A 129,075-nucleotide genomic window follows, 5' to 3' on the forward strand; every position below is an offset into this window, starting at 1 on the left:
AATGAAGAGTCACAGTATTACTAATATAAAATCACTTAGAATAATCCCCAAGTTATTTGTTAACTTCACAGCAAGGTGCACGACAGTTTGTTTAATACGCTATTGTTTGTATGATTAAAAAAGAACATGCATATGTATAGGTTTGTAAATGCATGGAATGTCTCTAGAAGGATACACAAGAAAATGGTTAGCCATAATTGCCTCTGGAAACGGGACTTGGACACCTGAAGCACAAGAAGTGAGAGAAAGACTTAACTGTTCACTGTAAACTTTTTCAATTCTGTATGATAAGCATGTATATATTACATATTCAAATAACTTTTTAATAATATCTATATGATCCAGCCACACTAGCATAATATCCTCGTGTTAAAGATGAGAAAATTAAGCTCAGAAAGCTGAGCTGATTTGTTCAGCATCTGAAAGTGTGCCAGGGACAGAACAAGGTCTGGAAACGATTCCTCCTGTGGAACTCTTTGCCTTGGATACAGTCCCTGAGTTTACCCCTTTTCAGTAAGCCCTTTCTCCTAGTGTCTCCAAGAAGCACATTTTTTCCTTCCCAATTTCAGCCTGTTTCTACTTCCAGACTAAATTCTTCAGGACTAAATATATGTGTGTTATATTAATTTTCTATTGCTGCTGTAACAAACTACCACAAATTTAGTGTCTTGAAACAACACAAACTTATTATCTTATGTTTCTGGAGGCCAGAAGTCCAAAATGAGTCTTATGGGTATAAAATCACGGTGTTGGCAGGGCTGCATTCCTTCTGGAGGCCCTGGGGAGAATCCATTTCCTTGTCTTTTCCAATTGCTTGAGACGGCCCACATTCCTTGCCTCACTGCCCTCTTCCTCCATCTTCAAAGTGCATTATCCAACTTCTGCTTCCATTGTGCCATCTCCTTCCTCAACCTTTGATCCTCCTGCCTCCTTCTTTTAAGAACCTTGTGATTACACGGGGCCTATCTGGCTAGTCCAGGATAATCTCTTCATCACAAGAACCTTAACTTAATCACATCTGTAAAGTCTCTTTTACAATGTAAGGTAACAGTTGTAGATTCTGGAGACTAGGACATGAACATCTTTGGGAGGCCATTATTCAGTCTGCCACATCAGCTCTAAATTTGAGGCAAGTCTCCTAAACTCCTTCTGTCTCAGTTTCTCCATCTATAAAATAGGAATAACAACACTACCTGTTTTGCATAATCCTGGATTTTTACACCTGAAAGAAGTGAGTCTCAAGGAGACCAACTTGCAGAGTGTCACCTGGAGGACGGGGAGCCAAGAATGTGGCTTAGGAGATGAACTATGAACAGGAAATACATGGAAAAGTAATACACGGCGCTGCGTGATATTATATGTGCTAAATGAATAGTCCAGACTATGAATACTCAGGGACTTCAGATTAGGGAGAACTCCTGTAAGACGGGTTGATCAGAAAAGGCATAGTTGTGGGCTGGCCCCATGACCTAGCGGTTGAGTGCGCGTGCTCCACTGGCGGCCAGGGTTCGGATCCGGGGCGCGCACCGATGCACCGCTTCTCCGGCCATGCTGAGGCCGCGTCCCACATACAGCAACTAGAAGGATGTGCAGCTATGACAGACAACTATCTACTGGGGCTTTGGGGGAAAAAAATAAATAAATAACACCTTTAAAAAAAAAAAGAAAAGGCATAGTTAAAGGACTGTGCAAATTTTGGATAGAACAAGTAAAGAGAGAGGAGGAAAAAGGTAATTTTGAGTGTGAGCAAAGACAGAATAAAATAACTCAGACCTGTGCGGGGGAGAGTTTGCACTGAGCACTGGAGAGCACAGAAAGAGAGCAAATGGCTGCCCCACAGCATGCACAACAGGAAGACAGGGGTGGGGAGAACCAGGGCGGGGGGAGGGCGAGGGGGGCATTCGGCCCCCCTTCCACAGAGCAGGGTCAAGCGCACGTGATGTCTCATCATCCATGCCATCTTGACACAGTAGGAAGAAGCCATGCAACTCATGGCCAAAACAGCTTATTTAAGAGGAGGGTAGAGGGGCCAGCCCGGTGGCGTAGCCATTAAGTTTGTGCGTTTGGCTTCGGTGGCCCAGGGTTCACTGGTTCGGATCCTGGGCGTGGACCCACTCACCACTCATCAAGCCATGCTGAGGTGGCATCCCATATAGAAGAGCTACAACTCTACAACTATGGTACACAACAGTGTACTGGGGTTTTGGGGAGGAAAAAAAAAAGAGGAAGATTGGCAACAGATGTTAACGCGGGGCCGATCTTCCTAAAAAAAAAAAATAAGAAGAAGAAGAGGGTAGAGACAGAATTGTCTTTCTCAAAGCTTGAGACATCATGTGGGCTCTGCTTCCCGATACTACAAATGCAGATACCTGCAGCGTGGAGTTCAGCATGACAGCTACGGCTCAGGAAGCTTTAGCAACTAGTCTCCGGAAGATACCTACGGAAAGTGCTACAATTATCGGACACTTCAAATGTGCCAAGGCCTGGGTTCGGATCCCGGGCACGCACTGACATACCACTTGTCCGGCCATGCTGAGGCCGCGTCCCACATACAGCAACTAGAAGGATGTGCAGCTATGACATACAACAATCTACTGGGGCTTTGGGGGGAAAATAAATAAATAAAATCTTTAAAAAAATAAAAAATAAAACAAAAAAAAATAATCTCTATGTTGAATGATCTGAAAACCATGAAACTACACCCCCCTAAATCTACATGCAAGAAGCTGGCAACGAGCGAGTAAGTAGGGAGAGCCTTTCCTTTTCCATTTCCTCCCCTCAATCAGATGCAGCTAAAGCAAGCAATGTTTTGTCTGAGGTACATAGTCCCAGGAAGATGTGAAGCCCAAGAAGTCAGGAATGGTTCGAGGTAGACCACAGAGGACATGTCCGAAACAAATGTCCTATTGCCAGGACAAAACAGCTGTGCACAGGTGGGCACCTCTGGCCCCACTAGTTCTGTCATGTTGAAAAGGGCCCAGAATGTCTGGGCCATCAGCTTACTGACCATTGCCTTCTAATGCTTAAAGAATTGAATGCCTTCTTTATGAATAAGTTTGTTGAAGTGAATTTAAAATTTCAATCAAATTCTTTTCTCCCTCCTTCTAAAGCAGAAATTCCCAAACTTTATGGCTTCATAGCACCCTTAGTGTCTCAATAATTTTTTCATCATGCCCCAGGCCAAAGGAAACACCTAATAGTTAGGTTTATTAAGTAGTTAGGTCCAAACAATTTGATAAATATTTACATCCTATCAACATAGTTGCTGTTTGAGAAAATAATACACATAATTTAAAAGAAAAAATACTAACACTTTGCTCCTAAAGAACCACAATTAGTGATGGGACATGTGTGCTTGTTGGGCACTGGACAACTTCTCAAACCTTTGAATCAGATTGGACCCCACCACCCTCATTTCCTGGTTACATATTAATTTTCTTGGGGTAATTGCTTTTTAACCACAGCAATGGCTGAAAACCCAATTTTATAAAGATATTATCTAACAGAAAGGAATGTAGCATGTTCTAATGTTGAAACTGTGAACTGTCTCAAGCTAGGAATTTGCACAGATATCACTGTGATCACCTGAAAAATTAAAATATTCCACTGAACCCCTGTGAGTTTGAGGACACTGAAGCACATAGTTTGGGAGCTGTGATGGCCCTAATGTTAAGCTATGGAAGTTGAACTTTCAGAAAAGTAAGTCAAGTGGAACTCCTCCGTTTTCTAAACATTTGTTCAGTTGCCCCGGGGAGGCCTGTTGTGGAGAGAGGATAGAAAAGGAAGCAGTAGCCAGGCGCTAAGACCCACCTGTGCTGTTCTCTCAGCCTGCTCCTTAGGGAATTCACCACTTCCCAGAATCTTTCCTGCCATCCTCTCAGAACAGAAACACCAACCCCTTACCGCCGTCTGTCACTGATGTGGCTATTTTCAAAATACAGTTACTGTCTCCCACTAAAAAAAATAATAAGACTTTCCATTCATATAATCCTTTCATATAAGAAACAACTTGATGTTGTGGAAAGAGATCTAGATTTATAGATAATTGGGGCCCTGTCTCTACCACATAAGAAGTAACCTTGGGCAGGTTATTTAATGTTTCCAAACTTTAGTTCAATATTTTAACAATAACTGTATAACTTATTTGAATAAAGCAAAGTTTCTCAAACTCAACGTGCATAAAAATCACTTGCAGGCCATTATTAAAATGCAGAGCCCTGGGCTCCACTCTCAGACGTTCTAATACAGCAGGGTCAGGGGTGGGGCCCAGGAATCTGTTCTTTTAATAAGTAACATCCCCCGGCCCCGTGACACAAATTCAAGTAGATCACAAGTTGAGACACATTAGTAAAGATGTTTTCTTAAATACTTGCAGATATATAACATTTAACAGTAACATTTTAAAGTAAGTAACACTGGTATTGTCTTCATTTTATAGATGAAGAAACTGAGACTTTGAAAGATGACAGCAGCAGTCCCAGATCTTCTCTATAGGTAGGCCCTGTAACAATGAGAGAGCCTGAATTCATCTTATACATAAAATATGTATATGTTCACCCACTGAACTGTATATTCCTTGAGGACAGCAAATCTTATTCATTTTCGTATCTCCAGTACTTAACAAAGCACCTTAATAAATGTTTAATAAAAGAACTAATTTTTGAATTTGTTGAATATAGAAATATCCAATATTTCAAACAAAGCATACTTTGAAACACTTTTTGTTTTTCTCAATCAACAAAAGTCCAGCAAAAAAAAACAAAAAACAAAAAAAAACCCCCAAAACCTCAAGCTACAGTTTTCACAAAACATAAACCTTTCTTTGTTTCCTAATAGCTGAGCTAAAAGTAACTCTCTCACAGTTGGGGAAGGATCATGAGGTCGCCCAGTCCCAGCCTGGAACGCAGGGCCCACTTGTTGCTTGTTCAGGGAACTGATGATGCCAACAATCCTTTGTCTTTGGTATAATCAGACTCTGAAGTTCGTCCAGGCCTCGGTTCAGGCTGCCAACGCTGGCAGCATCGCTTCCAGATAACTGACCTTGGCTCTGCTGACTCGAAAATCAACTCCCAGAGTCACACAGGGCCCCTATTCATATGGGACCAGATTCTTAACCTCTTTTTTTGCAGCGGAGGGGGAGTCATGACACCCTTTGGAATAAAAGGAGTTTCACGTGAACCTTGAAGCCAATGTCAATGGACCCCTAAAATAAGATTTTAAAATTATTTTGCAAAACCAAATATGTTATTTTCCCCCTTATAAAGTATTTTCTACTGGGAATGATTTGCCTTGGGTAAGGTATGGTTTTAAGTGGCTTATCTAATAAACTGAGAGACACCAGAGTGATTTTTGACATTAATTATGATCCAAAACATAGTTTTTTCAGCAGCAGCTTGTTCAAGGCTATTCTTTTCATTCTGCTGTTGGCAGTGGAACATTTGGGAAAAGCTTGTATTCCCATCAAAGATAAACACAGGTTAAAATGGAAAGAAATCTGGTCAGGAAGCACATACAATGACAGCCCTTATTGCAAAGAAAACTGCACAAGATAATTTTATTTCCACTGACACAGCTATCACAAACTTCATACAGAAGCTCAATGTGTACAGCGTTAATTACCAAGGGGTTATAATTTCTTCTCATACATTTTTTTTTTATAATTTTATTTATTTATTTATTTATTTTTTCCCCCCAAAGCCCCAGTAGATAGTTGTACGTCATAGCTGCACATCCTTCTAGTTGCTGTACGTGGGACACGGCCTCAGCATGGCCGGAGAAGCAGTGCGTTGGTGCGCACCCGGGATCTGAACTCCGGGCCGCCAGCAGCGGAGCGCGTGCACTTAACCGCTAAGCCATGGGGCCGGCCCCTCTTCTCATACATTTAAAGGCTACAATACATGTTGAATTATGGAATAAGCAGAACCTCTCTCCACCTGCTCCCACAGTCAAGACAATGCCCTGACCATTTTATTTACAAGGGTTTTTGACTTTACAATATCTGCAACTACAACAGCACACACAGAGTGTCCTCAAGCACTTGCTTGGCAAAACCAGTTTGGAAACTTTTCTCTTACTCATAAGGCATGTTTCTCTCTTGTAACACAGCACCCTATGCAGATTCACAAGGCCAGCAAAGATGCTACTCTGTGGGGAATTTCTAGATCAGAGGTGGAATAACAAAGGAATATCAACTGGTAGGACTATAAAGATAAGGTGTTTTATCAAGCTATTGTTGTGGCAAATAGTAGTGATCCACCCAAAGGCCTACTATTTTCTCTGGTAAATATTATCCTTTTATCCATTTTACAACTGGGCAAACCAAGCTTTGGAGAATTTAAATAACATCCCCAATATCACTGAACCAGGGGTGAGAAAGCAAACTCTGCCACATGACTCCATATCCTAATATCACACTAACTCTAATATACCTACCTTAATTGGATGCATGTGAAAAATATTATTGTTTAGCTAATTCAGATACTATGGGAAGCAACATTAGTGTGAATGATACAGAGTGTCATTCATAAAAAAATTTTTTCTTCAACTTTGGAATATGTTTCTATACCTATGTTTGGATATGAGTGTTGCTAATGTTATGAAAATTCATAAAACTGTTCCCCAAAGCCAGGATAGGTAATTAGCTATCTTGATTTTGAAGCAAACCTTATACCTCTTTCCCTTTCAATGACTTTTGGATTTGAAATTTCCAAATCACCAAGTGAGATGAATGTACTAATGGGGATAAAAGAACAGATATGAAATCAGGATTGTCTGAAATACCTGGTTGCTGTTTTGTAATATATAACTTAGAGGTATAAACAGGAAAGTTGATAATGTTAACAGAGGAGCTATCAGAACCGAGCAGATGAAATGTCATGAGAAAGTTAAAGGCAAGATGTATGTGGTGTAAAAGTCTGTATTGTTCATGCATTCACAGGACTAGGCAGGTGACACTTCAGTGACAACGTGCCTTGCTATTTCTAGATCACCGAGGAGATGGAAAAATGCTCGGAACTAAAAAGGCAGCTGAACTAATTAATTTGCAGTGGTGCTTTCTGACTGAAATGTTATATTCTAAGTTTCTGAAAGAATTATACTTTGTGGTCAGCTAAAGATCTTGGAAAGGAACAGACATGTTAAACATTCTGACAAATATTTTCCTATTTACAGGGTTTTAAAATCACTAAAATGCCTGCAGTATGTGATAACAAGGAAAATCTAAATAGTTAAACCTGTTTTATGAAATATGCTGTTGTGATTTTCATTAAGTAATAATAAAACATCAAATAATATTAAATCAATAATAAAAGCAGTATATACTTTTAGAAAATTTAAAAGAAATTTTAAGAATTCAATATACTGGAAAGTAAACAGCAAAGACAAATCCCAAACCATCCAAATACAAATAATAACGACTCTTTTTTCTAGTGAGGAAGATTGGCCATGAGCTAACATCTGTGCCAATCTTTCCCTATTTTGTATGTGGGATGCCACCACAGCATGGCTTAATGAGTGGTGTAGGTCTGCTTCTGGGATCTGAATGCGTGAACCCGGGCTGCCAAAGCAGAGCGTGCTCAACTTAACCACTATGCCACCGGGTTGGCCTCAATAACAACATTTTTTTTTTTAATTTTATTTTAATGATAACATTTTGATGTATTTTCTCATCTTTTTCCAAACATAAATTTTGGGCATTTATATATATATATGTATATATATATAATTGAAATCTTACTGTACACCTGCATTCTGTGTGAACTTATCATATTTTATTTAACTATTCCTCTCTAGCCAGAAATAGAGAATATTTTAATGTTTACAAATATAAATAACATTGTTGTGAACATCTTTGTATGTAGACTTTTCTGTATTTATTGTTACTTATGGTCTTTATTTCACTTAGTGTGAATATTTATATCTTTTGTTATAAACATATTAATATGTTTCATTGTGGGGTGCTGCCTCAGACGATGATGAGATTATTATGTGCATGATAAAAGGCATATGTTTAAAAAAAAAGTCTGGAATACATATGATCCCAAGAGTTTCATATATAGGGTTGTGGACATGTATGAATATATTTTATTTGATTTAGCTGCAGAAAATTTACATTCTGTATTTTTAATCCATTTATTACATTACTTACTTTGCAGTTGGTGGTCCTCTCTGTTGATTAAATAAAATGGAATACAGTATAAAGCAAATGAGCACAACATATTCATATGGCTGAGGACCACAGAAGCAGAGAGAACTATGTTTATAACTAAAAATACCAGATCTTTGAATAGAACTCAGCAAACACATGACACATTTTTTCCTTTGGAATTAAACTTGTTTTCTCCAAAATAGAATCAAATGCTAAAAGCTTGCATATATTATTAGTGCCATTTATGTGTGGAAATAATAACTGATTGATGAAATAACTAAACACCTCCACACTGGAGATTTTAATCATTTGGGTTACTCCCTCAACTCTCCTTGATTTCATATCCCTTATACTCCTCTGTCCCAAATAGTATAAATGGGATCTTCACAGCTAAAGTAAACAAAGTGAAACATATTTTGTCTTTTAGAAAAAAATGGACCAGTCCTACAGGAATTTTCCAAAATAGAAACAGTATGTCTTCCTCACATTTTGACTGTTGCAAGTGCTCTATTCCTACAATCTGAAAAAGTCTCAATTGTCCAATGTAATCTCTAACAGTCCACAAGCCCAAAACCACAGGGAATGTCAAAAGTAAAGTCACAGCAATAAACATGTGAATAATAGAAGAATCATTTAAAATTTAACAATTAGTATAACACTAAAAATAACAAAAATTAAAGGATAATTGTTTAATCTAGAATACTGGGTTTATGCTTTTTCTTAGACGTTTAAAAATCAACTCTCAGCCTTAAGAATTACATAAATTATAGAGTTGCATTCATCAAGCAATCTAAAAAGTAGATAATCTCATCATCAGAATGTTAATCAAAAGTTTTAAATTCTTAGATCAATGAAAAATATAAATCTCTAAGGTTTAGCTTTTCCTTTGGCTGGCAGGAAGTCTGGTTATTATTTTATGACAATTAATGTCATCTCAGAACTATTGCAATAACTGAAAAGGCATAGGACTAGGAAGAAGGGAAGATAATTTTCCCCTCTTTTTTGTCTAGCCTAATATTCTGGTTTAAACATACATTCTTTAATTTTTGTTTATTTTTAGAGTTAAACTAATTGTTAATTTTTCAGTGCTTTTTCTATGAGTCACATACTTACTGCTGTGATTTTACTTTTTACTGGGCAAGTTAACCATAGTCAATGGCAGGAAAAGTTCTATCCACACCGCCTCTAGCCCCACTTTGCAGTGTAGAACTCCGCACCTCCCTCATCCTCACAACTGAGCAGTCTCTGCCCATCATTTGGCCCTAATGGGAGGCAGAGCAGAGCAGGGCAAAGGCGGGTCTACGGCAGCCAGAGGTGCTGGGGCAGATGGGGAGCAGCCACCGATTTAAAAAGAACCGGGAGAAGGAGAGCATACAACAGTACTAAGCACACCAGCAAAAGCATAACCCAACTCCTCGTGACTGCTGCAGCACCATCAGTCACCTTCCTTACAGTTCCACCATCAGTAGACCCATGCTGTAAGGGACAGCCAGCCCAAGGTCACCTCCAAAGTCTCATCCTAAAGTATGCACTCTGAAGCAGGCTGCACAGAGAGTCAGCACTAGGACTTCCATGAGTAGTAAAAGGAAGGATATAGCATCATCCTTAAAGAGAGATCTCACAACTGGTAGAGCTTTATGCTTCCAACGATGAAAAACAATACCTTGTAGTGTTATTTATACAGTCGTATACTTTAAGTCATTTTTCACTCTCAGCAACTTTTTGAGGCAAGTAAATCAAGGAAAAGAAAACAGAGATATTGAGAAATGCAGTGAGTTAACCGAGCATCATACACAACTGGAATAGAGAATAGTGGGTGAGTGTGCACTGGGGACCCAGACTTCTGAGGCTGGAATCATCCTTCACCATTTCTGCAACAGCAGTCAGGCTCTGTAAGTATTTGTTCTCATTCACTCCCCATGTAATAGCATCTTCTAATCTCCTAATTTGTTTTTAAGTAGAAGGAAGTCAGCATTTTTGCTTTTAGTTGATACTGCTTATTTAACCTTTAAGCCCATAGCCGATAACGTTCTAAAATAGGGGAATAACCTGCAAGAAGCGGCTGTCCTAGGAAGGCACTAAATTTAGAGGGTAAAAAGGTAATCACTCATCAGTGCTAACCTGTCAGAGGCCAACAAGCCACTTGCTCTCAGAACGTGAAGGAGCAGTCTGGTAACTCTCTGAGCTGCTCAGGCCACAGCCTCCTCTTCCCCTTAAGCAGTCAGCTACTCGCCCCTTTTGAACTATTTTTTACACTGTCCTCTGTTGCCTGGGTGTAACTTAAGAATTAGATCCTCCACTGCTTCATTTATGTCCAATGACTGATAGGCAAAAATGATTTATTGTAATGTAATTAGAAATAAAACACATTTTATAATGAAAACTATTTCTTTGGTGTTATGAGGTTTAAATGGATTAATATGTATAATGCTCTTTGAAGTGCCTGACAAGTATTCTTTAAGTGTTAATTATTATGTGCCCCTTCCTTATTCTCTACCCACTGAGCCCTTAGACTCAGGTCAGTCATAGACTCTGCATTGCTTACAACTGCTTTTGCCAAATTAATGTAATATCTGAGGGGCAGCAGCATCCAAAGATGTAGTTCCATTGGTCTCCCAAATTATCCCAGGTCTCACTAAAGGTTCATCTGAGGGAAAAGTCATGGAGAATCTTAGCTCTGCAGTCTCTGGGCCCAAGTGTGGCACATCTGAGTTATTTGGAAGTGGCTACAGGTTCTTGGTGTAAACTAAGTCTTTGTCCTAATGGTAGAGGCCTCCTCTAATTTCTAGGAGGAATGAAAAGGACATGCTGAGGGCTTTGAAAAGAGAGGGTTGTGAGCCTTCTTCCTCATTCTCCCTTCCCATCCCCCCCAGCCCTCCATGCTCCCATAACCAACCATGCTTCTAAGTTTCATTTGGATTGTTTTGTTTCTGACCTAGCTTAGCTAGCCATTAAGCTTTGTCTTATTTACACAATTACGAAGTTGATTTTTCCAAAAATGTGAGGGAAATATGGTTTTTAAAATTTTTCCTTTTCAATTTTTTCCAGCTGGTGTTTCTGTGTCTATATTTTCAGATCAAATTAGGTTTTCTTAAAACTTCCTCTGCAGAAAGTACAACATTGCATCCTCAAGTTCTTTAATTTATTTCAAGATTGTTCGATTCCAGATAATGAACTTGTTTTTCTGGCAAGGAATTACCTTAAACGAACTTCTCTCTTAAAACAGGGACCAGCCTGATTTCTAATATAATCTGTGACCATATGGCATCCATTAGAACACAGTATAGTTTGCTTTCCTCTCTTTCTTTGGAAGTATTCCTTGTCAGACCATGTTTGGAGAAAAGGAAGAGAATTGTGATAGAGATAAGGCCACGAAGATCTTCCTTTCTGCAGACAAATGGATTTGATACAAAAAGACCTTAACTCGCTAAGCCAACCCAAACTTACATGTACTGGGGGATAAAAACACACAAAAGAGTTCAGAATGGAAATTACCTGGTTTAGATGTTTAAGTGAGCCCCACGTTCTACACCTAAATATTCAACATGAGGGAATATCCTTAAATATGTTAAGATATAAAATACAGAGTTTACTATCAGGAAACTTTTAAAGTAATATTTTTAAAGACTATTTAACGAAAGGAGGATTTTAAAAGTGTATATATGTATGTATATATTTATTATGTATTTATATAAGTACATGTATGTATGTATACTATAGAAGGGAATACACAAAAATATTAACAGTGGTTACATTTAGTGGTAGGATTCTTATAAATCTCATTTTCTTCATTTCACAGAAATGAATACCCATTTTCTTAACTTTCTCTAATGACCATGTTTTACTTCTGAATTATAAATTCAAATATATTTCCTTAAAGCAAAGGGTTATTAGCTTAAACATGTTTGAAACTTATTTAAATATAGATGCTTTTAAAACATTCCAGATATTTGATAAACCCCAAAACATCTATTCTCAATAATGTTTATTTTTTTTTTTTTTTTTTTTTTTTTTTTTTTTTTTTGTGAGGAGATCAGCCCTGTGCTAACATCCGCCAATCCTCCTCTTTTTTTTTTTTTGCTGAGGAAGACGGCCCTGGGCTAACATCTGTGCCCATCTTCCTCCACTTTATATGGGACGCCGCCACAGCATGGCTTGCCAAGCAGTGCGTCGGTGCGCGCCCGGGATCCGAACCAGCGAACCCCGGGCCGCCGCAGCGGAGCGCGCGCACTTAACCGCTTGCGCCACCAGGCCGGCCCCTGTTTATTTTTTAAAAATTACTAAAATGTATGTATCTGAAATATCCTGTTTTCCTCCTTTAATATTTATCCATGTCTTTGGGTATAATAAAAATGTATACTTTTATAAATTTATTCATTTTATTAATTATATCATTCATTTAGCTTCTGCTTTTATTTGCTGCTTGATTACTGATTTATATAGCAGTCTATCAGCATAAGAACATTATGAAAAGTATCAGTGACCCTGGAAATCTTTACTCCCAAGAATTCCAGAATGTGAGCTCTATGTCCACAATTTAAATCCCTGCCTTAACACAGATCACTTCAGCTCAGTGTTCCTAAAAGTGGCTAATGCTGAATTGTACTTGCTATTCTCTAATACTGTTTTGAAGGAGGCGGTAGAAATTAAATGAACTGTTTTCACAATTAGAATACTTAAAATATCTCACTACCTTTTATTTTACACCATGTCCCTGCTTCCTATGGTACTGACGTAGTACATTGCCAAGAGACCAGAAAAAGCATATAGTGAGTTGACAATAACAAAGATACAGAGGCTTAGACTTGGAAAGAGCTTTACAGACCAGACGGCTGAAGTTCTTTTTTTTTTTTTTTTTTTTGTGAGGAAGATCAGCCCTGTGCTAACATCTGCCAATCCAGCTCTTTTTCTGCTGAGGAAGACTGGCCCTGGGCTAACATCCATGCTCATCCACTTTATAAGGGATGCCGCCACAGCATGGCTTGACAAGTGGTGGGTCGGTGCGCGCCCAGGATCCAAACCGGCGAACCCTGGGCCACCACAGCAGAGCGCGAGCACCTAACCACTTGCACATGGGGCCGGGCCCCCCAGATGGTTCAAGTTCTGTCCAACAGATTCCTTTCCACAACATGTGAGGGCTGGTTGTCCTGCCTCTGCCTTAATATGACCTCAGGAGGCAAGAGGCTCAGTCCTTCCTGAGGCAGCACACTGAATGCTGACTGATACCAATCACTACTCCTATTTTTATTTCTATTACTACTGCTTCTGCTACTACTGTTACTACTGCTAATTTCATTACATTTGCATAAACCTTTCACATATATTATCTCATTTAATCTTTATAAAAATCCTTTGAAGTAGAGAGACCAAAAATTATTATCCCCATTTTATAAATGAGGAGACAGAGTCTGAGTTTAGGTGACTTGCCTAGGATCACACAGCAAATGCCAGCCCACAAATGAACTAAAATCCCGAGCCTCCTCCTTCTACATCAATTATCCTGCTCTTTGTTAGAAGGCTTTCTGGTGCTGAACCAAAATCTGCTTCCTTGGAATTCTCCCCTACATTAATGCAAATCACTCTCCCAGCCACCAAGAATTCCATTATGTTTCAGCTCCAACTCCTTTGATATACACTTTTAGAAAAAAATTAATTAACCCAATTCTTCAGAAGGTTAAGAAGAAACAAGCAAGATACTGTAATGTATCGGTTTGGACTGGGCTCAGCTACTAGGGAGAGAAACCCAAAATAACCATGGCTTAACTTATGACATGGGAGATAAATCATCAAGGGTTGGCAGCATGGCATCACAAACTATTGCACCACGTTTATTGCACCAGGGAATACTAAGAGGAAGTGGCTGAGTGGATCCTTCTATAGAGAACCTCTGATAAAGAATTTGTATTCAGACTCTAAATAAGCACAAAAAAAAGATGCTCAACCATATTAAACATTCATGAAAAGCAAACTGAAACCAAAATGAGATGCTACTACATACCACAGAATACTTAAAATTAAAAAGACTGATAGCACCAAATGTTGTCGAGGATGTTGAGCAACTGAAACTTTCATACATTGCTGATGGGGATGCAAAGTAATATAGCCACTTTGGAAAACAGTTCTGAAGTTTCTTCTAAAGGTAAGGATACTCTTACCATATGACTCAGCAATCCCACTCCTAGGTATTTCCCAAAATGAAATAAAAACATACATCTATACAAAGATATGTACACAAATGTTTATAGCAGTTGTATTTTTAAATTTTATCCATGAGGGGCCGGCCCCGTGGCTTAGCAGTTAAGTGTGCGTGCTCTGCTACGGGCGGCCTCGGTTCAGATCCCAGGCGTGCACCGACGCACCACTTACCCGGCCATGCTGAGGCCGCGTCCCACATACAGCAACTAGAAGGATGTGCAACTATGACATACAACTATCTACTGGGGGGCCTTAGGGGAAAAAAAAGGAGGAGGATTGGCAACAGATGTTAACTCAGGGCCGGTCTTCCTCAGCAATAAATAAATAAATAAATAAATAAATAAATAAATAAATAAATTTTATCCATGAAACCACAAACTGGAAACAACTCCAATGTCCATCAGCTGGTAAATAAGTTGTAGTCATTTATATAGTGGAATGCAACTCAGTAATAAGAAAGAAGACATTCCAGGGAAAGGAGAAAGCTGGCACAAAGGCTTAAGGCAAGAAATATCTTGCTGTATTGCTCTAACTACTAGGATTTGGAGGTCCCTGCAAAGTTAAGTGTAAGAGGATAAGCAGCAGTTAAAAACGGACCACGTACCTTGTGGTCTATTATGCTATGCTAAGGCTTAAGATTTATATTTTTGGTGAAGGAATCACTTCTACAATTCAATTTGGGCAGGATAGGGCAAACAGGGAGGTATTGAGATAAAATAAATGGAAAAGAAAATGTTTGTTCAACAGAGCATGAATTGACTTATTGTCAAGGAATTCTAACCTGTGCAAGTAGGCTAGGGAGTCAAAGACAGGGAAGAGAGCAGTGCATCCATTAGGATTTTCCAGAGTGTGTGATTTAAATATGTAGGATAGGTGAGATCCACAAATGTGTTTCTATGTTATCCCTGTGTGCTTGCATTAGATGCATGGTTTCTCTTTCAGTGTTCATGTTAACACATTATTAAAGTCAGAGAAGTAGTGATTATATTGACACTATCAGAAATGTGACACTTTCTCAAGTAATCAAAAGACTATCTATAGAGGGGGGAACAAACCATATTGTCTTCTGTAAATAGGGTAAATAAAGTTTTAACTCTGTTTTACTCCAAGTGTTGGCTCTAATATATACTTTCATAAGACGAAGGCAAGATGTTTAACACATCAATGAATTGCACAGGGTTTACAGACCACTCCTCAATGTAAGAAAGTAAAAAGCTTTGTTGAACAAAGGCCATCAGGATGGGTTGGTGATAGGAGTGCCCCAGATGGAAATATAAAGTAAGAAGAAAAGCTGGATTATGGTCACTAGGGAAAAGTTGGAACCAAAGAAGTGGAAGAGGTAGGAGAGGCAGTTACCAGAGTCGTAATAAAGACAAGTTATATTAGGGAGGCTTATTGCCAACCGCTGCCTTTGCACCAAGATTCCCGTTGGCAGTCCTGAGTGTTCTGCCTGGGCCTGTAGAGTCCTAACAAGGTAACCAGACGATCATGTTGGAAGGAAAGGACGTATGTCTAAAGGAATGAACAACAAAGATGGGACTGAAGTGTAACTGCAACCCTCTAGGAGGTGACAGCTCCAGTAGGTGACAGCCTCTTCTCCAAGAGCTCACGACCTACTTGGCCTCCTTCAATTGTGGCTGTGCCACGTATGTCTAAACTTAGCACAGTGTGGACTCTGCCTGATGTGTTCAGCTTGTCCACCTGGTGCCCCAGTTCTGGTAACTAGGCAGGCTTCTACTGCAAGACAAAACTCGAGTGGTCGTTTTGACTTAATTCAGAGTGAAAAACAGGCCTGCTTTGTTTCATGTGTCAGTGTCATTTTCTGTTAGTTTTCTTGGTACTTCAGTCTATTCAGAACTTTCTTGGCTTGGGCTAGTCCCACTCTCATAGAATGGAATCCTGACTCTGAGTAATGAGCAATTAGATGTAAATTCTACTGTGAAAGTAGTTTTACTGTCTGTAATTAGATGCCAAATAATAATAAAGTATTATTAAGTATTGTGCATATCAATAGTGAATTCAAGTTCAAAGTACTGGTTTGATTCTTTCGAAAGAAATAAAAAATTATTTCACTTTACCCTAGAAATTATGAATATTCAGAAACCATATAATATTAGACAAAATTCAGTCAACTATTTCAAGGGAGAAAAAAGGGAAAAATTCTTTACTTATCTTTGTATCTGCAAATTCAAAGTAAATGTAATTATAATGATAAGGAAATAATTAATAAACCCAATTGGAACTCACAAGAAGCAATGAAACAATGAAAGATTAGCAAGACATGCATATATTAATGAAATTAATAAATTTTAGGTTAACATACCAGAACAAGTTGATATTAGAAGGGCCCATTCCTCCCAACACAAACACATGGATCAAACGTAACCCTGGAAGTTTTGGATGTTCTGTCAACTAGAAATTGAGAGGAAAATCTCCAGGCTATTTCTTTTTTTGTGTGTGTGTGAGGAGGATCGGCCCTGAGCTAACATCCATGCCAATCCTCCTCTTTTGTGTTGAGGAAGACTGGCCCTGGGCTAAAATCTGTGCCCATCTTCCTCCACTTTACATGGGATGCCGCCACAGCATGGTCTGACAAGCGGTGCATCAGTGCGTGCCCAGGATCCGAACCCGGGCTGCCAGCAGCAGAGTGCATGCACTTAACTGCTACGCCATGGGGGCAGCCCCTCCAGACTATTTCTAAAGGAGTGGAAACTGTGGGGCAGTGATTAGTGAGTAGGAGCAGAAGCCAAAATAACTTATACCTTTGGGTGACTATAGGGTTACCACACATGTACTGGTTTGCTAAGGATAGGCTTGCTTCACACCTGCTGCTTCAGAGTAATTAATAATAATGTCCCTTTCCAATTTTCAAAGTGTCCTGATTTAGATGATAAATTATAAGATCCTCCTAGCTAAAGGACATGTTGAAACCAGATATTACGCTTGAGAGTGAGGTGCTCGGATTCTAATAAACATGAACAAAGAGTGTCCTGGCCAAAAGACCTAACTATAAACTTCCTTGCCTACAACCAGAAGTCATAAGGAGCTGACTTTTACATGAAATGGAAAAACTTTGGCCACTGACCCTGCTTAGGAAACTGCAAGGAAGCTAGGGTGAAAAAGAAGTCACCCACAGGGAGCCAGCACCTCAGCCTGTGGGTAGCTGTGGAGTCCAAATTCATCCTGTCCACTTGGCTCGAATGATACTAAACTGAGATATTTTCATTAAAACTGGTCTAGAGGGGACTGGCCCAGTGGCATAATGGTTAAGTTCATGCGCTCCGCTTCAATAGCCCAGGGTTCGAAAGTTTGGATCCCGGCACAGACCTACACAATGCTTATCAAGCCATGCTGTGGCAGGCGTCCCACATATAAAGTAGAGGAAGATGGGCATGGATGTTAGCCCAGGGCCTCAGCAAAAAGACAAGGATTGGCAACAGATGTCAGCTCAGGGCTAATCTTCCTCTCACACACACACACACACACACACACACACACACACACACACAAGCCTGATCTAGATATGGTGAAACTCATCTAGTCTAGGCAGAGGCAAATGTGAAATTGGGCTGTGGCTAAGATTCTACATCCTGAGTACACAGCATAAACCCCCAAATGAACTTGTGCTGGAGATAAATTTATAGCTAGAGATTATAATTTACTTGAGGAAATGAATGACTGTGAGAAAGTATTAGCAGATACAACAAACAGAAGAATTTGCACACCAAGGACTAGAAAAAAGGATATAATCTAGTCTGAAAGATACTTTGACAAAAATATTTATAAGGAAGGAAAGAATATAAATCACAAGGAAAGAACAAGACAGTACTTTAAATAAGAGCAGACAGACTTGTAAAACAGCCAAACAGAATCTTTCTGCAAATAAAATATATACTCAGAAGAAAAAAAAAATACTGAGGGTCTGGCCTGGTGGTGCAGCAGTTAAGTGCGTGCACTGATGTACTGCTTGTCAGGCCATACTGTGGCAGCGCCCCATATAAAGTAGAGGAAGATGGGCACTGATGTTAGCCCAGGGCCAATCTTCTTCAGGAAAAAGAGGAGGATTGGCATCAGATGTTAGCTCAGGGCTGATCTTCCTCACAAAAAAAAAAAACAAAAAAAATACTGAGTGGATAAATTTCAAATCTCTTTCATTTAATTAGTTTATCTAAAGCTCTGGTGTCTTTTGTTAGTTAACTCTGGAGATTAACTCTTGCACGCATAGTATTTTTAAACAGGAAAGAAATTATTTTCCCTCCTGGAATTGCACATGGAAGCTAGATGTGTTTTACGTGCTTTTATGGAAATTGATTCTCAACCCTCTCATTCTGAGCTCTGGATGCCACATTAAATTTCTAATATACTTAGTATGAGTTCTCATTGATATTTATTACGGCTCATAAATTAACATAAAAATGCACACAAAAAAGCACATTCCTTGGCAACCCCTCAAAAGAACAACCCTATCAAGCATTCTAGTTATAGCAATGTAATAGGCAATTAGATAATCAAAAGATTATTTTTAACTACGTCATGACTGGTACATACTCTAAAATAAAATTTAAGAAGTAATTATAGGGGGCCAGCTTGGTGGCGCATCCATTAAGTTCCCGCGTTCCGCTTCAGCAGCCTGGGGTTCACCAGCTCGGTTCCTGGGCATAGACCTACTCACTGCTCATCAAGACATGCTGAGGCGGCGTACCACCCAAAAGAACTAGAATGACCTACAACTAGGATATACAATTATGTACTGGGGGCTTTGGTGAGAAAAAAGAAAAAAAGAGGAAGATTGGCAACAGATGTTAGCTCAGGGCCAATCTTCCTCAAAAAAAAAAAAAGTAACTATATGTTCACATTTATGATTAAAGCCATTATTTCTGAGGTTTATAATAATCTGTTTTAAGATTGAGAACAAGGACAAATATATTTTAGTAATACTATATAGCTGATAGTATTACTATGACATAAATGCAGGTTATTTGCCTTATTTAAAAAAAATAAATTTTATAGTTTTAAATGCCTTAAAACGTCAAGTTAACAATTCCTCTTCTTTTACCATTGAAACATATCAAGAACAAATTACATAATGGTGGAAACTCAAGTTTTCTCTCCAAATAATCTGATCTGTGATGTATTTGACATTACAGTTCTTTCTTTCAAATCTATAAGAAATAAATGCAAAATAGCAATGGATGTTCAAGAGGAGTGAGAATCTTCAAATAAATTCGTGTTAGTTGTTAAGTACCTCTTCAGACTCTGAGATCCACGTCAAGAAGTAATCTAATGGTGAATATACATACAGAAGAACTGCTATATCATAAAATACTTTTATTAACTGGGGAGGTGAAATAGTCTTTTAAAACCAAAAGAATAAAGTTAGGAGCAAAATAACAAAAATACATTTTAAAGTGAAAAAATAACGTCAGTGTCCTTATGAAATTATCCCATCTGGTGGCATAAATTGAAACTCTGAAGCCTCCAGAGAGAAATGTAGGAAATGGATCCCTTTCCAAAAACAACTTTGCCAGGCATCTTAGAATTTTCTCTGATTTAATGGGCAAACAAGCATTGAAGAGGATGATTAGTTAGAAAGGACATCCATAATTATATTTGTTCTAAGACGTTTTTATGGATAAAATGGATTAAGGGAAGGTAATGCACTTTGCAAGATGCTGTTTGGATAGGTTTATATCAACAAAGTATCAATATTTAAGTCAAATAAATAAACTTGGATCTATTAAAAAAAAAACTTAAACAATCCATTTTCGTCCAGTCAATATTCTGGATGACTTTGCTAATAAGGCTAAGCTACTATCATCGTCCAAATAGAATCTCACCCCAGCACTAAATTAACACTTAATTGGAACAAACTCTAAAACTACTATATCAATGTAAATTAATGAACTAAGTCAATTAAATTGTCCCCACATTTAATATTATCCTGAATATTAAAGAGCCTAATTCTATGAAAGAAATGAAAATTTTACTGTTTTCTTATGAACCCGAGAGACTGAATATGAAAACAGACCATATACAAGACAGAACTTTGATCCACAACCTGCAGCAACCTGCCCAGGAAGCCAACCCCTTTATCGACAATAAACAGCCCAGGAAGGCAGCCTATTATGTCAGACTTGCAGGAAGCCAGATTTCTATCTCTAGTGACAATCCAGGAAGCTAAATAATAACCTCTGTAACAATCAGCCCCAAATGTCCAGGACTTGATAAATAACTGACAGCTTCCCTATTTTTTTGTCCTTGCTTCTGACCAAGAGAGAAAGCCGAATATGACCCCTAACCAAACACACAGGATGCCTTGCTTCTAGCTAGCCCGCTGATAGCTTCCCCTTGCCAATAGCCTCCATCAGGGCACACCTGAAGACTTCCCTTCTTACCACTAAAATCTTTCCCATTTGTCTGTTTGCCTTTGAGTTTCTGCCAAAATGCAAGTGATGGTGGCCAATTCCACTTCTACAGCAAGCTCAGAATAAACAGCCTTTGCTTTTCTCATCTGGTCAGTCTTCATTTATTTCCACAACCCATGCAACAGAAAGCATTGCTAAGATTAATATTTCATAAAAAGTTAACTGCTAACAGTTATTAAGCCCTTGTCATGAACCATGCACTGTATTAAAAGTTTTTACATGGATTATCTAACTTAATTTTACAGTAAATATAACAGTGACTTCTGAAATTGGTACTATCACTATATTCATTTTACAGAAGAGGGAACTGAGGCTGAGAAATGGTGAATAACTTGTTTAACACAAAGGTAATGAATAGTTAAGCGAGGATTAAAATAAAGGCAATCTGATTCTAAAGAGGATAACTTTTAACCATTATACTGAATTCCTCTTGAAATATAGAGATAGGTGCATGTTTTAACTGCTTTCATAAGAAAACAGAAAACAACACAAAATTAACATTGTGTTTCAACTTCACAATTGGTAATAAAATATTGTCGGGGGGAGAGGGAGAATTTCCTTCTGCCCTTTCCCTTAAGGTTCTTCTGGCTGGCCAAATAATCAACAAGACAGGTTAGCAGGAGAAAATAATACCAAGTTTAATAACATGTATACATGGGAGAAAGCAGGGACACTGCGTTTCTCAACACAATAGCAGAAATTCTTGTCTTAAATACCATTTTCAGCCAATGACAAAGGAGGATTTTGGGGGTGGGGGGAGTCAGTTACAGGAGATTACCACTAAAGCACAGTAAACAAGAGTAAGGTTTATTATGTAGCTCAAGGCCTCACCTTCCACATTGATAAGTCACTAGAAATGAGCTCATCCCCCTCTCTTCCCAATACAGAGAGGGAGATACCTTTACAAATGGAGATTTCCCTTGTAAATGATTGTCTGGCAACTCCTCGCAGGGCCATCCAAAGAATGTGGCCAGAGAGACAGAACTCCCGATAAGATGGGCTTGTTGGTGCCTTTTCTATTGTAACCTACATTATCTTTATAGCAGTCATGATAGATCTGTTCTAGGAAGGAGCCACCATGTCAAATTCTTTAGGCAGTTAGTGGGGGAGGTCAAATGTCCCTAGAGAAAACAACCAAGGTAAAGAGATAGATTTCAGGGTGGCCAAATCTTGATCTCCCACAATATTAACGACAGAAGAGGAAGGGAACTCGGAATTCCTTTATACTAATCTCCTTCTTTTACAGATTACGTAAGTGAGGTGCAGAGAAGTGAAGGTAACTTGCCCAATACCATATACCTACTCAACAGACAAGACAAGACAAAAGTCCAGATCTTCTGACTCCCAGCCTAGATATCCAGCATGCTTCACTGGGAAACAGAATATTTGCATGATGAGATTTATAACTCCACAAAGACTTTATGTAACACATTCCAAACACATACTAAATAACATCGCTAAACACATATCTTTTACGGAGATAATGAGCCCACTGACGTTCAACAAACATTTGAGTGCTATGTGTTAGGCACTGTTCCAGACACTTAAGTTTCATTACTGAACAAAATGAAAAGACCCTATCTTATTGGTTTACATTCTATTGGGAGAAAACAAACATTACAGAGTAGATACATCAAGTAGGCAAATTATATAATATGTTAGAAGGTAATAATGCTACCATAAAAATAAAAGTAGAGTAAAGTAAGATTGGGAGTACCAATTTGGGACAAGGAGAGCAGGTTGCAATTTTAAACAGGGTGATCAGGGTCAGCCTCACTGAGAAGGTGATGTCTGCGTAGACTCTGAGGAGGTGAGGGAGTTAGTCACGTGGATATGGTGAGTAGAGTGTTCCAGGTAGAGGGAACAGCCAATGCAAAATCCTGAGAAGAGATAGTCTGTCATGTTTGAAGAGAACAACATTGGGGGCACTGAGAAGAGGTGAGATCAGAACTGTAAGCTGGGACGTATGTGTGTGTAGGAGGCGTTTGATCACCGAATTAACTTTATCAATGAAAACAAGCTACATATTTTCTATTTATAACTATATTTTATAAGGTCAAAGAAGTGAGTGTAGTTCTTTCTCAGACTTTAACTATATTATGAATATCAGAATGAAAAGTGGTTTGAAGCTCTAATTCGTTTTGTCAGTTCAATCAATTGGGCAAAAATTGCATGTGAATTGTATGTTAACGATTTGAAGCATTTGCCTGAGGGTCCTCACCAGAGACTTGTTAATTTCATCAGTAGTAGTGAGGGTGGGAAGGAAGAGGGCTGTACCTGGGCCCTGGGTTTTTTATGTGCTCCCTGGTGCACTTAAGCCATGGCTGAGAAGCATTACTCTGATATACGTGAAAAAGAGAAGGCTTTTCTCATTCCTGCTCCCAAGCAGTCTGCTCTGTATGCTCATTATCCTTGTTGCTGCAGCTCACTTCAGTGTCATCACTACCTGGAAGTCAAAAACCACAAATCCCCTCCACAGAAATCCTGGGACCTCTCCGGGGTACCCCATTGGAGAGGAAAGCCAGGACAAGCCAATTTCTTCTTTGTTGCCCACTTCATGAGTTCCCCACAACACCAACAAACAAGAATGGATGTGGGTGTCAGATGACTGAGAAGTTTGTGTTAGAAAATGACAATGTAAGAGGAAGGGCAAGAGAAGAGGGGAGCTACATGGTTGGCATCAATTGCCTAATAAATTTTTAAGAATAAGGCTGTCTAATATTCAATTTCAAATTTTGGCATTGTTTTGGTAGAAAACATCCTGTCTTCCCAAATCTTCTGTGTCACTTATGCGTGCCTGGCACATTTTTGGCAAACAACAAATATTTGTTATATGAATGAATGAATTCAAGTGGGCTGAACACAAAAAGCAGCAAACCCTCAACCCATCCTTTCCCAATCCCTCCAATCTTGTTCCCCAGAGGCAACTGCACTTACCTCATTGTTACTCTCCTATCTCTAAATAATACACTAATGCTGCTAATTCTGGATGTATCAATGTTATATTTTGCATACTCCCTTTCTGCCAAGATAGATAAGGATTTTACTAAATTAACCCCCCCCTCAGATTTCCCCTACCTGCAACATCTAGTCAATTACATCACTATTATTAGCTTTTCCATTGATTATATATATACTTAAACCTATATTTCTTGTTTCAAGTACAAGCAGTGTCTCTTCACTTTGTCAAATAAGAACATTGTATCCCATACCCTTCTCTTCATCTCTCTTGTTCTCTTTTACATTGTCATGTTTAACATATACATTGTTTTGTAATCATAGTTAAGGGATTCTTGGTTTGCCTACAGGTAGACTGTAAATTTGAAAATCAGTAGACAATGTTATGTACGTAAACATTGTTCACTGCACTGCCCAGGCAAGTTGTATTCTATGACTATACTTGATTTTTGTATAATTTTGTGATACAACCCACTCTTACCAGACTTCTGATTGCCTTTTTACTTTTGTCTTGAATTGTCTACTTTTATGGCATCATTAAAACAGGTTCTTCCGGGGGTGCCCGGTTGTGCAAGCGGTTAAGTGCGTGCGCTCTGCTGTGGCCTCCCGGGTTCTCGGTTCAGATCCTGGGTGTGCACCCACGCACCACTTGGCAAGCCATGCTGCGGCGGCGTCCCATATAAAGTGGAGGAAGATGGGCATGGGTGTTAGCCCAGGGCCAGTCTTCCTCAGCAAAAAGAGGAAGATTGGCAGATGTTAGCTCAGGGCCGATCTTCCTCACACACACACACAAAAAAGGTTCTTCCACATTTACAGGATACTGTCACACCTGAGGACTCTTTTTTTTCTATAGGAAGTTCTCTTACAGCCCTGCAGTCTCCTTTCAGTTTGGATGGGTGGCTCTCAGGCCTGCTGTACAGTTGTTATCCTGGGACTTGCCTTCATTGCTTTTCCAAATTAGTTCTATTGTTCATAGATCCAAGCCACTCCAATTTCTTGGATAATTCTCTTGTTTTGCCAGCCCGCATTCTCAGGTAACATCCTAAAAAAGAGTATTTGGGAGCTTTCTCAATTTATGCTTAATTTTCTTTTTCATTCTGCCCTCATATTTTATCCATAGTTTGGCTCCGTATAGTATTCCAAGTTCAAAGTCATTTCTCTGTGGAACTTGCAGGGATTGTTTGTCTCCTAAGATCCAGCCCCCCGTGAGGAGAGGTCTATTGCCAGCCTGATTCTCATTCCTTTACGGAGGACTTGTATTTGCTCTCTGGAAGCTTTTGGAATCTTCTCTTTATTCTTGCTATCCTTAAATTTTATGATATGCCTACATGTAGGCTTTTTTCTTTTTCTTGCTCAGTACTCAGTAAGTCTTAGACATTTGTAGACTCATGTCTCCTTTTGGTTCTGAATAATTTTTTTTCTTGTTCCATCCAACAATTTTCTCTGTTCTGTCTCTGACTACTGTTCTCTACTTTTCACTTTTTCTCTAATCTTGTAGTAATGCCAACAAAACCTACAACTTGACCTTACAGGCAATGAGACAGAGAAGTGAGTCATAATTCATGTTTCTCCCTTCCATTTAGTTAAAGGCTTATACCACATCAGCCCTGCTAGCTCACTGGGTGTTACCTACCATGGTGTGTGTTCACTCCCACTTTATTATTTGAGTTGAAAATACTGCAAGAAAACTCAAAGGGAAAACCAAGCCATAAAGGAAAAGTTATACAAAGTACTTATAAACATTCTTATAGTTTTAATTATTATTTCACTTCTCTGGATTGGCATAGCTTTCAGGAATTTAGGTCCTTTAAAAAGATGTTATGAATATTAACACAAAAGTAACTTCATGCTTTACTTTCTAAACAACATTCAAGTAAAATGAACGTGTCAAACTGTCAATAATTCAAAGAACAGAAAAACACAGAAATTTTTAAAATGGTGTATATATACTCTTAGGTGTATACATATACACTCTTGTAATCCTGGAGGCAGGCTGAGTCCTACAATTTTCCTTTAAGCCCCACAGAATCTAAATACCTGCTAAGTGCAAGTTTGTTCAATGACAACATTCTGCAAAACTGGAGAACTTCTAAATAAAACTATTTAAAAACAGAAACTTATGTATCTTATATTTTAACGCAAAAATAATTGGGGCTTTTTTGGGAGAAGGGACAGAAAGCCATCTCTGTGCAACAACATATGCGATCGCTTCTCCTAGGTCCCCTCCCCCTTTATTTTTTAACAACACCGAACAGGGCTGCTTATTACTCACAACTTTTCTAATTTTCTTACGTCACAATCACTTGGAAGGACTTAAAAGACACATGTTCCTGCCCTTTTCTCCTTCCCGAAACGGACTCGGTCAATGTGGGGCGGGGCTGAGCACCTGGATTTCCAACCAGCAATGCAGGTGCGTCTCCCACTCGTGGAGGTTTGCGAGCCACTTTATAGAAAGGAGGCTGCCCCCCAGTCGGGAGGCCGGACTTCCACCCTCCGACCCCTTGGGGGTGAGGCCGGGGCACCTGAGCTTTGGGGACTTCCCCCAGCGGCCTGTGACGCAGCGTCCAAGCGAGAAGCGCGCGGACGCCCCGACGCCGGCGCTCAGAAAGGCGCTACGGTGGGTTTCCGGGGCGGGCGCTCGGCCTTTCCCGCGCGCACTGACTGCGGCGACACCGCGGAGGCCGCGCGGCACGCCGGGCGCCACCCGCTCAGCAGCTCCTTCTCGTCCCCAGTCGGCCGGCCCTCTCGACGCGCCCGCCACGGCACGCCGGCCGCGCGCGGAGGGGCGCACGCTGAGGCTCGGGCCTCGGGTCGCCGCCCCGCGGCCGCCGCGGCGTCAGGCCCGCCCCTCGGCCCGGCCGCGGCTCCACCAATCGCGGGCCTCGCCCGCCGCCGCACCTGCGAGGAGGAGCCCGCGCCGCCGCCGCAGCGGCCCCGCCCCCACCGCGCCGCCCCGGAGCGTCCGCCGCCGGCGTCTGCCCCCCGCCGGCCCGGAGCGGAAGCCGCGCGCAGGCGGGCCTGGACGGCCGGGGCTGGCGCGTTGCTGCGCCGCCGCCTGCGGCAGCCGCGGCCCCCGCGACCCCGAGCGAGCGGGCGGGCGGGCGCCCCGGACGGGCGGCCCCGCGCGGGGGGCGGCGGCGGCCGTGGCGCCCGCGCTCCATGCCGGTGTGGTGTTGCCGCTGCTCTCTGGCCGGTCATTTCAGGTGACTTCTCCGCCGGGGAGGGGACGGGAGCCGGCGGACGGGCGGGGCTGTCCGGCCGCGCCGGGCCCGGGGTGGGCAGAGGCCGGGCGGGGTCGGGGCGGCTCCGGGGTGGAGGGCGAGCGCCCGGGCTGCAGGGCCTCCGGCGCGCCCGCCTGGCCGCTTCCTCCCGGGCCCCGCCTAGTCGGGTTCCCGCCCCTGCTGGGGAGCCGCCGCGCTCCGGGGACTCGCCTCCGGTGTCCCCTTCTCCTCGCCCTGGAGCCTGCCGGTCCGGGGACTTCGACCCCGGCCAGGCCCGGAGCGAGGCGGCTCCCGCGAGCGGAGACTGGGAAGTAGTGCAGAGTTTGAGTGAAGGGTTGCGAGGACTCGCCCCCACCGTTTAAAATGTATTTCTGTAAGAAAAGCTGGTAACCTAAGCTACTGGGTTGAAGCGAGGTAGGGAACTATGTTCTAAGTGTGATGGTCTAATTAAGATAGGTTTTGACTTGTTAGTTATTGTAAGCCACATATATTGTAGAAATTAAATGTGGCGATTCTACACTCACGTTCTGGGGCAGGTTTTTAGGGGTGATAAGATTAACACATTTTAAAATAAAAGTAAAGGTGTATTCTAGATCTAGCGTGGTTGGCCAGTACTTAGGTCAGTTATGGAGAGAAAGACCAAAGACGCTTGAAACTAGTTTTAACCCTGTGGTGAAGAAATGTTAAGCTTAGCGAAAACTTCAGTAAAGTACCTGGCTTTACATATACGACTGTGAAATATGAGACTCTCATGAGAGTTCTTAAATTTTGGATCATAGATAGAATTTAGGTGGCCCATGAACTTGGATGTAAAGAAAGGTGCAACGGCATTTTCACTAAACTTTAACCAAAATCTAGTATTTTCTTCAATTATGACTATAAGCAACAAATCACAGTAGTATTTGTGACTTTGTCACCAATAGAAATCACAAATATTTTCATACCACATTACAGTTTTTGCAGATATCTAAAAATACTGTTTATGCTTATTCAAAATTACAGTAATTACACATCACTGAACTTGTTATTTAATACAATAAAGTACATATAAAATCACAAATTTACTTTTTATAACTATATTTTCATATAATTGGTTTCCTTGTAAATCCTATGTATCTTTTATGTGTTTAATTAATAATATTCAAAGAAGAGGTCCAGAAGCTTCACCAAGTTGCAAAAGAGGTGTGAGGCATAGAGAAGGTTTAGAACTCCTGTTGTAATAGAGAGCAAGAATCCAAGCTTGCCCAGCTTCTCAGTGAGTTTTGTAGGAGTCTCTAAATTCTGGATATTTAACAAAAGTGTTTTATGTAATAAACTGCTGGATTTTAAGTTCTAGGCAAATTTTTTTTGTTGACTACTTGACAGACAGTGGTTTGAGAGTATCAGATCCACTTGAGCGAGTTGTAGAAAACGCCTTCCCATAGTGAAAACTTGTTAAACTGAAGCCCCTGATTAAATAACATACCTTTCAGAAAAGACTGTCCAGAAGCCATTTGACATCTTTTGGTACAGTTGAACTCTTTAAGATGCAGCTTGGGATTCACGTCCATTCAACTAAGCTGAGGTGGTGAATACCATATCGTTACCTTTTTGTACAGAAATTTGGAAGAGGGGATGAAAACAAAGCATTTGCTGTATTTTGATCTTGAGGGATAAAGGAAAACAAGCATGCTAGCCAAAAGATAAGAGTTTTGATTAATAAACCGTATTTCCATTGTAAAAACTGCTCTGTTGTATGTAAAATTTAAAAAATAAACCACTTATTTAATATTTAAAACAGCTATTTTAGAAGTTTCTAATTTACTAATGCTATTTTTTTGAGCAATTTCATTAGGAACACACATTTTAAAACAGATTATGACATCTACATTTTGGATCTTGTCAAATATTTGAGAGGAGAGGTATTGTGAGAGAACTGTCCATTAATTTTCCAAAGGAGAAAACCCCATACTTGGTGTTCTGGAAGATGAAGAGTGCGACTGACTTCATTTGAGATTTGAGAACCTTCTCAGTTTGGTATCAATTTGGTAACAATTTAGGATCATGCTTCCAAGGCTGTAAAAATTCAGATGGTAAAGCATTTCATTTTAGTTTGATCATTTAAAAAAGTATTGCTAGATGTGAGAAAAGTCATTTTGTTATCCAAATATTATGCCTGTGTTATCCTTTTAAATTTGTTTTGAGACTTTGGACTATAATGTTTCAAAAACACAGGATGGAAGGCTTCTAAAATCATCTTAAATTTCAAATAGTCTTTTGACTTGATGCCTAACAATAGAATAACTATTTTTGCATATGTGTAAAGTGCTATTCTTTACTATTTCCTAAAATGTAATTATATATATTTTCCAATTTAATTAGTGCCCCAAGTAAAAGTAGATTTTTTATCGCTCAGAATAAATATTTGTTTTAAATAGAAAAGACATTCGTCAAGGTGGATATCTAAAGTGGAAATTTTCCCTGTTCATAGACCTGTGATATAGTGTGCATACACTGTAAAATGTACAGCAATATTAAATTTATAACTTAGGCTCAGTATTTTTTAGAAAGAATGTTTACTAGTAGGCCTTTATTTCATTGTTGCTTTATGTGAAACCAGTGAACCGTAGTTTTGTTTGCTTCTCTTGATTCAGTTTTTCATATCTGTGTTAAGCTAGTATTAAATTTATCAAATACCATGCAAGTTTATTACAAATAGTTTATACCAATATTTTAGATTATATACACTTTATATGTGAATATATATGTATTTATACCTGTATACAAATTACCGATACTGTGTAGGGAATTTAGATAAGCTAAAACTTTGGCTCTACTTACTCTACCTGAGTCTTGGGACAGGCTAGAGTCAAATTGCTTGAGGTCCACATACACAAAAAACCTACTAGACCTAATAAATGAATTCAGCAATATTATAAAATACAAGATCAATATACAAAAATCAGTTCTTTCCATACACTAACAATAAACAGTCTGACAATGAAATTAAAACTCCATTTATACTAGCACCAAAAAGAATGGAATTCTTAGGAATAAATTTTAACAAAAGAAATTTAAGACTTGCACACTGAAAACTATAAAACATCATTGGGAAGAATTACAGACAGCCTAAATAAATGAAAAGGAATCCCATGTTCATGGATTGAAAAGCTTAATATTCTTAAAATGATTATATTCCTTGAATTGATCAATTCAATTCATACAAATTCAGTGCAATCCTGTCAAAATCCTAGCTGCCTTTTTTCCAGAAATTGACAGGTAGATCCATTTCCAAGGAACCCGGAACAGCCAAGATGATCTTGAAAAAGAATGAGGTTGGAGGATTCACACTTCCTGATTTCAGAACTTACTACAAAGAAACAGTAACCAAGATAGTGTGGTGCTGTCATAGAGATAAACATATAGATCAATGGAATAGAATTGAGAGTCCAGAAATAAATCCTTATATTTATGGTCAGTTGGTTTTCCATGGGATCCTGACACAAAATCTCTTCAACAAATGGTGCTGGGACAGATGGATATCCAAAAGCAAAAGAATGAAGTTGAACTACTGCCACACACCATATAACTCAAAGTGGGTGACAGACCTAAACATCAGAACTAGAACTATAAGACTCATAGAAGAAAACAGGAGTAAATCTTTGTGATCTCGGATTAGGCAGTGGTTTTTTGGATATGACACCAAAAGCACAGCAACAGAAGAAAAAATACATTGGACTTGATCACAAATCATAGTTTTTGTGATTCAAAAAACAACATAAAGTGAGAAGACAACCTGCGGATGGGAGAAAATATTGCAAATTATGTATCTGAAAGGGGACTTGTATCTAGAATATATAAAGAATTTTTAAAGCTCAACAATAAAAAGACAGCCCAATTTGAAAGTGGGCAAAGAATTTGAATATTTCTCCAAAGAAGATATACGAGTGGTCAATAAGCATGTGAAAAGATACTTAACATTATTAGTTATTAGGGAAATGCAAATCAAAACTAATGAGGTGCCACTTCACACTCACTAGGGTGTTGAAACTAAAAGACATATAATAACAAGTGTTGATGAGGATGTGGAGAAATTGGAACCCTCATATATTGCTGGTGGTAATGTAAAATGGTACAGTGACTTGGGAAAATAGTTCAGCAATTCCTCAAGATGTTAAGTATATAGAGTTTATGGTCTAGTCTGTTGCATGCACTCCTAAGAACGTACCTAGGAGAAATGAAAACATTTGTCCACACAAAAATTTATACATGAATGTTCATAGCAGCATTATTCATAGTAGTCAAAAAATGGAAATCCAAATATTTATCAACTGGTGAATGATTAAATGTATTATATCTATGAAATGGAATATTATTCAGGCATAAAAAGGAGTGAAGTACCGATACATCCTACAACATGGGTGAACCCTGAAAATGTGCTAAGTGGAAGAAGCTAGACACAAAAAGCCACATAGTGTATGAGGGGTTCCATTTATATGAAATGTCCAGAATAGGTAAGTCCAATAAAACAGAAAGTAGATTAGTGGGTGCTAACAGCTGAGGGGTGTATACTTTTGGGGTGATAAAATTTTTCTGGAATTAGTGGTGATGATTGCAAAACCCTGTGACTGTACCAACAACCCTGAATTGTACTCTTTAAAAGGGTGAGTTTTATGATACATGAATTATATCTCATTAAAGGCCTCTTTTTAAAAAAGGCACTTTCGTTCCAATCTCCCTTTACTTACCTTGGTCTGGGGCCCAATCACATGACCTATTGTCTTTCTGATGTTTTTGGGGTCTTGAAAGCTAGCTGTCTTTCTTGGTTAATAGAAGCCCAGCAGAGGAGGCATTTTATTTCTGATTGTCTTAACCTCTCAAGTTTTTTCTTATTTAAGTATAAACCAGTTATTTGAGAGGACAAGTCCACTGTAATGAAAGGTACTTGCTTATAAAATGCATGATCGGTGTATAGAATTGATAGCTGTATTAAAGTTCCGAGGCCTGCCAGAAAAAAAAAAAGATTGAGACATCTTGACTTAGAATATTAAATGCCTCTTAATGAGTTATACAAAAGTTGTGTTCTATTGTACCTTTAAGCAAAAGTGATTTGGAGTTTGTTTAAGCCAACACTTCTCTTCTAGCCATGGTTTGCTTGTTCTTAAGGAATTCGAATATTAAGTGTTCATTACACAGTGTTTATTTGTAGACTCTAGAAACTGGCCATGGCATTTTAGATCATTAAGTTTTGCTTATAAAATCAAATATGGTAGTAACTGCTAAAATGCCTTCATTCAGTCATTCAGAGGATCGTTAGTCTGCTTTCAGAGTGTACAGGATATCAGATAATATTTAAGTAGTCTAGCTTACTAAATATGTATATACTCTCAAGTTGACTTTTAACCCCAAGCATATCCCCCCTTTTTTTAAATGTGAAATGTCTGAGGTTTGAAGAAGGCGACATCTCTTTAATTATTAAAAATTTAGAGCGATGATCATTTTTATTATTTCTTGGGTTATATATATGGAAGTAACACTATTTGAGGTAAGGATGTCTGGAAGAGACTGGAGATGAGGACTGCAGCTCCTGAAAAAGAATTGTAGCCTTTGCAACAACCACAATTATGTTAATCAGGCCAGGATATCCAAAAGGACTTTGGTCAGAAGCATCCTGAGGGAGCTGGAGAACCTGTCCTTGGCACACACTTAGGAGAAATTATCAGGGACAGGCCTGAGTATAATACACTCCTGTGGGATTCAGTTGCCAAGAAGCAGAAGCAGGCGAGACAGCTAGTATACCTGGATCTGATCAGATGTAGTAACTGAAATGATCTGAAAGGGATGCACTGGGCTTAAGACAGTTCTTCCAGGGACAGGCTTGCAGTGTGAGGAGGGGCTTTTGTTAGTAGCCGTGACCAAAGGGTATCTATTCTGGCCAAAAGGGGCTGTGTATCACTAGGGGAGTCCGCATATTTGGGGTAGAGGTTACACGTTCCGTTTAGGAGAGCTGTCAGTGTGTTCTAGGGAACTCTGCCCTATCCTAGGGTAGCCTGGGAACTCAGAAGTTTAGAGGGGAGCGGCAGTTTGGTCTCTGCCTGAATCTTTCCACTTCCTCTTTTCCTCCGGAATCGGTGAGTCCTGTGAAATAACTGATCCATCCAATGTTTATCATTTTGGGAATAGTATTAAACACACCCATTCGTCGGTATTCAGTTTAATATTTTCACAGATTGGCCTGTTGCTGACTATATGAAGATGAAAAATAATTCAGGGATTCTATTCTGAAGTAATCTCTAATGTAGAATACTAACTGTGCTTGGAGGTTACTGCATTTATTGCATGAGCATGTCAGAATGCTAAAACTAGTTTCTGGGAAAGCACTTGAGAAAGGAGGTAGATTGGAAGTCAACATTAAGATCCTTCCATATTTCAGTATCTCTGAGAATTAATAAGATATGTAAACCTCATTTCCTTCACCAAAATGCACACTTTGTAATATGTAAGCACAGTAACTTTTCCTTAAAATATTATATGTGACTATCCCCAGTATACTGCCTTTAATGCACTTACCTTTTTATTAATGAGAAAAAGTAGAAGAGAAACTAGCCATTCCCACAAGATCTCAAAATTATAAACATCCTGAATACAATGCTATGTCTTTGATCATTCAAGACAGCTTTTTATTTAGGACTTGTCTTAATGGACTTGCCTACAGCGTACTAAAGAGACATTAGCACCTACTCAGGATTTCCAACATTCAAAGTGATATAGGTTGACATGTAGCTAAGCTATTAACTTGAAAGCATTAATCAGAAGGATTTCCTTTTCTCCTTTTATGGAACTATTGAATATTTTATGGCCTAAATAAAATCTGAATAATGACAGATTTTTATAAGGGCTATATTGATTATATGTGTCTTATTTTGTTTTTGTTCTATGTTTTTTTAAAAAGCAACTATAGTGACACTGAAACCGAAGGAGAGATTTTTAATTCCTTAGTGCAATATTTTGGTGATAATTTGGGGCGAAAAGTTAAAGCTATGCCATTAGTTGAAGAAACTACTTTACTTGAAGATTCATCAGTGTCTTTGCCTGTGGTAGTAATAGGTAAGTTATTCCATTTTATCTCTTAAAATTACAGTTATGATCCTTACTACTTTTATAAATATACAGTTACATAGCACAAGTTCTTAGGATTGTATTGAAAAGTATTCCTAGGTTGTATGATATGTTAAAATAACCAATAACCAAATCTTTGGAGAGAGTAATTGGTTTATCTGATACTAGATTCTCTGTTAGAATGCAACATCTTTTCATTGAAGGACTAATATTACTCTATTATTTTAAAATATTGTCTATCAGTTGTGTTAATTATAGGACAGTGTCATGGTAAAGATGATAAACAATATTATTAGAGCCCTGTACAGAGCATTCTGTGTACACTATTGGATTATGCCTTACAACCCAACAGCCCTCTGATGTTGTAGGGGTTGACACGGACAGGGAACTCAGAAGTTGAATAACTTGTGCATGTTAGTAACCAGTGCTGTTAGTAATGAACGTTATGGTACTCTGTGGTAAGGTTTATAATTACCTGAACGGTAATATTACTATTATATATCGTTTGTACCACCTCAACAGATAGGCATATAACATATTAAAAATTAAGCTATAAATAAAACCTAATTCAGAATTATAAAAGTTTTTGATTTAGTTTTATTGCATGTAATTACCTGTCATGTATATCTTCCATCTAATATTCAAACTCATGAAATCAAACAAGTCCTATAATATGAAGCCAAGCAGAAGGAAAGAATTATGAGACATAACCTAATTTGATGGCATACAACTTCCTTAGTTTTTTTTGATAGCCTGTTTCAACGTTGATGGGAATGAGAGAAAAGTCCTGTCCCCTGACTGGTTTGTGGGAGATGCGGTGAAGAAAGGGAGGAAGGAAAGGAGGAAAGCAAGATGGTTCTATATTAGATTGCCCTCTAGAGGAGATGACAGGTTTTGCAGTAGTTCTCATCCAGGATATCTCTGGGACCATACCTTGTGTTCCACTTGCCTACTTTGTCCAACCCTGGTTTTCCGTCCTGGATGTCTTGGAACGAGTAAATGCTTGTTTTAGCTGGGCTGTGGAAGGGTCAGAAGAGGAAAAACTACCTTCATCTGTACCTGCCCACTGTACTCGCTCCGAAATAATCTGTTCCTATTTTGCCCCAGCTAGCAATGAGCAGCTTAACCTAATGTATATAGAGCCATTACTGCTGGCAGTAGCACCACCAGTCTGAGCATAGATAAAGAGCTAATTTCCTTAATATATGTATTGGTTTTCTGTTGCTGTCATAACAGATTTCCATAAACCTAGTGGCTTTGAACAACATAAATTTATCTTGCTGTCCTGTAGGTCAGAAGTTCAACACCTGTCTAACTGGGCTAAAATTAAGGTATCAGCAGGGCTGGAGTCCTTTCTGGAGGCTGTAGGGTAGAATATTTCCTTGCCTTTTCCAGTTTCTAGAGGCTACTCACATTCCTTGGCTCCTGGACTCCTTCCGCATCTTCAAAGCCAACAGTGTTGTTTCGCTCTTAACCTTTCATAGTCATGTTTCCCCCTTGCCCCAGCTGGGAAAGCTTCTATTTTTAAGGACTTTTGTGATTGGATTGGGCCCACCTGGATAGTCCAGGGTACTCTCCCCATCTCAAGGCCTTTAATTTAATCAAATCTAAAAAGTCCTTTTGCTGTGTAAGGTAACACTCTCAGGTTCTTGGGTTTAGGATGGGTACATCTTTGGGAGTGAGGGAGCATTCTGCCTGCACATTTCTCTGTGAACTGCCTGTTTCTTTGTCTGTTGAAGGTTGTTTCCTTTTGATTCAAGGAACTTGGCTCTTTGCTTCAGATCCTAACTACCACTGTTTTTCATTTATTTAGTATTTATTTTAATTAATAGACTTTATTTTTAGAGCAGTTTAGATCTACAGGACAATTGAGCAGAAAGTACCGAGAGCTCTCATATATGCCCCCCCCAGGTTTCTCCTATTATTAACACCTTGCATTGGTGTAGTACCTTTGTTGTAATTGATGAACCCCTGTTTATACATTATTAACTAAAATCTGTAGTTTACATTAGGGTTTACTCTTTGCATTGTACAGTTCCATGGGTTTTGCTGAATGTATACTGTCTTGTATCCACCGTTACAGTATCATACAGAGTAGTTTCACTGCCGCCAAAATCTCTTGTGCTCTACCTATTCATCCTTTCTGTCAACTCTCAACCCCTGGCAACCACTGATCTTTTGCTGTCTCTAGTTTTGCCTTTTCCACAAGGTCATATATAGGGAATCATACAGTACATAGCCTTTTCAGACTGGCTTCTTTCACTTAGCAATATGCATTTAAGATTCCTCTATGTTTTTCATGGCTTGATAGCTCATTTCTTTTTATCACTAAATACTGTTCCCATTGTATGGATGCTTCACAGTTTGTTTATCCATTCACTTACTGAAGGACATCTTGGTTGCTTCCACTTTTTGATGATTATGAGTAAAACTGCTATAAACATGCATGTGCAGGTTTTTACATGGCCATTAAGTTTTTAACTCATTTGAGTAAATACCTAGGAGTGTGATTGCTAGATTATATGGTAACACTGTGTTTAGCTTCTTAAGAAACTGTCAAATAGTCCTCCAAAGTGGCTATATCATTTTGCATTCCCAGCAGCTATGAATTAGAGTATCTGTTGCTCCACATCCTTGTCAGCACTTGATATTGTCTGTGTTTGGATTTTAGCCATTCTGATAGGTGTGTAGTGGTATCTCATTGTTTTAATTTGGAATTCTATAATGATATATGAGGTTGAGCATCTTTTCGTATGCTTATTTGCCATCCCTGTATCTTTGAGGTGTCTGCTCAGATCTTTTGCCTGCTTTTTAATTGATTGGGTTGTTTGTTTTGCTATGGTTGGTTGAGATTTAAGAGTTCTTTGTAAATGTTAGAAACAAGTATTCTATCAAATACATGTTTTGCAGATATTTTCTCCCAGTCTGTGACTTGTCTTTTCATTCTCTTAACAATGTCTTTTGCAGAGCAGAAATTTTAAATTTTAATGAAGTTCTGCTTATCAGTTTTTTCTTTCATGGATCCTGCCTTTAGTGTTATATCTAAAAACTCTTTACCAAACCCAGGGTCACCTAGATTTTCTCCTATGTTATCTTCTAGAAGTTTTATAATTTTGTGTTTCATATTTAGGTCTATGATCTGTTTCAAGTTAATTTTTGTAAAAGATATAAGGTTAGTATCTAGATTCATATTTTTGCACATGGATGTCCAGTTGTTCCAGTACCATTTGTTGAACAGACTATCCTTTCTCCATTGGATTGCCTTTGCTCCTTTGTATTTGTGAGGCTGTATCTCTGGGCTTTCTATTTTGTTCCATTGATTTGCCTATTATTCTTCCATCATTTCCACACTGTCTTCTCGATTGTAGTTTTATAGTAAGACTTAAAGTTGGATGGTGTCAGTCCTCACTTTGTTTTTAAATATTGTGTTGGCTATTCTGAGTCTTTTTGCCTTTCCATTTAAACTTTAGAATCAGTTTGCCAGTGTCCACAAAGTAACTTGCTGGGATTTTTATTTGGGTTGCATTGAATCTGTAGATCAAATTGGGAAGAAGTGACATCTTAACAATATTGAGTCTTCCTATCCATGAACATGGAATATCTTTCCATCTATTTAGATATTCTTTGATTTTTCATCAGTTTTATAGTTTTCCTTGCATAGATCTTATGTGTCTTTTGTTTGATTTATGCTCAAGTATTTCTTTTTTATGCAAATATAAGCGGTGTTGTGTAATTTCAAATTCGCCTTGTTCATTGCTGGTATATAGGAAAGCAATTGACTTTTGTACATTAACCTTGTATCCTGTAACCTTGCTCTAATGGCTTGTTAGTTCCATGGGTGTTTTGGTCAGTTCTTTGAGATTTTTCACATAGATAATCATGGCATTTACGAACAAAGACAGTTTTATTTTTTCCTTTCCAACCTCTATACCTTTTATTTCCTTTTCTTGTCTTATTGCATTAGCTAGGTCTTCCATCATGGTGTGTGTTGAGTAGGAGTGGTGAGAAGAGACATCCTTGTCTTGATCTTAGTGGGAGAGCACCTATTTTCTGACCACTAAGTATAATGTTAGCTGTAAGTTTTTTATAGATGCTCTTTATCAAGTTGAGAAAGTTCTCCTTTATTTGTAGTTTGCTGAGAGTTTTTATCATGAACAGGTGTTAGATTTTGTCAGATGCTTTTTCTGTGTCTGTTAATACTATCATATAATTTTTCTTCTTAGTTTTGTCTCTTTTTGCTTCAAAGAAATTAGCTCTTTGGCTCAGATCTTAACTCTCACTATTTGTCATTAGTTTTTAATTTTTATGAAGTCAAATGGTTTATTTTTGTTTTTGTCTTTCAAGTTTTGTGTCATGCTTAAAGGCTTCCCACTCCAGCATTATGAGTAGAAATGTTATCCACTTTTCTAATATTCTTATGATTTTCTTCATATTTACATCTTTGAGCTTATTTTATTTGGGGCAAAATATTAGGCAAGGAACAGGATTTTTTTCCTGATGGCTAGCGTTTGTCCTAGTTGGATTAAATTTTTGATAGAAGGAGATAATAGAGAACTGAGAACCCAGACTAAAGAAACTACAGAAATGGCAGTAGTTAGGGTTCAGCAAAAAATCCAGTTTGATTTTAGTTAAAGCATATAAAAATATAGGAACGTAGTATTGGGAGATGGGACTGGAAACATGGTTGAGACCAGAACATGGAGAATAGTGGGTAGTCAGAAACAAGCAGTTAAGGCCTTTAGAATGGAGAGGGTCAAATGATGAGGACCATGTGTTACCAGAACTCATCTGAATGTAGAATGTGAAATGATTTTGGAGTAGGTGAATATTGAGGAGAAACAGGAGGAGACTTTTGTCTTCTGAGTGAGAATAGCAAAGACAACTGTATGGATATAGGTTTACAAAATAGGTTTGGAACTACACCCTGATTAGCTTAGGATTTTGCTAGTACCATACATTGAGAAGGGGTGGGGTTTTAAAACGATAGGGCACCTAAATGAAGGAACTCACGAATTTGCTTTTGAACACATTGTGATTAAGTTATGAGTGGGTCAGTCGGGTGGAGTGAAGAAGTAGCATATGGAAATGTGGGATATATTTTGGGGGAAGAGGTCAGCCTAGAGATCTAATTTTGGGAGTCAGTTGCATAGAGAGTTGAAGCTTTAAGTAGATGAGACTCCAAAAAGAAAACAGAAAGAAACAGAGAGAAGGCAAAAATCGGAATCTTGTGAATATTTGGTTTTAAGAGTTTAGAGAAGGAGAAGAATTGGTGAGGGGGAAAAGCCAAGGAACAAGAGTATTAAGACACACCCCTTTCCACATTTTTTTAATAGGAAATGGACCTTCAGGAATCTGCCTTTCTTATATGTTATCAGGTTACAGACCATATTTATCATCAGAAGCAATACATCCAAATACAATCTTACATAGTAAATTAGAAGAAGCAAGACATCTTTCCCTTGTTGATCAGGTATTATTTCTTACATGTCAGTCTTTTTACTTATTTCTTTTATACTCAAACAAGGTTGGTTTTCTGCTTGTAGAAACATTGTGTTTCTTAGTTGAAAATCCTTTCTTCTAAGTAACACTTTCTATCATTTAAATTTTAAATTTGTAAATATGTTCTGCTGAGTAACTTCTATTTATTTTCCTGAATTCATTAGAGCAGAATTCCCTAAATTATTCCCTGATGGAGTTTTTTTTTTTTTTTTTTTTTTGTGAGGAGATCAGCCCTGTGCTAACATCCGCCAATCCTCCTCTTTTTTCTGCTGAGGAAGACGGCCCTGGGCTAACATCTGTGCCCATCTTCCTCCACTTTATATGGGACGCCGCCACAGCATGGTTTGCCAAGCAGTAGGTCGGTGCGCGCCTGGGATCCCAACCAGCGAACCCCAGGCCGCCGCAGCGGAGCGCACGCACTTAACCGTTTGCGCCACCAGGCCAGCCCCCCTGATGGAGTTTTAATAGGTGCCATATGCTCAAATAAGTTTGGGGAGTGCTTTTTATTGTTGGAGTGTCACGGAGAAATATTAAGGTATATTAGCATGTTAAAGGCATCTTCAGATTTTACATTAAAAGGATCTGATTAGCTTTGTTAAAACCCCAACCTTTTCTCATTTTTATTTGACCGAAGAATCTATTAAGATCTCAAGGAACATCCGTGCTCTAGAGCACACTATCTGAGAAATGCTGGATTAGAGTAATGGCCTTCAATATTATTATGATAGCTTTGTTGGTTTGTTTTTTTTCCAAACTCTATCTGCCTTTTTTCTTCCTTTTTTTAAAAAATTCATTCAGGACTTAGAATACTTGTCTGAGGGCCTTGAGGGCCGATCATCCAATCCAGTTGCAGTGCTTTTCGACACACTTCTTCATCCAGATGCTGACTTTGGGTATGATTATCCATCCGTTTTGCATTGGAAATTAGAACAACATCATTATATCCCTCACTTAGTTCTTGGTAAAGGTCCACCTGGTGGAGCTTGGCATGTGAGTATATTTTTCTTAGCATTTTAGCGTATATGTTGTATGTCATCTTGATAAGACCATTTTGATTCATGATATAATGTTATATATGATATTTACCATATTTTTATGTGAGAATTTTAATGCTGTTCAATTAAATATGGGTTAATCACTAATAGAAGTTAGGCCAGATTTGATTACTGATGGTCTTAGAATAAGTGTTTCTCTATAATATTTTATAAGAATTATATACAAAATATTTTAAGAATGTTTTGCGTAGTAAAAAATTTAAAATTTACTTACTCATTTTAGAGTTTACAAAATCTCACACAGTATTTCATACCAATATCCATTATTTTCCTACATTTTCAAGATCTTAAGTGAAAAATGTATTGTAAAAGAAAGAAGTTGTAGTAGTCTGCTTGGGCTGCTATAACAAAATACCGTGGATTGAGTGGCTTAAAGAACAGATATTTATTTCTCACAGTTTGGAGGCTGGGAAGTCTAAGGTCAAGGTGCCAGCATCTTCAGTTCATGGTTAGGGCTCTTGTCCTGGTTTGTAGATGGCTGCTTTCTTGCTGTGTCCTCACATGATGGAGAGAGTAGTATCTCTCTCTCTTCCTCCTCTTGTAAAGCCACTAATCCTGTCATGAGGGCAGCACCCTCATGACCTCATCTAGCTCTAATTACCTCTCAAAGGCCCCGTCTCCAAATACCATTACATTGGGGATTAGGGCTTCAGCCCATGGATTTTTGGGGGTGACACAGTTCAGTTCATAGCAGAGGTGAAACCAGAGAACTGATAACATAAGATTCAGTGCATTTCATTAGGAAGCAACAACTAACAATTATTCTTCATTCTTGTGTCCTTAGCAGTTAGTATAGTGTCTAGTGTGTAGTGAGTGCTCATTTTTTGTACAAATAAATGTTAAATAATTTTTGCTATATTTATAAAATAGACTTTGGGAATTTTAACATTAAATATCCAATCTTTGGTACAAACTTCACTTGGATATTCCTGTATTAGTGCATTGTTACATGTCTAAAAGTTGTTTGCGTTTAATTTTTTAAGTGACTGTTTCAGGGTATTTGAGGACTTTCTAGATTAAATATATCACTGATTCTTTTTAATCTTAATTCTCTTTATGGTAATAGGTAGCAACTACCCAATTATCTGTGCCTTTAAGTGTTTATATTTGCTCTATTAATGAGTAGCATTCTTAATAAAACTGCGGTTCCTGAAAAAGCCGTAATACGTTTCTAGACTATATTCTCTAAATTCCTGAGGTTTTATTTTACTTATATTTTTCTGCTTAGAAAAATTTGCAGGCAGTAATTGATTTCTGTGTTACTTCATTTCTTCCACTTATATATAGAGGGAAATTAAAGTATGGATAAGCTTTGATTATTAAAAACACATTTGAATCATCTCAAAGCTGAAATATACCTAAAACTTGCTGAATTTTTTTCATGCATCATCTATTATATCTACTAGAATAGGGATATAAATAAATGATGTTTGAGCTGTGATCCACTTGTCAAGCATCACTTCTATGAAGGTTTCTGACTTTCCCAGGCATAATTATTTGTTCCCACCTCTGCATTCTGTGCTTTGTTCTTAATCTTACAGTCCTACAGCTTGACTGGAGAGCTGTTTGTTTGTTTAGACAGCCATCTCTGCTGTGGTGCTTCAGATACATTTTAGTTAACCTTGGTTATTACTCAAGATGTAAGCTCCCTAAGTCATTTTTCCTCTCATAGTCATCTCTCTATATTTCTCTGCTTCTCTTGTGATCCAATTTCTCACCACTCTCCACACTTCCCATCTTTCTAACTGTGTCCCTTGAACTCCATTTAGTAGTAAAAAAGCTTTCCTACACTCTTCATCATTTTGGTTATGTGCTGCTTCTACTTCTTTCCTTGAAAGCTTGCTCTTTCCTGAAGATACCACTCTCGCTGCAGCTCTCTGAAGTGGAGTCTGTTCATTCTCCCATAGCCCATGTCCTGTCAGGTTGGCTAGTGAGGTTGGTGCTGTCTTCATTTCCTATTCCTTTTGTGTAGAAGTCCCTGTTCCTTTGAACAGGTCATGTCATTTTCCAGCTTCTCAACCATTCCAGAATGTCCCCATCAGTTATTGAATCTGTGGCACCTAACTCATGGTCTTCCATTATATCCCAAGTTTTATTATCACCTTGAATAACTTTACGTTTACATACATGACTCAGAACCAACACCTTAACCTCTTAGTCTCTTCGTTCTCAATGGTGTTCTCTGCCATTCCTCATTAGGTACTAACTCCAGTGGCTCCGCTGTAGCCCTTATCGTTCATCACTCCTCAACTGGTAAACACGTAAATTCTCAAATCTTGATGATCACAACTTTCTGTTCTTCCAGCTGCATCACCCAGTTGCTCACACTGTACCTGATCTTCAAACACAGAGAATGTTCCAGGCCTTAATCTTAACCTCCCTACCTATCCAGCTTATGTTCTGTAGTCCACTGACTTAACCATTCTCCTAATTCCCTTGATCCGTTGTGCTTCTATCACATGCGCTTGGCAAAAAAAGCAATTCATATAACTGTGCACTTTATCTTTTCCTATACTTGAGCTGTTAAAACATTATCAGAAAAAAAAATCGTACAACTGTGAAAAGTGTTCTCCAACCTCACTTGGGTCCTGAACACTACACTTAGTAATCCTCTACTAAGGTAGAGGATTAAGGTGTTGGTTCTGGGTCATGTACGTAAAGGTAAAGTTATTCAAGGCGAAAGCATTCAAAAGTTTACTGGAATAACTTTCAGAGGTAATTTACACAACCATTTAGGACTTTGAGCTCTCCTTATGAAATCTTTTATAGTAAATGAGATGGGTTTGGCTAAGAAGAAAAAAATCCATGTTACTGCTTGAATGTGTTTTTTCATTGTGCATTTTTTGTTCAAATAGAATATGGAAGGCTCCATGTTGACAATCAGCTTTGGAAATTGGATGGAGCTGCCTGGACTTAAATTTAAAGATTGGGTGTCTAGCAAACGAAGGTAAAGATCAAACTATTAAAATTCTTTGGTGTAAAATGGGGAAGAATCAGTCAGCAAATTTCAAAGTATTTGTGATCCTGTCTTAGGTGAATAATATAAATGTATGTGTATTTCAAATAAAACCTCTTTGCAACAGTGATTATGAGCTAGTTTCCATTTAGAGATCTTACAAAACTAAGCACACAGAGGTAAGGGATTGTCTACAGATTGAGTTCCTTTGAATTCTTTGTTAATCATGACTTTTTCCCACTCTCCTGTTAAACCACTCTATGTTTAGCTGCTTTCTCATCCACCCACATATCCTTTCCACACTTACCTTATTTTGGTTAGTGGATATATAACTTCATGTATACATACCTCAAGTGTTTGACTTTCAGAGTAGAAGAGTGTATATGATTAATAATTTAGGATGATAGAATAAACTAGAATTTGGGCGATTGTCTCCTTGGGTATAAAGGTAAATATTTACTAAGAAATATGAAAGTAGGAGTAACTGAAAAGAAATCTCAACTTGGAAGAATACAAGTTTATTTTTTTTGGGAGAAAGAACACAAAATTTAAAAAGAGAAATATCAAAACCTCCATTATTTTCAAGGATAGTAAATATTAAATTAGGAATTACTAACACAGAGAACCTACTCTAATTTGACTGCTCACAAAAACAGTAAGTTAAAGCAGGAAGTTACATAACCTTTGTAGAACAGAGCTGTAACATTTGAATGCTTACTTCATGCTAGGTTAGGTAGAAACCATGTTAATTCACAGAAATTACCCTTAATTTGAAAAGATTTAAGAAGAGCAAATTTACACCAGCCTGGATAATTGAGATTAAACCTTTCACATATTCCTTTTGGGTTTTTTAAAAAGGAATTTTATATGGGTTTGAAATGTAAAGTTGCAAAATCAGGCAAGTTGTACAAGTTCTTGATTTTTATAAGTAAGCAAGCGAAATCGCTCAACATTCTTCCCTCTGTGATGTGGGTAGAAAGGGATTTATGATTTCTGTACCAGAAGTGTTCGCCTTTGTAAGTTGGGCCTATTGTGTATTGAAGTTATATTTGAAAATGAATCTTGTGACAAATATTAGCTTTAGTTCCTGCCTTTGTATAGTGTTAAGAGAAGACTCTTAGATCTCTAGAGATTGGCAGGGTTTGAATCCTGATTATATAACTTCTAATGTTGTGACCCTGGTCAAATAAATTATTGCTGTCAATTTCCTCATTTATAAAATTGAGATAATAGTAGTAACTACTACATAGGGTTTCTATAAAAATTGAGAGTTAATACATTCTAAATCTTAATTATTATAACATTAAACTTTAAGAAGAAAAATTTTTATAAACTTCTTCCAAATACAAGTTACAATGAACTATGTGGAATGGTTTGGTATGTTTTTACTATTATTTCTCTCTGATTGGGGCACAGTGTTTAGAGGTACTAATATCCATTGCTTTAAAGTTCAAGTAGAAAATGAAAGATGTGCTAATGTACTTTTTTCATAAAGAGCAGATTATATTTATAGATCTCTTTATGAGTAGGAAAACACAGAAAGAAATGTCATATCTTATTTACTTAGACATAAGATGATTTTGTTCAGAAGACTGAATTATTTTTGGTCATTATGAAAACAGAAAGCAACTTACTAAATATTGTGTCAAGGTGGTATATGTTATCTTTAAGAAATATATGTATTAGACTTGCAATATCTCAACAATTGTAATCTAAATAATTCAGTCTAGTTATAGTATACAGACTGAATAGTATAGTTATAGATTGAGTTATTTAGATTATAATTGTGAGACAGACTATAAAATAGTCTAATTTTCAGATATCCACATTTTAATCCCTTCATTTATTTAATAAGTGTATTGGTAAAGGCAGCTAATCTGAACAGATACTATGCCAAGGCACTGGGGAAACAAAGATGCATTAGATACAGTCTTACTCTCATGAGACTTCTTCTATTGATAAAACTAATTCATTAACATTTTTTTTAAAAAAAGAAAAGCTTTCTTTCTTTGTCAAGTATTAGGATAATTTCTAGCTTAGACAGTCCATGGGAATTAAAAAGATGAAGTAATAATCATAGGAACTGAAAGTACTATCCTGATAAGATATTTTTTCTTTTCCTTTTTTAGAAACCTAAAAGGGGATCGAGTTATGCCGGAGGAAATAGCTCGCTACTATAAACATTATGTAAAAGTCATGGGTCTTCAGAAGAATTTCAGAGAGAATACTTACATTACCTCTGTATCAAGACTCTACAGAGATCAAGATGATAATGATGGTCAAGACAGAAATATTTCAACACAGCATTTACAACTAGAGAAGTCAAAATTTATCAAGAGAAACTGGGAAATCAGGGGTTATCAGCGAATAGCGGATGGTTCCCATGTTCCCTTCTGTCTCTTTGCTGAGAATGTAGCTCTGGCAACTGGAACATTGGATTCTCCTGCCCATCTGGAAATTGAAGGGGAAGATTTTCCTTTTGTGTTTCATTCAGTGCCTGAATTTGGAGCTGCTATAAACAAAGGAAAGTTGTGTGGCAAAGTGGATCCAGTGTTAATTGTAGGCTCTGGGCTTACTGCGGCTGATGCGGTACTGTGTGCTTACAACAATAATATCCCTGTGATTCATGTATTTCGCAGACGAGTAACTGATCCAAGCTTAATTTTCAAACAGCTTCCCAAAAAGCTTTATCCAGAATACCATAAAGTCTATCATATGATGTGTACTCAGTTATATTCTGTAGACTCAAATCTTTTATCTGATTATACCAGTTTTCCTGAGCACCATGTGCTTTCCTTTAAGTCGGATATGAAATGTATTCTTCAAAGCATCTCTGGATTGAAGAAAATATTTAAGCTCTCTGCAGCAGTAGTATTGATAGGTTCTCATCCCAATCTGTCTTTTCTGAAGGAGCAAGGGTGTTACCTGGGTCATAACTCAAGTCAGCCAATCACATGTAAGGGTAATCCTGTGGAAATAGATGCATATACCTATGAGTGTGTTAAAGAAGCCAATCTTTTTGCATTGGGTCCTTTGGTTGGAGATAATTTTGTTCGATTTTTAAAGGGAGGGGCATTGGGTGTTACACGCTGTTTAGCTACAAGACAGAAGAAAAAGCATTTATTTGTTGAAAGAGGAGGAGGAGATGGGATAGCTTAAAGCACATTTACAAGTAATTTATATGGACAGTTTACCATTAAAGATTTTTAATAGTGGTTTTGCAGTGTACTGGCTTAAATTTTCTGCACTGGAATTAACTGGAGGACAGCCTCAAGCTTTAGTAACTGTTTTTTAAAGTTACAAGAACTTGGTGTCCTGATATATATTGTAATGTCACGGAAGTGTCAGTATCAGACAAATAGAAACTGTGTATTTGGTATACTTTAAGCTTTCACTTAACTGAAACATTCTTTTCTTTCAAGACTTACTTTTTGTGATCATTTTTGGTTATGTTTGATTCTAAAATATTACAGCCTTGAATCTATAAAATCACACAGTCATCAGACCAGAAATTTTTCTCAGTATTTATTGGGTCGCCTTGCTGGTCAAAGGGTGATGCGGAGACCAGCATCAGCTTCATCTGTAGCCTGTTAGAAATGGAAACTCTCAGGCCCCAGAACAGACCGACTGAGTCAGAAACTGCATCTTAGTGAGATTCTCAAGGAATATGTACGCTCATTAAAGTTTGAGACACACTGGTCTAAAGACAATGGGATATAAGGTTGTGTATTCTGGGGGTGGGATGGGGATAGGAGGCATTTATAACTCAGGTTTTATTTATTTTGAAATTACCAATTATATGTCTAATTTATTACCAAATATGGTCTTTTAAAAAAGTATTTTTATTGAAACCTTGACAGGTACTTCATATTCTTAGGTTCTAATAATTTAAACAGTCTAATAATGTTGGCATATACTTAAGACATCCAGGAACCTGCCAAGATATTTTTTTGAAGATTTATTCTCTAATTAACTAGCATAACAATCTAATTTGCATTTCAGTAAATTGTGAAAGGAACTGCTTATCCCTGTGTGACCATTGAGTTCATTTCTGTCACTGAAACTAAGATATTTGGGCATAAGTACTTCTAATATTGTAATACTATTTGGGTGTTGCTAGAATTATTAAAGGTTAAAATTGAAAATAAGGTTAAAACCTGTCTTTTCCATTCCCAAGATGAGTACTTTGAAATTTATTCATTGGAGATGACATAGCAGCTCACCCTGTGGTTTTTTATTGAATTATATGCTCTATCTTAATTTCTGCTTGTGTGCTTAATGTCTGTATTTTTACACAAAACCCCTAAATTTTTAGTGTAAGACAAAAAAATGTTTCTTCTGAAGTTCTCCATGGCAAATTGAATTTCTCAGTCTTTTTTTTTTTTTGGTAAAATTTACTTCATATGTGTTTATTGCATGTCTAATTATCCCATTTTTTCTTAGTATTAAAAAATGGACCAAAATATCAGTATTTTTCTGTCCATGTCATTGTGACATTATCTGCCTCCTGGATCATAATTCACCTTAAAATTGTTCAGAATATACTTCCTTCTACAACTAGCTGTTTCAGATGAATTAATGAATTCTTATACTCTTGATACCTGACATGTTGGATTAAGTTTAATTTGATTTTAGAAATATAATCCAGCTTTAGTTTAATGGTAACTTTTTTCCAAAGTAATTTCAGCCTACTGAAATGGTATAACATCCTCTGAGCACTTGATCGAGCACTCGCTTGCTTGCCTGTTCTTGGGAGCTCTGAATGAGTTGGACTGGATGTTTTTCTTATTGTCACTTCTAAATTGAAAATGAGATTGTTATAAAGATGCTTTCCAGGGAAGGACAAGAACTGTTGACACCCGCTTTGTGTCTCAAAAATTTGCTCTTACCCAACCGATAGCATTTTTGTGATGAGATTATTCACCAAAAAAAAAAAAAAAAAAAAAGACTTCAGGGAAAATGAAGCTTCAGTAGGGCCCTAAATAAACCTAGTGAATAATGTCATCTTTGGTAACCTCCCGTTTCTCAGTTCTCCCACAAACCTAGCTGTCCTGTGTTGCGTATAACATTGAAGCTGTTTCTCTGTTGTACTATACTCTTGTAATCTTAAATTGATCAGTTTCTGTCCCATAATTCCAAATGTTAATTTTCTGTATCAAGTAGCTATTTAGGGAGGGGGGAAAGCACTAAATATTTGACCAGTTCGTCATACCATGATGTGGGCATCACTTCGTCCTCCCTCAAAAGTCTAGCCCTTGAAAGAATGTTTAAAAAGCAGAATATCTCTGGGGTTTTAAGAATAATATAATAAAAATAAGATTTAGTCACAGCTCTCAATGCTTTGGGCAGTCTGTGAACTTCATTCAACTTGGTTGAAAATTTAACAGGTTTTATCATATACATTTCCATGGAATCAAACTTTAGTTAACAGAGTAAAAAAATCAAACTGAAAGGTATTTTAAAATATTATGTTCTTGGGGCTGGCCTGTGGCATAGTGGTTAAGTTCGTGAGCTCCACTTCAGCAGCCCGGGGTTTGTGGGTTTGGATCGTGGGCGCCGACCTACACACTGCTCATTAAGCCACGCTGTGGTGGCGTTCCGTATACAAAATAGAGGAAGATCTAAGGAAATGAATAGATGTATTATGCTGATGGATTAGAAGATTAATATTTTTAAGATGTCAATTCTTCCCAAATCAAGTTTTAGATTCAGTATAATCCCAATTAAAATCTGAGATTTTTTTGATAGAAATCGACATGCTTTGAGGACTTAGAGCACCTTATTTCCAGACTGAATAAACACTTTCAGTAATTCAAGACAGTGTGGTATGAGTGGAAGGACGGACAAACAGATTAATGTAACAGGGCACAGTGTAGAAACAGACACTGAGTTCATGTTTTTCAAAGTTGCCACAGTAATTTAGTGAGGAAATGACAGTCCTTTCAACCAATGGTACTAGACTAGATAGTCATATGGGTAATAAAATGGTGACCCATGCTTCACACCATACTCAAAAATTAGATCAGACATAAATACAAAAATATATAAAGTTTAGAGGAGAAAACTATTTTTGAAATCTAGAATCAAATATTTTAGGATACTAAAACATCAAGAATAAAAGAAAAAATTGATAAATTTGACTTTATCAAAATTTAAAGCATCTCATCAAAAGACATCAATATGGAAACCAGTCAAATATGAAAATAAAATACAGGCTAGGAGAAATATTCTCAATACATATATCTGACAGAAGACTTGCATCCATAATATATAAAGAACTTCTATAACTCAGTTATCAGGGTAATACAAATTAAAACCAAAATGAGACATCATCACACACCCATTATAATGGTTAAAAAGGACAAACTGCCAATACCAATGTTTGCAGACAGGAACCACAAGAACTCTTGTACTGGTGTAGGTAGGGCAGTCTTCCTTAGAAAAGGACTGAGGGCATGACAGAGACCAATATTAATCTGTCCATTACATTCTTCACCTGAAAAATGGAGACCATATACATTCCATCAGCTTCATTGGCTAATTATGAAGCAAGACCATTACGAGACTCCAATGATTCCATTTCACCAATCAATAAGCCCCGTCAATTCTACTTCTAAGGTATCCATGTTCTCCCCATTGTTGCTGACCACTATCATAATTTAAGTGTTCATAACCCCTTATACCATTTCAACAATCTCAATCTTTTTAAAATCTTAGTTAATCTTGATGCCTATACTAGAAATTGTAGATTGGCTCACCCCATTCCACTTCCTAGGGAGGCTGAGAATCTTAAAAACTACATTTCTTTGACTTCCTTGCAGCTAGACTCCCGTCTACAAGTAGGCAGAACTTGCAAGTAGGTTAATGAGGTTCTGCCACGTAGCTGGGCTCTCCGGAGATTGGCAAGTGCAAGTGAGGCAGGGCTAACCTCCTTTCCCTTTTGCTGTTTTTGCTTGCAGGGAGTCATGGAAAGATGTTTGCTCTGCAGCATGGTTCCATTCCTCATTCTCCCAACAACTGAGCAGCTGCAGTAATTCTTGACTTCAGCTTTCTGCTCCCTGGGTCACAGGTACATGGATGTATTCTTGAACACACAGCTTCAGTGAGGCCTGAGTTAGGAGCAACCTGAGTAAGTCTGCTCTGAATTGTTCTGGGAGTTTTTCTTGAAGGCCCAGATGAGAACCTGCTACTAATATAGCCATTTTAAGCACCTAATTCCCTGTATTAAATCCTTTCCTGCTGAAAATACAGAGTGGTTGCTGTTTACTTCAGTTCGAGTTCAGAATGGAAATGTCTCTAGCTTCAATTTCTATATATATCTGACACATAATTAACATACTGATGTAGAAATTCCCACTCAGAAATTGTTCACAGCTCTCCCAAGGCATACTGAATAAAATCCAGACCTCTTGGCCTGACAGTTCATGTCTTGCAGTTTACTAACAAAACCGATGCTCCATTTTAAAGAAGTGTCGTTCCCCTAGTTTGGGAGGCTGGCCTGTACAGTGACAGAGAGATCAGAGTGACATTCAATTCCATGGTTTAGAGCAGTAAAATACCTTCCAATAATTGTGCTCACCCCACATCATCCTCTCATAAACGGAAGTAGAGTGATGCAATACCATTATGCTCATAAGTTCACAGTTGACAGCCTAACAAAAAGGGCAACAATGTTCAAAAGCAAATTACACAGGCAACCTTGTTAAACTTGAGGGAGAAGACTTGACCTAAGTCTCAACTACCTTCAATCTCTTAGGAAGGAATTTGGATCATGATCATTCAGATAAACAGATATAGACTCACTAGTGTGACCCAACCACAAAGCTTCAGTTATGGAATTAGGAAGAAGTGTGGAAGGAAGACACTCCTGAGTAGAAAGAGAATTATGCTTGAAGAAAGGGAAGGGGGTATACCACTCCAAAAGTGCTGCTGGGGAATGAAAAATTGTGAGATTGTGGCTAAGGGCCAGGCCACCTCCTCCCTGCCATCAGAAAGCTGGGCTGATCCACATCTCCTAAAGCCCCAGGCTAGAAAATGGGGGCACAGTTCCCATTCATCTGACTAATGAAGAAAGGGAGTTGGCAAGTTATACCTCCCCCTTTCTTTTTTTTTTTTTTGTGAGGAAGATCAGCCCTGTACTAACATCTGCCAATCCTCCTCTTTTTTTTGCTGAGGAAGACAGGCCCTGGGCTAACATCCGTGCCCATCTTCCTCCACTTTATATGGGATGCCGCCACAGCATGGCTTGACAAGCAGTGCGTCGGTGCACCGGGGATCCGAACCGGCGAACCCTGGGCTGCCGCAGCAAAGCGCGTGCACTTAACCGCTTGCGCCACCGAGGTGGCCCCACCTACCCCTTTCTCTTAAAAAACCTAAAGGCTTAGACAAAACACAGCCCATCACAGCCAGGGCAAAAGGTACACACCCTACTAGTACAAGCCGGGAGGGTTGTGACTACAGTTGTTCAGGGCAGAGCTAGCAGCCTTATGGAAATTGTGCAGCACAGAAGGATCTATGCAAAGCAACAGGAAACATCTCCCATCTATTTAACAATACTTTCTATGCTAAATAGAACTTAAAGGGAATTTTAAAAACTCATACCATCAGTTCCTAGAGAGTAGAGACCATTACTCATTAATCTTTGGATTCTTTCAGTGTTGTGGACGGCAATGTTTTGTATATAACACATATTTAATAATGTTTCCTAAACAAAGAATTTGAAGGGATAATGAAACAAGGAAACAAACAAAAAGAAGCTATGATATTTACGGACTATCTCCTGAAAAGAAATAATATGTTCTGAGGGCTGGTCAAGGGCGCGAAGTATCTTAGCCAGATACTTCAATGTGGTGACTTCCCTTGACTGAATGTGGAGGAACACTAAATCTTCCATGAAGATCTAGCAATAGTAAAAAATTAACTTATAATTTTCATGCTACGCTATCTCTAACAACCTAGAAAGAAAAGGTAAGCTCATTAGGGTGGCAGAACCTATGTGAGACCAGGAATCTTCCAGTTAGTATAAAAAGCTTGTTCCACTTCCTAGGACATAATGCATCACTCCTTAGAGCTGATAAAACGACTTTACCATAAAATATACAGCCAAGGTTGTCTACATCACAAAATTTGAAAAAAGACATTCATTTTTTTCTTACCATTTCCCTTTAAGGTAGAAAGAAGACAATCTTACCATTTCTACTTTACAGATATGAAAACTAAGACACTAAGAAGCTCAAAACAGAGGTATACCTAGCTCAGTAAGACCACCAAACAGGTCTTCCCATTCTAGTGAGAGCTATCCACAAGCTTGATGAAGCCTTCCATACTGGTTTCCAGGACTAGAATAATGTGTGGTGACATCTTCACCACTGAAACCCATTTCATTTGGGTCACTTCAGCTCACGGAAAACTACATCATAATGGAAAAGAAAAAAATTAGGTTCTGATATGCCTATGACCTTCCAATCTATTCAGTGAAAAGGAGCAATGTGCAGAACACTGTATATGTTATATTATCGTTTTTGTAGGAAACTATTGAAAAATGATATGCATAGAAATTTGAATAGGTATTCAAATCTCTGGAAAGACTCATAAGAAACAAGTATCATGGATTTTTTCTGAAGAAGGGAAGCAAATGGCTAGGACAGTGGTGGAAGGGAGACTTTTTAATCTTTTATCCTTTTGTACTTTTAGAATTTTGAACTGTGACTATCTTAAGTATTCAATAAATAAAAACCACATTACAAATGAAAAAGAATTACCATAAGAGATGAGATGACAAAGACTGAAAACAGAACAAACAATACTAATTGTCACACACAAAAGAAGTGGAGTTTTGTGCATTTTATTTAACAAATTTAGTCCATAAAATATTTGTAACTTAAATCTCTTCTATACACTAAATGCATGTATTCCAGAGGAAATCTGAAGTAAATGCTTGATAGGAAATATTTTTCCATAGCTTCTTTATAAAATCCTCACTTATCTTCTCCTTTTTACATTAGGATTATATCTGCAAAGAAAGCAATGAGGTTAAATGATATCTAGATAAATGATGGCATTTCTTTCACTTTTAAAGTTAAAGGGCTTTCAAAATATAGTCACACTTTGGCAAATAGAATGAGAATGCTAATATTATCCTTAGGATCAGATATAAAGCACTCATATTTTTACTTTCACTTATCCTTTTAATGTTGCTTTGATGAATATTTGGTAAAAATAAAACATCACCAACCACAAAATCCTGTAAAAGCATTAAAATAATTCATGAAAACAAGAGTTTAGAAATAAATAAGTGTTGATACTTCTTCTGGTATGGCTTCAGACAGACTCCCCCTACCACCAAATTAAAGTATACCATTTGCACAAAAGAACATAATGAACCTAAAATATAATTACTTCACAAAATTTTCTCCTAAAGCAATTAAACAAATGTAGCTGGGCAACCAGATATTCTCATTTGACTATGAAAAATCAGTAGTCTGTCAACATTTTCACCAATGATTCATATTGTCAATAACGAAATTAAACAATCAAATTGGCTGCAAAACAGACTCAAACGTATAGTACTTGGTTCTGCCTTGAAGTCAGTCTGGGAAAATGTTTCTTCTCACCTAGCCAATATCTACTTATAATAATTTCATGAGTATTTGAAAGCTAATTATTATATGGTTTGTTGGGTCTGCAGGAATGCTGAAAATATGTTAAATCTGAATTAAATTATAATCACCCATTATAACTCCTCTGCACCTCCCTCAAAAACTTTCTTTGAAACTCTAATCCAGCCCTTTGTTTTTATGCATGTGCCAACTAAAACTAAACAAATGGTCTGGTATTTTACTTGTATTTACTTTACAATGGTCTTACTTCAAAACCCATTCATTCATAATGCTACTCAGAGCTGAAAATCTCACAAATTTATCAGCCAAATTCACCCAGCTCAGGAACCTCTTCTGCCTGAATGCCCTATACAAATTTTCAGTATCTTGTGATACAGTACAACTGAATCAACCTCAAACCCTGAAGCTATATCCAGTAAACCCAATTAAGACAATTAAGACAATTAAGGTAGTAAAAAGAAATACATACATGAAAAAAAACAAAAACATTTTTTAAGTGAAGGGACTAAGTGTCTATTTCTCGGGACAGAAGAAACAAATATTTAATCTCTATGATTAAAAACTGAATTTCATATACATCTCAAAGATTCATGAGAAAGCTGAAATTAAAAAACTTTACCTAAAGAGATCATCAGCAAGAGACTCTTCTTTTGCATGTTGATTTTGCACCTGTCAAAATTAACATAATTTCAAACCTTTGCTCAGTGACGAATATACAGTTAATGAACTGCTCTACTGGGTGGCCAGGCATCTCTGAGATCTCCACATCCAGGAGGGTCACCAGGTCTATGCATTCTTACTTCTACAACATCTCTCCCTTGTAACAGATCCTCCCCATGTTCACTTCATGCCAAGATTATTGCAAAAGTCCTCTAATTAAACAACTTTCTCCAGCTAATCTCCTCTCGAAGGCAACCAAAATATATACTGCTGCCTTGCTGAGTTTTTAAATATTTTTTCCAGAAGAACCCTTTTACTAAATGAAATTTCAGGGTTTTGAGGTCTCACGACTGATGCAGAGGCTGGGAGGGCAATATTCACCTCACCTTCAACCAGAGCAGCGCTACAGGTGAAGTGGCTCTCCTCCCCACATTCCCCTATCAGGGCTCAGAAGCTGCTGCTGAATTACTTCACCCACAGAGTAACTGTAAACACAAACTCGCCAGACTCCTAATGCACCTTCACGAGTTAGGACTGGAAAAGCCCTGTACTGGGTGCATCTTCCTAAAGTCCAGCTATGATCTTATCATGTGCCATTCAAAACCCTTCAATGACTTCTCCCACCTACCAAAAAAACCCACAGACTCTTGAGTCTGACCCTTAAAATGGGAAAGGCTCTTCATAATCTGGCTCCACTCTACCTTCTCAATCACTTTGCACCCTCCTCTTCATGAACCCTGTATGCAGTTAAAACTAAATCACAAAAAAAGAAAAAACAAAAACAAAACAAACAAAACACCAGACTGACCTCCTAATAAATGTCCTGTGACCCTCTCTCCTTTTGTTCATGTTTCTCCCTCTGTCTAGAAAATTACCTCCTTTTTTCCTCTTCCCACATCTGACTATCTTTCAAGGTGCATTCATTCAGTAATTATTTAGTGCCTATTAGGTGTCAAGGAACATGTTCTTCACTTCCTTAACAAGGCTTCATGATCCTCTCATTTAAAAATAATGTCTGCTATGAAGAACTTCCACAAAACTTCAGCCACACAATTTCTAAATGCTTATCCATTTCTACCTTCTGTTATAATTATTTATATCATATCTTCACTAAAAGACCGTAAGTTCCTTGAATACAGATACTGTTTATTTTTTACTGTTAATAATTTACATTTGTGTATTTCAGATACTATCTTAAAACTCTTTCTAAAAAAATCTCATTTAATCTTCATTTAACTTCATTACTATTACACTACCATCCCAATTTTAACCAATAAGGGAAGAGACTTAGGTTAAGTAACTTGCAGAAGATCAAAAAGCTGTCATATGGAAGAACTGGGATTTGACCAGGTCTACCCAAATAAGAGCAGTAGCTTAACCAGGCTGTTACACTGCTTCTTAGCCTTTGGAAAGGGCCTAGAAGAATGACTTGCAGGGATTCAAACCTATAGACTGATTTTCTGGTTATACAATGAAATGTCAAAATGAAATTACATCTTTTCTTTTCACATTTTCTAATAGGTATGGCAGAACATAAATGGGAGACACAGGGTTTCCATAAGGCAGTTGTCAAAAAAGATGCTGGTTGGGGCCAGCCCTGTGGCGTGGTGGTTAAGTTCAACATGCTCTGCTTCAGCAGCCTGGGTTCGCGGGTTCAGATCCCAGGTGCGGAGCCACACTACTTGTCAGCCGTGCTGTGGTGGCATCCCACATATGAAAATAAAAGAAGATTGGCACAGAGGTTAGGAACAATCTTCTCAGGAACAATCTTCCTCAGCAAAAAAAAAAAAAGAAAAAAAGCTGCTGGTATCATTAACCTAATTATTCTTAAAGGTTTCCTGGCAGGGGATGCTTAAAGTTATAATATATAAAGAACAATCAGTGAGGAAAAATCAGCTTTATTTTATAGATCTTAGTAAAACATGATGTAAAACAGTATTAAGAAATAGAAATCCTCATATTACTGGCATTTTTCAAGGATTAGGGAGAACTACATCTCACAGTCTTTCAAAATTCAAATCGGGTTGGATACAGTTCAAAGAACTATGATGTTTAATGTACAGAATGAAAATACCCTAAATTCAAGGAAACTTGAGGAACTGACTGTAATTATGAAAACTAAGACTGGTCTACAGCAGAAGTAGAGAAAGAGGGCTGAAAAAGAAAACGCAGAGAACGCAGAAGAGCAGCTTGGGGCAAGCCTAGGGAAATGAGACATCAAGACAGCAGCACATTTACACATAGAAGCTGGAGCCATGCAGAGGAAGAAAGTCTACTCTATTATCTTAGAGAGTAAATCCCACCTAGCACGCCTAAAATTGCTCCAGCAAAAATAGAGATTTGGTGAAGTAAATCTAGAACACTGGCTTTCTCTCTACTAATTCCAGTGAAACAAATAACAGATAGAAAAAAGTGAGCAGCTGCACTGTCCTTCTCTCAACTGCTCCCTATCCAAGAATAAACAAAACCAAGACAGACATAATTCATCACGGAGAGGAGCAGAAGCCCATGCTATAGACCTCAAAAAGGTGTCTGTGCAAAGAACCAAAAGACTGATGCAACTGACTCCTAACACAGCCCCAACCCAGGAACGGTGCTACAGCACGCACCAAACCTCAGAATTCTGACTAATACACCACATTGGGGAAAAAGGAGCCTGAGCAGGACAGAGAAAACAACTGCTGGTGGACTGCTGGGAAGGGCCTAATGGCACAGGGAAGTGAGTGAGTGGGACTGCCACTGACCAAAGGCATAGGCTCCAGGCATCCCTGACAAATTAGGTAAACAACCTAAAATAAAATAAGTTAATCTCTTCTGGGATAGGATATACTCCCTGATACATATTTAATTCCAATTCCAGGAAGGAGCTGCACATAGCTCCAGCTGAGCCCTTCCCTTCCTTGATTCAATGTCTTTAGGCAACAGAAACTAGATGAGACATGCTATGGGCTCTGACTGAACATGTTCTCCTATTGACAGCACAGAGGCGCTAGGATAATTCTGTTCTCAAGGAGCAAGCTAAGACAGGCCGGAGTAATCAACTACATTCAACTTTTGCCTCACAAACTGGTTCTAGAATGTAACCCCTGCATCAGATGGCACACAATACTTCACACAGCAAAGAGAATATCTGGACAGGGTATTTTACTTTAAACAATTGTAAGATGAAAAGAAAACAGCAGAGCTACTCCATGTACCAGAAGGAGGGAAAAGGAGATTGGAACAGAACATGCAAAACACAGATGAAGAATCTAGTCTGCAAGAAATAATAACCTAAGAATAAAAAATAAATAAAATTAATAAGAACATAAAAGCAATAAAATAAGAACAAAAAAGTTAGATGATTAAAAAACCACAATGAAATGAAAAGGGAAATGAATGCTGAGTAAACAAACTGAGAACTATAACAACATCATTCAGAATTAAATAAATTAGAAATAGCTAACACTGTTTCCACTATTATAAATGCTTTATAAATAGTACCTTATTCAAGCCTCACAAAAAATCTGTGAAATAGAGGTACTACTATTGTTCTCCTTCTGCACAGGAGGAAACAGAGGCACAAAGCAGTTAAGTAATTTGCCTAAGGTCACATGGCTGGTGAGGAACAGAACAGACACACCTGAAATGTACATTTCTGACATAGTGAAAGAATGAATGCAGAAGAAATGGATGTCGAGGGCAAAGGTGATCTAATAAAAGGATAATTACGTCGTAAATGTAGAGAACTCAGCAAATGTAAAAATGTTTTAAAGATGTAGTAGAAAAGTTCCTTGAAACAAAAAGGAACTGCATCTGCAGATCAAGATGCAGACTGTATTCCAGGCAAAACGATGCAGAATGACCAACACTGACACATTCTGATTGTTATTGACTTTCAAGCCTAAAAGGGAATAATGCAGGCACGGAAAGTCACCTAAAAAGGGGGAAAACAGAACGTCACGCGGCTGGGGAGGGGTGAAAGAAGTGCAAATAACTTCCTCACTCCTCACAGCAGGGAGCCAACACGGAGCGTCTAAAATTGAAATACGCAGTTTGAAACAAATACTCACTCTAACCTGATAGTTTTTTTCATCTTTTCTAACCTGATAGTTTTTTTCATCTTTTTCCGCTTAGTCTTAGAGAGATCTCAGGAAATAAAATATCTTGAAGGGAAGAAACATTTACACGAAGTCAGCAATGCTTTCAGTTTCACTTCCTTCTGTCCATCTCTCTTCTTCCCTCCCACTCTGTCCCTGCTTCTCATTCCTCCTCAGTAAAGACATGTTTGGAACATTATTCACGTAATGCTTAAATGGGTAATTTCTGGGCTTTATGATTTTAACTTATTCATTCTTTTGTGTACTACCATAATTCTTTGGAATGCATATTTATAAAATAATAAAGCCAATTCTTCTTTCAAAAAACAATTCTTCCATTTTTTGACATATCCTGAGTGGCCTTCTTAACAACTCTACCTTTTTGAGTGATCTTCCTAACAATTATTTGATTAAAAAATTTTTTTAAAAACAAATTGCTGAAGACTACATTAAACCCACAATAAAGCACAATACAAACCCTGAGAGGTTACCAAGTTCGACACCCAACTTTTGCCGTGCCCTGTGGGTATCTGCAAACCATAAAAACCTGGGCTCTGCTGTGATGTCTGTATGGGGGATGAGTGATACGGAAGAAAACCCAAGACGGGAATTTAATAAAAGACTCCAGCACTCAAGGGTGAAATAAGAATAAACTCTACAACACAAAAGGTGATAGCAAAGAAACCTGCCTGTCTTGACCCTGGCACAGGGTGAAGGAAGGAAATTAAAAAATCTCACTCGAGTTTATAATGACAAGCTGGCCTTCACTCAGGCTTCTGGTCCAAATACATATTAACTACCTGGGTGATCCAAAAAACTCACTAGCAGGATTAAAGTGGTCTCACATTGGTAGATCAAGACTGGCAGACACAAACGTATCTTTTCTGGAGGAAAGAGACCTGAACTTAGGACTCAAGGAATTCCTACAGATCAAGTTATAAGGAAAACGAGCAGTTCACATTCCAAGATCACAAACTATACTTGGAAACAAAGCACCACAACAGAGAATCAGCAGAAACAGATCGACAAACACTCTAGGTATTGGTATCATTAGGCAAAAAGAATACAAAAGAGGAGCTTAAAAATATCAGCAAAGAAAACAAGAAGATTTAGAAACGAATGAAACAGACTTCCAGAAATAAAAAAATGCAGTTGGTTGAATGAAAACTCAATAGATGGATGGAATACCAACCCGACAGAGCTGAAGAGAGAAGTACTAAACTGGAAGACAATCTGAAGAAATTACCAAAAATACAATCCAGAGAAACAAAGAGATGAAATATATAGAAAAAAAGGTAAGATACATAGAGAAGAACGTGAGATTTAACTTACGTCACACTGGAGTTCAAGAAAGACAGATGCCCTCAATTACCAAACAGCCATACTTCAAACAGCCTGCTGAGATGACCTAGCTGGAGCCCACCTTTGAGTTTCAGTAGCACCAGACAAGTAGGCAATATAAAAACTAAGAGAAAACTTTCTAACCTTGGATGAGTGCTCTGATTATCTCTCAATTTAATGGTCATGTGTTTCTGAATTCTTAACTTCCATGCAGTACTTCTTCTATGGCAAAAAGTTCCCCACTTTATTGAATTTTATTAACTTCTCCAGTTAAAAAAAATGTAAAGCATTGAAAAAACTATGGATCAGGTGGATGGTCTTGTTAAATAATATCCACTAGGACTCAAAACACCAAGGGAAAAAGTAAAATAGGAGAAGTATATTTTTGTAATGTTTCCTGTGAGTTTTCATTATAGTAGTGTATATGCAGCTGATATGTGTAAACAATGAATCCTTGGAAACCACATTCTAACATGGAGAGCTGTAAGAAGTTCATATTTTCCCAAAAGAGCACTGTTATAACTGAGGTTTGGGTTCCTGAGGCTTAGGCAGCATATTAGTTGTAGATATGATCAAAGAAATGCCACAAACCAAGTATGCAAAATTATAAAACTTTAAAGCAATTCCAAATATCAAAATTTTGCTGCTAGTTCTAGTTCTAGTGTTTAAAACAATATGAATTGATTATATAAATATACTACTATAAAAAACATAGACATATTAACATATGCTGACATAATATATATTTGATCAGAAATCTATGTTTACATTAAACATATAAATATGAGCAAAATGGTAAAATGGTTGAGATTTGCCTTAAAATAGTCTAGGAAGAAAAAAAGTTGGGAAAGGGAATAGATGAAGCAAGATGTGCAAAATGTTGATATTTGTTGAAGCTGCGAGCTTGGGGGTTTGTTTTACTAATTCTCTTTACTTTGTGTATGCATGTTTAAAAACTTTTGATAATAATAAGTTTAAGAATCTAAATATTATAAATAATTATTACTTAATAATTAATTATTATTTAATAATTTCTCTTACCTTCTTAAAACTTAAAAAAACTCTGGGGAAAAATGAGATTGATTAATCAATAACAATTGCCCATGGGAGGAGGCATTAAGGCAAGTTTCCCACAGTAAGCAGTTGTCAACTGTATAACTGACTTTAAAGCTCTCCCCTCACCTCTGAGATGGTGCTCATGCATCATTAAACCAAAGTGTAAATGTGTAACCACAGATAATGAAGTCCGACTCTAGCCTTATACCATATATAAAAATTAACTCAAAACAGATCAAAGATCTAAATGTAAGAGCTAAAATTATAAAACTCTTAGAAGAAAACATAGGGGAAAAGCTTCCTGACATTAGATTTGGCAATGATTTCTTGGATGTGACATCAAAAGCAGAAGCAAGAGAAAAAAATAAATTAGACTACATCAAAACTTAAAACTTCTGTGCCTCAAAGTACACAATCAACAGAGTGAAAAGGCAACCCAGAGAATGGGAGAAAATATTTGCAAATCTTGTATCTGATAAGGGGTTAATATCCAGAATATATAAAGAACTCCTACAATTCAATAGCAACAACAAAAAACAAACAATCTGATTAAAAAAGGGGCAAATGACTTGAACATACAATTCTCCAAAGAAGACCTACAAATGGCCAACAAGCATATGAGAAGATGCTCAACATTAATCATTAGGGAAATGCAAATCAAAACTACAATGACATACCACCTCTCACTCATTAAATGCCTACTATCAAAAAAACAAAAAATAACAAGTGTTAGAGAGGATTTGGAGAAATTAGAACCTTTGTGCACTGTTGGCGGGAATGTAAAAATGGTGCAGCTGCAATGGAAAACAGTATGGCAGTTCTTAAAAAATTAAACATAGAAAAAAAAATATTAGAGAAAACAGGAAAAAATATTCAAGAAAATAATGAATGAGAAATTCTCAGAACTGTTGAAAGACAATTCCCAGATTTAGAAAGCCCAGGCCATTCACAAACTATATAATTGATATATTTACAGTATCATCCATATGACTGTATGACCATCCTTTTAATTGTAATCCTTTACTTTTCTTTTAAATTTTTGTGGGTTAAGTCTCCTTTTTCCCCTTTACATTAGCATGTAAACTTAATTCATTTGTTCATTTTTTTTTTAACCAATATAAACTTAGAAGTCCCTTAAAGAAGTGTTACAGAAAGATACAAATTAATCTTAATGCTCTGTAACTCAGGAATTTTCCTGACTGAATGATCTTAAGTTTGGTTTTAAGAAGAATTTGCTCTAAGGAAACCAGAAGGGACCAAAATGCAAATCAAACAAGCTACTGGGCCTCACTTCCTACTAACCTCCATTTCCTGCCTTAACCATTCTTCTAATTCCGTATTCTTTCGAGCATGGTGAGCTATTAGATCTGATCCTCCAATGATGTGTGGAAGTTTTCCCGCTCCAGGAAATGTGACCTGTTAAATAGTAAAAGTAGTAAGGTTGACTGCATTAACAAATTAAGACAATCATTTTTTAAAAGCTTAAAAAAAGCAAAGACTAGGGCTGGCCCCGTGGCTTGGCGGTTAAGTGTGCGCGCTCCGCTGCTGGCGGCCCGGATTCGGATCCCGGGCGCGCACCGACGCACTGCTTCTCCGGCCATGCTGAGGCCGTGTCCCACATACAGCAACTAGAAGCATGCACAACTATGACATACAACTATCTACTGGGGCTTGGGGGCGGGGGAAGGAGGAGGATTGGCAATAGATGTTAGCTCAGAGCCAGTCTTCCTCAGCAAAAAGAGGAGGATTGGCATGGATGTTAGCTCAGGGCTGATCTTCCTGGGGGGAAAAAAAAAAGCAAAGACTGTAAATCATGTATAACATAAGTGCCAAAGATGTTTATATTCTATCAGTGAAAGTGAGAGAGAGGTAACTGTGCTAGACCCATATATTTTTGCCCTATTTTTTGGCTATTACTATACCCATATTTAGATATGTCAGTGGGATTTATGTACTAAGAAGAATTTAGGATTTTTTAATTTGGAGTTTTTATTCAAAAATGGCGTTAGCTTGGGGCTGGCCGGGTGGCACAGCGGTTAAGTGCGTGCGCGCTCCAGTGCGGCGGCCTGGGGTTCATGCATTTTGGATCCCGGGTGCGCAATGATGCACCGCTTGTCAGGCCATGCTGTGGCGGCGTCCCATATAAAGTAGAGGAAGATGGGCACAGATGTTAGCCCAGGGCCAGTCTTCCTCAGCAAAAAAGAGGAGGATTGGCGCCGGATGTTAGCTCAGGGCTGGTCTTCCTCACAAAAAAAAAAAGACAAAGAAAAAGAAAAAGAAAATGGCCTTGGTTCATTACCTACCAATTAAAGCATCTGAAGGTGAACACACACTATAATTTAAAGTATTATATTTTGTTCTAAAGATTTCAAAATTTAAGCCCTTTCTAGTACTCATGAAAATTTAAGTCTTCAAAACTTTCCAATTTACAGATCCCTAGCAAGAGATGTTAGAGATGGCAACAGTTTATACTTTTAATTGAAATTTTAATTGTTTACAAATAAAGGGGTGTCAAAAAGAAAGAAATATTATGTGAAAATGCTTATCAACCACACTGCTAATATTGTACTACGGGAGTAATAAATACTTAATATTTATGGGACATACTTTTAAAATTTCAATATATGAAGTGGAAAGGGAATTTTATAGTTTTCATCATTAAGCAGTATTTTAAAAGTACAAATAGAGCCATGTCATTGATTTGGGTATAAAAAGAAAAACTCAAGACAAATTCTTTCATTAGAGGCAATCCAGTTAAACATCTTTCCACACAAATTTTGGTTTGAATTTCTTTTATAGTCTCAAAAAAATTCCTTGGCTAAGGATATTAATATTTTTAAGGGTTTTAAATTTTTCCAAACTACTTTCCAGAGGTTTGTACTACTTTATACCTCTTCACCATTCCTGTGCCAACAGTGAATATTATTGCTTTTTCTTTGATAACTTTAATTAAAAAAACAGTATGTTTTCTAAATTTTGATTTAACATTGAGACTTTGTAATTTAACATGAAGATATTTAAAAATATTTAAAATATTTAACATGAAGAAACCATGCAGTAAGAATGCCCCTGAGCTATTCACGAGCCACAGCTGCGGGGTGGGAAGAGTAAGCGGCTGCCATGTAAGTGGAAGATCTTCCACTCTAAGTAGAGGAGATTGTTCCTGCTACACAGAGTTAAGAACCCTTCAGACACTGTCACAGTAGGCAGAAAACTAATTTAACTGAAAAATGTTAATAACAGCTCACATTAGAGAGAAAAAGCTACCTCATTGTCACAGCAATAATCCTACAAATCATGTTGTAGAGGAAAGTAGTCTTCCACAGAAACTACTTTTGAAAAATTACTGAATCCTGATCAAATGCATAAGCAAAAGCTAGCAGTCAGTTGTGGGTATGGGGCAAGAAGCAAATATCCCAGAACAGGCAACAAAAGAATACCGACTGGATCAAAAATATTCTTTTCACTACACAGATTAAAAATAAACATCTTATCAGTTCCTAGAGGAAGAACACAGGTCTGATGGTAATACTCAGTGTACATATTTGTATTTTATTTTATATATACATGTAATAATAAAATGCCTAGCTCTCATTATTGAATGTGCTCAGTTACTTTCAACAAATTTGTTATCTTCATAAAGTGCTGAGTTAAAGAACCCCTTCAGATAGTCACAGATCAATATCAGAACTGGAAGAACCCTATCAGTGCAGCCCAAAGCCTGCTGCTTAAGGTGGGGAGAACCAGAAAAACAGCACCCTTTAAAGAATTCAATGTTAATGAAGTTTGTTTCATGCTAGGTGCTCCATATACATATTAACTGCTAGTTCACATCCTTCCTAGAGTAATTTTTTAAATTGTTTTAAAAAGAAATAGCATTTGTTTTCAACATGAACTGTTTTTATTACTATTTAGCATCAATAGTATTTCTAAAAACATTTCAAACGCTGCTCTCTTGTGAAACTTTAGTTAAAGGAATACATACCTTTTTGAATGTCTTGAAATTCTTCAGTTGACCATAAGCATTATTTATGCTGGATGCACTTCTGGAGGTAGAGGTACCAACTACCAGTGATCTAAATTCAGTCAGTAACACCTTGCTTGGAAGCATCTCACCATCATCCTGAAGTTCGTCATTGTTCTTAAATGGGGTTAAGACGGACAGATAAGAAGAAATAAGGAAAAAGAAAATTACTTGTCATTTAGGGGTCTACAGAAACAAGTTCAAATACTTGAAAAAACAGTAAAAAAGGTTTATTTCTGGCACCTGCACTTTGTATTTGGAACCAAATCATACCTACTTCAAAACTAGAAAATTATTTACTCAAGTACTCTGTAACTTTGGAAACATTTATAACATACTTATTTACGACAGACGGCTAAAAATCCTACAGTATTTGTACTTTAGTAGCCTATTCTAATAAATATCATCTCAATAATCCATTTGTCTTCCTGCATATATTTTCTTGGCAAGAAATCTCGGTATTATCTGCTCTTCATTAAAACCATACACCAAGATTATCTTATAATCCTTTCTACAAGTTCTCATCTACTATATTTAAGCTTTCTTGGATTTTCAATAATTTATATTTTTTATTATTTTTGACACCTCAAAAAAAATCATTAATCTGGACACTCTATCTCATTAACTGAAAGCCACTTTTTAATTCCAGATTAATAGTTATTAAATCAGCCTGAAGACTCCTTCCTGTTGCTGGATGAGGTTCAAGTCATTTACTATTAACTAACTAGTTAAAAGTCTACTACAACATATTATTTTGTACTGTATTTTTATTTAGAATGTCATGAATTTTGAAATAGTAAAATAAGGACAAAGAAAATTATGCTACAAAATCACAGAGTAAAATAAAAAAATTATATTCCTTGATATCATTATGTAGCATGTAAACCTTGGCTATTAAATGAAAGGTCTTTTCAGGTCCACAAGAGACTGTTTAATGGTTCCCACATCACTGGTGTATGAAGCTCACTTCCCATCTCTCCCAGTCTGGGCTCTAATGCCCAATTCCTTGGGTGATATGAGCCCGGGAGAATGTGTGATCAAAGCAGGTATTCAAGAAGATTAATCTGGGCCGGCCCCGTGGCTTAGCGGTTAAGTGCGTGCGCTCGGCTGCTGGCAGCCCGGGGTTCGGATCCCGGGCGCGCACCGCTTCTCCGGCCATGCTGGGGCCGCGTCCCACATACAGCAACTGGAAGGATGTGCAGCTATGACATACAACTATCTACTGGGGCTTTGGGGGAAAAAAATAAATAAATAAAATCTTTAAAAAAAAAAAAAAAAGATTAATCAGCAGCCATACAGGATGGACCAAAGAATTCTGTGACAAAAACCATAACCATTTCCAGATTGTGAGCAATGGACCAACATGGGATAGAATTTAAGGAAAAGGAAAAAAAAAGCTATATAAAAAAAGATAAAAGTAAAAGGACAAGAAGACTTGGGAAAGAAATAAGAACATATCAGAAAAAATTAAAAATAAACACAGGAGGAAAGGGTACCACAAGAGAAATGCACATCCAAAGGTATGGCCAAAATAATACAAATAGAGCCTAACTTTCTAAAGACTAAATGCTTATAATATTAAGTAGCCTGAACAGAGATTCTGGAACAGTCTGGAGCTAAAGTGACAATGTAAATTCATAATGCAAGCAGAATAAACATATCTTTATAAAGAGATGTAAATTTATTAAACTTAAGAAATCATCTCTGGAATTTCACCAAATGCCACATTAAACTAACTTACTTAACTCTCCACTATAGTGGAAACTGCTGCAGAAGTGACTCACAGGATATAAAAACCACTTGGTTCAATTAATCTCTTCTGTAAAGTGACAGCTAATAAATCTTTGATAATAAAGGACCCCTCTGTCTCTAAAGTTCTCAGTCTGGCTAAACGATATCTTAGTATTCATTCTCTTTCTTCCTTATTACATAACTCTTAAGTTCATTAGAGATAGCACGTGCCAAGCTTAAAATATTTCCCAGAACCCTCCTGTAGGTTGAGGGGGAGGGACGGGGAGTGGCACAGACCATGACTAAATTCTGGCCAATAACAAAAGTTATCAAGTGGGGTTTCTGCACAAGCTCCTTAGAAAGTGGAAGGAACTCAAGTGGAAAGGCCTCTTCCCTGTCCTTTCTCCACCTTCTTCCTCCCCAGAAAGGTGCCATGATGGCTAGAGGTGCCATCTTGTAGTGCAGAAAGACAGACACCTAGGAAATTAACGTTAGGGAACTGCCAAGCAGCTTTGGTTACCTACTTCTGGTTTTCTTTCATAAGAAAAAAATAACCCTATCATATTTAAGCCACAGATTTCAGAATTTTTAAAGACAGCAAAAGGCTTGTTTTTAAATTTTTTGTTTATTGCAGTAACATTGCTTTATAACATTGTATAAATTTCAGGTGTACATCATTATACTTCTATTACTGCATAGATTACATCATGTTCACCACCAAAATACTAATTACAACCCATCACCACACACATGTGCCGAATTATCCCTTTCGCCCTCCTCCCTCCCCCCTTCCCCTCTGGTAACCACCAATCCAATCTCTGTCTCTATGTGTTTGTTTGTTGTTGTTATTATCTACTACTTAATGAGTGAGATCATAGGGTATTTGACCTTCTCCCTCTGACCCAGCCATTCTGACGGGCGTGAGGTGATAGCTCATTGTAGTTTTGATTTGCATTTCCCTGATAGTTAATGATGTTGAACATCTTTTCATGTGTCTGTTGGCCATCTGTATATCTTCTTTGGAGAAATGTCTGTTCAGGTCTTTTGCCCATTTTTTAATTGGGTTGTTAGTTTTTTTGTTGTTGAGATGCATGAGTTCTTTATATATTTTGGAGATTAAGCCCTTATGAGATGTATGGTTTGCAAATATCTTCTCCCAATTGTTAGGTTGTCTTTTCGTTTTGTTGATGGTTTCCTTTGCTGTGCAGAAGCTTTTTAGTTTGATGTAGTCCCATTTGTTTATTTCTTCTATTGTTTCTCTTGCCCGGTCAGACATGGTGCTTGAAAACATGTTGCTAAGACCGATGTCGAAGAGCGTACTGCCTATGTTTTCTTCTAGAAGTTTCATAGTTTTAGGTCTTACATTCAAGTCTTTAATCCATTTGCAGTTAATTTTTGTGTATGGTGTAAGGTAAGGGTCTACTTTCATTTTTTTGCATATGGCTATCCAGTTTTCCCAACACCATTTGTTGAAGAGACTTTCTTTTCTTCATTGTATGTTCTTGGCTCCTTTGTCAAAGATTAGCTGTCCATAGACGTGTGGGTTTATTTCTGGGCTTTCGATTCTATTCCATTGATCTGTGTGTCTGTTTTTGTGCCAGTACCATGCTGTTTTGGTTACTATAGCTTTGTAGTATATTTTGAAATCAGGGAGTGTGATACCTCCAGCTTTGTTCTTTTTTCTCAGGATTCCTTTAGCTATTTGGGGTCTTTCGTTGTTCCATATAAATTTTAGGATTCTTTGTTCTATTTCTGTGAAAAATGTTGTTGGAACTTTGATAGGGATTGCATTGATCTATAGATTGCTTTAGGAAGTATGGACATCTTAACTATGTTAATTCTTCAATCCAAGAGCACGGAATATCTTTCCATTTCTTTGTGTCTTCTTCAATTTCTTTCAGCAATGTTTTATAGTTTTTGGTGTACAGATCTTTCACCTCTTTGGTTAAGTTTATTCCTAGGTATTTTATTCTTTTTGTTGCGCTTGTAAATGGGATTGTATTCTTAATTTCTCTTTCTGCTACTTCGTTGTTAGTGTATAGAAATGCAACTGATTTTTGTATGTTGATTTTGTATCCTGTAACTTTACTGTATTCGTTTTTTACTTCTAAAAGTTTTCTGGTGGATTCTTTAGGGTTTTCTATATATAAAATCATGTCATCTGCAAATAGTGACAGTTTCACTTCTTCCTTTCCAATTTGGATCCCCCTTTTATTTCTTTCTCTTGCCTGATTGCTCTGTCTAGGACTTCCAGTACTATGTTAAACAGGAGTGGTGACAGTGGGCATCCTTGTCTGGTTCCTGTTCTTAGAGGGATAGCTTTCAGTTTTTCACCACTGAGGATGATATTAGCTGTGGGTTTGTCATATATGGCCTTTATTATGCTGAGGTACTTGCAAAAGGAATTCTTAACTAATACAATGAGGGAACTTGTTCTCTGAGGGAACTTTCTCTCTGAGGGAACTTTCTGGGAAGAAAATTGGATGTACTGAATTAGGATCTCTGGGGCTTTGGTCTGGGAATCCATCCTTTTAAAAAGTTCACCAGGTGATTCTGATGCAGCTGGTCCACAGAGGGCATTCAGGATGCTCTTATAGGAAAGAACAAATAATGAGGATTCTCTCCCTGACATGAAGATGCCAATATATAGGCTAACTAGGACATATACTTTGTTTTCCCAACAGTAGTTATAAATTTACATAATGCTTGATACACACTAGGTTCTCAACAAATGCTTAATCATTGTTCCTCCCAATCACTTAATTCTTATCTTTCTCCTTGGTCCTGTCCTTATCCAGTGGCTCTTTATAGGAGGGGAGAACCATAGCCATGAATGAGAGTGGAGCTAACGGACCTATGTGGGAGATTAGAATATTAAATTTTGATTTCATGAGGTCCGTGTTCTCACCTAAAGAGCTAACTAGTCTACAGAGAGTAGGCAACTTACTGATCCATAAAATAGGAAATTATGTGAAGAGTTTTATTAGACCAAAGTGGGTAAGATGAATTATAAACATTCTAAGAAAATAGGACATTAAAGATCAAAATGAAAATAAAAATTTCTAGTGATGTTACAGATGTTTTGTCCTAAAAAATTACTTAGTAGATACTTTGCTTTATTAACTTTTTTTTTTATCTTTCTGCGCCTCTTTACTCTATTAAGGTATCCCCTATACTTACCATCCGGCCAAACGGCTGATATAGTAGTACAGCCTGGAAATCTATTAAAACAATCATGAATAACAGTTTTATTTGTTGTCATTTATTATATACTGTCAAAGAATCACTATATTTTTAACATTTACCTTATTGACCAACAAATTCTTACACTTAATACTGGGTGTTGAAGATAATTGTTTGGATGCTCATACTGTCAATACAAATATCTAAAGTACTTTTTAATATTCGAAGTTTCTGTTTGCAATACTTATTTAAAAAAGGTTACTTACAGGTATTTTGTTACTTTCTGATACTGCTTCATCATAAAAAGTGCCATCTGTTTCTAAATCCAATCTTGGCCTTTTTCTAAGGTTGACGGCTTCCTCTTGTTTCTGAGTGTTCACTTTGACTTCCAACTCTGGTTTTGTGTTCTGAAATAACTGTTCCAGTATTTCATTTTCTATGGCTAAATCATCAATTTCTTTTATTTTTTCTGATCTTAGTTTTTCTGTAGAAAGAGATTTATTGGTCGAATTTTTCACAGTGGATTTTAAATCTGTATTTGTAAATAAGTTATCTGTTTTTGTCCCCACAGGCTCATTCTGAGATAGATGCTGCTCCTTATTTTTCCACATTGAGGATGTAGCAGGTTGTGTTTGTTCTAAAGGAGAACAAGACATTTCTGTTCTTGCTGACTTAGATGAAGAAATTTCTTGATTTTCTTCATCCCTTTCCCTTAGATTTAAAAAAAGAGAGAAGAAAACAAAAAGAGAAAATGAACACAGCTAAGTAATTTTTTAGTTTGGCAATATTCACTCCCTCCCCCATTTAATTCACAATATTCTTGAGTTTATTTATTAACAACATCACTGGAAATCAAAAAATAGACTTCTGAAAACAGTACATCATTCATATACACTACATCATTTTGATGGGACTGATCAACCCTATGGCTAAAACAATTTGGAGATTTCTATCTTCTATACTGAAATAGCAGTGGTTGATAAATCAATGTAGAGAAAAAGGCAGAAAAAATATAAAAATACAAAGGAATTGTCAGGAAAAAATCGCTTACTTTATAAGTAAGGGAACTTATTGGCAGGGAAAAATTACCCTGGGATAAAACCTGATGGGTTAATGAGAACTTGATTCAAGACAGTAAGTCAGAGTGGCTAAATCCAGAATATATTACAGACTATACACTGCAAGTAATATGTAAATAGATGACTCAGAGTTTTCTATATAGTATCATTCACTCAATAAGTACCGAATATTATATTCATTTAAATTGTACTAAGGCCCATAGGGCCAGCCTTGATGGTCTAGCGGTTAAGATTCAGTGCTCTCACTGCCGTGGCCTGAGTTCGTCTGGCAATCTGGGAACCACACTACCTGTCTGTTGGTTGTCATACTGTGGCGGCTGCGTGTCTCTGTGATGCTGAAAGCCATGCCACCGGTATTTCAAATACCAGCAGGGTCATCCACGCTGGACAGGTTTCAGCAGAGCTTCCAGACTAAGACAGACTAGGAAGAAGGACCCGGCCATCTACTTCCAAAAAAACTGGCCAGGAAAACACTGTGAACAATAGTGGACATTGTCTGATACAGCGCCGAAGGTGAGAGGATGGTGCAAAAATACCGGGCAGGGTTCCGCTCTCACAGTACACAGGGTCACCAGGAGTCAGAATTCACTCAATGGCACTAACAACAACAACAAGGCCCATAGAGGACACAAAAATTTGGGTCTCTGCTCTCCAGGAGTTTACTGGATTCATGTTGAACTGGAACACTCAAGGTGATATTTTAATAATGCTAGTCTAATGTTAGGGTACTAGACAGACTGATCAAGAGGTTTTCGTAATAACTTAAGCGCTGAGAGTTTGAACCAAAGAGGTGGCAACACAAACAGAAAGGGAGGAATTTATAAGACAATGAAAATAAGAATCAACACCACTGGTTTGGGGAGGCAGAGGATAACAAGTCAAAGATTTTGACAAAGTGAACTGCTAACAAAAATGCACATTCAGTGACAGGGGAGAAAAAGTTTTAGGCCCATTATTTGGGAAAACAGCAGGAAATTCCTGTGGAAAAGCAGAAGTGAAGCTTAAAGGATAAGTTAGGGCCAAATATATTGATCATCTGTAATAAAGTCATGAAACCCTCAAGGTAAAGTACACAGAGTGTCAAAAGCAGTAGAAGGAGGAAAAGAAGTCCTCCAAGGGGGTGAAGGGGCAAGTCAGAGAGGAGAAAGGAGGAGGATGGGCCACCACCACAAAAACCGAGGGGAGACCACAAGGAGGAGAAAGGTTCAAGGGTTGAATGTTACCAAAAGGCCACTAGAGGTGGCAACTGTGTCAATGGTTACTTTCAAAGATGTCATGTCAAGATGAAACATTGCTGGTTAAGAACTATTTCATACAGAAATGGGAGCAATAACAATAATCTCCTATTTTGAGAAGTTTAACAGTTACTGTAAAAGACAAAAGGAAGTAGCTAGAGGAAGAAACCAAGTCAAGGGAAGGTTTTAAAAATAGAAGTGAGAGTTCTTGAATACAGAGGAAAAGGATCTAGAAGAAGATATTAAAGGTGCTAGAAATTGAGAGAATAATTGATGGAGCACGGTCCTAGAGGAAATGAGAGAGGTGACCAAGGGAAACAGGTAGGTCAAAAGAACTCAGGTGTAGGAAAGCACTTCTTCAAGAGAAATGCAGAAACGAAATAACAGATAAGCTAAGATATAGAAGGAAAAAGATGAGGGAGACTCTAGCTAATGAGCTTTCTGAGAGGGAATAAGGTCAAAGGGCCACAGTTTTCCACAGAAGCATACTTAAGCAGAACACAGACTAGCATTCTACAATCATATAACAAATATAAATATTTTTCAGAGACACAGAGAGGTATTATTAAAAATATACCGTTTTTTGGTAGATGGCTGAAAGTAGTTTTTGATGGAGTTGGTCTGCTGCTGCTGAGAAGCCCAATCTCCACTTTTATTTACACTTGGGAATTTAGTTGGTGAAAGCTGATAGTTTAGGATTTTCATCCTAACAAGAGTATCGGATACTATATTACTATAATTAGAGCTGATTTTGGGGGGTTCCTTCGCAGTGGATGTTTCTTGTGAAGGCATTCTGAGTTTTTGTTCCATTCTGGACATTTTGATTTCTTTTGGCCTTTCACTCAAATCCATACTGTAGCAAAAGGAAAGAATGCAAGGTAAACAATCAAGTTTACAGTAATTTTTATCTAGAAACAAAGTCCTTTAAGTAGTACTGATGTAATACAGCTTTAGAACATAATTATCTTTAGACAATAATTCAGTGAATATATTTTACTATCCCGGGAAAGTAGCTCCTTTGTTATCAAAGCTCCCTGAAGACAAATGATACCTTTCTCTTCTTCATACTCTACAGCACGTCAGTCATGCTCTACTATAAAAAACTGCCAAACACACATGGAATGTCAACCAAGTATCTTATTACAGAATTTATCATCACCTATAATTAGGTGATAAATTAGGTTTAATCACCTAAATTAAACTAGATGATAATCCTAGGTAATTTTTGCTTTGTTTAAATAGTTTAAGTTATTTCCAGGCATAAAAATTAACAAAAAATGGAAAATCAGAAAAAGAACACCCTATCATTCCAGTATCATATATAATGGGGTATTTAGATCACTTCAGATGAACTGATATGGTTATATTGCAGCCAGATGGCAGCAGTCTCTAGAATAGAATAGAACTCTAGACTACCAGAAAAATATTTTAAACATAAACATACAGTTCTATTATGTATGGTTGAATATATACTGCCTTTGCTATTCTTATTTCACAAAAAAAGTAAAGCTGTCGTTCAAGCGACTTTCAAAACATTGAGAGTTTCTCTTTAACAAGTTATATTCGGTCTCAATATAAAGGATGGGGGTAGTAAAAATTTAAATATGGTCCAATATAGTGACATCATAAGTATCTTTCAATATGAACAGTTCATTATGGATTAAAATGAAATATACTGTCGGGACCGGCCCGGTGGCATAGTGGCTAAGTTTGGCATGCTCCGCTTTGGCGGCCCGGGTTCATGGGTTCTGGATCCCAGGTGCGGACCTACACTACTCATCAGCCATGCTACCGTAGTGACTCATATACAAAATAGAGGAAGACTGGCCACAGATGTCAACTGAGGGTGAATCTTCCTCAGCAAAAAAATAAAAATAAAATACAATATACTGCCTTTAAATGAAAAATACCATAGAATACAAATGAGCTACCCTTGCTCTCCAAAACAAAACCCCAAAAAGCAAAAAAAAAAACGTTTTCAAATGGAGAACCACTAAAAAACTATCTTTATGAACAAATACGAATTATTTAGACAGCCAGGCAAGACACATATAAAGTATCTCCAAAATTATAAGTAATGTTCAAATACAGGCAATATCATGTAATACAAACAAATTTATTTCAAACTTATTTCACCAGTCAGAAATAAAGTAGTATAATTCTTTATAGTCTTCCATGTATACACGCAAGGAACAAAAAAAACTTTATCATAAGACAGGGGTTGGCAAACTATGGCCTGCAGGCCAAATCTGGCCTGCCACTTGCTTTTGTAAATTAAGTTTTACTGGCACACAGCCACACTCATTCATTTACATGCTGTCTACGGCTGCTTTCATGCTAGAATGGCAGAGCGAGTAGCTGTTACAGGAATCACTGGCCCACAAAGCCAAAAATATTTACTCTCTGGTCCTTTATAGAAAGTTTTTTGCTCATTGTCCTAAAATATTATTTTCCCTGGCATCCCACCCTCCCCTGCTTATCACCTAAGAGATGACTTGAAAAGGCAGTGACTTTATTTCTTGAATATACTATTAATTTATTGATGGAATAAAATAATAGTTTGTTAACCACGAAGCTTTACCATGTATCTGCTTGCTCTGATTCTGTGTCAGCTACATATGTTGTAGTATTCACTGGGGCGCTTGGCATTAGTTTTTCATTGACTGACAAGCCTTGGGAAAGGCTTGGCCCCGGAGTCGTTGTCGTCAATCCTGTCAATCACATAAGCGAAAGAAAGAATCACAACTGCTAGACATAAGATGGACATTTGGTCACTTAAAATTGTTCGACTGTGCCATGCTGAGGGAATTAACTAGGTAATATAGCACACGGTTGCCTCCAGTCAGAAGAGCCAAGAAAAGCTTAATGAAATCGCCTATAGTAGCCTGTTGGCATCTGTGATGGGCTTATCTAAACACTCATTTTAAAGCTACATCAAATCCTTCATGGTGAAGTACTATCAACTTAAATAAACATAGAATCAACTTAAATTCTAATTCAAATTATGCTTTAAGTCAGCAGACCAAAAAATTGCATTTCTTCCCCACAGAAATTATAACTACCTTACCATCTACACAAATCAAAATCAATCTGAGTTTCATTTTTAGAAGGAATACACTATTTGAAAAGAAGATATAAACAGTTTTTTTAATTTTTTTATTTTATTTATTTTCCCCCCCAAAGCCCCAGTAGATAGTTGTATGTCATAGCTACACATCCTTCTAGTTGCTGTATGTGGGATGCAGCCTCAGCATGGCCGGAGAAGCGGTGCGCCGGTGCGCGCCTGGGATCCGAACCCGGGCCGCCAGCAGCAGAGCGTGCGCACTTAACCGCTAAGCCACGGGGCCGGCCCCTAAACAGTTTTAGACATAAATTTTTTGGCTACTCCAGAAAAACATAATGATTATTTCATCATTTTCTTTCCTAGGATAGCAATTTAATCCAAGTGCCCCTCTTCTGGCACCCTTTTCTTGAACCTCCTGCACTGAATTAAGTGCCCCTCCTTGCAGCTCCCACACCCCTGCTTACATCACTCTATAAACTTTAACACACTATCGCTAGTTGTGTGACCTGAGTTAAGTTACTTAACCTCTCTATGCCTTAGTTTCCTCATCTATAAAATGAGGATAATTACAAAACTTTCCTCCAAAGTTCTGAAGGCAAAATGAATTGATATAAAGATAGCACTTAGAAAAATGCTTGGAACATAGTAAGCACTACACAGGTGCAGCTGTTATCTTGGAATCTCCAAGCTGTCACCTGGAATCTCCTCGACAACAGGGACCGAGTCTTGCTCATTTCTGTATCTTCAGTCCCTGGAGCAACGTGTGGTATATAGTGGAGAAAAATAAGTTAATGGAATTAAATTTTTAACTGAAAATTTTAAAAGTTGGCATTTACTAAGTATCTAAGCTAAATTATCACTCTGTTAGGCCCTCATGACATAGGATTTGTTTAATAAACGCTTATTACTGATTCTAAATTCAGGTATTTAAATGACTTCTGCCATTCTCCTTATACAACCATCTTAGAAGCTCACTGGCATTTCCTTAAACACTTATATCCCTAAAATTCATTTTAGCTTGCACAGAAGTTTGCAAAAGATAATAATTACAAATGCTTATATAATCACTAAAAGAAACATTTATAAATTGAATCTAATGACCCAGAATAACTGATGTTTGTCAACAATAAGATTATTTACAATGTTCTCCTTGCTAAAAATATCATGGGGGCAGGGATTTGCTCTGATCTGCTCACTTCTTTATTCCAAATGTTTAGAATAATCACAGGTATATACCAAATATTCAATAAATACTTGTCGAATAAATAAATGAATGAATATGAATGGAAAGGACAAAAAAAAGGAGAAGAAAAAGGGAGGAAAAGAGGCACGCATTCACTCTGCTCCCCCAAAGCTGGTTGTGTTCTAAAATTGTTTTTAACTCAGATGTCTATGACTTAGAACCCACACATCTACCTATGAATATGGGCAAGAAGTAATAATATTAATTATAATGTAGATTTTTACCAATTCTTTATGACCTCATTTCCTTATGAAATGATACAACAGAAAAGATACTGGTCTAGTAGTCAGAAAACCTAAATTTTAGGATTGGCTGGTCCATGAAGTATTTATGGGACCTGCACTTTTCTCAGCCTTGAGATCTCTTACTTTTTAACAGAAAGACAGATTAGATGATCTCTAAGCTCTTTCCGCCATAAATACACTTCCAACAGTGGATCATAAAATTTTGTTGCTCCACACTGACAAAGAGAATCTTGTGTACCAACAACTCAGTTTGATTAAGCAAACAGTCATACTACAAACAAGTACTGTGCTTAGTGCTGCTAGGGAATCCAAAATTAATAAGACCTTACAACCAATCTAGAGGTTGAAAGAGGCATGCAAACAACTGGTTATATTTCCAAGTAGGAAGAAACTCTAACTGGAATGCAAAAAAATAAAAAAACCCCAAAAAACTGAAAAACAATACTGGGGTATAGAAAACAGAATAATCCTGACTTGGAGGAGAGTTATGGGAGAGAGAACAACTTAGAAAAACTTCATGAAGGAGGTGAGCATTTGTGAAATGAGTCAGATTTTTGAATAGTGCTGGCTTTCTAGGAACAGGGATCATGAAGAACAAGGTCAAGGAGTGTGGGAACTATAAATAATATGCCACATATATTCTTTAGGGAGATGTATAAAAAAGATGCAGATGGGGAGATGGGCTGCAGCTAAACTGTTGAGGGCTTGGAAGTCTAGAAGTCTAGACAAAGGGCTTACGGATTTATTCTATAGATAATGAGAGCTAGTAAAACTTTTTAAGAAAAGGGAAAGTGAGTCCAGTGGCAAAGTGAAATATTAACTGTAGAGATGAATATGGAGGCAAGACCGTTACTGGGCGCAATTATAACAGTGCTCAGGAAAGAAAGACATGGAGGGTTCAAATAGGGCAGTGGCTATGAGAAGGGATGGTGGCAGACCTCTTGAGCAAAAGCCACAGAGGGAGAATTCCAGGTCTGGTAAGAATAAAAAATGACTGAAGTGTGCACTCTGAGTGCCAGCTCCACATATATAAAAGAAGGCTCCTCTCTGGTTCAGTCTTTCCCTAGATATTCTAACTCAGTGGTTCTTGGGGTTTGTATGAGAAACATGAGCCTAAAACTAATCAAAACAAACCAAAAAAAACCCAAAAAACAAAAACCAGATGGCTTGGCCGCATCCCAGAATATTCTGAATTACAGAGAACATGAATTTGCCTTAAAAAATGTTTCTGAAGCATATATATAATTGAGAACTAGTTTTCTAAAACAGAAACAAAGGACAATTGTCCCAAATCGGGGCTAGGACAAGGGGAGCTACTCTCTTAGATCCAACAATTCTATTTGTTTTTATACACTTTTTGTCCTATTGTTAAAGTCTGAAATTACTAACAGGTGTTTTTTTTTTCTGTAACAGAACAGAAATCCACTGTCAACAAAATAATATCTATAGCAGATGCTACTTCTAAAGGTTGTGCAGATTTCTAACAGACAGCTTCTCTAAGAATATAGCTCTCTTTTGGTATCCACATTAAAGGAGTTCTCTAAGAAAGGCTGAAGAGTTGGTCTTTAGCTTCTGACTCTAAGGATGAATTCTAGGAATGTTAGTCATGAATTTTTGGGAAGTATTCATCATATCACAATTCCACCAAAACAAGTTATTTGAACATACTGGAAACTTCACAAGTACTTAAAACTGTATTGGAAGGTTATCTACGTACAGACAGAAACACACCTAGTATACTCAGTGGGAAAGGGCAGAGCTATCAGATGAATAAACATTCTTATCCAAATAATAAAATACTAACCTGTCAAATTTTTTATCAGACATCTATCTTTTTACATCTGCTCTCAGTTACCTCTACAGCATCATGTCTCAAAACTTTACACATCAAAATATATGCCACCTGCACTGCAGCATAATAATATCATAATAGCTTTGACTTAAGAGTCAGTTTGAATCAAATTATTTGCTATGTGACCTTTGGCTAATTTCTTACCCTCTCTGTACGTCAGTTCCCTCATCTATAAAATGCAGATGATGTCATTTATCTTAAAAGGATTGTTTTGCAGATTAAATTTTGATGACATATGTAAAGTCTCTAGAAACTCAAGAAATGGCAGTTATTATTAGTAATCATTGTTACTAATGACCTACACACCTAATCAGTTGCTGGTTATTAGGCTCTAATGGCTCACTCCTTCCAAAATCTAGCTGAGCACTTCCCTAATTTGTCTAAACCAGGGTTGCAGAGTATAGCTACTCAAGAGGTACACTGTCCAACTCCATAGATGCCATTCAGTGGGCCACAATGTGAATGCTACCTCCTGGAGTGTACAATGAGGTAGTGCTGTTCTAACTTGCCTCTTTTAGCTAAAGTCCAATAACTGCTGACAAGTAACTAAAGAGAGAACACAGGAGGCAAATAAATGTACACAGGAGTACAGAATGGATGCTCTGACAGCCAGGCAAACAAGAGAAAAGTTACTAGAGAGAATAAATGTAAAAATATCTAAGGTAAAAAAGCAAAAAGCATAAATGAATCACATCTTCATGATGGCAAGATCAACTCATTTTCAAGAAACATAGGGGAAAATAACAAGGGGGTAATAGGTGCTGCCTTTGAGTACACTGGCTTTGTGACAGTCAACACTGAGATGACTATAACATACAGTCTTCATCCCAGTAAATGACACCACCACTCAACTAGTTACTCATGCCAAAAAACTAAGAGTTGTTTCTAATTCCTCCAAAGACAAGTTCTGCTGGGGCTAGTTCCAAAATATATCTTGAATCTGTTCATTTTTATTCATCTCCATCCACTATTACCATTCTGGTCCAAGGCACTAGGCTCTCTCTCACCTGGACCTCTATTAATAGCTTGCTACTCATATCCCGACTTCCATTTTGGACTCTGGAATCCATTCTCCACAGACGCCATTGTAACCTGTTCCTTCTACCTGGAATTCTGCTACCCAGATCCTCCCATGGCTGCCTTATGTTGTCATTCAGGACACACGAGGCCAAATATAACATCCTCAGTGAGACCTTCCCCGACCACCAATTTAAAATAGCCTGCTCTCAGTCACTATCATATCACCTGTTTTAGCTTTCTCTTTGTACTTGTACTCACAGAACTTATCAGATGTACTTATTTGGCTGTTAACTGTCTGAATCCTGACATTTAGAATATAAAGGTCACAATAATAGGTATCTTGTTTACTTTATTCACCACTGTATCTTCCGCACTTAGTGCCCAGTACATGGCAGCTACAAATATTTATCAAATGAATAAATGAATGAATGGATAAATAGATGAGTTTTAAAACATGGTGAAAATGGTCACCCCTGGTAAGTATAGAGTAATGTGCATACAGCCTATTATCAATTTACATAACAAATAAAGTTGCTAAAGAATCAATAAAATAATGCTTTAATTACCTGTACTGGGCTGGTCCCGAGGATCACAATAATTCTCTGTAGTCATGAAAATAACTGCCAATCCAATTTCTGCTTCGGGAATAGGTCTGAGACCCTGCCTATTAGAATAAAGTAGTTTAAGTATGATATTATATTAAAACTAACAAATTTTATTAAGATGATGTCAAGGTGAATCTATCTTTTTTATTTCCCCTAAAGAGATATCACCATTTTACAGGATGGAGAGAATTTCAAATAGAGCACTAGCTTACTCACTGGAGCACTGTTACATTGAGCAAGACCACCACGTTGTAGCAACTCAGTGATTTCATTTGTAAAATAAAAGTCTAGAGTAAAGGATATGGATCCCTCCAGTTCTAAAAGTCTACAATTTTCAGAATAAGAGGAAAACAGTAATACCCAAATGAAGCAATCAAATAGATTTTTATAAGCAAATCTATGATTATTAGAATCCTAAGATAAAACTTAAAAGAGAGAAGAGGAAAAAAGGGGAAGAAGAGAGAAAAGTACCAAGAACTATATATAAGCTATACCTTAATTTTAAGTTTAATAAATCAAATCATTTTACCCGATTTACATCTATTAAGGAACCTTCTTATTAAAGGAATCTATGGTAAACCTATCTTCTGTTATTTTATAATAGAAATAATGACTAATTTTATAAACAAAGGTAATTAATTCAATTTAATAATAATGCTATACAGAAACTATATCTCAAATTTTAAGAGCTACAAAACTCCTTTTAATACTTATTCTAAAGATATTTTAAGAGGTTGTAGTAGTCTAAAAGGCCTTTTCAAACGCTTAACGTTTGTGTTTTGTACGTATTGGGTTAACTTAAATAAAGCTCAACTATATGTATATTATAATAATATTATGCTAAAAAAGATTTTAAAAAGTATGATAATTGGGGCCGGCCCCGTGGCTTGGTGGTTGGGTGTGTGGGCTCCACTACTGGCGGCCCAGGTTCGGATCCCGGACACACACCCATCACTGCTTGTCCGGCCATGCTGAGGCCACGTCCCACATACAGCAACTAGAAGGATGTGCAACTATGACATACAACTATCTACTGGGGCTTTGGGGAGAAAAAGGGAAAAAAAAAAAGAAGGATTGGAAATAGATGTTAGCTCAGGGCAGATCTTCCTCAGGAAAAAGAGGAGGATTGGCATGCATGTTAGCTCAGGGCTGATCTTCCTGACAAAAAAAGAAAAAAAGTATTATAATCAAGTGATCACATATACCTACTTATAATTCAGTATAATGCAGGCAATTCAAAATTGATATTTTGTTACTCTACTAATGTTTTTGAAACTATAAATACATTATACTATGAAAACTAGTTATAAAGATGAGCTATATAAAATAAAAACATTTTAAATACATATCCCAATTGGAGAGAGAGAGAGACAGAGAGAGAGAGAGACAGAGAGAGAGACAGAGAGCGAGAGACAGAGACAGAGAGACACAGAGAGAGACAGACAGAGACAAAGAGACAGAGACAGAGAGACAGAGAGAGAGGCATCAAAGGCATAGGATTAAAAAGGAGAGAAACGTTACTATTTACAGATGATATGATTTATACAAAAAAAAGACTATAGATAAATTAGAAATAAAAGGTGAATCTAGCAAAGTGGCAGGATGTCAGCTGAGTTTGTATATATTGACAGTAAACAAGTAGAAAATGTAATTAAAGAGACAATATCATGTTTATATTATGCCTATCAGAGATATAATATCTACCAGAGAATATGTAGTAACCTAGAAATAAATCTAATAAAAGGTATTCAAGATCTCTACATAGAAATTATAAAAACTGTTACTTTTCCCCAAATTGATTTGTGGATTCAATGGATTTCTTAATCAAAATCCCAACAAGGTTTTTGAAAAGATGATTCCAAAATGTATATGGAGAAATAGTCAATAGCCAGGATACTTCTGAAGAAGAGCAGAAAGAAGAGATTTGTCCGACTAGATATAAGGACTTAATTCAAGTTATAGTAATTAAGACAAAGTGGTAAATGTGGTATTGGTACAAGGATAGACATATTGATCAATGCAATAGAATAAAGCCAAAAACATTCCCATGCATGTATGGAACAGAATCAATTCTAGATACATTAAAAACAAATTTCAAAAATAAATATCAAAATACTAGTAAAAAGTAAAAAATATGGATGACTATCTTTTTGATCTATGAATAGAAAAAGATTTCTTAAACAAAGTATAAAGAGCACTATGAAAGAAAAAACTGTTAGTTTTTAGCATATTAAAATTAAGGTTTGTTTTTTTTTTGGTGAGGAAGATCAGCCCTGAGCTAACGTCTGCTGCCAATCCTCTTTTTGCTGAGGAAGACTGGCCCTGGGCTAACATCCGTGCCCACGTTCTTCTACTTTACATGTGGAGCACCTGCCACAGCACTGCCCAATAAGCGGTGCATAGGCCTGCACCCAGGATCCAAACCTGTGAACCCTGGGCCGCCGAAGAGGAGCTCATGAACTTAACCACTACACCACTGGGCCGGCCCTTAAAAATAAGGGTTTTCACTCATCAATACAGTAAAAAAATAAGTTACAAAGTGGCAACAGATTCTACAATACATGTAAGTGAGAAAAGGATTAATATCAAGAATATATAAAGAACACCTAAAAATCAAAAAGAGGAGCACACAAATATGCAATTAACATACAATCCAGGAATTGCACTCTTGAGCATTTATTTCAGAGACATAAAAACTTATGTTCACATAGAAACTTGTACATGAATGTTTATAGCAGCTTTATTTGTAATAAAAACTGGAAAAATGCACGTCTTTCAATAGGCGAATGACTCAACAAACTGTAGTATATCCATACCATGGAATACTACCCAGCAAAAAAAAATGATGAACTACTGACACACACAACTTAGATGACACACACAACTTAGATGAATCTCCAAGGAATTATGCTGAGTGAAAAAGCCAACCCTAAAAGGTTACATGCTGTATGATTTCATTTATATAACATTTTTTTAAATGATAAAATTTTAGAAATGGAGAACAAATTAGTGGTTGCCAGGGACAGAGAGGGGGAAGTGGGGAGGTGGGTGTAGTTATAAAATAACAACATGAAGGATCCTTGTGGTGATGGAACTGCTCTGTGTCCTGACCATGGGCAATACATGAACCCAAACGTGTGATAAAACTGTACAGAACCAAATACACACACACACATACACACACAAGATAGCACATACAACTGGGGAAATCTGTATTAAAAAAAAAGAAGAGCACCATTATCCCAATAGAAAACTGGGCAAGAGACACGAACAGGTCTTTCACAAAAGAGGAAAAATGTCTAATAAACGTTTGAAGAAATGTTAAGCATCACTGGTGATCAGGGAAATACAAATCAAAATCATGAGATATGATTATATATCCAGTGAGTCGGCAAAAATGATAAAGTGTTGAAAACGACATGCATCTATTTGATCTCTTATGTAAGGTGAGTGGGAGTACAAAGTGGAAAGCAGTTTGATACTACCTCCTAAAGCTGAGCGTTCACATAACCGTGATTCAGCAGGTCTAACTCTAGCAATATACCCCAAAGAAAATCCTGCACAAGTACCAACAGGAAACATACAAAAATGATCTCAGTGGCAGTGTTTCAATAATAAAAATCTGGAAACAAGATTTTTTTCAATGGGGAGTGAATGAACGAACTGTGGTATATTCACACAATAAAACATTTTACCATCAAAACAAATAAATTACAGCAACATGCAACAAAAACAGATAAATTCATATCAGCAATAAAACATTGAGAAAAATCTCCAAAGATTACATGTATCATGCTGACCATGTTATAAAGTTAAATCAACTAAAAAATACACACATACACACACACACAAACACACAAACACATTTTAGGAATACATGAAGCAACAAAACTATATATAAAAGAAAGCAAGTAAATGATGAACACAGGATTCAGGATGACAGTTATCCCATGTATGGGGAAACGGGGTTGAGGGTACAATATAGAGAGATGTAGGTTATTTTTAAGGATCTAGCTTGTATTTTGAGGGGACAGATTCTCAGACACATTACAGAATTAAAAAGAACTAAACAATTAGTGAACACAGTGAATGTGTATTATTTATGGTTCAGGGTTGTACTGTTCCCCTAGACTTCTAATCTTCTTCAGGAGATATTTAATTTTAACTACTGCTATCCTGTACCCGCTTCTGACACCTAATCAATACAGCCACGGCACTAACCAACCCCAATGCTGCCCTGTTTGACATTCAGTCAATAGCTGGTTTTACTGGCCACTTGCTTGATATAAACTGCACCTTCAATGGCTCTCAATAGCTTGGACTAAGTGGACAGTTATTTTATGTGACAGTCTTTCTCAAACCATAAAATTTTCCTCCCTCCAAAACCAAATTGTAACAAGGTCTAAAGACCACAGAACAAAATGTCCTCTCATAATCAAGGCACCAGCCTCTGAGCAACCTTGCACTCTAGCTACTTTCTTACTCGGGATCTCCGTGTATGAAAAGCAGTGAGCTGTAATGGTGAAGAGCATGGACTCTGGAGCCAAACCGCCGGGTTCACGTCCTGGCTCCTCTGCTCACTCCTGTGTTCTACTACAACGCCCTTTTGCCCCATCTGCACGGTGGGGACCTTAACAGTAAAGAATACACAGGGTTGTGTGAGGATTAAATGTCTTTACGTATGTAAAACTCTTAGAAGAGGACCTGCTATATGGTATTACGTGAGTGTAGCTATTACCGCTGCTGTTCTGCCTGGCTCTCTGAAAGACTCGTCATAGGTAAAATGTTGCCTGAAAGAGGCCTTCTCTATTTAGAATCAACTTCTCCTCTCTGCCCTGTTATTCTGCTTCCTTTATACACATTTGTAATGTCTTTCCCTCCAGAAGGAAGCTCCAATAGTGGCACGGACCATGGCTATCTTGTTCACCATTATATTCCCAGTGCCTAAAACATACTAGAACCACAGCAAATTCTGGTTGTAGTAATAAGACAGTTTTTGTTAAAGAGGTATTTTCTTTTTAATAACAGTTAATACATCTCCCTTTAAGTAAAATATTTATGGGACAGATGACTGAAATTTTACTTTTTACTCCAGCAAAGAAGTAAAGAAAAAAAAAGCAATCTCTCTGGTTAGGATTCCTGGAACAGGAGAAATGAGTATTGCAGGGAGCTAGCTATAGACTTTCCAGGTATAGAAATACCCTAGGCCCTCACTGCTTTGCGCCAGGTGAAAGAAATTTAGTCAAAAGACTGCCAAGCTTGATATTTTTGCAATATTTTTTGGCTTCAACATTGCTAAGATTATTAATACCAATAAAGAGTCTAAGAAAAAAACCCTTGATTTAGCCCTTTCACACTCTCCCTCCCCACTACAAACACTATTCTAAGATATCTGATATTTTTTCCTACTTTCTCAGAACAGCCAATATAAGACAGGTAAATATTTTTACATGCATTTTTAGTGGGTAATAATCATCAAAAGACGAATACTGATTTCAGCTCTAGGCAATTTCAGAAAAAATTTTACATTTGAGTTTTCACTTTTTCAACTGTTACATATTCTACAGAAAAATTTAAATACTACTTTATTAATTTAGAGGTAAATCTACAAATTCCATTAAAGTAACAAAAATGCAGAAAATAAATATTGAGATAAAACTGTCACGAATAAAGATATTTTATTCCTAACATACTAAGTCACAATAAATTTTCAAGTACCACACGTAATAAAATCTTTATAATAATTCTTGTATATACTTTTACATTACTATGTGGAGTACAATAAAAGTTACAAATAAAATCACCTACTTGCATATGTTTTTACTAATAAAGAATAATTCTGTACCTTTGGAGCATACCCATAATTGAATGAATCCATTTTTTCTGAGAGTCAGGAATTAAGGTCTGTGAATTCGTTATTCCTACATCAATAACACAATTTCCAGGAGCTGAAAAGAAACTATCTTCTTCTTCATTTTCTTCTGTTATCAACCTAGCCTCTCCCCCTCCAAAAATAACTGCTGAACTTAATTTTTTATGCTAAAAATGGAAAGAAAAAGAAATAAAAGAGCCACAATTAATTTCTTGAGTACATTTTTTAAATTGTAAGAATCTTATTTGGGAAGTAACATGAAAGTTGAATTGGTTCTACTTCTTGAGAGGACAACCTGAGCTTCCACCCTGAGAAAAGGCCCGGTTCACCAGGAATCTCTGCAGCCCTGGAATCGCAACACTGCTGCCCCTCACTACACAGGACTGTAACTGTGGGCGTACTCGCATGATGTTTCCATCTACAACATTAACTCCTGGAACCTTCATTTCAGCACACAGAAGACATTCAACAGCTGTTTACTGACTAAACAAGTCAGGACTTAGTTTTCTGTCCCCTTCCCCTCCCCCCCGCCACTTAACATATTTATACAAACAATTAATAGGCCAATTAGCAAACAGTAAGAAACATCATAATCATATACATGAACACTGGGCAGTTTCTGATGCCTCGGGAGTTTTTTATTCCCCGTCACACGTCTACACAAAATCTCAAAAGGAAATGCATTAACAACTATTGATAACAGAAATAATTTATCCTAGCTTATAATGCTTTCTTTAGGAAAATTTATTTTATAACATTACCTGTTTGGCATTTAGAAATACAAATGTTTTCCCTTTGAAGATTTGTTTTCTTTCCTGTCGTCCTGACAGATCAATATTTTTACTTCCAATAGCTGGTTCATCAATAGGAGGGTAAAAACTGTACAAAAAAGAATCAAAGTATATTCTATTTATATACTACTCTGTATGTATACTATTAAATTTATAAATGGACTGGCTATCTAGACACTAGAGAGGCTTAATTTCCATAATACCATTAAATTATTAAAAAAAAAGTTTTATCTGGGACAAAATGAAAAAAGCATCTAAATGCTTTACTAGACAAGTGCCACACAGAACAGCAAACTGTTCTTTATTTTTTGAAAATATATAATCCAAGCAATTATACCAATACACAATTAAATATTTATGAATCAAACAAGTTATGTGAATTACAGAAGGTTGAAAGAGACACTGCCCATAAAGATCAAATTTTATCAGCCTCTTGTGTTTGCTTAGGAACCAATGTGTATTAATAATGTTCATATTCCAATTCTATGAACTACTACTGTAAGTGTTTTGTTATAGATCTTTTTGGAGAAGTTCAGGAAATTTTAAAACTTACATTATTTTTGTCAGTTTAAATAAAATTTCCAAAGTGAGATTTAAAAACATATCTTTCAGCTCCTTAATATAATGCTATAAAAACATCTTACTCATCCATGGAAACGAGGGAGAAAAAAAAATTGAGAAGAAAATCAACAGCTAATTCTTCAGCCTCTCATCAGTCCATAGTTTCAACTTTCTATATCACCAGATCTTTTGCTACAGCTATTCATAACTGACCAGCCCTTCAGCTTATCTCTAACTTCTAGTAAAAATTACTAACATTCATGGCTAGGAAGACTCAAGATGTCAACATGTCACTTCTTTCCAACTCGATCTATTAAATGCAATTTCAATAAAACTCCTAGCAAGTTATTTTGTGGGTACTGACAAACTGATTCTAAAGTTTTGATGGAGAGGCAAAAGACCCAGAATAGCCAACACAACATTGAAGGAGAAGAACCAAGTTGGAGTACTGGCACTACCTGAATTCAAGATGTACTATAAAGCTACAGTAATCAAGAGTGTGGGAGCCAGCCTGATGCCCTAGTGGTTCAAGTTCTGTGCTTTCTGCTTTGGCGGCCTGGGTTTGTTTCCCAGTCATGGAAACAAACCACCCGTCTGTCAGCTGCCATGCTGTGGCAGTGGCTCACACAGAAGAACTAGAAGGACTTACAACTAGGATATACAACCATGCTTGGGGCTTTGGGGAGAAGAAAAACAAAAAAAAGGGGAGGAAAGACTGGCAACAGCCATTAGCTCAAGGCAAATCCTTTCCTGCAAAAAAAAAAAAAAAGTGTGGTATTGGCAAAAAAATAGACATATACATCAGTGGAAGAAAATAGAGAGCCCAGAAATAGACTCACATAAATACAGTCAACTGATCTTTGACAAAGGAGCCAAGGCAATATAATGGAACTCAGACAGTCTTTTCAACACATGGTGCTGGAACAACTGGAAATCCACTTCCAAAAAAATGAATCTAGACTCAGACCTCACACCCTTCAGAAAAATTAACTCAAAATGGATCATAGACCTAAATGTAAAACACAAAACTATAAAACTCCTAGAAGATAATGTACGAGAAAATCTAGATGCCCTTGGGCATGGAGATGACTTTTTAGATACAACATCAAAGGCATGATCCTTGAAACAAATAAATGATAAGCTGGACTTCATTAAAATTAAAAACTTCTGCTCTGTGAAAGATAATGTCAAGAGAATGAGAAGACAAACCACAGACTGGGAGAAAATATTTGTAAAAGACACATCTGATAAAGGACTGTTATCCAAAATATACAAAGAACTCTTAAAACTCAACAATAAAACAAACAACCCAATTAAAAAATATACCAAAGATTTTAGATACCTCACCAAAGAAATATACAGACAGCAAACAAGCACACGAAAAGATTCTCAACACCATATGTCATCAGGAAAATGCAAATTAAAACAAGACACCACTATATACCTATCACAACAGCCAAAATCTAGAACACTGACAACACCGAATGTTGGTGAGGATGTGGAGCAACAGGAACTATTATTCATTGCTGATGGGAATGCAGAATGGTACAGCCACTTTGGAAGAGAGTCTGGCACTTTCTCATGAAACTAAATACATTCTTACCATATGATCCAGCAACAGTGCTCCTTGGTATTTGCCCAAAGGAGCTGAAAACTTACGTCCACACAAAAACCTGCACACGGATGTGAACAGCAGCTTTATTCATAATTGCCATAACTTGGAAGCAACCAAGATGTCCTTCAGTAGGTGAATGAAAAAATAAACTGTGGTACATCTAGACAGTGGAATATTATACAGTGCTAAAAAGAAATGAGCTATCAAGCCATGAAAAGACATGGAGGAAACTTAAGTGCATATTACTAAGTGAAAGAAGCCATTTTGAAAAGGCTACATACCATACTATTCCCACCATAAGACATTCTGGAAAAGGCAAAACTATGGAGCCAGTAAAAGATCGGTGGTTGCTGGGGGCTGGTGAAGTGAGAGGGATGAATAGGCAGAGTACGGAGAGTTTTTAGGGCAGTGAAAATACTCCATATGATACCATAATGATGGATACATGTCATTATACATTTGTCCAAACTCATAGAATGTGCAACACCAAGAGTGAACCCTAATGTAAACTATGGACTTTGGGTGACTATGATGTGTCAATGTAGGCTCATCGACTGTAACAAATGTGCCACTTTGGTGGGGGATATCAACCATGGTGGAGGTTATGCACGTGCAGAAACAGAAGGTATATAGAACACCTGCACCTTCCTTTCAATTTTGCTGTGAACCTGAAACTGCTCTAAAAAATAAAGTCTTAAAAATTTTTTTTTCTAAATTACTAAACCATCATGGTGATGATGAGAGGACAATGCAGGATGAGGGGAAATTCAGAACCTGGACAATCAGTCACTATATAGTCAAGAGTTAACTATCCGCAGAGAGCAACATCCAACGTGGTAAAAATGTTTTAGTCATGAGAGTCACCATCCATCATTTTAGAACTAATTTCCTTACATTTTTCCTCCCCAGATTTCTCCTTGGCAACATACATATTTCATAAAGTAAGCTGAGTCATGATTAAACATATGTTTATGATGTTAATTTTTAAAAATTATTATTAAATTAAAAAATTTTATATTAATTTTTAAAAATTTTGATAACTGATTAAACCACATATGCATGTTTTTTTTTGTGAGGAAGATTGGCCCTGAGCTAATATCTGCCAATCCTCATCTTTTTTTTTTTTTTTTTTTTTTTTTTTTGCTGAGGAAGACTGGCCCTGGGCTAACATCCATGCCCATCTTCCTCTACTTTATATGGAGGCTGCCACAGCATGACTTGACAAGTGGTGCATCGGTACGCGCCCGGGATCCGAACCGGCGAACCCAAGGCTGCCGCAGTGGAGCGTGTGCACTTAACCGCCTGCACCACCGGGCTGGCCCCCAAATGCATGTGTTTTAATCTGTTACAATGGATGTTCTAAATCTATTCTAAAGTAGTGATCCCTAGAACCTGCAATTCAAATGAGTGACTTATCTGCAAGCAAGAGCAGACTTAGTCGGCAGGATGAAATGCAACCTGCTGTGTTATTCTGGTTTTCTAAATAACTGAATTTAAAATTTCATTTACTCTTTTAAAGATACACAAAGAATAGTGGAAACTACTTTATTAAAATTAAATCCATAATAATAAAATAGTGCTAGAAAATTAGTAGACATTCTAATTCACAGATAAATTTTTTTTTTTTTTGTGAGGATTGGCCCTGAGCTAACATCTGCCAATCCTCTTCTTTTTTTTTTTCTGCTGAGGAAGACTGGCCCTGGGCTAACATCCAAGCCCATCTTCCTCCACTTTATATGGGACGCCGCCACAGCATGACTTGACAAGTGGTGCGTCGGTGCGTGCCCGGGATCTGAACCGGCGAACCCCAGGCCGCCGCAGCAGAGCGCGCGCACTTAACCACTTGCTCCACCGGGCCGGCCCCCACAGATAAATTCTTAGTATCTCTTCAAATGCATTTCATCTTTTCTCCCTTTTAACAAAAATTCTCCCATATCTTACACTTCTTTTAGGGTTAAAGGCAACTAACACTTCATTTATATACGAATGGCTAGTTTATGAATTAGTCTACATAGTTATGTAACACTAGATTACAGAGCCAGTCTCAGACCAAAGTGGTATGCAAGTGTTTAACACATACATATGACTGAGTAGATGTGAGGTTCTTACTACTTTCCAATGACACTAAAATATGATTTTCAAATTATCTACAGCTTTGCGTTACTCACATTGTCATTCTCGATTTTGCCACAGATGAGTCTACTGTACCCAGAGAGCAATTAACTGTAGTTTAGTTTAATGAAGACTGAACATCTGTTATATCCTGAGCCAGGTTACTTAAGATATGAGTATGATATTCCCTTAGCTCTTCTTAACGGCACTACTGGAGTTCTAACTTGCATTTGTGTGCTTCTCCTCCACTAAGCACCATGAAGGCAGAAACTGTAATGCTTTCTGGCTCACCCTTGTATCCTCAGGTCTATCTTGCCTGGTTCATGGTGGGCATTCGATAAATACTGGACAATAAATAAACTGATAGTACAAAATATAAATAAAAATTTCACCTAATAAATTAAAATTAGACAAAAAAGATAAACATCTCTCAATTCCCTCACTGTAGATTTGAGTATTAAAATTCTGGGATTGGAAAAATGTACTTTGGTTTTCTTTTAAAAACGCTGGTAAATCTGAGGCCCAATACTCAGTAAGACTGATCCTGAAAAAAAATACATTACTATATTATCAAGAATCCAACCAGGGGCCAGCCCGGTGGCATAGTGGTTAAGTTTGCGTGCTCCACTTCAGTGGCCTGGAGTTCACAGGTTCGGATCCCAGGCGCGGACCTACACACTCTCATCAAGCCATGCTGTGGCGGTGTCCCATATAAAGTAGAGGTAGATGGGTATGGATGTTAGCCCAGGACTAATCTTCCTTAGCAAAAAAAAGAGGAAGATTGGCAACAGATGTTAGCTCAGGGCTAATCTTCCTCAAAAAAAAAAAAAAAAGAATCTAACCAAATGTTAGAGTTGTGTATAGACACGTCTACAGATATATGCATATACATGCTATATACAGATGATTGATAATACAGTGATAGATAATAGACTATGTTCTGGAACTTCACATACCTAGACAAGCCTTTTTCTTATTAACTGTAAGGATGAGAATAAGAAAGAAGAGACTAGTGATAAATATGAAGAAAACATCATTAAAAATCAATTATTTCTGAAGCATTACATTCTGAAAGTTTTAAAGCATTTCTGAGACTCTAGTGATTTGATAGCTGGTAAGAAAACTGGAAATCAGTAAATGAACTTTGGCAAAGACCTACGTTAGAGGCATGTTGCCTAAACACAAGGCTACCACAAATATAAAGTGATCTCCAATTTCCATAATAAAAAAATTAAAACAAGACATTTTTTGGCACATTTATACAGAAACTTCAAAAGCTACAAATAAAATAATTATTTTTATTATGTAGTAAGTGGTATATATTATTCACAAAATCTATAAAATATTAATCTAGAAATATCGACTTTTTCCTATTTGTTTTATGGCTTTTAAATTCTTTATATGATCTTCAACAAATTTCATCTAACTCAGAGCACATTATCTTCCATTCTGTCCCGAGATTTTCCAAATACAGAATTCTTCTGAATTCGTGTATAATTCTGGCCCTGGAAACTGTATTCCAAGACACAACATTTATTTGCCCAACATCTGGACAGCTGTTTATTTCATTAGTCCTGCAGGCATATGTTCATGATTTCTAAAACTACTTACTAGACTACGTTTTTTTGGTGATCTCTAAAAGGCTTGAATTATACTGACATTCACAAATTGTAAATGTGAGGTTATATCTCCAGAAAAAGATTTCTAGTATGAGTTAAATTTCTCTGTCTTGAATTTTAATTGATTACATAAGGTCAACTCCATAAGCATCCTAAACGTTCATTTACTGTGACTCTTTCAGGTTAATGTGTCCTTTGGGCCTGAGATTTGAACATAAGCTAAATAAGTTACCCTGTTCCTGTTTCATGGATGCTGGCAGAAGACACAAGACTCCTGGGTCAGAGACAAAGCAAGAATCAAGTCTCGGTATGTTTAAAGCAGGTCTCCTCCCCAGTCAAGTCTCACAGAAGATACATACAGCGGGTTGTGTTACTCTGAACTTGGGAATCCACCAGTTTTATAACAAGCTATAAGCAGGCCTGCTCTTTGTCCTGGGAGGAGGATATTACCTCATCCCTCAAGGTTTCTCCCTGCAATCATAATTCTGAGAAATGGCCTGGGTATAGGGCAGTAAGGGCCTTGCATTCTTGGCATATCCAGAAAGTTTGTATGAATGCAAGGACTTTCTCTCCCAACAATGTTTTCCCAAAACAGTGCTTGTTGTTTGAAATAAAGTAATTGAGACAGCACTCCACAATACGAGAGACTTTGTAAAAATTCAAATAACTGACACTCAGAAGAAATGAGCTCCACTCCCAAGGCCACAGTGCTGTCAATATTCTGGCCCAGGACTTTGTGGTTCCAGAACAGGGCTGCTGCACCACACAATTCCAGGAGTCCCGTGTGCACGATGCTCGGCACTGGCACCTGTGCTGTACTGAGGGCACCTCTGTGCCATTTACTGTCCTTCAATTTTTTTCTTTAAAATTGGCACATATGCGGGGCCAGCCCTGTGGCGTATTGGTTAAGTGCGTGTGCTCCATTTCTGCAGCCCGGGGTTTGCAGGTTCGGATCCCAGGCGCGCACTGACGCACCCCTTGTCAAGCCATGCTGTGGCGGTGTCCCATATAAAGTAGAGGAAGATGGGCACAAATGTTGGCCCAGGGCCAATCTTCCTCAGAAAAAGGAGGAGGATTGGCACCGGATGTTAGCTCAAGGCTGATCTTCCTCAAAAAAAAAAATGGCACATATGTAATATTTGTTTCACTAAGATAAGAAACAACCAACAAAGAATTTGGGAAGCTTACTGACATAGTAACAAAAAAAGTCTTTAAAAGTGAACTATCACATTACATTAAAGAGGGAATTAACCTAAATAAAATCAGCGCTATCACAATATAGCACATATATTTTGTATGTCACATTTTATTATATTTAAAATACACAATATACCTTTCAATTTGTGGAGGCTGTTTCTTGGACTGAACTGCTTTAAGAAATTCAGTAAAATATTCTGGCTTTACAATCGGACGCCCACAAATGAGTGCACATATTGTCTAAAAAGAAGAAAACACATATGAATACATATACTGAAATTCCAGCTTTTTTAAAGAAAAGTTCTAAGTTATAGACTACAAAGGGGCTTTTCTATTCTGTTTTTCCTCTCATCCTTCTAAATTTATAAAGGAGCCACAATCTATAAAACAGAAGTCAGTATTTGGTCACTGCTTAGTTGTAGCATACAAATCCCTATATAATCACTGGATTACAAGAAGCACCAATTACAATGTTAATTTAAAAATTGCTTTGTAAGGGGAGGTCAGACAATACAACATAAAATATAAGTCAATTTTAAAATGTATTCCAATTTTAAAAACATTAAAATGTTAAAAAGCATATCTTAGAATTGAGGAAATATAACATCTGCCCTAGAGAAGACAAGAGATAAACATGAGAGAGAAGATCTTTTCAGCCTAATTGCCTTTTTTTTTTTTTTGTGAGGAAGATCAGCCCTGAGCTAACATCCATGCTAATCCTCCTCTTTTTGCTGAGGAAGACCCGCTCTGAGCTAACATCTATCGCCAATCCTCCTCCATTTTTTTTCCAAAGCCCCAGTAGATAGTTGTATGTCATGGTTGCACATCCTTCTAGTTGCTGTACGTGGGACACGGCCTCAGCATGGCCGGAGAAGCGGTGCATCGGTGCGTGCCCGGGATCCGAACCCGGGCCGCCAGTAGTGGAGCGTGCGCACTTAACCGCTAAGCCATGGGGCCGGCCCCTAATTGCCTTTCAAACAGATCATAAATATGGAAAAACTCTTTTCAAGAAAGTAAATAAAGGAATAACTGGGGTTGGGTAAAAGCTCAAAATAAGTATATAGAGGGGGGTGAGAAACTTTAACTAGCAAGTGACTTAAGCTATAAGCCTCAACTAAGATATATCCATAAAATTTGAGAAAGAATAGAAAATACCACCATCGGCAATAAAAATAAAGAAGATTCAGCATAATTCCAGGAAATAATCCAACCAAAAATTTCTAAGTATGCTTCTAATAACATATGGTACTACTTAAATATGAGCAAGCAATTTAGGGTGTCTCTCAGGAATGGAATTTGATACCAACCTCGAATGTGAACAAAATAACTGACTTCTTGCCTGCAGCAGTAATGTGCAATATGACAATGGACTGAGTGTGCCCCAATACATGTGACACTGGGCAAAGGACTTAACTGTTCCATGCCTCAATTTCTTTTCCAGAAAATAAAAATTGAAGTGAATGCTCTTTAAGTTCCCTTTTGGTTCTAACATTCAATGATTTTAAAAACATAAACTAACCTGTATTTTTGGAAATTTACCAAAAAAATAATATAATGACAAGTTTTTCTTTTTTGGCACATGACTGGTCAGAAATATTGAAAAAGGAGGATGGCTCTGCAAGCCTTTGTTGGTGTGTATCAGTACTCTCTAATATACTGGGCCATTAGCATCCCAGTCACTAGAATAGCGTGTATTCCACTCTGGTGAATGGATGCTAATTTCCAGGTCTGTCACAGACTCGGTAAACATCTCTCAAGACCATCTAACTGCCTCTGCTCTCATCTCATACCCACCAAGTGAGGGCATGATCACCTATTCCATTTTTCAGGGACTCTGATATGGGTAAGGGGTCCATGCTGGAGTCCACACACAAATCTTCTGGTCACTATAAAGGTGCATCCCTACTGTAAACTAACATGGACATTTTGATGTATGACTCTATTATCTGTGGGATTACTAGCATAAATTAGCACTCAGGAGGCTAATCACTGCTGAATTTATAGGTCAATTTCATAAATTTGCAAAGATGAAAAGATGCTTGATCACAGACAACCCCACGAAGATACAAGTCTAACTTGAGGTTCAATCTGAGCAGCAAGCCTTTATGACACGTTTTTAGTTATAATATACATATTCTAACTTAATTCATTAGCTATTAAAAGATTTTGTATCATCTAATAAAAGAATCTAAATATTTGTTGCTTTTCACTATAGATACTAACCTAAAAGAACCCCACATATCTATAGTCAACCCATTTAAAAGGAGACGAATCACCTCCCAATGTCATTCTTCAATTAACTTTGGATATAACCAAATCTGATGAAGATGCAAAATCTGAAAACATACCAAAACATATCCCTGTTTTAATGAATAGTCAGCATCTTCTAAAGGTACATATCTACATATCTCTTGATTGTGAAGATACATTATAATATTAAGCCGCAAAACTTAAAAAGTCTTTGTGATTAGAGCTTTAAGCCAAATAAAAACTAAATAAGAGAGCATGAGATCATGAGATGATCTGGAGGAAGACAACTTGATATAAGAGACTAGAGATGCTAACTTTGAAGACTGGTAGCTGATCTCAGTCGCTCTGCTTTTAGACTGAAGACAAACTATGCACTGTAATAAACTTTTTGGTGAAAGGATAACATAAATCATTTTCCTAAATGCTATATCAAAATCTGAAATATAATTTTATGTGCTTTTGCTTGTCTCAGATAATAAATAGGTTATCTGAAAAGCCATTCTAGCCTAAATGGTACACAAAGGCATGGGGCTGGCATATATAAATCGACAACCAACAGTTCTGATAGTTTTAACGTAAATGACTTTAAAAATGTCTGTGTATACTGGGGCGAGTAAGCTTAAATTCACAGAACTTATTCTAACATAATAACAAGGCATTCAACTTACTTTAATGGTAACTTTAACTGACATCATGACAAGGTGAGTGCATTCTTCTGTCCAATTATTTACAGTAAGTCCTCCAAGTTGCAATACGGCTTGATTTAAAGCATTTTTCCCAGAGACATCTAAACAAGAAGAGCATGCAACCAAAGGCTCATACTCTACTCTGTAAATGAGAATAAGTTACATAAAGTTATATTATCATAATTACAGAGATGGCAACTTACAGTACTTTAAACTTTAAGTTTACATCACATGCTGTTATTTTAATTATGTATTATGAAACTTTCTAACTTATGAAATTTTCACTTCCTAAGTCTTGAATTGAAATTAAGAAAACCCAACGATTAAAGTTAACATTATACTTTCACCTACAGTGAATCAAACAAACATAGCTCAACGTTCTCAGGGCCCACTCAAACTCATTCCCTCTCGACACTATCTATGATTGACGAAATGCACTAACTACACGTGCTAAGTAAGAACTGAATTAGACTGTTTTCAATTCCTGATCCATAAATATCCTTGTCTTTTAGGATTTGATAAGTGTGAAATAAAGCTGTTCATTTTTAATATCAATTAAAAAAACTTCTTACCTGAATTTACTTTCAAACACTCCAAAAGTGACTCTATCCCCTGTCTTCAAAGTTTGGGAAAGGCCATTCTGCATTTTTACCTCATTAACAAAGGTACCATACTTAGAATTATCTTTTATCGTCAATATAGGGATTTCATCTCTTTGACTCTGAAAAAAAAAGTCAGTAAATAATTTAAAGTCTTTTACTACTCAGCAAATACAATTCCCAGGCGACAAAGTTTCAAAAGAAAAGGCTGACAACTGTTTGAATAGGCAATAGATAGGTGGCTAACCTCCCGACACAGCAGGCAATACAGTTATTGTTTTGGTTGCCTGTAGAGAACAATCACTCAACTAGCAATTAATGGAAATTTTCTTAATTCCAGGATCACTCCTCCTAGAACATACATTTTCTTTAGTTTTATAAGTCAGTGGAGATTTTCCTGACCCCTCAATTTCACACATTTGCTAATCCTTGCTTATGTACAGTCTGTTTCATGTATAACATGACAGCTTCTGCTAAGGTTTTCTTTTTTTTACATTATCAAAACCACATCACAAAAACTGGTCCAATGACAAAAGGTTAGTGTGTCTGACTTGCAGTAAGAATTTTATTTTTTCTTTAGGAATTTCAACAATGTTTCTTCTGTACCTCAAAGAATAGAGACAAAACCTAAATATCACTGAAGAGATCCAGCATTTGCTGATATGCAGTCTTTGCTCAAAATAATGGCTTTTCTTTCTTATTACCACCAGCGTCATCACGACCACAGCCATTTGTATATATCTGTATTACTTTTATCACCCAAGGTTGTGATTAAAACAACCAACCAACCAACCAAGCAAAACAAACTCAAAGTCATCCAAAAGAGCTGTGAGGCATAAGCAACAGCAGTTTTCCCTAATAAAACAAATCAATTCCTATTATGAAAACCTACCTTATACAGGAAATACCTGTGTTCACAGGGCTACACAAATGCTTTAAAGCCGGAGTCATGACAGTTTATTCATTGCTCTATCCCCAGGCTTGGCACAGTGACATTGGTAGGCACTCAATAAATGTTTAAGTAAATAAATTTAAATATGTTCTACTTCCTCTGAGTTTCTAAATTACTGAAACAAACAGTGAAATACTGGAACAGAAACTTCAAATTTCAAAATAAACAAATACCACTGGTACCAAAGCCAAAATGTAAGTATTTAATTGTGTTAACATTAAAAATAAACTTAACAGCTTTACGAAATAAAAAGTCCTATGAAATCCTCTTACATGTGCACCAAGGTAATCTTTTGTGATTTCAACCCCCTTACTGTAAGCTAGTGAAATAAAATTAGTAACATACCAGGTTGGTTACAGAAAAGTTAGCAGTTAACACAGCATGATTTCGACTGATTGACTGATCATCTTCAATTAGAATGCCACAGTTTTTCCTTCCAACAATGTACTCAACACCAGTCAAAAGTCTGTATGGTTCTAATAGAATTAAAAAAAAAAAAAGTAAATTAGTAAATACATAGACGTGTATAGACATAAACAACATGTATATATGATACAAGTTTGGCAAATATTTACATATTTTTATTTTCCTATTTAAACGTTAATAATCCACTTCATATAAATCAAACATGTTTTCTAGTAAAGCCTCACTGAAGGATGCAAAAGATTATCTAAATAGATGGAAAGCTCTACCATTTTTCTAAACAGAAAACAATATTGAAAAGTGTCAACACTCCCAAATTAACTTATACATTTAATGCATTACCAAACAAAATCACAATACTATGTTTGGAACTTGATAAACGGATTCAAAAACCCATCAGGAAAAATATAATGTAAAAAAATTGTCAAGAAAAATTTGAATGTTATGAGATCTTCCCCTACTAGACAGTAAAATATGCGCTAAAGCTATAGTAACTAAAAAGTACGGTACTGGATCAGAAGTAAACAACATAGATCAAGGCCAGAAAAGTTCAGACCAGATTCAAGTGTATATCTGGGGCAATTTTATTTTTATGTTAAAGGTGGCATTTCTAATCAGTGGGAACGGGTTACTAGTTTAAACAAAAGGTTGGAAATTACAAATTGTCGGGAGTAACAGCACGTATGTCGAAGGCTTTAGAGTTTAGTCCGGGAGCACAGGACTCCGCCACCGGAGGGGCAGAGCGGTTAGGGCAGATAACAGACCAGGTGGAAGGAGTCCAGCTAAGCGCTGCCCAGGTTTGGATTATATTTTGTTAATCAGAGATTCTTAACCCAGAGTGAAGTGTTTCAAGTGCCACTCGCGTACGGTTTACTCACAGTTCTAGAGGAGCGGCCAGGGCTGCCACGGGCTGCTGGGGGCGGCAGCACCGGCGCCGCGGCCTTGTGCGGCCCCCGAGCGCCAGCCGCAGGCCTCAGCCGCTCCCGAGGACCCGAGGGCCCGCGCCCGCCCACCGCTGCGCTCCCCGGGCGCTGCTGCAGACCCACGGCGACGCCTCGATCCTCCAGTCTTTCCAGCGTGAGCTACAACTCACAACACTGTTGTAGCATTTACTTTCCGCGGCCCTCTTCAGACTCCCTTCCACTGCCAGTCAATTTCGCCTCTACCCAGACCTTTTTCCACTCATAACGTCAACCCTCCGGGGGCAAGACCGAAACCCGGGCTGCCCCTGCTGATCCGTCTGTCAACTAACAAGGCCTCACACACACCAGGCAACCAATCAACACGAGAGAACCATTTTCCACGGCTGGAAATGCAGCAAAGAAAAGACACCTACCCTCCCAGTTGTTCTGACGACAAAATGGAGACAGGCGCTGAGACGACGCTTTCGCGTGCTGCCACCTCCCCGCCACTCTGCGCTCTCCACGAGGACACACAGCGCTCTCGGGAGAGTCATCCGCGGCCCCGGTGCGCTCCCGCCGGCGCCAGCCCGCGCCGGGCGTTCCCCGAGAGCACACACCCGGCCGCCTCCTCGGGGGCCGGCCCCGCTCACCCCGCAGGCCGCGGCCCACCGGGCAGGCCGGCCCGCGGGAGGCCCCCAGCGACCGTGCCGGGCCGGCGGGGACGGCGCCCACGCCGAGCGCGCGGCGCGCACCGGGCTTCCGGGCCCTGCGGCGGGCACGGGGACGGCGCGGGAGGCCGCGCGGCCAGCCCTCTGTCCACTGCAGCTGCTCCCGGAAAAGCGTCCCCGCACCCCTCCCTTCCGCCCTTACCTCGGGCCGGGCCCGCGGCGGGCAGCAGTTTCCACATGGGTCCGGCTCTCAGGGTCGGGGCCGACGCACAGCCGCGTACGGCAGCTAACCGACGTGCCCGGCGGCGGCGCCTGCCAGCGGCGCGCGCCCCAGGGCATGCGCGCTCCCGGGAGCCGCGCCTGCCTAGAAAACCGAGGGATGGCCTGGGATGCGACGTGGGCGTCTGGTCGCCCCCTGGTGGTCAGGACAGGAATAGCGCAATCTGTATAGAAATGCTGTATGAAAAGGCTGTAAAGTGTGATCCCATTTTAAGGTGTTCAACGAATACGAGATTATCTACATTTTCTGATTGTCAATGAAAATTATTTAAAAAATTAGCTCCAAAGCAACGTAATGAAACTTTCTCATTAAAGACATTAACATAGTGACTAGTTACGTAATTCCATGCATTTCTTAAATTGCAGTCGTTCATATGTATGGATCCTAATGATGGTGATAATTATGATGAAGAATTTCACCCCAAGTCAACTAATTATTTTTACTCTTCTCCAAGCTCAAATCAACTTCTCCTAACTTGTCTGTTTCGTAATGTTGCACTTTCATCTAATCGTTAGCTAAATACTGGGGGTTGGGGGGAGGGTCTAACCTTCTTTTTCATTTCCATTTGTACCAAACTGGTCCAAACTCTTCTCTTGATACTCCAGTAGCCTCCTAATCCTTCACCACCCACCTCCTGCACTAATCCATTCTCCATCCTGCACACTACAAAGTAAACACCCAGAGTACACTTCTGATTTATAATTTCTGGTTTTCAAAAGCGTTCTGTAATGAGAAGAAAATGTCACTTTAAAAGACTGGTTTACCAATCTCTGTTATAAACATAGATGCAAAAATCCTAAACAAAAAATTAGAAAATTGAATCAGTGGTGTATAAAAAGCATAATCATGACTAAGTGGGGCTTATTTCAGAAATGGAAGGATGGGTGTTTACTGGCAAAAAAAAATCAATGTAATTCACCAGAATAACAGAAAAAAGGGAGAAAAATCATGATCATCTCAGTAGTTGCAGTAAAAGCATTTGATAAAAACTAAACATCCATTCATCTATCCATTCATTCTCAGCAAAATAGGAATAGAGGGAACACCCTTGATCTGATAAAGGGCATCTACAAAAAAAAAAATGCTGTTTATATTTTATGGTAAATTAATGAATATTTCCTCCCTGACATCAGGAATGAAACAAAGACATATTTGCTCTTAGCACTTATTTTCAACATGGTATTGAATGTTCTAACCAATGCAATCAAAGAGGAAAAGAAAAGGCATATGGATTGGAAAGGAAGAAATAACACTGTCATTATTCACAAATGACACAATTGTGTACATTGAAAATCTGAGAGACTCTATTGGCAAACTATTTGAATTAATAAGTGAATTTAATAAGGTCACTGGATGCAATGTCTATATATAAAATTTAATAGTATACTTTTATTCCAGAAAATAAATAGAAAATGACGTATATAATATAGATAATTATAATAGCACCAAAAGTCATCAAATACCTAGTAAGAAATCTATCAAAAGAGGTGACACAAAACATTATTGACTACAAAACATTATTGACAGATATTAAAATAAGTCGTAAATAAATGTAGGGTAATATACCATGTTCATGGATTGTTAAGATGTCATTTCGGGCCGGCCCCGTGGCTTAGTGGTTAAGTGTGCACGCTCCGCTGCTGGCGGCCTGGGTTCGGAACCCCGGGCGCACACCAACGCACCGCTTCTCCGGCCATGCTGAGGCCGCGTCCCACATACAGCAACTAGAAGATGTCATTTCTCCCAAAGTTGATCTATAGCTTCAATGCAATTTTAATAACGTCCCAGAAGATTTTTCTGACTGGGAATTGATATACATTTTAAAATCTATATGGAAATGCAAAGGCTGACAATAGCCAAGGCAATTTTGAAGAAGAACAAAGCGCTACCAGATGTCAAGATGCATTATAAAGTCATTGTTAGTAAGTCAGTGTTCTGTTGGCACAAGGATGGAAAATAGGAAAATGTGTCAAAATTGAGAGACCTAAAAAAGATCTACACATATAAGATAATTTGATTTTTCAAAAGTGATACTACAGAGCAATGGAGGATGGAATTTTTTTTTTTGCGATAAATGATCCTGGGGACATTGATGTAGGGGATGAAGAAATTTTCCTCCACCCTTCTTGATTCTTCTGGCTGGCCTAAGAATTAACTTGACAGGAGACAGATGAACAGAAGAAAATCAGTTTAATAACATGTGTACACGGGAAAGACCCAGGAAAACTGAGTAACTCGCCAAAATGGCTGAAGCCACCACCTTAAATACCATCTTTAGCTAATGACAAACTGGGATGTTGGGGTAGTGGTTTGGGACTTCAGAGGGGAGGAAGGCAATTCACATGGAGATGGAAAAGCAAATGTTTGCTAAACAAATGTTTGCTGTGCCCTGAAGAGACAACATGACATAGAGAGGACTCTGATCTCTAGGCCCTGCCAAGTCTCCCCCAACACACTTAGCCCATATTCTTTATCTTTGGTGATAGCTCTGTTCCTGTTACAGACCCTTGAAATGTCGATGCAAAATAACCAGTAACCATTCTATAGATAAGAGAAATAACCACTCTTTACTTGAGCCAGCATGAGGATTATAATTCGGGAAGGCCTTAGAAAGAGTTCCGGAGAAGCATGGTTTTCCGTACAGTCTTGTTTTTTATTGTTATTTATCTTTTTAGAGCAAAAAACATCCATTAAACACACCCAGGATACATTTTCATCAAAGTTTTGATGAGGTATTTAGTTGCAAATTAGCAGGTCAACATGAAGCTGATGACGGGAAAGGAACTAAGCCAGGCATTACCAATAGGAGGTAGGAAGGAAAGTGTGCATTCTTATCTTAAGAGAGTGCATTCTTTACTTTAATGGTTAAGCAGATGTACAACGTATGTTTGATAGGCCATAGTCAGGCTTTTTAGTTCAAGCCGAATCAGTTATGAACCCTAATAGTTACCCCATATACCTCAGTATGTGAAAATCTCTTGTCATATCTAAATTCTTTTAGGCAGTTAAGGGGGAGGTAAGAAGAAAAACTTTCTGAGTCTTTTTTTCTTAAACATAATCAGCCTAAAATAATCCTCATGTTTTGGCATGGCAAATTTTTTTCTCCATCAGTGGTTAACACTATAGAAGAAATGAAGAGTGACCTCGTACCTCACAGACATTTCACAAACAATATCAATTCCAGATGGATTATAGATCTAAATATGAAGGTAAAATAAATATTTTAAAAGAAAACATGAATCTTTCTTAAATAGGACACAAAAACGTATACCCTGGACCCCCAAATCCTTAAATTTCACTGATTTGTTGGAGCCTCAACAAGTTATAGGAATCTTTTTCTTACTCTTCTGGAGTATACATGTCTCACCAAAGCCTCCAATAAATTTACCAATTCTTGTTAATCCAATCTGATTAGCATAATGCCAGCAATGTTCTGTGGGATGTCCAGACAACTCGAATCTCTTAGGACTGTATTATGACTGAAGGGAGGAGACACAACAAAGCCCTGGGGCAAGACTGTAAATATTTTTATTATTTTTTCCAATTGAATGCGGACACTTTCCGATAAGGTTGGGAAAGAACACATTCATCATGTCATCCACCTCAAACCAGTTACCTGAGGGCATATTGATCTTCTCTTATAAAGATATCACATCTGGTACAGCAGCTCCACTTGGGGTTATTACTTGGTTGAGTTGCAGGAGTCTATTGTTTACTCTCCAGGAATGGCTGGACCTTTGTAGGGGCAAGTATGGTGAATTAAATGAAGATATTATGGGAACCCAAAATGGCACAAATATCTACCATTCCCCTGTAATGTTTTTATTTACTATCTTGGCTGTGCAATTTCAGAGGCACCCTGTTGGCCTTTCCCACTTTGATAGTTCTTACCCAAAGAACCAATGTGGGTGCTGTACTACCAAGTATGTCCATTCCAATTATACATTGGGGAACTGGGGAAATGACCACCAGATAGGTCCATGTGTTCAGTGGACTCACTGTATGCCAGACCTTGGCAAAAACTCCATTGATTATCTGGCTCCTATGTACCTCTACCCTTACTAGGGGCCATAATAATATTGTGGGTTCCTGGGTATCAATAATGATTGTATTCAACAATCCTGAAAATGTTTGGGCATTCCCTTTTTCTCAGTGTATGGTTTCCCAAGGGAATGGCCATAGATTCCTTTGGGGAAGGCCTAGGAGTAGGGTGGGCTTGGGGGAAGCCATTACCACATATTCTCACCATGTCCTTCCTCCTGGCACTCCTGCCTCTTCTTCAGTCCATGGGTTCTGGTTTGGTAAACTGGCTCAAGTCAGGAAATTGGGTAAGATACTATGGCTTTTTATTGAGGCTGCTGCTTCAGCCTTGTGTTATCCATCCTTGATTTCTTTCATTGTGTATTTCATCCTTCATTCTTTTCGTTCATCATGCCCTTGTTGGCTAGCTTCTATTTTGCCCACTAAGGGTGCCATATTCTATCAACCATCCTCAGACATCATGATCTTGCCACTCATTTGGATAGTTGTATCCTTCTGATGGTTACGTGCTACAACCTGGACACTGTTGTTTCAGGATTCTATTACCCCTGTTGCTATTGGTGAACCCCGTTCAGTGACAGCATCTTTTATCATCAGCCGTGATCTACAGAGGAGAGCCACCACTGAGTTTCTCAGTGATGCTAGTGTCCCTTTCACCAGAGAATTCTTTGTCACTTTGATAAATGGAGGACCTGAACCAGAATTCTGTCATCTGGTGCAGTTTCCAGCCTTACATGGTATAGCCACTCTAGCATGCCCACTTCTCTGAGGATTTTGCTCCCTGCATTTACCACCTGCCATGGCAATTGTGACATTTCTACTTCTCTTAGTGTGGGCCACCACTTTCTTCAAGCTTCTAAGAGCCGTCATAGAAGCATTATAGTCATATTTCCAAGGATCCTTACCAGGGTGTTAAATCTCTCTCCTTGAAGAATGCTCCCAAATCAATAAACTCTCTCTTATCCAAATTTGTTTTCCGTCTTCTTGTTCAGTGTCTTCAGAATATAGTCCGATAAGTACTTGTTCCTTGTTCCTGCTGGTACATGTTGGCTAGGTCCTGCAGCTCCTTCGGGGTAAAGCCACTTCCTTCCCTTATCAGGCCAAGTCCTTCCTCAGCTGGCTTATACTATAACTTTGCCCTATTTACTGTCTCGTTCCCAGGAGGAGAGATGAGGCAGTGTCAGAGTGATAAAGGAAAATTTATCTGTTGCTTGGCAACAACACAGATCTGATAATCAGAGGTTAAAAAAATTTAAAAGAGAGGGCACAATGCAGATAGAGTTTAAGATTGGTAGCAAATTGGTCTGCTTTCTGCTCCATGCTCCCTGCTTCCTGTAGCTTGGTGGCATCTCCTCTCATCTCCTGTTAGTTTCTGTTGTAAACAGGCCCTCCTAGATCTTTAAAGTCTTCATGAAAACTTCCCTCTACACCTTCCTTAAACGAAACATGGCTCTCACCCTAGATCACAGCTTCCCTTGACCGGTTCTAGGATAGTCACTCCAGTACCTCTTGTACTAATATCCACCATATTTATTGGCCAATAGTACTATTTCCCCTTAAACCTTCCATTTTGGTGCATTATTCTTCCCTGCCTTGCAAAATCTCTCCTAGGTCAGGATCACTTTGTGTGACTACCCACCCACTATACCTCCTCTTACTGTCACCTACTGCAGGTATGTCCATATCACTTGCCCATATTCACTGAGAACATTGCTACCTATATGAGAGTTTTTTGCTCCATCCCAACTCCTGCCATCATTCTCAAGTAATTGTAAGACACAACTGAAAAACTCATTCTACCCGCTAGGCTCACATTTCTTTGACTTTCTCAACTCCTGTGACTTTCATCTCTGCTCCACACACATGACCTCTTCAATGGCCACACTTTATGTCTTTACATCACTAGAAACTTCTCCACCTTTAATAATATCCTACTTTCTGACTGGAGCTGCCCAGCCTTCTAGCTTTCTAATATGCTCATTCTCATTACACCTGCTGTTTAGCCTCATCTAGGTCTCAGCCACTTGATCCCTCCACTTTACCCAGGTTATCAGTCTCCTTCTATCCTCCCTCATATCCAGCTAGACACCAGGATCTGTCGCGTGAACTACTTTCATGCTCAGAGCTCTCACTCTCAGCTCTCTAGTCACTTGTCTAACAAACCCCCGAACATGAGTCAAGCATACAACAACCTTCTAGACTGAGGCTTTTGGATAAAACCTGCCTATCTTTGAAAATATGGAGCCAATGCAAATTCATAAACTCTAACATCAGTTGAATTACAGAACACCATTCATTAGTCTCATTTCCTGCTTTAAAAAAAAATCCACTCTCGGGGGCCGGCCCGGTGGCGCAAGCGGTTAAGTGCGCGCGCTCCGCTGCGGCGGCCCGGGGTTCGCTGGTTCGGATCCCGGGCGCGCACCGACGCACTGCTTGGCAAGCCATGCTGTGGCGGCGTCCCATATAAAGTGGAGGAAGATGGGCACAGATGTTAGCCCAGGGCCGTCTTCCTCAGCAAAAAAAAAAAAAAAAAAGAAGAGTATTGGCGGATGTTAGCACAGGGCTGATCTCCTCACAAAAAAAAAAAAAAAAAAAAAATCCACTCTCTATAACCTTGGAGAGCTATTCCACACATTTGCCAGTCTCCTCAAATCTGGTCATCTCCTCTTCTCTTTCTAAGAATATAGTATCATTTCTTGCTGCAGAAATTGATGCAAGGTTTTCCTTGCAATTTCTGTCCCACTCTGCTTTTACTCCCATCATAAGACAAACTTCTTCTCTTTTAAAATGTATACCTATACCTCATCCTTACCATCTTATCTCTCGCTTCAGGGTATGATTTGACCCTTCAGTTCAGTATCAATCAATTTGTGCCTCACTTAATCCCATCTCCTCTCATTTACCCCAAGGTTTTGCTGTATCAGTTACCTCTTTCTCTTAGACATCTTCAATTTCTTTCTTTGGTTCCCTCACCTTATCTTAAAAACATTTAAAATCTATCTTGCCTTCCCCACAAATTTCATTAATGTTGCCATTAGTTTCTAACTAATGTTAAACTAAAATGTAGGTTTAATAGGGTTAGAATTTAATTGTCTGAAGATCACACATGGGTAACAGTAAAGGTAGCTCAGTCTCCTCTCATATATTTGTTGTTAGTGCTGTTGAGTTGATTCTGACTCTTAGTGACCTTCTGTACAACAGAGCAGAATCCTGCCCCGTCTTTTTGTGCCATCCTCTCACCTTCCGGAGCTATATCAGACAATGCTCCGCTAGTATTCATAAGGTTTTCATGGCCAATTTTTTTGGAAGTGGGTGGCCAGGTCCTTCTTCCTAGTTTGTCTAGTCTGGAAGCTCCGCTGAAACCTGTCTACCATGGGTGATCCTGCTGGTATTTGAAATACTGGTGGCCTAGCTTTCAGCATCAGAGCAACACACAGCCACCACAATGTGACAACTGACACATTTTCTTATGTATTAGTGGGCTTAAATTATAGCTACTTTGCATTATTATTGGTAGCATTAAATGAGATACTACACTATACATAGTAGGTGTTAAACAAATATTAGTTTCCTTTCCTTTCCTTCCTTTCTAGTTCCTTGAGGGTAGGGGTTGTGTCTAAACCATTTTTGTGTCACTACTGTCTAAATCACTTTTATATCACTAATATTTACCATAGCGATGGATACATGATATAAGTGTTTGTTGAACTTAACAACTCGAACCTCTTTTGCATCTCTTTCTAGCCTATACTTATGTTGGAACTGTGAAGGTGGGTGGGGTGTGGGGGAATGAGAAGCATGTGGAGAACCAGTGTTGACTCAAGGTGTGTCTTTATATGGAACTATAACAATACATATGAGGTTAATCTATGCATTATTAGAATTACTAATGGATTAAACTAGTGAATTACTGGAATCAAATTGGCTGTTTGATCATAATTCATTTTTTAAAAATTGAAAGATAAAAGAATGTAAGACCCTGTAGGGGCAGAAGAATATTCCTCTACCCTCTAGGTTCTTCTGGCTGGTCTAAGAGTTAAATTGACATGCGATAGAATAATAGGAGACAATCAAACAAATTTAATAACATATATACACGGGAGAAACCCAGGAAAACTGAGTAACTCACCAAAATGGCTGAAGCTGCCACCTTAAATATCATCTTCAGCTAAAGACAAAGGAGGACGTTGGAGGTAGTAGTTTGGGACTTCAAAGGGGAGGAAGGCAATTTACATGGAGATGGAAAAGTGAAAGTTTGGTAAACAAATGTTTGCTTGGCCATCGATAGACAGTGAGAGAGAACTTTGATAAAAAATGGGTCTTACTCCCAGTGGCGTAGTGGTTGAGTTCACATGCTCCACTTCAGCAGCCCGGGACTTGTAGGTTCGGATCCTGGGCATGGACCTATGCACTGCTCATCAAGCCATGCTGTGGTAGGTGTCCCACATATAAAATAGAGGAAGATGGGCACAGATGTTAGCTCAGGGCTCATCTTCCTCACAAAAAAAAAAAAAAAAGAAAGGGCTTTACTAGGTGCCTTCTGGTCTACTACATCTACTACACCTAGAATTATCTATGGTGATAGCTTCTTTCTGGGACAGGTCTTCTATCTTAAATTGTTTTAGGCAGCTAGGGGGAGGGTCAAGGTTTCTTTCTGATTCTTTTGTTCTTAAACACAATAAAGCCAGGGCCAGCCCTGGTGGCCTAGTATTTAAGTTCGGCACATTCCACTTTGGTGGCCCGGGTTCAGTCCCTGGGAGCAAACCTACACCACTTGTCTGTCAGTGGCCATGCTGTGGTAGTGGCTCATATACAAAAAGAGGAAGATTGGCAGTTGATGTTAGCTCAGGGTGAATCTTCCTCAGCAAAAAAAAAAAAAAACAAGCCAGAGAGACACATTTTGGGGTGGCAAATTCTGATCCCCCACAGTTCCAACTTTGAAACTTCAAGCAGTTTCACAGTCCAGAAGCTGAGTTGGTAGGTTGTTCCATCTTGCTCAACACCAACCAGTCTCTTAGTACCGATAACAGTCCAGTTAAATTCACTTTGGGAGGCAGTAATGCAAGAGGGCTCCCAAAGTTAGGCCTATGTTGTGTAAGCAAGCAATTAGACACTTAAGAGGCATTTCTACGAAAACAAAAGAAAACAAAGGTTAATGGTTGAAGCAAATTATAAATCAGTTTTCTGAGCTCACGCGATAACCAGTCAAGAGCTTTAGATGTCAGAGTCAAAGCATCTGTTGCAGTTGACATGTCTCTGATGATGTCATTGGGTGTTCAGGTTATCTTGTTGAGTGGCTTACAGAGCAACAGGCATGAAGATTGTCTAAACATGGGTTATTGTAGTGATCTTTCAAGTTTATATCAAGTGGTCCAGTTTTAGTTTGCAGGGCTTTAGGAAAAAGGGCGGTTTCAGTTTTCAATGATTCCAAATGAAAAGGATGGAAAAAATTGAAAACATTGATTTGGAGATTCATAGCCAGATATTTCAGGAAACTAGAAGAATTCAGGATCCAATCCAGTTTACAGGTAGAAAACAAAAAAAAAAAACCTCAAAGACAATTAACACAACTAGAATGTATATTATAGTTCCTACTGAAACATAAGTTTTCTCTCTAGATAACCCTCATTTTTACCAAAGATAGCCAAATTAAGACTAATTGGCTTGCAAAATAAGTCTAGTTCCAATAAACTAGACTCAATTAGTTTAGACTCATTGGCTCAATTATTTACATAAGTACATAAGTACAGCAAGAATAGCAATTGATCATATAGGCTTTTATAATTCTGCTTTGCTGGAACATTTCATAAGAAATCTCAGATTAAACTTTAAAGGCCTCTTGTGGCCAGGAAAGCCATGCCAAGAACTTGTCATGAGACTCCACCTGTAATACCTGTAGATTTCAGTGCACTCCTCTCTTTTTCTGAGGCTCCCTAGAATATACTGTGGTTCTTGCACCTGCCAGAAAGTGACCTTCTTTACTTACCTGGTAAGGTTGCTGGCAACACTTAAGCAAGGTACTAGATCAATATCTCCAAGTAGCTTAATTTATTTTATAAAGTCAACCTTTGCTCCTTAAAGTTGTTCGGTCATATCTGAGTCGATGCATATCTCTCTCAAATATGACATTCCAGTCAAAGCCTTGGCGATATAACCAATGTTTCCAATTGTGTCCTGTTATAAGCAGAACAGATTCTTATTGAACTTATGCAAATAACTATATTGCCATGAAAATAAGAATACTTACTCATCAAGAGTTTCCAAATTCTGGAGAATTCAGATAGGGAAAAAAAGATACATGTTTCAATTCTGCTTACAAAGGTTTCTTATTTATTTATATATATATATTTTTTTATTGAGGTAACATTGGTTTATAACACTATACAAATTTCAGATGTACATCATTATATTTGTATTTCTGTTAGATTACATTATGTTCACCACCCAAAGACTAATTACAATCCATCACCACACACATGTGCCTAATCATCCCTTTCACCCTCCTCCCTCCCTCCTTCCCCTCTGGTAACCACCAATCCAATCTCTGTCTCTATGTGATTATTTGTTGTTGTTTTTATCTTCTACTTATGTGTGAGATCATATGGTATTTGATTTTCTCCCTCTGACTTTATTTTGCTTAGCACAGTACCCTCAAGTTCCATCCACGTTGTCCCAAATGGCCAGATTTCATCATTTTTTTTGTGGCTGAGTAGTATTCCATTGCATATATATACCACATCTTCTTTATCCATTCATCCCTTGATGGGCACCTATGTTGCCTCCAAGTCTTGGCTATTGTGAATAATGCTGCAATGAACATAGGGGTGCATATCTCTTTATGCATTCATGTTTTCATTCTTTGGATAAATACCCAGCAGTGGAATAGCTGGATCATATGGTAAAGTTCTATTCTTAATTTTTTGAGGAATCTCCGTACTGTTTGCCACAGAGGCTGCACCAGTCTGTATTCCCATCAGCAGTGTATGAGACTTTCCTTTTCTCCATATCCTCTCCACATCCCCTCCGACGCTTGTTATTTCTTGTCTTGTTAATTATAGCCATTCTGATGGGCATGAGGTGATATCTCATTGTAGTTTTGATTTGCATTTCCCTAATAATTAGTGATGTTGAACATCTTTTCATGTGCCTGTTGGTCATCTGTATATCTTCTTTGGAAAAGTGTCTGTTCAGATCTTTTGACCATTTTTTAATTGGGTTGTTAGTTTTTCTGTTGTTGATATGTATGGGTTCTTTATATATTTTGGATATTAACCCTTGGACATATGGTTTGCAAATATCTTCTCCCAATTGCTAGGTTGTCTTTGTGTTTTGTTGATGGTTTCCTTTGCTGTGCAGAAGATTTTTAGTTTGATGTAGTCCCATTTGTTTATTTTTTCTATTGTTTCCCTTGCCAGATCAGACATGGTATTTGAAAGTATGCTGCTAAGACCAATGTCGAAGAGTGTACTGCCTATATTTTCTTCTAGATGTTTTATGGTTTCAGGTCTTATATTCAAATCTTTAATCCACTTTGAGTTAATTTTTGTGTATGGTGTAAGATAATGGTCTACTTTCATTCTTTTGCATATGCCTGTTCAGTTTTTCCAACATCATTTATTGAAGACATTTTCTTGTCTCCATTGTATGTTCTTGGCTTCCTTGTGAAAAATTAGCTGTCCATACACTTCTCCAAAGAAGATATACAGATGGCCAATGGGCACGTGAAAAGATGTTCAACATCACTAATCATCAGGGCATCACTAATCATCAGGGAAATGCAAATAAAAACAACACTAAGATATCACCTCATGCCTGTTAGAATGGCTATAATCACCAAGACAAAAAACAACAAATGTTGGAGAGGATGTGGAGAAATAGGAACCCTCATACACAGCTGGTGCGAATGCAAACTGGTGCAGCCTCTATGGAAAATGGTATGGAGATTCCTCAAAAACTGAAAAATAGAAATACCCTATGATCCAGCTCTCCCACTACTGGGAATCTATCCAAAGAACCTGAAATCAACAATCCAAAGAGGCTTATGCACCCCTGTGTTCATTGCAGCATTATTCACTATATCCAAGAAGTGGAAGCAACCCAAGTGTCCCTCGACTGATTATTGGATCAAGAAGATGTGGTATATATATATATATATATATATGTATATATACACACACAATGGAATACTACTCAGCCATAAAAAAGACAAAATCATTCCATTTGCAACAACATGGATGGGTCTGGAGGGTATTATGTTAAGTGAAATAAGCCAGAAAGAGAAAGACAAACACTGTATGATCTCACTCATATGTGGAATATAAACCAACACATGGACAGAGAAACCTGTATTGTGGTTACCAGGGGCAATGGGAGTAGGGGGTGGGCACAAGGGGTGAAGGGAGACATATGTATGGTGATGGACAAACAAAAGTGTAGAACCAAAAATTTCACAATGTTATAAACTATTAAAAAATCAATTAAAAAAATGCACCAACCAAAAAAAAAAAATTAGCTATCCATAGATGTGTGGGTTTATTTCTGGGCTCTTGATTGTGTTCCATTGATCTGTGTCTCTGTTTTTGTGCCAGTACCATGCTGGTTTGATTACTACAGCTTTGAAATGTTTTGAAATCAGGGAGTGTGATACCTCCAGCTTTGTCCTTTTTTCTCAGAATTCCTTTTGCTATTTGTGGTCTTTTGTTTTTCCATATAAATTTTAGGATTCTTTGTTCTATTTCCTTGAAAAATGTCATTGGAACTTTGATAGGGATTGCAGTGAATCTGTAGATTGCTTTAGGAAGTATGGACATTTTAACTATGTTAATTCTTCTAACTGAAGAGAATGGAATATCTAACCATTTCTTACAAAAGTTTAATTTACCAAATTGCTATAAGTCATAGTTAGCTTAAGAGAAAAGAGAAAAAGGTTTCCTTAAATCTGGAAAAACAAAACATTAAAAAAATCAGCAATATTTCAAACAAAAAGTCAAAAATGATGGTTCATTTAGTCCCATGTAATCAACTCTTGATCTTGATCTTTCGTTAGCAGTTTCATGAAGCCATCAGTTTCTCCATTAGAGTTCTGTAATTTCTTACCTAGTTCAAATTTATGATCTGAAAGTTTATCAGAAACCTGTATTCTAGAGTAAGTGTCAGAGTCCTTTCTATGAACCCCCTTGAAGATGCAAGATATTTGCAAAAGCATCAGAGTAAAACAATAACTGTCTGTTAATGACAAAAGTCTTAAAAATGGCAACTGACAAAGAAATTTGGTTATTTCTGTGACATATAACATTTTAATATAAACTAGAATTATGGCATAACCAAGACAGCTCAGAATTTTAGGAATGTTATATAATTTTTAAGACACTTAATAACATTTACCCATGCAATATAACCTAAGAAGGTTTATCTGATAAAGTTTATGATAAACATTATTTGACAATGCTTCTCATGCAATTTAACACAACAAATAAGTCCAATTAGTTTAATATCTCCCTCTTTACAGGAAGAGAGAACAAATTCCTTGAGAAGCCCCATGGGCCCATTGGAAATTCTGTTAATTTTACGTCAAAAGACTTTACTTAGGATTTGAATTTTGGGGAAGTTTGTCTAAATCATCAAAGGATCATAGGTCCCTGTGAAACAATGCTTAATTATCCATTTAATCAAAGTGACAACAGAAAATATTAAAGGCAAACATAGAGAATTAAACAGTTAAAAAAACACCTTAATTCTCTTAATAGAGAGGCCTCAGCCCTTTTGAACATAGCAAATTATTTTAACAAAACATATAATTTCTGTCTTTTAGGTGGATTTACTCAAAGGTAAAGAAAAATCTTTTATAATCTCTTTATCAAAAGCAGACTAAAAGTTGAAGAAAATGATCCTTTTAAGAGAGAGAAAAAACTAAATTTAAATTTTGTACTAGCTTACTTCTGATATTAAAGCTCATTTACTTAATTAAATTCATTTCAATCTTAGCCAACTTGACTATGCACAAAACTCCCTTATCAGAGTTTTATTTTCTATAAACCTTTTACAACTTTCTTAGCAAAACAAAGAAACAAAAGTATCTCCATTCCTTATCTTTTTTACTGAAACCATACATTTTACTTTTCTTGAATTCAAAGATGTTTCCCTCATTAATTTTTAGTAGCTTTAATCATACATATTAATTAGAATTTTTTTGTGTGTGAGGAAGATTAGCCCTGAGCTAACATCTGTTGCCAATCCTTCTCTTTTTTGCTGAGGAAGACTGGCCCTGGGCAACCATACATGCCTGTCTTCCTCTAATTTATATGTGGGACACCTGCCACAGCATGGCTTGATAAGTGGTGTGTAGGTCTGCGCCCAAGATCCAAACCTGCAAACCCCAGGCTGCCAACGCAGAGCACGAAAACTTAACCACTATGCCACCAGGCTTGCCGCTATTAATTAGAATTTTTAACCCTTAGAAACCTTAATTTTTAGTGAAAACAAAGAAGTAAACAATTATAAACTATCTTTTACTTTAGAATTTTGTGGCTTGGCAAATTCATACTTTTTATAATTTCTAGAAACATGGTATTTCACAGTACAATCTTAATAAAATACAAGATATGTTTACTAATAGATCCAAACATCTTTTAGTTTCTCTGTAATAAGAAGCCAAAAGTAGCTAAACCTGTATTTAGTAATTAATGTCTAATATTTTATCTTATTTGGAAATGATCTAGATATTCAATGAATTTTCCATCATTTAATTTAATGTAGCAAAACTTTAAAGTTTCATTACCAAAGAGATTTTGGAAGTTAGTTTAAATACACATGCCATAAAATATAATTATTGCTAAAAGTTTATCTATAAAGTCTTATCTCACGTCTAAATAATTTGCTCCCAACAATTTTCTTTAGATTACCCAAAAAAACTTCATGAGACATTAGACAAAATTAGCTATCATTCTAAATTATTATTTTTGCTGAGCAGTTTTGTGACAGAGATAACTTGAGCTTATCTAGCTGATAAACCCAGGTAGAATAAAGGCTGCCTGTCTGCATCATAGCTGAACGGTGATAACTCTGAGGACGTGCCTATTTCAGTCAAACCAACAAAACAAAACAAACTTTTATTTACCAAAGATTATTTCACATCATGCCAACTTGAAAAACATTTGGGTTAGTTTTTATTACACTTAGAAACAATTTATATAACTGCCTACTTTAAGCCAATTAAATAAAGCTCTTAATTTTTAACCATACCATCCAGAGGTAGAAAAATATCTCACATTTACAACATATACATAGAGACATACATGAACACACAGGCGTATACAGAGTCCCTATAGCTTCTGTTAAATTTTTGCTGTGAATCAGGTACAACACAAAACTCTATTGTATCCACCAGAGGCTAGTTTATAAAAGAATCATTGGATCCAAATTTTTTTTAGCAATTGGAAAGAGTTAAGTTCACCTGCTAAATCTTTTTACTAATATTTGTGGAGAAGACATTTAAGATTTTTTTTTTTTTTTGGTGAGGAAGATTAGCCCTGAGTTAACATCCAATGTCAATCCTCTTCTTTTTGCTGAGGAAGACTGGCCCTGGGCTATCCACGCCCATCTTCCTCTACTTTATATGGGACGCCGCGACAGCAAGGCTTGACAAGCAGGGCGTCAGTCCATGCCCCAAATCTGAACCTGTGAACCCGGAAGTTTGGGCCCGCTTATTGTGGCCACCAAAGCGAGCGTGCAAACTTAACCGCTGCACCACCAGGCTGGCCCCCGAGACTGTTATGTCCAATTTCCAAATGTTTCCTCTCCTTTTTTGTAAGACAAAGATAGTTGTTTTAAATTTCTCAAATACTTGGGTTATAGCCTGAATGATAGCAAAAGGCTAATGCATTCATCCAACTACATTTTGTTTATGAGGAAAAAGATATGCAATCACTTCATATAAAGCCCATTAAATATACTAGTTCTCCTACGAAATCTCATCTTAGTTCCATCAACGCTTATGCCTCTAATCACAGCTTCCATTAGGACTACATCAACAAGCCTCAGTCTTATAATATTGGATAGCGGAAGCCTTCGCAGCCAGATACAACATCCATTTTCAAAAAACACTCAGGCAGGGCCGGCCCCCTGGTTTAGCGGTTAAGTGCGTGCGCTCCACTGCTGGCCGCCGGGTTCGGATCCAGGCGCGCACGGCCGCACCGCTTCTCCGGTCATGCGGAGGCCGAGTCCCACGTACAGCAGCTGGAGGGATGTGCATCTGTGACATACAACTATCTACTGGGGCTTTGGGGGAAAAAATAAATAAATAAAAAATTAAACAAAAACAAAAAACACTCAGGCAAAGTTGATATAACCTCTTCATATAATATTAGCTCAAACATTCCAAGCTTTATAATGCTATCAACCTTTACACTTTTATGTTTTTTTCAATCTAATTGCATCCTGAGTCAGGGTCCCACCAGGGTTTTATAGCCACAGCTTGTGGGGTTTCTGTATCAGGGAGTCTTGCAAATTTTTCTTTTTCACCTCCTGATTATTTTACCCATTTCTGTGCAAACGGCTTTGAGTTGCCAGCGAGAGGTCGAGCCAAGGGACCCTGACCCTTTTGTTAATCTTTAACTTAATTAAGCAGCCTAACTCTTGCCCCAAGCTCACTTTTTTCATAGTGATCTCTGCCTTCTGGCTTTTTAAATTTTTCCAAACTACAGTAAATAGAGTGGACATGTTTGGGTCCTTTAATGTTGGGGGGCCAGTCGGGGTTCCTTTTGGCCCACCCAACTTTACGCAGTGCTGTATTAAAACCTTTTTTTAACCCCGTTAAAGTCTGTTTTATTTATCCTATTTTTTAAAATAAGCATTGTAATATTCCCATCCTGCTGGGATGAGTCTTGTGACTCTTCCCTTTCTGATTCCTCTTTGTTTCCCCTCCTTTTAATATTTGCCTTATTTACCTTATTTTGCAAAAACCCTTTAAAAAATTTCCATCTTGTTGAGAAGAGTCCCTTGACTTTCTCTTCAGCTTCTTTTTATTCTTTTGGTTACTTAATGCTTTCATTAGCATCTGTAAGACCATGAGAGGAAGCTGAGACCCCAAATTTGATTAAGTTCTTAAGGTTAGTAGTTATTTCTTTGTATTTCCTTTTTAATTTGGTCTCTCCATAGGTACCAATAAAACAGTTGTTTATAATGAGAGCTCTCTAAAATTTTTCCAACTTAGAAGTTTTTCCAATTTAAATGATGCATCATCTGGCCATTGACGAGTAGGATCATAACAGTCACTCAAACCAATAAGCCTTTTATGGCTTAACCATGGACGTAAAAGGTGTCCTCAAAAGAGAGTGCAAAAGAAGCAGCCCTCCTAAGATCCAGAAAGTTCACTCCCCAAAATAGTCTAAGAAAGCAAAAGTCTTCATTGCACAGGTGGAAAGGCTAACAAGCAACAAAGGTTGAGATGACAAAGGACCCTTATGGACTGGGACTCCTTATAACAAACTCCCCTGAGAGCTGTTACAGCCAGACAAAGAAAACGCATCTCAGAACCCCAGTCTACTCCACTGGCCACCAAGATGCATGCTGGTACTTGAATCCTCTGGATGGTGGAGACCAAAGAGGTCACAAAGCCAAGCTCTCAAGGAATAGAACAAGACAAGAAAAAACCTCATCTTATATGCACATTAACAGCTTTTGCTAAGTCTTGGGTCTCTTGGAGTCAAACTAATACCTAAGAGGGATATGCTGTGAGGTTGGTGATTGTGTATTTTACAGAGTACCTCATTGCAGAGAAATTTTCTTGAGGTTGGTGGGGGATCTGTGTCATCTACCCTTTTCCATGACCAACTTATCCTATCACAGAAGTCTTCTTGTGGTGACAAGTGCCCTAATGGCTCTTAAATGCTCAACTCGTGCCCACCAATTTTGCCACCATTTTGGCTTCCAAGATGCCCTTTAGCAACAGCTTTTATCTCATGTGCATGTTAAGCCACAGCAAAGTTTACTGTGGGGCCAGCCTGGACACCAGGCTTGAGATGCCTGAGTTTTGCCCTATGCTTTTTCCCTTTTATGACAAATGACACAAAAGAGAGAGATAAGTAAAAATAGTGACCATCTCTGAAAAGAAAAGGATCAATAAACAAAAGAGTACTCAAACCAAATTTCCCAGAGACACTGAGTCCAAGAAGTTAACTTCACAAATATTTTCTCCTGCTAATCTAAATTTAGAAAATAAAAAATTCACCACTCTCACTTCCATTGGGCCCCACAGGCAGAGCTCTGGGAGACTGACGTGGTAAGAACTCTTATCTCTTGCCAGCTCTTCCCAAGGGTCCAGGATCTCTCAGCTGCAGAGTTGTCCTGGAGAGAGCAGCGTCCAGCCAGTTAAGTTTTCTCCTGTCCTCGTTACCAAACTGTGGGGGAGAAATAATATTCCTCTACCCTCTAGGTTCTTCTGGCAGGTGTAAGAATTAAATTGACATGTGATAGACTAATAGGAGAAAATCAAACAAATTTAATAACATGTATACATGAGAGAAACCCAGGAAAGCTGAGTAACTTGCCAAAATGGCTGAAGCCACTACCTTAAATACCATCTTCAGCTAAAGACAAAGGAAGATGTTGTGGGTAGTGATTTGGGACTTCAAAGGGGAGGAAGGCAATTTACGTGGAGATGGAAAAGCAAAGGTTTGGTAAACAAATGTTTGCTGGGCCATCTATAGACAATGAGAGAGAACTTTGATAAAAAATGGGTCTTACTAGGTGCTTCCTGTCTACCACACCTAGAGTTAGCTATGGTGAGAGCTTCTTTCTGGGGCAGGTCTTCTATCTTAAATTCTTTCAGGGAGTTAACGGGAAGGTCAAAGTTTCTTTCTGAGTCTTTCATTCTTAAAAATAATCAAGCCAGAGGGACACATTTTGGGGTGGCAAATTCTGATCCCCCACAACCTCAAATTGCAAAGTGTAAGACTTGACTTTACAGAATGAGAACAGATAAGCCTATATAATGGGATCATGGGTTAGCCTCCCTTCCAGAAGACATTCATGAGGCTAATTAATAATTGCAAAGCACTTTGAAAATCTGAAACCTCATAATCATCTAAAATGTGTAAATTAGATGAAGTAGTCAAACACCAAAGATACATAAGAGCTAATAAGCTAAAGAAAGATGTATCTATCAGTTGTTTTATCTTAATAACATTTCACAATGGCCTTCTTAGTACCACACCAGATGGCCTATAATAATTCTGCAAAACCTGATTTATTTGTGAAATCACAGACTTTTAGAACATCAAGTGTCAAAAAATTGACAATTTCCATTAATTAATTAATTAATTTTTTGTGAGGAAGATCAGCCCTGAGCTAACATCCGTGCCAATCCTCCTCTTTTTGCTGAGGAAGACTGGCCCTGGGCTAACATCCATGCCCATCTTCCTCTACTTTATATGGGACCAGGACCTCCCACCTAAAGTAAGCTGGACTCTCCCTTTCAGGTAGGCCTTCCTGCTATTCTTCAGTAGTGAGAGGGAAACCAGTCAAAGGGTTTCTCAGTCACTTTATTCCTTCTCCAAGACAATGCTAAGCAACCCTCTGGCCATTTCTGGAAGATGTTCTTTATTACCCCAGGAATCTGGGCCCACAGCTGATATAATTATGTGGCTCTAGCGCTGGGCATTGAAGGCTTTGCTCACTGAGGGGTTTGTTGCTGTTGGAGAAACATAATTAAAAACAAGATCTCCTGCCACCCCAGAAAGCCTCTCTACAAAGACAGAAGAGAAAGGAAAAAGTTTTGTTATTAAATAAGCATAAACCAGAATTACAGGCAATCTGCTAAAGAGATTGCAAAGACAGAAAGAAATCTCACCCTTTTATATAGCCAAGCAGATACAACCCATTCTATGTATGTTCTCAAGATAAACAATAACTAGTCCTCAAGTAAGTGGATTTGACAGCACCATTTGTCACACATAGTTTATCCTAAATTCACGTGGTAATTGGAGTGATCATCTGTGTTAGCTAATTGCCTTTATCCAAAGGAAAAATAAACTTCTCATATCTTTATGATAGGAGGTAGTTTTGCAAGTTGGAGCCAGTTACCTCTCTGAAGTTAGGCTCTGACCCCCCCACAGAAAATAGGAGACGGGGTGCTATCTTCCTTCACGATTACATTTTGGAGAGATGCCTCCAGGTCCTAGAGAAAGACATTCCTGGGTTAGAAAGCTGGCAATGGATTTATTTAGTCTTAAAAAAAAAGATTTACATACATTTCAAAGAGAAAAAATTTACAATGATAAGTTTTCTAAAGTAAATGCTCTAAAAAAAGGGAGGGAGGGAGTCTCTTCCCTTATTTTCAACAGGGACAATTGTCTCTTATTTTTAATTTATATCCCTTACATTACCAAACTGAGTTGGACTGATCACTCTCTTCAACCTCTTCCCCTGGGGCAGAAACCATGAGCCACAATTTCATACAAACACAACTTTGTAAACTTATTTTGGACACTACATGTTAGGTTTTTGTAAAACTCTCTGATAAATAAATGAAAAGCAATAGGATATATTGGAGTATAAGAGGAAGCCATTTGGGTTAAAACTAATTCAACCTGACCTTGTTTTTCCAAAAGGGCCTGATGTAGCCTGTTGAGCATGCATTGTATATCTGCTTTAAATATTTACTATGTCCCAAAGACAAGACTGATGCCCTTAAAGATAGGGATGTAACTTCCTTCCATATTGGCATTTGTTTAAGGATAAGCATCTCTTCTTGGAAACTAAGGATTAATTACTGACCTGCTGTGCTCACCTTGTGACCACTGACCTGCTGTGTTCTCCCATCTGTTGTACCAGTAAAGTGGCAAGTGTAAAAGGGACATTCCTGTCATATGTGATGTATGCTCTTTGTTCCAAGATAGTATATAACCACTCTGTACACCCCACTTCTTTGATTATGGATTATTTGCATCAACATCTCTAACAATAAAATATTAAACAGCACTAAGCGTAATTTCTAGACAACAATGCATGAGCTAGCTAGGTATTTTGTAGGTTTCCCCCTTTTTTCCTCCTTGGGGTAGTTTATCTTCTGGGTAATAATCTTGTTGAACTTGCTTAATAGCTATAGCCTGTAGTTTCATGAGAAAAGAAAAAATCATTATATATTGATGTCATGGGGTCACCCCTAACTCTGGGCTAACAACTGTTCATTGTCTATGAGCATAATAGTGAGTGTTTACTGGCTGTTTTGTATGTGCCAGGCTCTGTCCTAAGTGCTTTAAAATTATTATTTCATTTAAACCTCAGTAGAGCCTTATGAGGTTGGCACTCTTAATATCTGCCCTTCATAGGTAAGGAAATCAAGCAGAAAAAGTTCATAACTTTCTAAACATTATGCATCTAGTGAGACATGTAGCTTAGCCTGAATCTGGGCATCTGACTCCCAAGTCTACACCCCACCAGCAAAGAGTATAATATAGTGGATGAGAGCATGGGCCCTGGAGCCAGACAGAGCTGGGTTCAGATTCCATCACTGTTATTTATTAGCTGGGCAGTTTGCCTAATTGCTCTGTGCCTCAGTTTCCCAAATGGGGATAATAATAGTAGCAACCTCACGAGTGCTTGTGAGGACTAGTGAAATGCGTACATAGGCTGCTGAACACAGTCTGATACACAGAAAAAAGTTGAGAAATATTAGCTTTCATGAATAATATATCCTCAAGCATTGAGGTCAGACCCCATGGCTCCTGCCTCATTGAAATAACTCGTTGCATTTGGAATGGCCTCTTTCTTTCATGCCCCCAATCTATTTCTTAATAGCTTCCATTAATGCTACAAGTTCTCTAATTTATATTTATGGTACTGCCTTCAGAAGATGGCAACAGTCTCAGTGCTTATTCATTTATTCAACAAGTATTTGTTGAGGGCTCACCATGTACCAGGCATCTGCCAGATATTGGGGATAGAAGGATAGTAAATAAAAAAGTCACTCACTCCCCCCACTTCCTCTCTAATATATATAAACAAGAGATGCAACTGCAACTGTAATAAGAGCTACAAAAGGGAAATACAGTGCTCTATGAAAATGTATAGCACGGGCAGAGGTGGATTTACCTGAAGCTAATCAATTTCAGGACCCCTCGCTTGCACAACCCTTTCAAAGACCCAGAGCCATTTATTTTTCAGTAAAATTTGCAAAAGTAAGATATCTTAACATTAGTGGTTAAGATAACTATTTTCCTCCCTACCTCTACTTGTCAAACCTCCTCTCACGTTGGATGATGTTGGAGTGACCACTGGAAGTTTTGGGATTTGCCAAGAGGAAGTTGAATTGGGGATAAGTTTGACTTGGATTAACTGAGAAATATTTTAGGGTTTTTGTCACTTCACCATAGAGTTAAGTCAACATTAGTTGTCCTGCTATAGGACTATCTTCCAGAAATATACTTTCCCCCCACCCTGGGACATGTATGTGCAGGGCCAGAGGTGGTATGGAGACATAGATGTGTTCCATGGTGCCCAGCCCTGGAAGTATATGGAGATTGAAGGAGACGCAAAGTTTGAAATGTCTGAAGTGTATGGAGCCAGAAGCTAGTATCAGTTGTGTAAAATTGTAAGCAGAGGTTACGGTTTCATGGATGCATAGTCAAATGGAAGTTCTCGTCTGTCAGGGATATTCAACAGTGCAGTATTTACTATTATGACGCACCATCCTTGTGTGTGTGTGTGATGGGAATCACACACAATAGAATTTATCAGAAATTCTGTCTTTGCTGGATACAAATGTGTAGCAGTCCCACAAACAGCAAATCATGTGAATGGGAGAGGTCACATGATTTAGCACCTGAACTCTCTACTTTCTCTATAGATAGTGTGCTCACAAAATCTTTGATATATAAGGAGGTGATCAAAGAGAATGCAGCCAAAAATTGTAGGGGAAAAGTAAAAATGGAGATATGGTAAGCATTGACTTAAACATATTACCTTATTTCTCTGGATTGTGTGAAATTTGTGGTATTGTGAATTTTTTGACATTTGCATTTCTTATGATTTCTTCTTAATTCTAAATTAATATTCATTTTTGCACTGAATTTTGTATTCTTTTTCTTAAAGAGGGCTCCCCAAAGTATATAAGCTTCAGATACTATTAAACTTGAATACACTTCTAGTAGAGAGACCTAAACTAGTTCAGAAGTCAAGGTAACTTTCTCTGAGAAAATAACATTGAAGCTGACTCCTGATGATGGGGGCCAGAGGCAGCCACACTAAGGTGGTAGTGTATCTATGTGTGTGCATGTGGGATGGGAGGTGGGAGGAGGAAGGTGTGAGGAGCTGCCATTGCTGGGGTACAGGAGTCTGCCAGATGCAAAAGTGGAACCATGAGGTGGGATGGCAGAAATCATGGTATGTTTTTAGGACCTTTGATTTCAAGAAAAACTAAAAATTAAAAAAACAAATTTAACATATCCATTTCTTTCTATGTCACGTTGAAGGCAGGTACAGTGGGTGTAAATTTTCAACCACATATTTAGGAGTGAAAGTAACATCATTTAATTTTATTCAAGTCCCATTTCTAGCTCCCATCTATCCATCCACAATTGTGGGAAATTCAACCTTAGTCATCTTTAGAGCCCTGCCTTTCTCTTTCCCTCTCAGGATCATGAGAAGGGCCCTAGGCCTTACACAGGCATTTGGGGAGGCCTCTTTGGTTTTCAGTTCATGGTAGTTATATTTTCTCCAGCTGGCTTGTTCCTTTGAAGCCCTACTTTCTGCAAAGGTGTACCAAGCTTGGGCACCAACAGTTAAGCTGAGTACCCAATGTCTAGCCTGCCTAAATGTATTATACAGCTATTCCCCTCTGACTGGCGGTAGAGTGTGGGTCTACCTAAAACGTTTGCAACCTCCTTTCCTTCCCATGTATAGCATAGTGGTTGTGGTAGGCTGAATTCTAAGATGACCCCTGCCCCATGATCACCACCTGGTATTCACACCTTGTATAATCCCCTCCCCTTGAGTATGAATGGGACATGTGACTTAATTCTAGCCAATAGAATATGGCAAAGGTGAAGGGATTGTGTAGATGTAATTGAGGTCCCAAGTCAGTCAATTTTTAGTTAATCAAAAGGTTGTTAGTGCCGTCAAGTTGATTCCAACTCCTAACAACTCTGTGTATAGCAGAGCAGAACTCTGCCTGGTCTTTTTTGCAGTGTTGCTGCCATTCATATGGTTTTCATGGCCAACTTTTCAGAAGTGGGTGACCAGGTTCTTCTTCCTAGTCTGTCTTTGTCTGGAAGCTCTGCTGAAACCTGTCTACTATGGGTGACCCTGCTGGTATTTGAAATACCGATGGCATAGCTTTTAGTATCACAGCAGCATGAAGCCACCACAGTATGACAACTGACAGACAGGTGGTGTGGTTCCCTGACTGGGAAACAAACCCAGGCTATGATGGTGAGAACGCTTAATCTTAACGGCTAGATCACCATAATTAAAAGGAGATTAAGATTATTCTGGGTGGGCCTCACTTAAACGAGGGACTGGGTCCTCCCTGAGGTGAGAGATTCTCCTTGCTGGCTTGATGAAATAAGCAGTGACACTGAGGAAGCCCACATAGAAAGGAATTGCAAGCGACCTCTAGAAGCGGGGGGTGGCCTCCAGCCAACAGCCAGCAGATGCTGGGGCCCTCAGTCATGTGAGCACAAAGAAATGAATTTTGAGTTGAAAGCAGATTCTTCTTCAGTTGAGAGTCCAGATGAAAACACAGCCCAGTGGACAATTTGATTGCAGTCTTATGAGAGCCTCAGCAGAGGACCTGGGTAAGCCATACTTGGACTCTTGACCTATAGAAACTATGACATAATAAGTGTATATTGTTTTAAAACACTAATGTTGTAACTTATCTGTGGAAACAAGATGGACTTCCACCCAAAGTTTGGTTTGGATGTCAAGACTGATGTAGCCACCCACACACATACACATACACCAAGAGAATATGAAAGGTTTATTATTTATATAATGAGCCTTTTTGGGAAGATAGATCAGGCCTCCCAAGCTGGTCTGAAAATAGTTTGAGAGAGTAAGTGTTATGGGCTGAATTGTGTCCCCTCCAAATTAATTTGTTGACGTCCTAACCCCAATACCTCAGAATTTGATCATATTTGGAGATAGGATCTTAAGAGGTAATTAAGGTAAAATGAGGTCATTAGGTGGGCCCTATTCCAATATGACTAGTGTCCTTATAAAAAGGGGAAATTTGGACACAAAAATGTACAGAGTAAAGTCAGAGGAAAAAGATGCCATCTACAAGCCAAGGAGAGAGGCCTCAGAAGAAGCCAATTCTGCCAACATCTTGATCTCAGGCTTCTAGCTTCCAGAAGCGAGAAAAATTAAATTTCTATTGTTTAAGTCACCCACTGAAAGTATGGCACTTTGCTGTGGCAGCCATGGAAAATTAATATGAAAAGGAAAAAAAGAGTGACTTGGGTTTTTATTGTGGTTAGGGGCTGAGGCTGGAATGAGGGTACCCATGTGTGAGAAGGAGCTTGGCTGCCTGTGCCAAAGGAGGGAGTATCTGGGCTTTCTTATCACCTTGCCCAGATCTGGGACATGAGACACAAGGGAAAGAGAGGAGTGAGGCTTAAAAGTTATCAGCAGTCAAATATCAAAACATGGAGTCAGACTTTTGCCACAGTTAACTTGGTGGTAATTTGTGGTGCAGCAGTAGACAACAACGGCAGTGATAAAGAGCTAGACGGCTACAGTCCCACCCCAGCTCCGCTGCTTGTGGGCTGTGCAGTCTGAGGCAAGTTCCTCAGCTGCTCTGTTATACACCTCTCTGTGAAATAGGGAAAGGAATAATATACACCTTACAGAGTTATGAGAATTAAACAAGTGAAGTTGACAATGGGGCATCTCACTGTTATATCCCTTAGGCCTTATTACTTCAGGGCACCATCTACCTTCAACTGCCAGTGTCTGCATCTCCTTTCTTGAGATCTTTCTCTGAAGCCATGATGCCAAGCCCACAGGCCAGAAGGGTTGAGGATTCAACACCCACCTCCAGCAGCCCTCAGCCACTGACAAGGGACTGGTGTGTAAATTCCCCAGTTCCCTCATCCCTCAGATGAGATTTCTCTGAGGCAATGTGTGTTAGTCCATTCAGGATGCTATAACAAAATACCATAGACTGAGCAGCTCATAAATAGAAACTTATTGCTCACAGTTGTGGAAATTGGAAGTCCAAGATCAGGGTGCCAGCATGGTTGAGTTCTGGTGAGAGCTCTCTTCTGGGTTGCAGACTGCTGACTTCTTTTTCTGTGTGTATTTGGACATTTCTTTTTCTTTTTTCTTTTTTTATTGCAGTAACATTGGTTTACAGCATTATATAAATTTCAGGTGTACATCATTATATTTCGATTCCTGTATAGATTACATCATGTTCACTACCCAAAGACCAATTACAATCTATCACCACACACACACACACACACACACACACACACACACGTGCCTAATCATCCCTTTTGTCCTCATCCCTCTCCCTTCCCCCTCTGGTAACCACCAATCCAATCTCTGTCTGTATGTGTTTGTTTGTTGTTGCTTTTATCTTCTGCTTATGAGTGAGATTATAGGTATTTGACCTTCTCCCTCTGACTTATTTCACTTAACATAATACCCTCAAGGTCCATCCATGTTGTCACAAATGGTGAGATTTCATCATTTCTTATAGCTGAGTAGTATTCCATTGTGTATATATACCACATCTTTATCCATTCGTCCCTTAATGGGCACCTAGGTTGCTTCCCAGTCTTGGCTATTGTGAATAATATTGTAACGAACACGGGGGTACACGTATCTTTACGCATTCGCGTTTTCATGCTCTTTGCAATAAACACCCAGCAGTCTGACTCCTTGTTGTATCCTCACGTGGTGGAAGGGGTAAGCTAGCTCTCTGGGGTCTTTTTCACAAGGGCTCTAGTCTCCATCATGAGGGCTCTACCCTCATAACCTAATCACCTCCCAAAGGCCCCACCTCCTAATACTAGGATTTCAACATGTGAATGGTGGGGGGACACAAATTCCAACTTCTCCCAGAGATTCCCCTGAGGCACTGGCTCTTGCATAGCTGGCTGGTTAACTTACCCTGTATTGCCTGCCTCCCTTCCCTGCTGTTGTTTCCCAAAGTTGCCAAATGAGTCATTTGCACGGGATCCTTATCCCAGGATCTGCTCTGAGGGAACCCAACCTGAGACAAGGAGTTAATACTGTAAGAGCACTGTCAATGCCCTCCAGCCAAAGATCACCAGGGACACACCTATGGTTGAACCAGTCAGGTTTACTATTTTTTGCAGGGAGGGAGGACACACATCATGGGAAACCATGGAGTGTCTTAGTAAAAGGGTGTTAGAAAGAAACTATGACAGGATTTGGATTTTAGTTGGATGATTTGGGAGATTATCTAAGGAAGTGGGGATTCACTCTAGATCGGATGCTGTCAGAAAGCACCAGCAATTCTATGAAGGGGGACCTCAGTAAATCTTATCTATAGTGAGGGGAGACTAGAATGAGGTTAGAGTTGCAATTGATAAATAGTCACTCATTTTGGCCAAGAGACGGTTTGTTAGGTATTTTTGGGGTGACACCGTGTATTTGCTTTTGTCTGTGCTCAGACAAAATTATGACGTTGACTTGCTTTGTCTCACCTCAAGATCTCTGACCTTGTCTGAGATTGGTATTCTGTGAGATGGTTTATGTCCAATAGGAGATTAGCATGGTCTGCCTGTGAGTGCCAGGCAAGGTTCTGAATGTCAAGGGCTGATTATTTTTTCTTTCTCAGCATTTAGAAGATGCCATGCGCTTAGTAAACCTTCTCTGTCACTTAACATCAGCCTGAGTTTGGGGTTTCACATACATCCTCATTTAATCTTCACAATAATCCTGAG

The 129,075-nt window shown here is 38.0% G+C and overlaps 2 protein-coding genes across 4 annotated transcripts; one reads left to right on the forward strand and one right to left on the reverse strand.

Moving 5' to 3' along the window:
* Positions 1 to 26,780: 26,780 nt before the first annotated feature.
* Positions 26,781 to 48,402, forward strand: OSGIN2 (oxidative stress induced growth inhibitor family member 2). Its single transcript, XM_058564558.1, has 6 exons — positions 26,781 to 26,927; positions 33,877 to 34,031; positions 39,377 to 39,513; positions 40,341 to 40,532; positions 43,453 to 43,544; positions 45,683 to 48,402. The coding sequence occupies exons 1-6, from the start codon at positions 26,884 to 26,886 to the stop codon at positions 46,710 to 46,712; spliced, it is 1,650 nt and encodes a 549-aa protein (XP_058420541.1). The 5' UTR covers positions 26,781 to 26,883; the 3' UTR covers positions 46,713 to 48,402.
* A 4,979-nt stretch (positions 48,403 to 53,381) lies between these two features.
* NBN (nibrin) lies at positions 53,382 to 100,866 on the reverse strand. Of its 3 annotated transcripts, XM_058564555.1 has the most exons (15): positions 100,599 to 100,865; positions 99,189 to 99,319; positions 97,865 to 98,013; positions 97,275 to 97,434; positions 94,493 to 94,596; positions 87,223 to 87,340; positions 86,435 to 86,628; positions 80,551 to 80,648; positions 75,142 to 75,271; positions 73,138 to 73,413; positions 70,513 to 70,957; positions 65,294 to 65,449; positions 62,611 to 62,724; positions 54,792 to 54,841; positions 53,382 to 53,565 (listed from the first exon to the last, which is right to left on the reverse strand). In XM_058564555.1, the coding sequence occupies exons 1-15, from the start codon at positions 100,720 to 100,722 to the stop codon at positions 53,535 to 53,537; spliced, it is 2,280 nt and encodes a 759-aa protein (XP_058420538.1). In that variant the 5' UTR covers positions 100,723 to 100,865; the 3' UTR covers positions 53,382 to 53,534. The 3 variants fall into 3 exon arrangements, with proteins under 3 accessions (XP_058420538.1, XP_058420540.1, XP_058420539.1); XM_058564557.1 differs by lacking the exons at positions 53,382 to 53,565; positions 54,792 to 54,841; positions 62,611 to 62,724; positions 65,294 to 65,449 and adding exons at positions 69,519 to 69,653; positions 70,244 to 70,284 and having other exon boundaries at positions 100,599 to 100,866; XM_058564556.1 differs by lacking the exons at positions 53,382 to 53,565; positions 54,792 to 54,841; positions 62,611 to 62,724; positions 65,294 to 65,449 and adding an exon at positions 69,663 to 70,284 and having other exon boundaries at positions 100,599 to 100,866.
* Between the last annotated feature and the right edge of the window lie 28,209 nt (positions 100,867 to 129,075).

This window comes from Diceros bicornis, chromosome 21 (genome assembly GCF_020826845.1).
Source record: "Diceros bicornis minor isolate mBicDic1 chromosome 21, mDicBic1.mat.cur, whole genome shotgun sequence".
Classification (NCBI taxonomy): domain Eukaryota; kingdom Metazoa; phylum Chordata; class Mammalia; order Perissodactyla; family Rhinocerotidae; genus Diceros; species Diceros bicornis.

Coding starts and splice junctions, on each gene's coding strand:
- OSGIN2 (XM_058564558.1), top strand. CDS start 26,884: ATGCCGGTGTGGTGTTGCCGCTGCTCTCTGGCCGGTCATTTCAG. Junction 26,928..33,876: donor TCTCTGGCCGGTCATTTCAG/GTGACTTCTCCG, acceptor TTTTTTAAAAAG/CAACTATAGTGACACTGAAA. Junction 43,545..45,682: donor TGGGTGTCTAGCAAACGAAG/GTAAAGATCAAA, acceptor TTCCTTTTTTAG/AAACCTAAAAGGGGATCGAG.
- NBN (XM_058564555.1), bottom strand. CDS start 100,722: ATGACTCTCCCGAGAGCGCTGTGTGTCCTCGTGGAGAGCGCAGAGTGG. Junction 87,341..94,492: donor CAGCCTCCACAAATTGAAAG/GTATATTGTGTA, acceptor TTTTTTGTACAG/TTTTTACCCTCCTATTGATG. Junction 65,450..70,512: donor CAGAAAGTAACAAAATACCT/GTAAGTAACCTT, acceptor ACCCCATTTAAG/AACAATGACGAACTTCAGGA.